The sequence below is a fragment of the Apodemus sylvaticus genome, chromosome 6, assembly GCF_947179515.1.
Source record: "Apodemus sylvaticus chromosome 6, mApoSyl1.1, whole genome shotgun sequence".
In the NCBI taxonomy this organism is placed as follows: domain Eukaryota; kingdom Metazoa; phylum Chordata; class Mammalia; order Rodentia; family Muridae; genus Apodemus; species Apodemus sylvaticus.
In genome coordinates, this window is record NC_067477.1 from 93,820,956 (window position 1) to 93,951,587 (window position 130,632).

Below are 130,632 nucleotides of genomic sequence, written 5' to 3' on the forward strand. Positions count from 1 at the left end.
GCCCAGATTTCTGAGGAACCGCCAGACTGATTTCCAAAGTGGTTGTACCATCTTGCAATCCCACCAGCAGTGGAGGACTGTTCTTCTTTCTCCACATCCTTGCCAACACCAGCTGTCTCCTGAGTTTTTAACCTTAGCCATTCTGACTGGTGTAAGGTGAAATCTCGGGTTGTTTTGATTTGCATTTCCCTCATGACTAATGATGTTGAACATTTCTTAAGGTGCTTCTCAGCTATCTGAAGTTCTTCATGTGAAAATTCTTTGTTTAGCTCTGTACTCCACGTTTTAGTAGGGTTATTTGGTTCTCTGGGGTCTACCTTCTTGAGTTCTTTGTATATACTAGATATTAGCCCTCTGTTGAATTTAAGGTTGGTGAAGATCCTTTCCCAATCTGTTGGCTGACATTTTGTCCTTTTGACAGTTTCCTTTGCCTTACAGAAACTTTGCAATTTTACGAGGTCCCATTTGTCAATTCATTGAAAGGAGGAAGTTAAATTATCACTATTTGCAGATGATATGATAGTATACTTAAGTGACCCAAAAAACTCTACCAGAGAACTCCTACAACTGATAAACAACTTCAGCAAAGTGGCTGGTTACAAAATCAACTCAAGCAAATCAGTAGCCTTTCTATACTCAAAGGATAAGCAGACTGAGAAAGAAATTAGAGAAATGACACCCTTCACAATAGCCATAAACAGCACAAAGTATCTTGGAGTGACTCTAGCCAAACAAGTGAAAGACAAAAACTTCAGCCTGGCTGGCAGGTGGTGACCAGTGGTAGCGGGCGCAGGACCTGCCTGGTCCCTGTCACCTCAGTTCTGCTGGCGGCGGCCCTCTATGCTGGACGTGGATGCACTGGTGCCTCCCCTGCCTCTTACTGCCTCCGAATCCTGAATTGAATATTCTTACACTGCCTAAAACTTCACACTTGTTCAATATATGTTCTTATAGAAGGTATTTTTCAAATAAGATTTAATCTGTTCCAGATTCAAATCTGATCATTATTCATCTGTTCTCTCATCTTAAAAAGAGAGAGAGAGAGAAATAATGGTAGATGTGATTAGGACTCAACCCGTATGCAGTTTGATGTATCTCTACTCTCTTTTGAGAAGTTCAGTTACCAGCATGTGGTTGGTGTTACAGTTTTTGTCTGTAAACTGTCTGCATTTTGGAAAACATTCTTCCCAAATCCAGGTACCCTTATATACTTCAGGTAAACATGAGAAAACAGAAACATGATGTGCAGTCCATGTCATGGGGCTGTTTGAGGGCCAGGATGGGTGCAAATGCTCTGCTCAGGCAGTCACTGATGAAAACATGAATCACAATCCTATGTCCTTCTCAAAGGGAGGATAGCTAGCAAGTCTCTTCCCCAGACACCCTCAAGCCCTCCAAAAGAGCACTGGCACAGCCTTGGCTAAATTCCAACAGCTTCCCTAGTGACTTCCAGGCTCTCCAGGGGATTGTGATTCAGATTAGCATCAAAGCCCATTCTGCACTCTAGCTAAAAGCACAGGGATCTCTCCAAGTCTTTGCAGAAGGCTGAGTTGTATTGTGGACTCTTCTCCAGAAGATACTCACTGCCTTCTAGTCTCATCTGGTCATAATTCCCTGTCTCTCCAGAAACTCATTTTCTAACTCCCGCTGGGCCTGTCTATAGGAATCCAAATATGCAAACATGCAAACCAAAATCCCATTCTACAAAGGACAGAAGAAAATATTGTTCGGGTATTTTTAGGTATAGAACTTTATCGATATACTAGATTCTCATTGAGTGCAGTGAGAAAAAATAAACCCAGTCTCTGAAAAACCAACCAACCAAACAAACAAACAAGCAAACAAAAACAGAAAACCTGGCATCCCGCGAGAAAACATCTCTCAGTGGTGACCACAATACTCGGAAAAACTATTAGAAAGAGAAGGTTCTGCCCACCCCTTACTCTCTGCTGGTAGGTATCAGGCCCAAGCAGAACATTTGTGGCCCCATGTCCTATCAGCTCAAGTCAACGTACCTTGACTTCCCTCTTTCCTTTTCAGGTCATTTTCAAGCTGGGCTCTAGATCTACTAGAAACTTAGCTCAGACCTTCTCCCTGGAATTCCCTAAGCCAAATTACAAGGAATGCACACTACAGAGCTATAAAACTCTCATTCAAATGGCTTCACCAAGCTTCTCTGAAGCTATGGCTACCCATGTGTTCCAATTCCAGCCATATCAGGTCCTGGCATGCACTACAACTTATTTGCCCTTAGAGACACACACAGTGAGCCATTTAAACACAAAGAATTTCCTGATGCTAAGATGGACTTTAAACAAGGCTTAATATCTGCCTAGATCCCAGAGAGGGTTGGGTCCTTTCATCTCCCTTGCCAAGGTTCCCTCAAGGATATTTTCCAGGTCTTCTTTCAAGATGTATTTGCAAGATGCAGGTGACCATACCCTTTGTCTGTCAATCTCTCATCCCACAAGTCTATAAAATGTTTGTTATATTCATTAGAGACCCTCCATAGGTCACCTGTTCTCCCCAAGTACTTGTGCATATTATCATCAGATTACACTGTTTGCATATGTAAAATTTTCCCAAGATCCTTTCCGACTTTGGCCAATCCCCATGTGACAGTAACCCTTCTGTTCTAACATCCTATAGAAGTTCCTCATCCCACCACATAGTGGTCTGTCTAATTTTCACTGCTGATTTCATTTCCACACCACCATGTCAGTCATCTACATGGCCTGGGGGATGCCATGTTCACAAACACAGCCATAAAACACTGCAAAGCCCACCTGTCAACTAACTGACAGTGGTCAAGGTAGACCTAATGTTTTTATACACTGTGTAAGGTTATTCTTGTGTTGTTCAAATGCTGATTTCTCCACCCTCATATCTGGTTTCAATCCAGATATGGCATTGTAATGCTAAGATAAAGAATCTCCTTGGCCTGGTCAATAAATGCTGATTACACAATGGGCAGGCAGTAAAGAGAGTAGGGCAGGACTTCTACCAGCCAGAGGGGAGAAAAGAGGAGAAGAAGAAGAGGAGGAGGAGGAGTTGGAATTGGAGCCATGAAGAGAGGGCCTGAGAAGACACTATGGTACAAAACATCTGAAACAGAGAGAGCTAGAGTGATATTAAACTGCTAGGAGGTAGCCAGATTGCCACAGAGAGTTAAGGTAGATCATGTAACTACCTCGGTACTGAATGATTGCAATGCATTTTAGATTCTGTGTAGTTATTGGGGACTCACAAAGGTAAAGAAATACAGCTGTTGGATTAATTTACTGATTACATCTATATTAAAACAATTCATTTTACAGGTCACAGCTATGTGCACTCCGCTGTAAGCAAGCTTCCTGCAGTCGTGGTGGCCTTGTGTGCCGGGGAGTCCCAGGAAGCTTTCAGCATTTCTCAGCCTGGAGTTCACGCCTTTTCCTCTTTGGACACTTCCAGCCTTCATCTGCATTCTTCTCATGACATTGTAGTGAACTCACTGTAACAAACACATGGATACATAAGTGTCTGTTTTTCCATAATGTAACCATTTATGTAATAACAATAGATTCATGTCAGTCTTACAGAGTAGTCCTGGAGTCCTGTTAGCAAATACAGATTCCCCCCTCTAATTATGATTATATTAAGTTTCAAATCACATACATCCCAACACATAATAATAATGACAATAATACTTCTGTGTGTGTGTGTGTGTGTGTGAGAGAGAGAGAGAGAGAGAGAGAGAGAGAGAGAGAGACAGAGACAGAGACAGAGACAGAGACAGAGACAGAGGGGGGAGGGAGGGAGAGAATATGGCTGAAATGGGGTTAAAGAAGCTCCAGTAGGGTTAAAAGAGTCCTATTGGATCTTACTAGAGAGCCACAGGGGTTAAAGAGCTAAATTGTAAGACTAACTAGTCTCAGAGTTAAGGAGATTTATAGCTAGGTCAAGCTATGAAAGTGAGGTGTGGGATGGTGGAGGCCATAGAGGCAGACATAGTACTATCTGCCAGTTGGTTCCTTGAAAGACACACATTGACAGTTCTGTGGGTGGCAGCCCCAAACCAATGTCCCTTTTTATTTTTATTAGGCATATTCTTTATTTACATTTCAAATGTTGTCCCCTTTCCTGGTTCCCCTCTCCCCCGAAATTCCCACAAGCCATCTCCCCTTCCCCAATCAACCAACCCCAACTTCCCTGTCCTGGTATGCCTCTACACTATGGCATCAAGTCTTTCCAGGACCAAGAACCTCTCCTCCCTCTGATGTCCAACAAGGCCATCCTCTGCTGCTGATGTGTCTGAAGCCATGGGTAACTCCATGTGTACTCTTTGGTTGGTGGTTTTGTCCCTGGGAGCTCTGGGAGTACTAGGTGACTCATTGTTGTTTCTCCTATGGTGCTGCAAACCCCTTCAGCTCCTCGGGTCCTTTCTCTAGCTCCCCCATTGGGGACCCTATGCTCACTTTAATGGCTGGCTAAGAGTGTCTCCCTCTGTATTTGTCATGCACTAGGAGAGCCTCCCAGGTGATAGCTATATCCTGCCCAGTCAGCCAGCACTTGTGGGCATCCACAATAGTGTCTGAAGTTTGTACCTGTATATAGGTTAGATCCCTGGGTGGGATAGTCTCTGGATGGTCTTTCCCTCAGACTCTGCTCAACCTTTTGTCTTTGTGTCTCCTTCTGTGGGTATCTTTTTTTCCCCTTTCTACAAGGAACCCAAGGATCCATACTTTGTTCTTCCTCCTTCTTAGGCATCATTTGATATGTGAAATGTGTCTTGGGTAATCCAAGTTTCTAGGCTAATATCCACTTATCAGTGAGTGTATGCCATGATTGTTCTTTTGGGATTGCAACCCAATGTTCTAATAACTATGTTCTCTTCCATATAAGGCACAGATGATTTTGTACCCTTCCTCAGTCTGGTGTGTTTGATAAGTTTTCCAGTCTTGTTTCTGATGGGGTTTTAATATATCCATGGGCCCGTGTCACACCAGTTGATTCTGGTAAATTTAAAAGTGGTAGTTTTTATTATTAGGAGTGAGTTATTTACCAGTAAATGTCTAGTGAGGGATAGTGGACCAGAGTCGTGCTGATGTGAACAACCAGAAGCAGAACCATTCTGCTTTTACATTTGCTCTCAAAATTAAGCCAATGCTGAAGGCAAAATCTCCCAGGGCAACACACAGCCTGAAAGCCACTGTTTCACACAATGAGAACCACTTAGAGCAGGGTACAGCCTGCTGGAGGCAGGCACTTTCCTCCTTTTTCTTCTGTAGTGCCTTCTTACCTTTAGAAAACTTGTTTTCAATATGCTGTTAAGGAAGAATCATGGGAGTTACAGAAAATACAGGAAATCGCAAACAACCATTACTTTAAAAACAAAATATTTGTACCTGGCCCCACATTTATCTGAGAATAAAGTCGTTGCAATAAAATCCTTGCTGCCATGATGGGTCCAGGCAGGGAAGGTATGTGTGTGTGAGTTTCCTCTGTTTTCATGCAAGCAGTGACTGCTTTTAGAGTAGAAGTGAGTTAATGGAGGAGAGACCACTGACTTCACCCCCAGGCCTCCTTCTGTCCTAGCAAGTCAGTCACTGATCTGTAAGTCTAAAGAATGTCTTCTTTAAGATTCCTTTTATCCTTTATAAAAACAGAGAGAGAGGAGAGGAGTAGAGAGAGGAGGGGAAGAGAGAGAGAGAGAGAGAGAGAGAGAGAGAGAGAGAGAGAGAGAGGTTGAGAAATTGCTTTTGCAATCATGTGTCCTTTGTACAAAAAGTCAAGCAATCTAAATAAAAAGAAAATCCTTTCTAAAAGGTCATCTTCCTACCCCTTTATAAATTTATCATAAAAAGTAATTTCTTTTTAGCTTAAAAGAGTAATCTTATAGCTCATTTACTATAATATACCCTTATAATGACCCAGACACTTCCTAAAGTGTGTCTGTCACTCATTCATTCATTCACTTATTTTAGCCACCTTATATCCACCAATCTGCCTGCATCTTTCACATTCTTATCTATACATTGATATGTCAATCCCTCTATCCATTCATCTATCAATCCATGTAACTTCCTATCCATCCATCATCTATTCACATGTTTATCTATCCACTCATCCACCCATGAATTTTGTCTATCCCTTATACACGTCAATCCATCCATTCATCCATTACCATTTTCATTCTTTCACCCACCCAACTATTAGGTATCCATCAGTCCAACTGTTTAATCCATCCACTCACATACCCATCCATTGGTCCATTGCCAGAGTTATTCTTCTTCCTTGCTGTTATCTCTCAATACGTCAATCAGATAACCCCTCTCTGCTCCCACAGGTTTACCTCCCATCACGCCAAGTGGAGTACACCACACCCACAAAAATTACTTGCTTATTTGTCATCCTGATTGAAATATAACTTCTACAAAAATGTAAGCATACCCTATACACTTCCCAAACAAAAACCTTAGACCTAAAGTGGTGTGTTGTAATTTATTTGGTTATATCCAAAAAGAAATGCATATCATTTATTCTGATGAGTCAACATAAGAAAGTTCAACTGAGTTATAAAGCAGGGTTTACTTACATACTTTTGTGTTCTTTTTTTCCTTTTGCAATCACAATAGTGTATCCAGGTCTCCTTAGAAAGAGATTACATATCCTTTCAAACTGTAATTTTATCTACATAACATGGACTGTGCTTTCTTCACATTCCTGAACTAATCAACTTGATGATTTAACTTTCCTGCAAATTATTCTTCTAACTAAACAGAAACAAATACCTCCTTGCTTTCCTCAGAAAAAGGGTATGCTTATAAGTCATGGGATGTTTAGTCACAGTCAGTTTTTGTCTTGGGATTTCCTTGCTGTGAAGAGACACCATGACCCCACAGCTCTTATAAAGGAAAACATTTAATTGGAGCTTACTTACAGTTTCAGGGGTCTAGCCCATTTTTGTCATGGTGGTACGCATGGAGGTATGAATAGTGGTATGCAAGCAGACATGGTACTAGAAAAGGAGCTGAGAATTCTACATCTGGATTGGTAAGCAACAGAAGGAGACAATGAGCCACTAAGACTGGCTTGAGCTTCTGAGACTTCAAGCCTACCCCCCAGCGACACACTTCTACCACCAAAGCTACACCTGTTACAAGGCCACACCTCCAATTAGTGCCACTCCCTGTGGGCCTATGGGAGTAGTTATTATTCAGAGCACCACAGCCTGACTCTCAAGTTCACTTAGTGGCCTTCCTTGTTCACATTACAAAGGGTTCTTGATGAGAAGCTCTGTGTTCTGGTGTGTGGTTCCAGAACTATATCTAGCAACTAACTATTCTGCGTCTGGCAGAAGTGAGGCATGTGGGGATGCAGCCTATCTTTCAAAACCCCAAAATGTTTCTATTTTTCTCTTAGACCAACTGTACTGTGGTTTCCTTTCCATGTAAAGCATGTGAAGAATCTAGCTGAGCATTATCACACCCACTGATGTGTATTGGTCACAGCTTTCTCAGCCTGTGGGAATTTGGGCTAAAATCACCATTCCTGGCTTATAGCCTCCAGAAACATGGAAGAACAGCAAATTGAACTTCTGCCCATCTGTCCATCATAGTCCTGCCTGCATATTCTAGAGCTGAAGGGTCTGGGACTAGCTCATGTCCTGGTGTTTCACACTAAGGGATCAGCTTCCCACAATGTTGAGAGGTGAGGATAGATTAACCTTAATGCTTAGTTGCCCATAGCAACCTCATGTAGCACAAGAGTCATTGACCTTCCAGAAGTAAAAGCTTGAGCTTCTTCTCTCGTAAAGGAGGTGGGGTGGTCAGGAAAAGAGGAAGCTGTCAGGACCTCTTCAAAGAAAGCAGACCATTTCGAGCAAGTCTGTCATTTGGAAGACTGCAGACCTGGAAGGAACATGAGTGACTTTGTCATCATGTCATTCAATAAGCACATTGGGACAGCAGCAAATTCACTTTCCTACCTATGAGCACTGGAAGTCAAAGGCTGATGCAGAGGGAGACATGGATAGGAATGAGAGAGGAGAGCAGTGTGAGGGTTTGTAGGGTGAAGGCTGAACCTCACAGGCAGCCTTCAGGCACATCAGGATTAGTGGTCCCCTCTGCACATCCTCTGGGGGTGTGGCAGAGCAGGCTCTAATTCATTCTATGCTAACACTGATAAGTCATATGGGCACCGTGCATTCACCATGCCCTTAGAAAGGCTGTAGTGGCAGCAAAGCACCTTGCCATCCATGGGGTCCTCACCTGAAGCTCAAGGCAGCTGAGGGGTAGATCTGGGACACTAGTAGTGATTTTATCCAGGCATCAAGACAAAGTGCTAGTCTAGGGCTCTCAGACACAAGAAAATTAATTGAGTGGTGTGTGAAAATGCAGCCCCATTAGTTTTTACAACCAAGTGAGCAGGTCCTTGACATTATTTGTCACCGCAAGAAAAGCCTCTGTCTTATTTTCTTTCTTTTTAAAATTGGCACATTTATTTTTTATAAGTCTCCCAAAGCACTCTAATTCCCAGGTTGTCTTGAAACCTATAAATGAATTCTACATTCTAGAACAACTCTGCAGTTGTTTTTCTTTACGTCATCCAGTATCAGTATCTTAATGCCCACTATAAAGTTGAGCTTAAAGCAGTCCAAGAGAGGTGGTACAATGCCTGTAATCCCCAAACTCAAGAGGTGCTCAGAACACGAGGATTGCCAGTTCAAGACCAGTCTGGATACATAATGAAACTGTGTCTTTAAAAACTGGACTGAGTAAGGAGCTGAAGGGGTGGGGTTTGCAACCCCATAGGAGGAACAACAATATGAACCACCCAGAACCCCTGAGCTCCCAGGGACTAAACTACCAACCAAAGAGTATACATGGAGGGACCCATGGCTCCAGCTGCTTATGTAGCAGAGGATGGCATTGTTGGACATTAAGGGAAGCAGAGGCCCTTTGTCCTGAGAAGTCGCTATGCCCCAGTATAGGGGAATGCCAAGACAGGAAAGCAGGTGTGGGTGGATTAGTGAGGGGGGATGGGTAAGGAGGTTATGGGGGTGGGTGAGTGGGACCAGGAAAGGAGACAACACTTGAAATATAAATAAAGAATATATCTAATTAAAAAACTGGGCTGAGTTTATCAGAAGCATTAGCAAACCATATGACTACATACCATCTTAAGTTGATTGACATGTCAGTCTTCCCTCATATCAGTCAACAACCTCAGCTCACCAAAGTATAAACAATTATGCCATCTTTTCTGTCCCTTAGGTCAAGTATACAATGATCACGTTTGGAAACTCTTCTTGAGGATAGCCGGTAAGAGTGAGCTGAACTAGAACTTCAAGTAATAGGTGCAAAGAATTCAGACTACAGTTCATTTATCCTAATGGATGCTGGGCCCAAGGACAGAACTCTGGATCCATCTATGGGAGTATGATATGTTGTGACATTTGATTTAGAACTCCATGAAAACTCCTGAGAGAGACAAAGGGCCCTTCAACATTCCCACTCCACAGAGCAACTGTCGAAGACACGCACGGTACTTGAGCATTTGACGTCAAACCAAAGTAGTCAGATAAGGACTGTAATTTCTTCTCCAGAAACAGGAATTTACTGGTTGTTCTTAGTTGGGCAGTGTCACCTGGCTTCCTGTGTTTCAGCTGGGGAGGGAATGCTTACCCTGCCCAGGAAGGGGTATCTCCAGACTGATTGTAGAAGAATTACACATAGGCACTACCAAGAGATTATCTGGTCTCCTGGTTTAGCAGTTGGTGTATCCAGGTAGATGTGGGAGCATTCTGGGTATCTCATAAAGAAACAAAAACTCACACTACAGTGTAGTTGAAGCTACATGTTCCTAGAAACTGGAATTGGGAAGCTTCCTACCCCTCACTCTGGAAGGCTTGCTGTGCCTTCCAGAGTGCCCGATAAGGAGCACAGAAAACAATCCCTTCTCAGTCCTAGTACTCAGGGTTAGTGCTTGCTGTCGGTGCATTCAGTTTCTCAGAGGCATGGTGGGTCCAAAGCAGGACATGATTCTAATAGTATAAGGATTCATATTCCAAAATATCCATTTGATCTCTGTAGTTATAGGCGAGACCCACGAAAATGGAAAGCTACCAAATGAACTCTTTGCTGACATGTGCACTGGACATTAAGTTCCTTCTTTTGTCCACTTAGTCTCTGTGAAGACTGTCTATCCTCAAAAGCAACATAGCCAGGATGTCTAAACATCAGCAGAACCTGATGCCATGCTGAGAAGATGACTCTGCGTGGGTATGGGTTATTCTGAATTCCCAGAGGAGGGCCACTGTATGACTTTAGCTCACAAAAAGGTATTTGCCACAGTGCACACCGTTAGATATTAGGAGAGATATGCAGCCATATTGCAGATGCTGTGAAAACAGGTGTGTAAATGGCCATGGGCCTAACACAGCATCCAGCTATGGCTAGGTCTCTTTAACTGAATTGAGCTGACTGTAGTTAGTGGCCACATACACAAAACATCCATAAGCATGGACTCTTCCCTAGACATAACATGGCGTTCACTGGCTGAGATAAATAAGTCAGTACAGACTGAGGCTCCACAGACTGAGGCTCCACAGCCTGAGGCTCCCACAGACTGAGGCTCCCTCTTCATATCTGGACTATGGAAACTGTCATCAGTAGATGTGGAGATTTTAAGTGTGTGGGAGAGCCATTGTCTATTTATCCCATTTCTGTCAACTGGTGTCTCTTCTGTACATATGTCTTTGATTTATTCTGACTTATGTAAATTAGCAAATTGCATGCTGACCTAGGTTTAAGTTTAAACAAAACCAAATGATTTTTTTGAATTCTACCAGATAAGTTAATTAATTTTGAATGCAATAAATTATTCATTTTTAAATCCTAGGAAACTTTAAGATGGTTTTTCAAATGAGCTAGAAGACTGGAGCTACCTTTACCACCACCCCTCCCACACACACAGGAACATTGTAACTACAGTACATTCTTTAACCAGGGATGAAACCCCAAAATCATCCTTCACAAAAGCTGTTCTGGTTTTCCTAGTTCTCCAGTCTGTCTGTTTTTTTATCCAGAGATGCAATGCAGGTGCTGTGTTGTGGTGTTAGCCTCACAGACCCCTTAGTTTCCAAGACTTAAAGATATTCTTCTCTTAAAACAATCATAATCAAATTTATAAATGAAAACACACACACACACACACACAGAGAGAGAGAGAGAGAGAGAGAGAGAGAGAGAGAGAGAGAGAGAGAGAGAGAGAGCCAGGCATGGAAGTCAAATACTGCAACATCTTTTTTATACGTAGAACCTAAAAATGTCAAAATTATGGAAGAAAGGAGTAGAAACTGGTGTCAAGGCAGGAATATGAACCAAGGAGATTATAGTCAAAGGTTCATGTTTATGACAAGAAAGTTCTGAATCCCTAAGTAACAGCACAGTGACCACAGAACTAGAACTTTAAGTAACAGGTACAAAGAATTCAGGCTACAGCTTATGTATCCTAATGGCTTTTGGTCCTGATGATATCTATGGGAGTATGATATCATGTGATATATGATTTAGAACTTCTGGAAAATGCCTGTGAGGGACAGTGCTCCTGGCAGTTGGTTAAAGATTTAGGAGATCTCATCACAAAACCCCAGAATTTGTGTAGAGTTTCGTAGAACAGAATTATGAGGAGACAATGTGTCCTGGACAGTTTTTGCATCAACTTGACACTCAATAAAGTAATCTGAGAAGAGGAAACCTCAACTACGAAAATGCTTCTGTAAGATCCAGCTGTATGCAAGCCCGCAGCAGCAACCTCTTTCTTCATGGCCTCTGCATCAGTTCCTGCCTCCAGGTTTCAGCCCTGCTTGAATTCCTGTCCTGACTTCCTTCAGTGATGAACAATTACTTTCAAGTGTAAGCTAAATAACCCCTTTCTTCCCCAAGTTGCTTTTGGTCATGGTATGTCATCACAGCAGTTCCAACCTTAACTAGTACAGAAGTAGGTACCAGGATAATGAGGATAATAGACCTGAACATGGTTTGAGGAAGACTGGGGAAGGACTTTGGTAATTTGGGCTAGAAGAGCCATTGACTGTTGAGAGCTCAGTGAACTGTTTTGTTGGAGCTTTGAGGATAAGAATGTTGAGAGCAGTACAGAAGATGGAGGCCTGGCTTGTGATATTTCAGAGGGAAGTCAGGGTATACTGAGCCATTTTGTGGGAAGAATCTATGGTTTCTGATCAACTGGAGCTGAAATCAGCTGAGATTAGCAAGAGACCAGAACCACTAAAGTAAAACCTTTGATTTACTGAGATAATTGATGCTGGTCAGTTGGAGCTTAGAAACTAGTGGTGATTGGGACCAGCATCATTGAGGTAAAGTATGGACAGTATTTCCTGAGAATCAGCAGAGAAGCTTCATTCCAGAGACAGCCAAGGTTGTAGCTCGAGCTGACAGCTGATCTTGGTAGTGGAAGAGTCACCAGGCGGTACTCGTTTTGGTCTTGAAAGCATGAAGTAGTCATGGAGAAAAGCTGAGACTTTGTGCTGTATAGGACAGAAGAGGCCTTTGGTAAATGGTTAAAGATGCAGCCTTAGTAGCAGTCGAAGGCTCAGAGTTGAAAGAATCACGCAGAAAAACTGAATCAGCACCTTGGAGTAGCGAGGATAGGCTATTGGTGAAAGTGCAGTTTGGTGTTTTGGAGATGCCAGCATCATGGGACAGCCACTAAGAGCAGCAACAACTGCGGAGTGGAGTCTGCCTTAGGATAGAAGACAAGCTATGTGTGTCCCACAGAGGATGAAGCTGAGAGGTGACCAAAACCCTTTGGAAGAGTCCAGGAAATTGTAAGTCAACTGCAGATATTGGATATTTTGTTATTTACATCACTGAGCTTTGGTTTTGCTTTGATCTGATTATGAATGTGCCCTGGTTTTTCATTCTTGAAGAAAGAAAGTACTTAATATTGATTTTTATAGGATCCCACAGTTGAAAGATTTTGGACTTTTCAAAGAAAATTTGGATTTCTACAGAGACTGGATGTTTTAAAGGAACTGAATTTTTTTTTTTTTTTTGTCTTTTTTTTATTTGATATAATTTATTTACATTTCAAATGATTTCCCCTTTTCTAGCCCCCCCCCCACTCCCCGAAAGTCCCGTAAGCCCCCTTCTCTTCCCCTGTCCTCCCTCCCACCCCTTCCCAGTTCCCCGTTCTGGTTTTGCCAAATACTGTTTCACTGAGTCTTTCCAGAACCAGGGACCACTCCTGCTTTCTTCTTGTATCTCATTTGATGTGTGGATTATGTTTTGGGTATTCCAGTTTTCTAGGTTAATAACCACTTATTAGTGAGTGCATACCATGATTCACCTTTTGAGTCTGGGTTACCTCACTTAGTATGATGTTCTCTAGCTCCATCCATTTGCCTAAGAATTTCATGAATTCATTGTTTCTAATGGCTGAATAGTACTCCATTGTGTAGATATACCACATTTTTTGTATCCACTCTTCTGTTGAGGGATACCTGGGTTCTTTCCAGCATCTGGCAATTATAAATAGGGCTGCTATGAACATAGTAGAGCATGTATCCTTATTACATGGTGGGGAATCCTCTGGGTATATGCCCAAGGAACTGAATTTTTAATACTTGAATTTGTAAACATTATGGGACTTTTAAAGCTATTTGTGTTTATAATATGAGATCTTGGGATGAATGAGAAAGGAAAGTTTTCAGCTTAGTGGTAATAAGTTTGTATGTCAAGTTGACAAGGGGTCAGTTGTCCTGGATATTTTTATGCCAACTGACACAAACTACAGTCATCTGAAAGGGGGAGAATCTCAATTAAGAAAATGCTTCTAATGGCTGGATCTTTCTCAGAAGGGGAAATAAAATAGGTATCAGAAGCGGATGGAGGGAAGGAACTAGGTAGGAGAGGGGAGGGGAGGGGAATGGGGCAGAGGTGGGTGAGATCAGGTGTAGGAAGTGTAGGGGAGAGAGAAGGAAAATCAGCAGTCGGCGGGGGTGGGGGGGGTAATATCTAAGATGTGATATAAGAGACCTGGGATGGGGGAGGCCCCAGGGGTCTGTGGGGGCTGAGACTCCTAACAGTGGAGGATATGGATCCTGAAGTGGCCACTTCTGTAGCAAGGGACTCCCAGGGGGAGGGTTAAGGACAGCAACCCATCCACAAAACCCTTAACCCAAAACATGTGCTGCCTACAAGATGTGCAGGAACAAAGATAAGCTGAGAGGGAGTGGCCAACCAGTAACTGCCTCAAATTGAGACTTATCCTATGGGCAAGAACCAATCCCTGACACTATTAATGATACTCTGGACCCTTGCAGACATGAACCTAGCATAACTGTCCTCTGAGAAGCTCCACCCAACAGCTAATGGAAAGAGATGCAGAGACCTACAGCCAAATATTAGATGCCTCTCAGGGAATCTTGTGGAAGAGTTGGGAATAGAATTGAGGGATCTAAAAGAGGACAGGGAGATCAACAGGCCAACTAACCTGAACCCTTGGGGCTCCCACAGACTGAACCACCAACCAAAGAGCATACAAGGGCTGGATCTAGGCTCCCTGTACATATGTAGCAGATAAACACCTTGGTCATCATGTGGGTCCCCCAGTAGCAGGCAGGGGCCATTCCTGAATCTGTTGCCAGCCTGCCTGTAGATCCCATTTTCCTAAATGGGCAGCCTTGTCTGGCCTCAGTGGGAGAGGATGGGACTAGTCCAGCAGCAACTTGATGTGCAATAGGAGGAGGCTTCCCCCTCTCAAAGGAGATGGGAAGGGAGGAATGGGAGGAGGATTTGCATGAGGGGGGTACTTGGAGAAAGAGGGATGATATTGGGATATAAAGTGAATAAAAAATAAATAAATAAATAAATAAATAAATAAATAAATAAATTCAATAAAAAGAAAAAAAAAGTGCCTCCTTAAGACTGGGTGGTAGATACTTGTGTAGGGCATTTCTTAATTAGTGATTGATTGATTGATTGATTGATTGATGAAACCCCAGCCCATTGTGAGTGATGCCTTCCTTAGGCTAATGGTCCTGGGTTCTATAAGAAAGTAGGAAGAGCAAAGCATAAGGAACAAGCCAGTAAGCAGCACTCCTCCATGACCTCTGCAACAGCTCTAACAGCTAGGTTCCCACCATATTTGAATTCCTTCCCTGGCTTCTTCATTGATGGGCTGTAATGTGAAAAAGTAAGTCTCTCCAACTTGCTTTTGGTCATGGTGTTTCATCACAGCAGCAGTGACCTTAAGGAAGACACAATGTGATGGGGGAACTAGGAAAAGATACAGGGAGAAGATGAGAGAGAGGTAAGGCCAAGAAGAGATAATGAGAAAGGGGTGTGAGAAGTGGCTAAGAGGTGAGAAGGCAGCCTGTGAGGAGAGGCTGCATGGAAAGAAGGTGAGGGAAGAAGAGAAAACGTGCAGAGATAATGTGAGGAGGGAACATGAGGAGCTATGAAGAGATGTGAGGAGAGGCTATGGAGGACATGAGATGAAGGATGTTTTAAATAGATCCAGCCAGTCCTTGCTTTAGTACACTAAAGTGCTATCCACACATGGATATAATTTTTACTCATCACTGTAGTTTGAAAAGATGAAAAGGAAACAAAAAATTGCAGCCTGTAGTTCAGAGGGAAAGTCGTAGTTTTTAACATTTATTCTGCTCCCTTCATAGGAGTAATTTTTTTTTCCTAAGAAGAATTTTAAAGTTCTTTAGGCACTCTGATTTGGCATCCAGATACCATTGAAATGTGTTTACAGATGTGTGATAAGACTTCTGGGGAGACACAACACACATGTCTACTCACCGAGAGAGGGAATGGATGACAGCCCAATGTAGGGATACCACCAAAACCCAACTTGGATTCTTGGGGTTACTTGTAGAATTATGGGTGAGGAGTCATTTGCAAAAGCAGAAATGTCTCAAAGATAGTTGCATCCCCAACCTCAGTCCAGCATGGCTGACAGCTCATGATCTGGGCCCTGGAGCACACTACACAGCCTGCAGGCAGTTCAGCTTCTTGCTGCCTCAGCCTCAGAGATCTCTTTGCACATTGGCTTTGACCATTTACTCCAGCAGGCAGGAGCTTGATGAATCTGTTCAGTTTCAGGGATTGCGGGCTTGGGGATGTTTTATATCTTGAATGGTACTCTTTATTTGCCCTTTTAAAGGTAGATGTATTTTGGTCGCTTTTCAAGAACTCTTGTACCTCAGGGATATACAAAAGATTCCAGGTTGCTGTTGCCACTGGGGACCAGAAGGAGATACAATCTAGCTGATGTCAGGTGATTCATATCTTCTCTTTCATGTGGCACTTTTACTTATTCTATTTATTCTCCTTCAATTTCTCCTAAGTATTTCATGTATGTGTGTGTGTGTGGGGGGGGGGTAGGTTTTTAATCAAAGTACCCTATTATCTTCTCATTCCCTTACCCAGGTCCCACCAAATTTCTTCTTCCTGAGAGACTGCTTTCTACTTTATTGGTTTACTGGTGTGTGTGTGTGTGTGTGTGTGTGTGTGTGTGTGTGTGTGTGTGTGTGTGTGTGTGTATGTCCTTGTCCAGTTGGTTTCATCATCTCAGGAAAGTGAACGTGTTAAAGGGGTTGGTTTTAATAAGATTTTTTCTTTCTCTGAATATCACACTTCTGTTTTTTTTTTAAAAATGTATTTATTTTCTTTACATCTGGATTGAAGTTTTGCTGCCCTCCTCTCTTCCAGTTCCCCCTCTCATCTCACCTTCCTTCATCCCCCTCCCTTTCTCTTCAGAGAAAGGAAGGACTCCCGTGGAGATCCATCTGCCTTGGCATACGAATTTGCAGTAGGACTAAACGAATCTTCTCCTAGTGAGGCTAGACAAAGCAGCCCAGTTAGTCAAAAGGAAGCCAAAGGCAGTCAGCGGAGTAAGAGAGAGCCCCAGCTTCTGCTCTTGGGGATCCCACATGAAGACCAAGTTGGACATCTGTTCCAGATGTGTAGAAGGGCTTAGTCCGTGCCATGAATGCTCTCTGGTTTGTAGCTGAGTCTCTGTGAGCCCTTGTGGGCCCTGGTTAGTTTCTATAGGTTTTCTTGTGATATCTTGACCTCTCTGGCTCCTTCAATTCTTCCCCCTCCTCCTCTACAACATTCCCCAATCTCCATCTAATGTTTGGCTGTGGGTCTCTGCATCTGTTTCCATCAGCTGCTGGGTACAGCCTCTCTAATGACAGTTATGCTAGGCTCCTGTCTGCAAGTATAAGAGAATAACATTAGCAGTGCCAGGGGTTGGCTCTTTCTCATGGCAGGGGTCTCAAATGTTTCTAGTCATTAGTTGACCATTTCCTAAATTTCTGCTCCTTCTTTATCCTGCATATCTTGTAAGCAGGACAAATTATGGGTCAAAGGTTTTGCGTAGGGGTTGGTGTTCCCATCCCTCCATTGAAGGTCTTGCCTGTTTACAGGAGGCATCTGGACTAGATGGGGGGAGGAACCTGGATTGGGAGAAGTGGCTAGGAAGGGAACATGGATCAAGTGTGGGGAGGTCAGAGGGAGAGAGAACTGGTGGAGGGGAGGCATTTCTGGGATGAACTAGAAACGTAGGACAAGAGAAACTCGCAGAAACCTATGCAGGTGACCCTAGCTAAAACTCCTGGAAATAAGGGATATGGAGCATTTTTGTCTTTCTAGTTCAGGTGGACAGAATGTCCTCTTTGAATGGCACTTTTTTTCTGGCCACAGGACACACAAGCACTTGGCAGAAACACAATACTAAACAAACATAGAATAGAGCCACTCCCATTAGAAGCTTTAGTGGGCATCAGAGCACAGAGTTCATTTATATGGTGGGTGATCAAGCCCCCAGAAAGTCGTCAAGATTCACATTTCAGGAGTTCAGGCCACAGAGAGCACGCACAGCTGTGCACACCCTGCTTCTTCAGCTGAGAAAAGGAAAATGTTCAGGTTGTAAAACTTTTTATTTTCCCATTTTCTAAGAGAAATCTATCATGAAACGTGTAAAATTGTCTATGGGAGGCCATTATTGGACAGTGTGGCAAATAGATGCTTTTGCTGTCAAAGCCTGGTGGTACCCCATTCCCATTACTTCAGTTCAGGTGTGCTAGGGCACCTATAGATCCATATTTACTATGATGTGTTCACCTCAGGATGTTCTTACAAAGTCAAGGATCCAAGAATATCAATGTCCAAGACTAAGAACACCAAAACTTAGAAAGTGGATGTGATCGATTTTTGATCTTGTTTCATCTGAAATCATTTCATTAGAATCCCCATTGCCATAAAAGAGGCAGCTGCTGCCAGGGACTTATTTATTTCTACAAGTGCTAAATTCTTAATGTTAGCTATTCACTTCACATAGTTGTGTTTGAAGACTTGACATTTCCCATTCTCTAGCCACACCTTTCTGATGAATTGGAGAACGGGTCTCAGCAGCCCTCCATGCTGTGTGTCTTCCTGGGTCTGAAGATGGTTCAATGTCCTAAAGGTCCTTGGACTTGGGAGGACCCATCTGAGGAGAGGCCTGGGTGTTTATGGCACACCCCAAATTATTCTGCTGACTATCTGATTATCTCTTCCTCACTTCAACTCCAGAATGGGAAAACTTGGAGCTATGACAATAATGCTGGTGGTAATGGGAACTGGAATTTTCCTCCCTTTTGTCCTGAGAAGCAAAGACACCTTATGGAGTAAGTAAGAAATAATGTGTGATCTTTTAGTCTTGTAAAGTTGTTTTTCACACTCAACAAACCGAACATGTCAAGGCAGTTGTTGAGGATCAGTTAAGATCATTTGGTGCTTGTCAAAAAGAATAATATAATTCTTTAGTTTAGAAAGATTAAATTATAATTCCTTCTTTAAAAGAATTGTTTTCCCCCTGACTATAGAATTGATCATTTCCATATTATCTGTACTTTTTAAAAAGTTTTGAGAATTTTTGCTTCTTTGTTATAAAATCACCTTAAACTAAATATCTCTGGTATAGTTTTGGTTTAGTTTATGGGAAGTTATAGTAAGAAAGTTACTGAGATGTCTGGGTTAACAATTATTCTTTGCTATAAAGAAGAAAAAGAAAGGAAAGAAGAAAAGAAGGAAGGGAAAGATAGAGGGAAGGGAAGGAGAGGAAAGGGAAAGGAAGGGACCTGGGGGGAAAAGGGAAGAAAGAACAAGTGGTCATCCGGAAGCAAGTTTCCTGGTGCCAGGATGCTGGGGAAGGGACACTTGCTGCCCCCCCCCCCAGTCTCTCAGATACAGCCCAGCCATTGGGCCTTAACATCTTAGTCTATACTCAAACCTGCTTCCTGCTAAGAGCTACATTCTGCCAAATTTTTTTCTGCCTGAACATCATGACTGCACTCAAGTCACCCTGCTGCCTTCCCAGGCTCAGGAGCTCCTAAAGAAAGGATCCTTCCACCTTTCCTTCTGGGTATCCCCAGTGGCTACTCTGGTGTCTGTAAAGCACCCTTTCTAATGGGCATGCCACTCCCCTTTCAAGTCTGTGTCTTCAATTGGCCACCACTACATGTATTCCTGGTGAGCATTAATAACTTGGGAATTGTGTTTCCATGACAACTATGGAAAACAAAACGGGTGCTCATTTTAAATCTTCAAGAAAACCTCAGTATACCCCTTCATACCAATTCTTCTAACACCTGGAGCATGACAGGTGTTCAGCACACAGAAGGAAGTAAACTACTTTATCCTTTTCTTCAATAGCTATCAAGACCCTAGAGGAATAAAGAAAGACTATCAAGAGTCTAGTCAAGAACTTGATATTGCACCTGTGAGCTGTTCATAAAAACATCTGCACAGTATGGCCTTAAAGTTTTGAAATGATATTATTTTCAAAAAAAATGAGGCTATGGGACATCTGTAACCTTGCCCACAGAGTGTTTGTTTTGTTTCTTGAAACAGGGTTTCAGTATGGTAGTCCGTATCAGGCTAGAAGCCACCACATAGAACATACAGACCTTTGTGTCTCTACCTCTGCCTCCAGAGAGTTGGGATGAAATCAAATGATGTACAAGAAGAACCGAGGAGTGGCCTGGTTCTGGAAAGACTCAGTGTAGCAGTATAGGGCAAAACCAGAACAGGAAAGTTGGAAGGGGTAGATGGGATAACAGGGGGAAGGAAGAGGGCTTATGGGACTTTCAGGGAGTGGGAGACCAGAAAAAGGGAAATCATTTGAAATGTAAATTAAAAATATATTGAATTAAAAAAATATTTAAAAAAAGAAAAAATAAATCTGCAATAGAATCAACTCTTTTGCTTACAATTTAACAGTATATGATAATATGCAACCTGACATCTATAATTGATATTGCACTTTGGAGTGTATTTTACTATTCATTAGGATTTTAAAGCTGGCTTCTTATCCATCTACTCTATACATTTTGTAGGTAGAAAATCTGCTGGCAGTGGTGCCACACATTGGTTGACAAACACTGGAGAGGAGGAAATGGGAGACTCACAAGGCCAAGGTCAGCTTTGGCTGTATCTTTAGTCTGGTGTAGGTCAGTAGGGGAGGAATTGCCGGGTATGTGTGAGGACCTAGATTTGATAAAAATTTGTTTTTAAATCCTCAAAATCACTGCTAGTGCCCTTCATGTTCTGCTTGGTGTGGTAGCACCCCTGTAATCCCACCTAAGGCAGGAGGATTATGAGTTCAAGTCTAGCATCAGATATATAGCAAATTTGAGTAAACTCAGCCTGGGCTTTGTAAGACCCTGAAATAGAAAAGCAAAAGCAAGCAGAAAGTATTTTGCTTCAGAATGGTTCAAATTTATGTTCTTTAATATAAGAACATTTATCAGTTGAAAACTAAACAACAGTGCCTTTGAAATAATAAATATTCACCGGTAAAATGTATTTGAAATGCAGTTTTCATATGATCTATTTCACTACAGCCAAAATTAAATGTATTTGAAAAATGACAATGCAGGGGACATCAATGACACTTTGAGAAGCAAAGCTATAGGGGGCAGCACACACACACACACACACACAATTACTATGCAAAGCCAGATGCCTCAAAGCACAGAGGAAAAGAAACCTCGGCACCTGGAAATTTGGTAATAAAGCACTGAAAATGAAAAAAGGTTTCATTTTCTCCTAAAGTATACCCACGACCATTATAAATCTAGGAAAACTTTGCTCATAGCCTCTCTTGACAACCCTCAGTAGCACATGCTCCGTGAAGTACTGCTTATTCCTCTCAACAGACTGAGATGGGCTTCCAGTGTTTGTGCAAAATTAAGATCCATGTGAAATTATCTTTATGGCGAACTCAGCAGCTCGTTGTAGCTGTGAAAAGAAAATAGAATGCAAATGAACAGCTCGAGCAGGAAAGCTGCCTGCAAATCCTGAGATTGGGAAGCCAGCCTAGTGGGGGAGTTTGTTTAAAAGGAAAGCTGGCCAGCTCTGTTCCAGTTCACCAGATTTCTGAAAACAGATCGTCAAAACAGGATCCACGCATGGCTCTGAGTGAATCCCACGTGATCAGAGTCAGCCAAGGGCAGCACGTGGGAGCCTGGGGCCTCTGTGGCTTTGGGGAGGAAGACATTGGCTTTCTTTCACTTCTTTTACTTTGTATTTGTGAACATGTTCAGAACTACATAGCCTGTTTCTTTGTCCTAACATATAGTATCTTCTTGCATAATGACTTCTTGCATTCTAGTTATGAATATGAAAGATTTGGGATTCTTGAGGCCAGTGTGCCTCCCAGAGCAGATGGCACTTTGAGGACATACACGTGGACATCCTGGATGACAGATGATATCTCCAGGACAGGGAATAAGTCAAGTTACCCTCTAGAATTTGGATTTCTGTTCTAGATAAACAAAAGAGAGCAAGTTGAAATCCTTAGGACCATTGGCCCTAGCCTCAACCACAAGTCAGGGGTAGCTTGTGCACCTACCTGCTAGGTGGATCTTGAGATGCAAAAGAATGACAACAGGTCTTAGAGAAGCACTCTGTTTCCAGCTTCTGGCCAGAAAATCTATTTGCATATCTCACCAGGAAGAATGAAAGGAAACTCCAGGTCTCTAGGCAGCCACAGACATCCAGGAACCCACATTAGAAACACAGCTGCCAGCTGCCAGCTGCCTGGGGGCATTCCCCATTTATCTGCCTATTTGCAGCTTGTTCCCTAGTAAGTAACAACCTGTTTCCTCCCCCTAGTTCCCTTCTTCCCTTTCCTCCTTTTCTTTCAAGCCAAGTGTCTGCTCCAGCAGCTCCCATGGGGTGCCAGACCACAGACCAAGGTCTGCTGGCTGCCAGTTTCTCTCTTGTTTATCCTTCCTTTGTCAGTCTAATTCAGTAGACCCCAGAAAGTTCAGCGAAGATGGGCAGAAGAGAAGATTCTCTCCTCTGATGCAGATAAATGAGACACCTCTGTTCATCCCAAACATAATTAATTTAAAATCTATCCAGTTCCACAGAGAGTTTGGAAGATCATAGAGGAGAAGTGTTTCTGTGGGAGTTTTCAACAGAAAACTCTCTGGTTCAAAGACAAAATTTGAAATAATCAACCGTTCTTTAAAATTCGGTAAAATGGAAGCATAAGCAATACATGATCGTGACAATTTAAGTATCAACTTAATATTGGTGATAACAATTCTTAATAACAGGAAATTAGTTTACTAGCAGCTACTATTCCCCAGAAATGCACAAGGCACTCACATACAAACACGTGCACATACACACACACACACACACACACACACACACACACATACACACACACACACATACTCATAAGTTTTTTCCCATAGTTAATTGTTCTCCACAAGCATTTAGCTCTCACATAATGACAAGTTTCTACTAAGTCCAACTTCCACCTGGGTACCAAAGAGGTAAAAAGTATGTGGTCCAGCACCCTAAGACTCATAGTGCACAGGGCACACAGTGAAGAACTGACCTTTTTTTTGTTCTGCTGTTTCCCAGAGAGTATTTATTCTGCTAAGGAAGAGAGAATGAGTTGGATAATTTAAGTAGATACTTGGAGGGATGGAGGGAGCACACACAGGTATATAGGGTGTTTTTGCCCATGTGCATGAGTGTAAAAGCCAGAAGAGGGCATCAAGGTTACTATTCTATAACTCTCCACATTATTACTCTAAGACAGGTTCTATTACTGAACCTGAAGCCAGATTTGCAGTCAATAAGCCTCAGTGATCTTTCCATCCCTGCTCTGTGCAGCATTGCAGTAAAAGGTGCAAGTAGCCGTTTCAAACTCTTTTCCTGAATACTGGGATCTGAGCTGAGGTTTTAATGTTTATGCTGCAAATGTTCCTATATACACCAATCCATTTCTTTAGTGTCAGATGTTGATACATCTTAAAGTAAGGGGGAATCAAGCTATCATACCTAGAGCTTTGAAAATTGAACCTTGTTCTTACAGATTGTGAGGGTCTTATAGTCCATGGAAAGGAGTGTGGATGTCACTCTGTGGGTATCAGGGTCTTTGTGCTGTAAGGAGAGCCACAACCCAGCAGGTCTGTATTTAGAAAGCCACCTGACCTACAGCAAGAACAAAAGAGAAGTGAGTTGTCTCAGCCATAACTTTTCCTACTCAGTGAGGGGGGTGTACAGAACTTCCCAAAAGGCATTAAGGAAGGGAGAGGGAAAGACACACATTTTCAAGGGTCCCCAACTCCACTTGACTCCAGACAAGCTGCCAAAGGTTCTCTTAGTCATTGTACTATTGCTGCAAAGAAAGTCTGTGACGAAGGCAACACCTATAAAAAGAAACATTTAACTGGGGACAGTTTTAGAGAATTAGTCTAAGGTCATCATGATGGGCAGACAGGCATGGCATTGAACCAGCAGCTGAGAGGTTTACATCCTGAACCACAGGCAGCAGGCAGAGAAACAGACATCCACAGATGAGAGAGAGAGAGAGAGAGAGAGAGAGAGAGAGAGAGAGAGAGAGAGAGAGAGAGAGAGAGAGAGAGAGAAAGAAGGCAGCAGGCTGAGCCCATTGTGGGCTTTTGATACTTTCACACCTATCCCCAGAAACACATCTCTTCCAACAAGGCCACACCTATTCCAACATGGACATATTTCCTAATCCTTCCCAAATAGTTCCACTAATTGAGCCAAGCATTCAAACAGATGAGCCTATAGGTATCATTCTTATTGAAACCATGACAGTAGCCATGAACACTTCCAGGGACAGAAGAAGTTCAAGTTGAAGATGAATATTTGGAGGAGGATAAGAGAGAAATAAAAACCAAAACAGGCAAAGATGTGATAGAGGAGGAAGGGACGAGAACTCAGGAACCAAGGCCGGGACAGATAGGGCCATAGACAAGAGATCCAGCATTCTGTGGGCCCTCTGAATCCAACAGGCCTGCCACAGAGAGCCCTACAATTTGTTTATAAGCAAAGCCAAGAATTCACCATGCTCACAGTAAGAGCACTGAGCAGAATGTAGCATTCCAGCTGTGGGGAAACTGCTCATTAAGGTCAAAGTCCATCCTGACCAATTAGTCTCTGAGCTTGGCACATTATGAGAGACACCCTTCATTAGTGGGTTTTCACCTTCTCAGGACTTGTTCAAAGAATTCTAAGCCTCCATGCCCACCTCTACCTGAGGAATGTCACATAGCTTCAATTAGTTCATAAGACCAATTTTATTTCTTCTGACAAAAACCTTTCAGCCAGCACCTGAGATTCCTGAAATGCTTCCCCATACTAACGAGGCATTTTAGGTGACCTAAGCCCTCAGCCAATGACATTTGCCTGTCCTAGATGTCTATACCTTCAGTCCCTCAAAACTTTGTAAACTTTCAATCACCCTGAGTAAAGTTGATCTGCTGGTCCCAGTGTGGTCAGTTACTATACATACTCACAGGGCTTCTGAACCCCCTCACTTCCACCTGACCTGGGCTTGGTGTCTGTTCCCACTGCCCTTGTGGACCAAATCAGCCAATAATCCATTAGGGCAGGGAGATCCACACCAACATCAGTAATGGAACAGTATCCTGACTCTAGCGCCCACACATACAGCCTCCCTGCTAGAAGACCAGACATGCCCACCCAGTCTAGAGAATGAGTATTTTTTCCTAGCTGGCAAATCCAGGGTCACAGCTGACTTCAGGAATGGAAATTAGAATTAGATATAGCAGGATAGATTCAGAAGGAAACTGAGTAGACATTACTGTCCCTCATATAGGAGAGTGGTGTGATCTTGGTAACTTGTGATCTTAACTGCCTCAGACTCTCTAACACCTTCCTATCATATTGTTTCTTCTTGCATCAAATATCAAAGGCAGATGCTGTCAGGGGCTAAAATGTTACAAAGCTCTCTCACTAATACAGTTTCTGAAATATGCATTTATTTAGTTTACCTTTACCTGATTTGTTTCAGTCTTACATAGATGTTAATGCTCAAGAGAGTTCCAAGAGACACATGACTGTCACTGCACCCACCTGCACTTGAGGAAGTAAGCTAAAGCTGGCAGAGTTGCTGCACTGGAGGTCTGTTTTAACAGTGCTGTGTTTTCTATCCTAGGAAAGACTATGAAGTCACGTGTTATCAGTGTTGTAGAAACGAGCCAGCTCATGGTGGACAATGCAGTCTACAACACCATGAAAAGGTGAGAGACAGTGAGTGGTGGTGTTGACTATGATGTCCTTTTGCAAATGAGGAATTGGAGCTCATGTGAGATGATTCATGGTTCCAGTGTGATTGGCCACAATGGAAAAACAATGTTTACTTTCATAACTCTGCTCAGAAAAAGGAAAATCAAAAGCCAAAGATCTAATCATAGTTCACGGTGCCATGATGACAGAGTCTGAAGCTTGGACAGGAATAACATTAGGACACTTTACAGAGAAAGGGGTCCTGTGCACTCAGGTTTGGTGACTACCCACTGTAATGTCACCACAACACTACCTTAAGCCTAGAGCTTAGAACCAGAGCCTAAACCTGTTCATCATTGTTTCCCAAAATAATTGACTTTATAAACTAATTTTTAATTAAAATTTTTTATAATCTTATTATATGTGTGTACATGTGTTGCTCACATGCATGTGTACCCATCATGTACATGCCTTGTGCCTTCAGGGGGCATAAGAGGGCATCAGATCCCCTAAAACTAGATTTATAGACAGTTATAAACCACTGAGTAGGTGCTGGTAATCTAATCTGGGTTCTCCAAAAAAGAAGTCAGTGCCCTTAACTCTGAGCCATGTCTCTAGTTTTTCACATCACACTTTTAAATATACAACAGACACCATAGTTAATGACATCATGATGTCTTATTAGATGTTCAGGAAACATCAGAAACATACTAGGTTTATGTCTTCACAAACATAATTTTATTGAAAGTTGGTGATAAGTTACAACATCTCTCAAGGTACAAATTATCACCTGACATCTTCTGATTTACTTCAAATTCCTTTTATTCCAAGTAGAAAATTGTTTTATTATTCCACATTGGTTAGAGACAAATTGTTATCTGACTGTTAAAAAAAAAATGAAGGTAAAAAAGGAAACAATACTCTGAGCAGATGAACTGATGGGAATCATCAGAGAAGAAAGAGAGTTTTCAGCAGTGTAGAATGCTCCTGGAGTCTTACAGCTGGAGGAGTTGCCCACTGGAGCTGGGAGAGGTAGCAGAAAAATTCATAAACCTAAGAGTTTCATGATGTCAACCTCAGTACAAGGCCGACAGCTGATGACATAGGGCTCCATGACTGCTCCATTGGAGGAGGAAGAGCATGAGGCTGTACCAAAAACACGGCAGCTTCACCTGTGATCAGCAGCCTGTGCTTCTGCAGCAGGAAGCAGAGCCAGGTCTAAAAGCTGGCAAGTGTGGATAAGACCTGCTATCAGTCATAGCTGGGCCACCCAGGAAGTAGCTCCTACCAGCACATCTTAAAGACCAGTTACACTCAGTAGCCCTTTCTGGACCAGTAGGAGTGAAACCACCAACTCCTTTGCTCTTTCAAACCAAGAATCCTCAGCAGACCAAGGAGATGAGATTTCCCGGCTCAAACTTTCTTTCACTTGTGCACTTTCAGAACAAAACCTCTACCTGTATATTCATTAGGTAGTTCTATCTATCTATCTATCTATCTATCTATCTATCTATCTATCATCTATCTTCTATCTATCTCCCATTCTCCTGGCTGCTCCTCATCGCCTTCTCTCCCCCTCTCCTCTCCTCTTTCCCTCCTTCCCTCTCTGTTCTTTCCATGTTCAGCACTGCAGTGTGGTTGTGGGACACACTGCTTGGTCAGGCAAAGCATGGGGAATATTTTGACTGCATCTCCCCATACCCCTGCTGCTGTCAGGTGCTGGGCTTTAGGGGAGCTCTGAGACCCCACTTAGGGAGTGAAAGAACACAGTCTAAGATGTGGGAAGCCAAAATTGGGGTTCCCTGACTCTCAGGCACCCAGTTGCCATTGGGGTGTCACACAGAAGAGTCAGGAACAAAGGATCTGGTGACCATGTGTCTGCGATGAGGCTGGGACCATTGGGGTCCCTTGGGCTGAGGACAATGACAAACCTGGGGCTGGGGTAATGGAGAACTCTGGTTGAGCTCATCAAGAAAGGTATCTGTCTATCTATCTATCTATCTATCTATCTATCTATCTATCTATCTATCTATGCCACACCTATCTATCTATACTGTGGTGGTCTGAAAACACAGAGAGGCCTTCTTTGGGAGACTTAGGCTGCGGCTCAGTCAGTAGGCAAAGGCCTTCTCCATGCTTTCCATGGCAATTTCAATGAAAGAGACAATCCATGTTTATCCATAGCATTTATTGAATATTCAATGTGGAAAATAGATGTGCACCAACCAACTTCTCAGGGTGGACCAGAGAGTAAATATCTTTTGCAAGGAGGAATGTCCAGGAAGGGAAGTTTATTGGCTAAACCCTCTGGGGCTCTAGGTACCGCAGTAACATGGAGAACTCTTTTCTGGGCTATGTGACTGACATGGGGAGTGTGGACATGTGTTCTAGGCCAGGAATCTAGCAGGGAGCAGGGAGGCACCTACTGTCTCAGGTGGGTACCAAGTGCTGGACTCTCAGAGCCACTCTATCTTATCAAGTTTCCTGGCATACTCCATTGTCCCACACCCCTCCTTCCCTCCTTTCCAGAATATAGATAGATTACTTTTCTATCTTTTTCTCTGCTGAGACACAGTGGACCCGGAGAACAGGAAGCTCTAGACAGCACAAAGAACCAGGATCACATCTTTACCACTTCCTGGAGTGACAAATCTGTTCTCTTCCAGCATTCTAAGTTAGTTTCTGGTTGCCCATGGGCTCTAGGATTGATTCCCCTGGATTATCTGTGCTCAGATCTGTGACATCATCTCAGTGTGCTGACACTGAGATATTCTAGGTTCTACCTGGCAGCAGACTGAGAAGCAAAGGGCATAGAATGACTTATTGAGAACGACATTGTTGCTCTGCATTCTCCACTCCTCAAACACCCGGGGACTAAAGAGAACATAAATCTGACACGTGGCACTCCTCCTTGTCTTTTCACATGAAGAATGCTGAGCCAGCTAAACACAAAGTTCCCGAAATATGAGAATATAATCAATAGCATTCTGCAAATAGAAGGGCACACACCTCTCATGTAACACCCTCCCACTCCCTGCAGCTGGAGCGTAAATGAGCCCTACAACAGGGCTGTAGACCTTCACTGTGATTGGAGGGTTCACACATGGAACAGTCTGTTCTGTACTGTGATTGGAGGGTTAGCAGATGAAGCTGTCTCTTCTGCACCTCCCCTGGGAGAGCAACCGATGGACAGCTGGTAGGGCAATTGATAAACGCCTCACCAAGCCCCTAAGATCAGAGCATAGGGTATGAAGAGGGGTAAGCAGCAGGGAGGGCCGGTCCACTTGAAGGGCTGTGTGATAGCTAAGGGGACAAACCAGGGGAAGATATGGGCACTGATGCATGGTAATGGCCACTATCATCAGCAAGCTATGAAGACTAGAATGTTCAGTCTAGGGTTCTAGGCACCAGGACAGCCAGTCTCCTGCGACTGTCCACCTCAGACAGGACAGGATACTGGCATCATTGATAAGTCAGCCATCTTTTGCTCTATCCAGATAGTGCTCCTAAATATCCAAGAAGCTCTTCAAAAGATGATCTCCAGTGGCTTTCATTTCCCTGTTTGGCAGCAACAGTTGTAGGCTTGTAGACGCAACAGTGTCACCCTTTAGTGTCAGAGTCCCTGTGAGTCTCAGGTATGGGGACCCTATGCCCTACAAATGTCTCTACAGTTTTAGACATTTAGCCTTTGGCAGGGACTAGTATTACAGCTCTCAGCCTAGAGTTTGAGACCCTTGACTCTAAGGAGTTGAAAGCTCTATGAGAATATTCCAGCAACCAGGGCCTACAGATTCTCTTCTCTGACATCTTACAGTCTGTCCTTCCGTTGTCTCGGCTCTTTGCTAGGTCATCACCTTTTCATCGTTCCTTCTGATTTCTTCTTCCCGCTGAGCTACTCTCAAGCTGTTCAGCTGCTTCCTTGGCAGTCAGACTCCTGGCTACTCAACCTCTCCTCCATACCAGCACCCATCACAGCCATCAAGCCTTGTGGTTTGGACCCATTGTGGCCTTGCTCCAGTGCCAGTCTGATGAAATAGAAGATGTGCCCCTCTAATGAGACAGAAAATGAGCAAGGCTCATGGTAGCAAATAGCCTGGAATGGACCACTGTGAGGAGCTGGGGTGATTAGCAAAGCCGTAGACTTGGGTGTATTCAGGCTGTTAAACTGACAGTCTTTCCCCTCAAGGCAGCTATAGCAGCGATGCAGAGTTCATCAACCACTAAGTAGGATGACAAGTCACCCTGCATCCAAAAATTTGCCTGTTTACAAAGGGGAACATCAGAAGGAGTGCTCACAATACAAGCATTAAAACATCACATTTTTCCCTCTTAGCAACATCCTCTGCCCAAATATCCTTTAGAGGAATATATCTTTAGGGGCCATGCTTCTATCTACCATTGGCACTTCAGGAAGATATAGCCCTGCTAGTGGTGAGGGACAATAACCTCTACCCCTGAACTGGAGTTTCCTGCCCTCTGCCAGTTCCCATGAATCAGCTCATGTTGTAGTTCATAACTGGAATAACCTGTCTCCTCAAGGCTCAGGATGTCATTAGATCTTTTACTGATAGGTGGGCATATAAAGAATATAAATATTTAATATGTCACATTTTCTATCATGGGCATTGGTGAACTGCGACACTCATTTCCAATCTATGTGAGTTAGGTGTGTTTGCATCTCAACCTTGTTGCTGTCACTTATGCCTACCTTGAAAAAGCTATGCAACTTACTTGAGCTAAGTGGTAACTTCCTCATCTATGTAATTACAGTATTTATATCTTGAGGTTATTAAGTTTCCTTTGTATTACATATCTTGGGGTATGCAGCATGATGTTTGGATACACACAGAGATATAGAAAGGATTACAACAGACACTGTCCATTACCTGAAGTAACTGGCTTTGTTCTGTGGTAAGAGCAGGTAGGATTTTATCACATTTTCAGGCTACAGTTTAAAGTAACTGCAGTGAAGCCCCTGAGACATGACATGCTCAGAGAGCAGCATGTATTTTAGACTGTTACCAAGACATGGAAAATATAACATTCCATTTATTCACAGTATGATAAAACTGAAAAGAGGACTGCTTTCCCCAAAGCCATGGTGACATAAACTGGGTCCTTCTGGGAGAGTTGATTACAGGACAGGGACATTTATGACAGCTTCAGGTCTCTGCCTTTCCTCAGATCTTCAGAGGTCAGAATCTAGAGGGTGTTGTGATCCTCCCTACTCTAGCTGAGACTCTGCCCTGCAGTGACTACCTGGCCCAGGTTATGGTGAGAACCAAAAAACTGTTAAAGAGAATAAAGATAAGTGAGATATGGATATTTTTAAGAGGAAATATTGGCCATATTCTTCTGCACACAATATTGCTACTCCCTGTTGTGACCTATCCCTTTTTACTGACCCCAGTACTTCTGTGACTCAGAACTATCTAGGATTTTCTTTGTGTTGCCCACAGTTAATTGTCTGGTATGTGCAGTCACTTAATAAATGTTCTGTTGATTTAGTTGTTGTTGTTGTTGTTGTTGTTGTTGTTGTATGTGGTATATGTGTTAGTGATAGGGAGAGGCTGGATGGGAGAAATGTGTGTTTGCAGATTCATATGTGCATGCATGAAGAGGCCAGAAGTCAACCTCAAGAGCCATACATACATCTTCTATTTTGAGACTTGATCTCTCATTGGCACCTGGGGCTCACCAGTAAGGATATGCTGGAGGGAACCCAAGAAATCTGCCTGTTTCTATCTCCACAGCACTGGGCTTATGGGAAATTATCACTATGCCCAGATTTTTCTGGAGATCAAATATAAGTACTCACATGCTTGTTCATCGAGTGCATTTGCAAACTGAGCTGCCTCTCCATCTCGATTTAACTAATGACTCCTTATGCTCTAGAAACCTCAAGAAAAGGGAAGTCCTTTCCCCAGCCCAGATTCTCTCTTTCTCTAAGCTGCCAGAGTCCACCAGTGGGGCTATTTCCCGAGCAGCAGAGATCATGGAAGCATCAATACAAGTCATGAAACGTCAACAATCACAGTTCTCCACGGGTAAGCAGCTGCCTGCCTCTGCCCCTGCTTAAATCCATTCATAGTTTCTTATTTTTGTTATTCTGGGTAATACAGTTTCTCTCCTATTCAAATCCTGTTTGGAGAAACAGCTAAACATGCTCTGATTTATGTTCTAAAATACATTCCTATAGCCTTCCCACCCAGTGAAACACAGGGAACACAGGGTACACATTCACTCATAAGGGCTTTCTGGGGAGACATTCATTCAGGTTGTGTCTTGTCACAGCCAGCAGAGGACTGGACATGAGCCTCAACTTCCCAGTTTATAGCCAGGACCTTCTGACTTATAGTATGTTACCCAAGGAATGTAACAATCCATGGGCTTTTCAAAAAAAATGAGACCAATCTGCAGTCTTTGGTAGCTCACATGGTAGCCATGGTAGAGTACATTTGAAGAAAGCAGAAGCCAGATTAAAGCCTCAGAAGACTATGATGCCACACTCAAAGATATGCTTTCTTTTTAACAACCTCAGTGAGATTTCTTTTCAGTGCAATGTTGTGAGCTATTTGATCTCTTAAATTAATCTGGTGTTGCTTTGCCTGATGAGATGAACTCGTTTTAAACCAGTATTAATCACAATTCTCAGATCCTACACTGAATAGTTAAGTTTGACTTGTACAGCAACCATAACATCACTCTGAAAAAGGTTTCCTTTCAGATCACATAGTTGCAAGACCTTTCTAAGTACATTGGTCCCTATCCAGTAGTGACATCAACTCAGACCATGGTAGAAGTAATGGTAGGGTGACCTGTCCTGAGGATGGGAGTCTACTGGCTCCTGCTTTCATGTCATAGGACTCTCAGTCCAGGGAGAACACATTGCAAAGATGAGCCATAATGTGAAATTGATAATGTAAAATACCCTAAAGGATATGTTAGAGTTATTTACATAATTTACATATAGACTTAGCCACTCTGGAGCATTTAAGATATAAGGAAGGTAGGCCAGTTCAAATAGACTTCCAGCCACACCTGCATAAACAGCCAATCCAAATGACTTCCTGCCGTGCCTGCATAAACAAACAGTAAATGCACTGGGTAGAGGCACCAAGTTGTTCTTGAACATTGACGTGTTGACCAGTAAAAGGTCAGTCACATGAGTCTCTTTACAGGATTTGATTTGCTGTGCTCTAGCCAATAAGGAGCACACGGCCTTCATGCAGCTGAACCATTGTCAGGTTGCTCAGTAAGAATAGGTGTGGAGAACTCACTGTGGAGATGCCTGCTCCATTCTCTTCTCTTTGAAAATAAATAAGATGCATTCCTCTTGGTTGTGTTCTCTAGGAAGAATCTCAATTTCATTAGAATACATTCATCACACAATTTTATAGGGTCATCTTTGAGTTTCCTTAACCTTGATTTGTTGAATAGCATAAACAGTGAAAGAACTGGGAAGAAAAACAGTAAATATAAACAAAAGAGACTTCATTCAGGGGTGCTAACCTAGAGAAATCAATAGGAGAAAAAAAATAAAGGCTTTTTTATAGCAGAAGAAATGAATGCTATTAGCAAGCTGATCAAGGTGGGTTTCTATGGGAGGATACACATCCTGTCTTAGTGCTCTCCTGGGTAATTGTGAAATCAGAATGTTTTGTTATACAGCTATAACAGGTTGGTCCTGGTGATCTGTCCTGTGAGATGAGGAATAACTCTGAGAAGTGGCCTGCTAGCTTGTCTTCCTAGAGTCAAGTGGCTGTTAGGTTACTTTTCAGAATCATCATGAAGCAAAAAAGTAAACAACCCCCCCCACCACACACACACACCTAGCAATGAAGCCGGTTAACAGGACTGAATGAAGAAGCATATGACTGAGGGGAAGATGGTAGGTTTTCTCAGAGCAGTGACTGAGGCTGCACAGGAAGCCCTGACTTAGATGTTGAGGCTATAGCTGATATAATTGTTGGAAAAATACTTTATGTTGCACAGATGTCACACAAAGTGTGGTCTGTAGAGAGAATATCTTGTGTATTGTATGGATGTATCACCTGTCAATTAAAACGTCTATGGCCTATGGCATAGGCAGGAAATGGGAAGTGGGACATCCAGGAGGGGAAGATTCCAGGATAGAGCTAAGCACAGAAAGATCAGCCCAGGGACATATGAGGAGATGGACACATGGTACCTGAGCATAGATAGCCAGCCACGTGGCAGAATGTAGGTTAAAATAAACGAGATATTTTAAATTCATTCTAGTCAGAGAAGAGCCTAGCTATTTGGCCAAGGTATTTGTAAATATATTTTGAGTCTGAGTCTTATTTCTGGGAGCTTGGGGCTGGGAGGAAGACCCAAGTGGATCTGACTTCAGTACTGGTCTGTCTTGTTGTGCAGATGCCTTATCAGCAGACATCCTGAGCACAATCGCCAACCTATCAGGATGCTTGCCTTTCATGCTGCCACCAAGATGTCCTGACACCTGCCTGGCAAATAAGTACCGGCCCATCACAGGGGCGTGCAACAACAGGTACTGTGTGAAGACCCTCTATTCATCATGAGCCTCTCTTTATCATGACCACCAGCCATTCTGAAGTAGGCTCTAGATCCATGAACTGATGAACTGTGGCCGTCCACCCCTCTGTGTGTCCCATTATCTCACACTCCAGCTATCTGCCATTGCTACCCTCATGCTGTGCTACACTCCAAGACAAAGGTGACAGAGGAGAGCTGTTTTGCTCTGTCTCACCCTTATTTATTAACCTAAAATCACAGAATGGATTACCCTTGCCTAATATCCCAAGCCAGATACTTAGAATCTTTGATTTCTCCAAATCACCTACCTGTCTCTAGTATGTTACCAGGACTGTCTGCTTCCTCCTACCAACCTGACTGAAGGAAGAATTTGACCATTTGCCACAAAGCATCAGCCCTTGTTGCCTGTAGCTCTTGTTTCTCTTAGACACAACCCATCACAATGCTCCTCTGTACCCAAAGATCTGGTTGCCCCAAGATGGAGTAATTTCCCATATACATAAGCCTTTGGGCAAACCTTGCTCCCCAATTTAAAACTATTGGTTAAACAAGAACCAGCAGCAGCCAGTTACGGCTGGGAATTAAAGGAGGTAGAGTTTGAGTCACTGGGCTAGGGGTTGTGCCTAGGGATGACTAGGAGAAGGAGAAAGGAGAAAGGAAAGAGAGGAGTACAGAAGGGGGAAGACTGGGAAACTGGAGGTCTCCATTAGCCATGATGGACCAGCAGCAACTGCCCAAGTGAAATGCCTCCCCACGAGACACCAGGTTGCTGGAACAGAAATAACCCAGGAAGATGCAAACAGCAAGTATTTGGGGAGCATAGTTGGGAAAGGAGCCAGTGTAGTGTTAAGAGAATTAGACTGGGGTAATCCCCAAGTAATTACGCAGGGCCTAATAAATAAATCATAGGTTGGGTCGCATTCATTTGAAGCCAAATGAGGATAAGCTTAATTCTTCTTAATTTACACCTCTTGCCCTCACTTAGCTTCAGAGTAAGATCCTAGCTCAGTCTATTCTTGGGGGGGGGGGGGGCATCCCACCTAGTACAGCCAGACATGTCTATCAATGCTCTGACTATTTCATGTTTCTTCATTTCAACCCTTCCCTTTACCCTCTCCCCATCTTGTACCCATATACTGAGGGATTCATAAACCTGCCTTGGTTCTACACAAGTATTAGATATCAAGGCTGGGTAGAGTTAAATGAGCATCCAAGAAGTGTGTGGAGTGACTGTGGGTAAGGGACACTATCTGTGGGAAGCAAGCCCCTTCGGGGAGACACTGCATACACTCTGACAAATCTCCTTTTGGGTTCTTTCTGTTCAGCTTCCAGAAGATTCCAGCTCTTTCTTGGGATCTTCCAACCATCCAAATGGACTGGTGTTAGGTAGTTTCCAAATGAACTAGGTAGTCTTGCTTCCCTAGCTTAATTTTCTGTGTCCAAGGTATAATGTGAATGTGACCACATTTCACACTACTTCTTATCTTTTCAGCAGGGCAGGTTCTTCTTACCAGGACTCTAGCTACCTCTATCAGAATCTGCTTCTGCAATCAGCATGTAGTTTCAGGTCAAGCTGCTTCTTTTGTCTTGATTTTGGCATATCTACCAGTTCAGCAGTGTACCTCTCAGCTCCCAGGTCAGCACTTACCCAGGCAATAGCAGGATGCTGCCTTCCGGAGTCATTCCTTCCAGGTTCCCAGTAAGCCTTGGCTTCAGACACACTTCAGCCTCTGTCTCCAGAGCTGGTCTGTGTCTCTCTGCTGTATATCCAACCCTGGTCACTGTTCTACAGCCTTATCTCTCTTTCTCTAGCCCAGAATTCCCACTGTGTAGATATGAAGAATCTCTCTGGAATTCCCACTAGCCTTAGCAAGAACGTCATGGTGTTGCCCCTGGAGACTTCCCCTGGTATATCCCCTCATTTTTCAGCTTTTGTTAGAATAGTGACTACTGCTTATTATCCTGTCTATTTTCTTTCTGTGGGTCACACTGAGGTTGTCTTAGTTTCTTTTCCTGCTGCAATGATAAAATACCCTGCTAAAAACTGAAGGGAAAGAGTTTATTCTGATGTACGAATCTGGGCTATATCATTGTGAAGAAGTCAGTGGGACAGGATCACAAAGCAGCTGTTCATGTTGTACCTGTGGTTATGAAAGGAAACACTGGGCAGTAGTTGCTGCTTATCTGGCTTTCTCCATTTTATATAGTCCAGGATTCCCTACCAACAGGATAGTCTCATACACAATTAAGACAGGTCTTCCTATATCAATATAGTCCTCCACAGGCATGCACAGAATTCTACCAGATGATGCTAAATTCTATCAGGTTGATGATCAACACTAACCATCAGAATGGGCTTCTAACCCATCATCTTACCTCTAGGTTCCTCATTTGGTAATTTCTGTGACATTTGTAGTGGGCACTAAGGAGAGCCTTGTGTGTGTGTGTGTGTGTGTACATAAATGATGTTCAGTGTATTTTTTCTCTTTTTTCCTACATTCTTTCTTTATATTCCAAATGATTTCCCCTTTCCCATTTCCCCCCTCCCCATAAGTCCCATAAGCCCTCTTCCCTCTGCCCATTCCCCAATCAGCCCCTCCCACTTCCCTGTCCTGGTAAACCCCTACATTGCTGCATCAAGCCTTTCCAGGACCAGGGCCCTCCCCTTCCTTCTTCTTGGCAATGTTTTGATATGTGAATTGTGTCTTGGGTATTCAGAGTTCTGAGCTAATATCTACTTACCAGTGACTGCATTCCATGTGTGTTCTTTTGTGAATGGGTTACCTCATTTAGGATGATATTTTTGAGTTCCACCCATTTGCCTAAGAATTTCATGAATTTGTTGTTTTTAACTGGTGAGTAGTATTCCATTGTTTAAATAAACCACATTTTCTGTATCCATTCTTCCATTGAGGGACATCTGGGTTCTTTCCAGCTTCTGGCTATTATAAATAGGGCTGCTATGAACATAGTGGAGCATGTATCCTTATTACATGCTGGGGAATCCCCTGGGTATATGCCCAGGAGTGGTATAGCAGAGTTCTCCGGAAGTGTCATGCCCAGTTTTCTGAGATTCCGCCAGACTGGTTTCCAGAGTGGTTGTACCAGCTTGCAATCCCACCAGCAGTGGAGGAGTTTTACTCTTTCTTCACATCCTCACCAACACCTGCTGTCTCCTGAGTTCTTTATCTTAGCCATTCTGACTGGTATGAGGTGAAATCTCAGGGTTGTTTTGATCTGCATTTCCCTGATGACTAAAGATGTTGAACATTTCTTTAGGTGCTTCTCAGCCATTCAAAATCCTCAGGTGAAAATTCTTTGTTTAGCTCTGTACCCCCATTTTTAATGGGGTTAATTGGTTCTCTGGAGTCTAACTTTCTGAGTTCTTTGTATATATTAGATATTAACCCTCTGTCAGATGTAGGGTTCGTGAAGATCTTTTCCCAATTTGTTGGTTGCCATTTTGCTCTTTTTGACAGTGTCCTTTGACTTACAGAAACTTTGTAATTTTATGAGGTCCCATTTGTCGATTCTTGATCTTAGAGCATAAGCTATTGATGTTCTGTTCAGTAAAATTTCCCCTGTGCCCATCTGCTCAATGCTTTTCCCCAGTTTCTTTTCTATTAGTTTCAGTGTGTCTGGTTTTATATGGAGGTCCTTGATCCATTTGGAGTTGAACTTAATACAAGGAGATAAGAATGGATGATTGGCATTCTTCTGCATGCTGGCCTCCAGTTGAACCAGCACCATTTGTTGAAAAGGCTCTTTTTTCCAATGGATGGTTTTAGCTCCTTTGTGGAAGATCAAGTGACCATAGGTATGTGGGTTCATTTCTGGGTCTTCAATTCTATTCCATTGATCTGCCTGCCTATCACTGTACCAATACCATGCAGATTTTAACACTATTGCTCTGTAGTACTGCTTGAGGTCTGGGATACCGATTCCCCCAGAAGTTTGTTTACTGTTAAAAATAGTTTTAGCTATCCTGGTTTTTTTTGGTATTCCAGATGAATTTGAGAATTGCTCTTTCTAATTCTATGAAGAACTGAGTTGGGATTTTGATGAGGATTGCATTGAATTTGTATATTGCTTTTGACAAGATGGCCATTTTTACTATATTAATCCTCCCAATCCATGAGCATTGAAGATTTTTCCATTTTCTGAGGTCTTCTTCAATTTCTTCTTCATCAGAGACCTGAAGTTCTTGTCATACAGATCTATCACTTGTTTGGTTAGAGTCACCCCAAGATACTTTATATTGTTTGTGGCTATTGTGAAGGGTGTCATTTCCCTAATTTCTTTCTCAGCCTGCTTATCCTTTGAGTATAGGAAGGCTAAGGATTTGCTTGAGTTGATTTTATAACCAGCCAATTTGCTGAAGTTGTTTATCAGCTGTAGGAGTTCTCTGGTGGAGTTTTTTGGGTCACTTGAATATACTATCATATCATCTGCAAATAGTGATAGTTTGACTTCTTCCTTTCCAATTTGTATCCCTTTGACCTCTTTATGTTGTCGAATTGCTCTAGCTAGAACTTCAAGTACTGTATTGAAAAGATATGGAGAGAGGGGGTAGCCTTGCCTAGTCCCTGATTTTAGTGGTATTGCTTTAAGTTTCTCTCCATTAAGTTTGATGTTGGCTACCAGTTTGCTGTATATCTTTTACTATGTTTAGGTATGGGCCTTGAATTCCTGATCTTTCCAAGACTTTTAGTGTGAAAGAATGCTGAATTTTGTCAAATGCTTTTTCAGTATCTAATGAAATGTTCATGTGGTTTTTTTCTTTGAGTTTGTTTATATAGTGGATTGCATTGATAGATTTCCATATATTGAACCATCCCCGCATCCCTGGGATAAAGCCTACTTGATCATGGTGAATGATCATTTTGAGGTGTTCTTGGATTTGGTTGGCAAAAATTTTATTGATTATTTTTGCATCAATATTCATAAAGGAAATTGGTCTGAACTTTTCTTTCTTTGTTGGATCTTTGTGTGGTTTTGGTATCAGCATAATTGTGGCTTCATAGAATGAGTTGGATAGTGTTCCTTCTGTTTCTATTTTGTGGAATAGTTTGAAGAATATTGGTGTTAGGTCTTCTTTGAAGGTCTGACAGAATTCTGCACTAAAACCATCTGGTCCTGTGCTTTTTTTGTTGTTGTTGTTTGGAAGACTTTCAATGACCACTTCTATTTCTTTAGGGGTTATGGGACTGTTTAGATGATCTATTTGATCCTGATTTAATTTTGTTATTTGGTATCTGTCAAGGAAATTGTCCATTTCCTCCAGATTCTCCAGTTGTGTTGATTATAGGCTTTCAGGTGTGTCATTAAGCTGCTAGTGTATGCTCTCTCCAGTTTCTTTTTGGAGGCACTCAGGGCTATGAGTTTTCCTTTTAGCACTGCTTTCATTTTGTCCTGTAAATTTGGGTATGTTGTGCCTTCATTTTCATTAAATTCTAAAAAGTTTTTGATTTCTTTCTTTATTTCTTCCTTGACCAAGGTATCATTGAATAGAGCATTATTCAGCTTCCCATGTATATGTGGGCTTTCTGTTGTTTTTGTTGCTGTTGAAGAGCATTCTTACTCCATAGTGATCTGATAGGAGGCATGGGATTAGTTCGATCTTCTTATCTGTTGAGGTCTATCTTGTGACCAATTATATGTTTGATTTTGGAGAAGGTACCATGAAGTGCTGAGAAAAAAGGTATATTCTTTTGCTTTAGAATGAAATGTTACACACACACACACACACACACACACACACACACACACACACACACACACATATATATATATATATATATATATATATATATATATATATATATATATATATATGTTAAATCCAATAGGTCCAAAGCTTCAATTAGTTTCACTGTATCCCTGTAGAGTTTCTCTTTTCCTGATCAGTCCATTGAGGACAGTGGAGTGTTGAAGTCACCCACAATTATTGTGTTAGGTGCAATATGTGCTTTGAGCTTTAGCAAAGTTTCTTTTATGAATGAGGGTGCCCTTGCATTCGGAACATAGATATTCAGAATTGAGAGTTCTTCTTGGTGGATTTTTCCTTTGACCAGTAAGAAGTGTCCTTCTGTGTCCCTTTTGATGACTTAAAAAATAGACTTTTCAACAAATGGTGTGGTTCAATTGGAGGTCAGCATGCAGAAGAATGCAAATTGATCCATTCTTATTCTCCTTGTACTAAGCTCAAATCCAAGTGGATCAAGGACCTCCACATAAAGCCAGACACACTGAAACTAATGGAAAAGAAACTGGGGAAGACTCTTGAGGACATGGGCACAGGGAGAAAGTTCCTGAACAGAACACCAATAGCTTTTGCTCTAAGATCAAGAATTGACAAATGGGACCTCATAAAATTACAAAGTTTCTGTAAGGCAAAGGTCACCATTAAAAGGACAAATCGGCGACCAACAAATTGGGAAAAGATCTTCACCAACCCTACATCTGATAGAGGGCTAATATCCAATATATACAAAGAACTCAAGAAGTTAGACCCCAGAAAAACAAATAACCCTATCAAAAAATAGGCTACAGAGCTAAACAAAGAATTTTTACATGAAGAACTTCAGATGGCTGAAGAAGCACCTTAAGAAATGTTCAATATCATTAGTCATTAGGGAAATGCAAATCAAAACAACCCTGAGATTTTACCTCACACCAGTCAGAATGGCTAAGATTAATAACTCAAGAGACAGCAGGTGTTGGCAATGATGTGAGGAAAGAGGAACATTCCTCCACTGCTGATGGGATTGCAATCTGGTACAACCACTCTGGAAATCAGTCTGGCGGAATCTCAGAAAACTGGGCATGACACTTCCGGAGAACTCTGCTATACCACTCCTGGGCATATACCCAGGGGATTCCCCAGCATGTAATAAGGATACATGCTCCACTATGTTCATAGCAGCCCTATATATGATAGCCAGAAGCTGGAAATAACCCGAATGTCCCTCTACAAAGGAATAGAAACAAAAAAATGTGGTATATATACACAATGGAGTACTATTCAGCCATTAAAAACAATGAATTCATGAAATTCTTAGACAAATGGATGGAGCTGGAGAACATCATCCTATGTGAGGTAACTCAGTCTCAAACTCATGGTATGCACTCAATGATAAGCAGATATTAGCCTAGAAGCTTGGCATACCCAAAACACAATCCACATATCAAATGATGTCCAAGAAGAAGGAAGGAGTGGCCCCTGGTTCTAGAAAGGCTCAGTGCAGCAGTGTAGGGGAATACCAGAACAGGGAAGTGGGAAGGGTGGATGGGGGAACAGGGGGAAGGAAGAGGCCTTATGGGACTTGCAGGGAAGGGGGATCAAGGAAAGGGGAAATCATTTGAAATGTAAATAAAGAATATATCAAATTTTAAAAAAGAAAGTCAATTTTATCTGATATTAGAATGGCTACTCTGGCTTGTTTCCTGTGACGATTTGATTGTACAATTTTTTTCCAGCCTTTTATTCTGAGGTAGTGTTTCCTGTATGCAGCAAAATGTAGGGTCCTGTTTACATATCCAGTCTGTTAATCTATGTCTTTTTATTGGGGAATTGAGTCCATTGATGTTAAGAGATATTAAGGAATAGTGATTGTTACTTCCTGTTATTTTTGATGTTATTTTTATGTTTGAGTGGTTATCTTCTTTTGGGTTTAATGAAAGAAGGGTACTATCTTGCTTTTTCCGGGGTGTAGTTTCCCTCCTTGTATTGGCATTTTCAACTTATGATCCTTTGTAGGGCTGGGTTTGTGGAAAGATATTGTGTAATTTGGTTTTATCATGGAATATCTTGATTTCTCCATCTATAGTGATTGAGAGTTTTGCTGGGTATAGTAGTCTTGACTGTCATTTGTGTTCTCTTAGAGTTCACATGAGATCTGCCCAGGATCTTCTAACTTTCATGGTCTCTGGTGAGAAGTCTGGTGTAATACTGATAGGTCTTCCTTTATATGTTACTTGGCCTTTTTCTCTTACTGCTTTTAATATTCTTTCTTTGTTTATTACATTTGGGATTTTGATTATTATGTGACAGGAGGTATTTCTGTTCTGGTCCAGTCTGTTTGGAGTTCTGTCAGCTTCTTGTATATTCTTTCTTTAGGTTGCATCTCTTTCTTTAGGTTAGGGAAGTTTTCTTCTATAATTTTTTGAAGATATTTGCTAGCCCTTTAAGTTGTAAATCTTCACTCTCATCTATGCCTATAATCCTTAGGTTTGGTCTTCTCATTGTGTCCTGGATTTCCTGGATGTTTTAGGTTATAAGTTTTTTGCATTTTGCATTTTCTTTGACTGTTGAGTCAATGCTTTCTATGGTATCTTTGGCATCTGAGAGTCTTTCTTCTATCTCTTGTGTTCTGTTGTTGATATTTGCATCTCTGTCCCCTGATTTCTTCTCAAGGTTTTCTATCTCCAAAGTTGTCTCCCTTTGTGATTTCTTAGTTGTTTCTACTTCTGTTTTTAGATTCTGGATGGTTTTGCTCAGTTCCTTCACTTGTTCATGTTTTCCTGTAATTCTTTAAGAGATTTTTGTTTTTCCTCTTTCATGACTTCTGCCTGTTGACCCAAGTTCTCCTGCATTTCTTTAGGTGATTTTTGCATTTCCTCTTTATTGGCTTCTATCTGTTGACCCATATTCTCCTTAATTTCTTTAAGTGATTTTTGTGTTTCCTTTGTAAGGGTTTCTACCTTATTCATATTCTCCTATATTTCTTTAAGAGATTTATTTATGTCCTTCTTGTAATCCTCTAATAGCATTATGAGATGTGATTTTAAATCCAAGTCTTGTTTTTCTGGTGTGTTGGCATATCCAGGACTTGCTGTTGTTGGAGAATTGGGCTCAGATGCTGCCATATTGCCTTGATTTCTATTAGTAACATTCCTACATTTGCCTTTTGTCATCTGGTTATCTCTGTTGGTAGTTGGTCCTGTTGTCACTGACTGGTGCTTGAAGCTCCTGTGAGCCTATAAGGACTATTTCCACACCATTGGATGATTGAGTTTCCTCTGGCACAGATCGCTGATGGGTTGCCCTATTCTTGGGTGCCATTGGAGCCCTGGTGTGCCTTGCCTCAAACAATGTTATACTCTGTTGTCTCTGTGTACCTGGTGCTACCCGCCTGGTCCATCCAGGAGAAAAATGGCAGAGGCTGTGGGGACTCCCTCCAAGTGCCGATCTGCAGGGGCTTGGGCAAACGCCCCAGGACAGGGCTGGCACACAGACGACCTACAGAGATGCCCAGGCTCTGGGTGCAGGCAGAAGTAATGTTCAATGTATTTAAAACATTGTTGCTTACATGCTGAATCATATTAGTACCTTATCCTGAACCAAGGAGCCTCACATATGTGAGAATTTATTGCTGAACTCTGATAAGTATGAGAAGAGGGGTATACAACTGATCCCAGAGATCATAACCCTACTAGAAAAACGGCTAAAACACAACAGAAACAAAGACCTCAGTCATGTGCTATGGTATAAGCCAGTGTGGATCTTACTAGCAAAGAATACTCCACCTGGACATTGGCTTTTTTCTACTCAAGAAGTTAAGGTCTGGTGACTGTGAGGAATGGGACAAAGCAGGGCTCTTTCCCCAGTCACCATCACCTGTAAACACAATTTGGTTGGGATTCTAAGTTTGATTGTCAATAGGTTCTTGCTGCTCTGATTTTTTTTAAAGATTTGTTTATGATTATTATTATTATTATTATTATTATTGTTATATGTAATTACCATAGCTTTCTTCAGACACACCAGAAGAGGGTGTCAGATCTCGTTACAGACGGTTGTGAGACACCATGTGGTTGCTGGGATTTGAACTCAGGATCTTCGGAAGAGCAGTTGGTGCTCTTACCCTCTGAGCAGTCTCTCTAGCCCCTTGATAATCTGATTGCTGTTGGCCCCTAGAAAACACCAGGTGACTGCCCTACTGCCATTGGTCGCTCCTCCTCCCAGCTGAAGCTCCACTGAGCATCAAGCATTCCCTTGGCAGAGCTGCTTTGGTAGTCACAACTTGGCTGCAGGAGCAATTTCTGTCCCTGGCCACTGTTTCCTTCCCTTAAAATTCAGCCCTCAAGCACTACTTACCGAGGAGCTTATTCCACAGACCTGTATCCTAGGGAAATGAAAACTGTACCAAGTACAGGAATTCAAAGGCAAAAAGGCTGGGCCCACCCTCAAGCAACTTCCTGTGAGTAGATGTAAGAGACTTAGAACTGCCTCCTTAGAGTCATCCTGAGACTAAGAAGATGGATAAATTCTCCACACTTTGATCCAACAGTTGCCTCTCCCAACTGTTTCTCAGACCTGGGTGTGTTCTATCTCCTCATGTAGGCTTTTGCTCTCACTCTTGCTGTCATCTGATTATTTAGCCTTTCCCCGTAGGACAGTTTATTAGCAGGAGCCTTCGGCTTCATTCATGAAGCTCTAACAAAGTGGTAGCTGTTTATGACACTCAGGATTTATAGAACCGTTTCTGCTTCCTATACCCAACCCCATGTCAGTTGGGTTTAGGAACCCACCAGTGGAAAGCATGGATGTTCTTTCATGTTTTTAAAACAGTATCCAGGAAAGATAGGATAAGGAAAGCAAGCTACCTAAGATTCAACTGAATACTGAAGCCTTTGAAGCACTTCAATGAGCAGGGGGCTCACACTGAAGGGTAGAGGAAAGACCACAGAAGAGCAGGTAAAGGTGGAGAGCAGGATGTGTGAACATCCTGCTCATACATGCTTGGCACTGTGGAGGGATCCCAAAGATGAGATGGTTGAGAGCCATGTCTCTGTCCTCAAGACTTAAACATATTGTCTGGTTGAAACAGGTAAATCATGTTACAAATACTGTGTTAAAAGAGTGGCTCCCAGAACACAGAAGAGGCATAAGAGACCCTAAATAGGTCAAGTGAGGCCAGCCCTTCTAATAGAAATAGATTAAACAACAACCCATATCCTGAGAACTTGCTGCTGTTTGGCTTTCTCTGCTTTATATAGTCCATGACACCCTATGAGGGGAGATGTCCACCTACCTCCACAGGCAGTCTTCTACTTAAGGAACTAAATGGAAAAGGGACATATGAAGCTCTACAAGAAGTAAAGGAACACCAACAGTGGAACCAAGAGCCCTCTCCTGCAGGTGGATGCAAATATGTATAGTTCTTCTTTGAGAATAGCCTGGGCTCTAAAGCTTGGCCCTTGAGGAGCAAGTATGACCCTTCCAATAAGCATGGTAACAGACGAGGACAAGGTAGGACAGAGCATATGTCCCAACCCTGTAAGATCATGCCCAAGGCCTCTGGGAAAGAACGCAGATGAGAATGTGGCTTGCCCTACCAATCATATATGTCTTCTGGAGCTTAGTGTTAATTATTAAGACTGCCACCATTAAGTGACCCTTCGGCATCTAATGTCTTTGTTCTTTGCCCCAGATTAGAGCCTTAAAATATCCCATTGTAACTTACCATGCTTTTCCAAGGAGAGCAATTCTGGAAGGTTCCCACAGTAAGCAGGTGACATGACTGTTCTCGGGGTATTCCTGCATCTCAGAATTAAAGCAGGCTTTTCAGCCTGTGGGAAGTCCATGATGACCCCTGATGACCTAGGGGAGATGTCCACCTACCTCCAAAGGCAGTCTTCTACTTAAGGAACTAAATGGAAAAGGGACATATGAAGCTCTACAAGAAGTAAAGGAACACCAACAGTGGAACCAAGAGCCCTCTCCTGCAGGTGGATGCAGATATGTATAGTTCTTCTTTGAGAATAGCCTGGGCTCTAAAGCTTGGCCCTTGAGGAGCAAGTATGACCCTTCCAATAAGCATGGTAACAGACGAGGACAAGGTAGGGCAGAGCATATGTCCCAACCCTGTAAGATCATGCCCAAGGCCTCTGGGAAAGAACGCAGATGAGAATGTGGCTTGCCCTACCAATCATATATGTCTTCTGGAGCTTAGTGTTAATTATTAAGACTGCCACCATTAAGTGACCCTTCGGCATCTAATGTCTTTGTTCTTTGCCCCAGATTAGAGCCTTAAAATACCCCATTGTAACTTACCATGCTTTTCCAAGGAGAGCAATTCTGGAAGGTTCCCACAGTAAGCAGGTGACATGACTGTTCTCGGGGTATTCCTGCATCTCAGAATTAAAGCCCCCTGTGGTCTTATTACTACTCCCTCACCAGAGTTGACTCAGAGGAATCTAACCTTTGCCCAAACAAATGTGGCTCCCACTCAAAGACAGACATGTGCTATGGTCTGCAGAGGACGAACCCTACTAAGGACCAGCATGCCAGCTTCCCTCAGGCTAATTTGTACTCACTCCTCTTCCTGAGGGACATTTCTGTTTAATTGGGTCTAAATACATAGAAATAATTCCTAGGGGAAATGAAATACTCTGAAACAAAAATTTAATTGTTATGTTTTTGCTTCCAGAAGAACTCCCAACTCCATCTGCACATAGAATGTAATTTGTTACAGAAACATCTATAGTCATTCCCTGATAGTTAAATGAAACTTTGCGTTTGGTTTCCAAACACATTGTGAAATAATATAAGTCCTGATAACTAACAGTTTCAATTAAGAGCATTCCAGAAGGACTAGCTAGCAACAGGTCTGATGCTCTGGGGAGGTCTGATGATTTCCGGGAATCTCCATGCACAGTAAGTCCTTTCCCTAGATGCACGTCTGCTGGGCACATATTCACAGGCACCTTTAATCCCTACTTTTTTATCATTTGGTTTTTAACATAATTCATGAAATTGTGATACTTTCTGAAGCTTTCCTGGGAGAAATTAATGCACTCATCTCCCTTGGAGGAAGTCTATGCATTCATAGTTTAACTGTTTCAAACAATAGGTGTTACAAACATGAGCCCATGCAGAGTCTAAATCATACTTCAAAATTCAAAATGGAAGATATCACTTAACAAGGTGGAAACTAGATATTAGAAATCAAAACAAATCCTCTGGATTATGGGGGAGACCAATGTACCCCAAACAAAAACATCAACCTTAAAGGAAAAGGAGAAGTTGTTGCTGGTGTCCTGTAGAACTCTCAGACATGGGTACCAGTGGCTCCAGAAGAGAAATATATTTAAAACTCTTGAAGAAGGTCACATTTGTAGTAGATATGGAAAAGCACATTCCCATCTGAGAGATCCCAACGTTCTTCGCTGCCCACAGCAATGACAAACCCACCTCTAGAATGGGTTAACTATCTCCAGTGAAGCAGCTCTTGTAAAAGTTCCCCCCAAATCAAGAATCAAGCTTCCAGGCCAGCTTTTGGAAGTGTAGTGAACTCCTTGAATCACTCTGGGACTACATGACTACTGAGGTGTACTGAGCTATTCTATGTGTGCCTGCCTTACCCAAAGCAGCCACTTTCCTCATTCCATGGAATTTTGCCTTACTGCTGAGAAAGCAGCTTGTCTATAGAAGTGAGAAAAAAAAAAAAGCTAATCTTATATATGACCCAGGGCTATTGTGTTGCTTTCTCCTATGTGTTGTGGCTAGGTAAATGACCAGAAAAACAACCAATGGTGTGCCCCAGCACAGCAGCTTCCCTGTTGAGCTGGAGATAGAAGAGCATCTTCCTTGTTAGAATGTGGAACACTGAGGTGACTACAATACCTGGTGCCTGTGCCTAAGTCCAGGTCATTGGAGCTCTGATGGAAGAACAGGCACCACTCCCCAGAAAAGCACTTTTTGAACTGTTTCTGTTCACACTGCCGCCAGCATGTTCGAATGGCCGCCATTAATCCGAGCCTAATAAAGAAAGAGCTAAAGACAAATGCAGTGTGATAGAACAGTTCCACTAAGGATGAAGGCTCTTTCAGCACATGCTCATGGGCATTCAATATGGTCCAGAGTCAACGAGAGACATTCAATAATGTCTATCTGGGGTCTTGTTAAGCAGCCGACCCTAACTGTACAGGTTCAGCGATACACTGTGTATTCACAGCGATGTTCTTCAGCACCTAAGACCTAGTTCATTTTTTGAAATATAAAACCCAACAGGTAAGAAAAGAAAGAACTCAAGGCAAGGTTGGGTAAACATATTAGCTTGCCTGGGTGAAATAAGGCCTCTGTGAGAGCTGTACTTTATGGAGCTGCAGCAAGGAACAGCTGACTGTAACAAATCTGTGCAAAAGGCTGGCTGCCTTCCTGTTGCTAATTAAAAGCACTACTCCAAATTAAGCCAACTGGTGGGCTAGATGTCAACGAAGAATATTAATAGTGGAATTGTTTTCCACTTACTGTCTCTCCAGACATACAAAAGTCATCGAGCCTCCTTGGAGCATTGGCGTGTTACTAAGTAGTCCTTCTGGAATGTTCCCAGGTGGAGCAGCAGGCATGTAAACAATGAAACCTTTCCCCTCCAGGGTCATTTCAAGCAGTTCTGTGTAGTGCATAACTGTTCCCCCTTTCATCTACAGAGCCTCTCAGACAGTGTTACAAAGTCTATCCGAAAGAGTGAGGACAAGGAAAAAACAATATTGAAATACTCCAAAAGATCTTAAAAATCTTAAAAATCACTAATCTGAGCTAGGGAGATGGCTCAGCTGGTAAACTGCTTGCCACAAAAGTTATCAACTGGATCCCCAGAATCCATGTAGATGTCAGGTGAATGCGGGAGCCCATCTATAACCCCAAAGCTCAGAGTGTGGAGACAGGGATTTCTGGAGCAAAATGCCAAATTGGTAGCTTGCCAGACTGCCCAAAATAGTGGACTCTGGTTCATTAAGTCATAAGTAACCTTTCTATGTGGGAGTTTTCAAAACTCCTGGCACAATGTGTAAGGGCTGGATTTATAGATAAATCCTGCTTAAATTTGGTTTTAACATGAAATGCTTTATTTTTTCCACCTCTGGTAATTGAAAGTTTTGTTAAGTACATTAGTCTGGGCTGGCATGTGTGGTCTTTTAGAATCGATAGCATATCTCTCCAGGCCCTTCTGGCTTTTAGAGCCTCCATTGAGAAGACAGAATGAATCTGCAGTCAGCCTACCTGTTTTCCTGGCAGGAGTGATCTGTGGTTTAGCAGGGAGAGCCTGCTGGAGTTGGGGATTGAGATAAAGCAATGGGTGGTGAGAGTGAGACTGACAAGGAAAGTTCTGTGGGGTCCACAGGGGATGTGAGCAGGGGCAGGGAAGGCTGCAGCAGGTGTTCTGTTTCAGAGTTCTGAGATGGGGGCTTGAGTTTCAAGGGAAGGAGAGGGTGGAGAATGTCTTCAGTTGCCTTACCTGTTTCCCTCTCCTGCTCAGATGCTGTCATTAGAGGGCTGGAGGCTGGGATGAGTTGGGGAAAGGGAGGTTGGAGGAGAAGATGGTCCTGATCTGTTGAGGTTGAGGTCAGAGAGGAAAGGGAGACTGCAGCAGGCCTTCAGTTCCGCTATAAGTTGGAGATGAGAGACCTGGGCATTGGCTCTGGAAGAGCAAAAGAAGAGGTAAAGCTCTGGAGTCAGCCTACCGACTTCCCTGGAAGGAATGCAGATAACAATTTTCAAAGTCAACATCTCAGGCATTTCTATGCCAAATTTCTCTCTTTGTGACCTCTCAAGCCAAGAACAGCAGTCACTCATCCACCTTTAACTCTTAAACTCTGCTCTGTCCTTCTGCACCTTTCTGATCTGTCCCTCCAACTTCCAGGTTTAAGTCACTGAGCACAGTTCCCTGTTAGGGGAAAGAGGTGGACAGGCAGTGGCCACCTTCCCACTCTAAAGTAAAGGGATCTGGAGACCCTTGTAAAGGTGAACTTTTAGTCACCAACAGAAGTTTATTACAAAAATTGAATCTGGGTTTCAAAATTCTTTCTAAGATATACCAGAAAATGAACACAGAAACGGGATTTCATTAAAATTACTAGCTGGGGCCAAGGAAGCAGCTTGATTTGTAGAGTCCTTGCCTAGCATGCGCAAAGCCCTAGCTTCAAGTGTCAGTGCCACATATATTGTACATGGACATGGTTAAGACATTCTTGTAATCCTACTGCTGGAGAGGTAGAGGCAGGAGGATGAGAAATTCAAGGTCTCCCATAGTCAATTCAAAGCCAGTCTGGGCTACATAAGACCATTTCAAAACACACACTAGTCTATCATCAAACAACACAATCCAGGTGGTTGTTCTACTTAAACAAGACTTGGAATGCATCTGCTTTTCATTGGGGTTAGTTGCCAATCATTAATATTTCAATTTCTCAGCTTCTAGAGAAAAGATGTCAAATCGTATTTAGTTATACCCTTTTCCCCATTTGGCTTAGATGCACTGTGTCTGACATACTCAGAAGCAGCTTGGGAAATTAGTAAAGACTGAACAACTCATTTTTACCTTAACATGGACCTTAAATATATTTTTGCCTAGTTATACTTTGACCAAAGAATAAAATCACAGATCAGTTTGAGTGTAGAAAACATTCCCCTTTTGTCTTGGTGAAAGTGTTCATTCTTAATTCAAAGCAATTAACTCAGAAAAAGGTCTAATTTTATTTTTAATTCAAATGCACATATTAATATGTATCCCCTCCATAGTCCTTTCACTTCTGATATTTTCCTAGGCAGCTCATTTCTAGTAGAAATATTGTCATTGCGATGAGCACAAGGGACCTGGATGTGTCTTGATTAAAGGTGTTTAAATATTGCAGTATTTCAAATAGTCCCTTCGAATGCCCCAAATATCTGTCCTCTGACTAGGACCCCCATAGTATATATTCTAGAAGGAGGAGTGCCCTCCTTTGGAGAGAAGGCTTGGGGAGTCTCCTGAACAGAGCAAAGTGAGGCAGTTATCAGCAGGCAGAGCTCCTGGAGGTGAGATTCGCCCCCAGGAAGATTACAGACTAAGGGCCTAGAAGTCAGTTCCCTCCACATACCCCAGAGAAATCTAGCAGGAAGACAACCAGCTGCTATGGCCTACCTAGAGACTTAGAGATGCCACCAGAGTGGATCATCTAGAATGAGTTATACTGTATTGAGGCCTCAACATTTATTTATTCTCTTCCATCTCAAAACACATCCCTTCATTTGTTTCCACAGAGATCACCCCAGATGGGGAGCCTCCAACACAGCTCTAGCAAGATGGCTGCCTCCTGTCTATGAAGATGGCTTCAGTCAGCCCAGAGGCTGGAACCCTAATTTCTTATACCACGGCTTCCCGCTGCCCCCGGTTGGTACTCATTTAGAACCTACTTCAACGGGACAAGAACAGGTTTCCCATAATGCTAACATACTCCCCATAGCCTTGGGTGGGTAATGGGTGACTTGGAATTATGCAAACATCCCCTTGTTTCCCAAACTCCCTAAAGATTTGGAGTCCTGAGATGTAACACCTATGGATGAGGTTCTGATGGTTAGCCGCACTCAGCCGGTGAGGAGAACAACTGAGATTTAAAGTCACTCTCATCTAATTTTACACCTCGCCTCTTTCTAAGCACTTTAATATTCTTAAATAAATTCTTCTATTCATCAGGTGGAAGACAAGGTTCAGCAATGGCATGTATTCATTAATGAACTCACTCATGTGCAGTAGCACTCATGTGCTACTGTTTCTCTATCAGAGGCAGATGGGGGTGCATTCATTCTCTTCTTGTCCTTTGGTCCAACATTTGCCATTGGGTTCATTGATCATCAAAATATGATCCATTTTGGCCCCAGTTTGACTCTTCACAATCAGTGGATAACTCAACTTTTGTTTCTATGCCACATCCCACAACAGAATTTTCAAAAGGTATGATAGATAGCAGGTACTCAGCTCAGAATAGCAGGTACTTAAAGCCAGTACCCGAAGTGAGGAGCTGACACCTTTGCCATCATAAAGCTCTCCAACAGAGAGTCACCCCTGTACATAGGCAGTGTTTCAGGCATCTTTTTAGTGAGAGAACCAAGTGTTTCTGGTAGTTGGTAAAGACCAGCAGGTGGAGCTGGATACCAAGGAACACTGAGGAAGCATAGCACTCATGTCTACCCTTAACTTCCCACCAGATGTTCCTCTTCCTAGTGTATGTTTAACACTGGACCAGTTCAAATCCTCAGTCCTTCTGAGCTCCATACTGATACTGAGATTGTACAAATTTGTATTTGTTTATATATTATCATTTACAAGAATCAGCACTTAAGTATGTTTACATGTAGCCTTTTCTTTATTGTTTTGTTTTGTTTTGCTTTGTTTTATTTTGTTTTGTTTTTTGAGACAGGGTTTCTCTGTGTAGTTCTGGCTGTCCTGGAACTCACTCTGTAGACCAGGCTGTCCTGGAACTCAGAAATCTGCCTGCCTCTGCCTCCCATACATGTAGCCTTTTCAATTCTTAATTTTATTTTTTTTCATTTCTTGATTTTATTCTTTTTTTCATTTCTTGATTTTATTCTCGTTTTTTCCTTTCTTGACTTTATTCTAACATTAATACAATTTTAGTGGGTATACTAATACAGATTTTAAATCTTCAGTTCTGTAGGCCAAAAGTCTAAAGTGTCTAAAGTCAAGGTATTGCAGGACTGTGTCCTTTTGGGGGTTCTTGGGGGGGATCCCACTCCTTGACTTTCCCACATTTGTTTGTGGTTGGGGTGCTGAGCTTCAAGCCCAATGTTTTACACATGCAACACACGACAGATACTTTTACTACCGAATATCTCTTTTTTTGGGGGGGGGGGGTGGATTTGGTTTTTTCGAGACAGGGTTTCTCTGTGTAGCCCCGGCTGTTCTGGAACTCACTCTGTAGACCAGGCTGGCCTCGAACTCAGAAATCCGCCTGTCTCTGCCTCCCAAGTGATGGGATTACAGGCGTGCGCCACCACCACCCCACTACCGACTATCTCTTAAGCCTTGTCTTTCCTAACTTCTAAAGGCTACTCATGGCCTACTCTGTGGCTCCTCCAACAAAATCTACAAGGTAGAGTCTATCCATGTCTTCCACCCCAAGTCACAACTCTCTAACAACGGTCAAGAAGGCTCTCGAAAATTAAAGACCCATGTGTCCAGACTGAATATACTTGGAAACCGAGAATAATCTTTGTGTCCAAGCCCAAATGGGTCTGTCTTCCAGTTCAGCTCTTCCAATTATAGCCACAGCAACAGGTCTTTCCAGGGCTCTCCAGAGCTGTGAACAAGAGCCTCACCATGAATTTAAGACCCCAAGGTCTCCATTATTGGCCACGGTGCAGTCTAACTTCACCACTGCAAGCTAGTCTCTTTACCCAGGTGCGGGAGGTGACAAGACACGTCATTCAAGTTTCAAATGAGGCTGTAACTGAAGATGACCAGTACTCTGATTTTCTGCCAGTGTGGGGACAGTACATCGATCATGATATTGCTCTCACACCACAGAGCACCAGCACGGCAGCCTTCTGGGGAGGTGTCGATTGCCAAATGACTTGTGAGAACCAAAATCCCTGCTTCCCCATACAGGTAAGGGCCCTCAACACTTCATTGATTATGAAATGGCATATGACTTTTAAAACATTAAACAGAAAAGCTTGAAATAAAATGCGAAGTCTCCTTCCCATGCCCTGTCCCCAAGAGCTTCGTATATATACTCCTTGGACATTGAATGGACTCCTGTTTACAATACCATTTTATGTGTGGGACTTATCCCATAACTCCCAGACCATGCTGTGTACATGCTCTGAACCAGGGATTGTCATTCAGCAATAAGTATTACCCCTTGCCCATCACCTAATCGAACACAAATTTATTTTACGATTTAAGATTCTAAAAGGACCCAAGAGCTGGAAGTAACATCTAGTCTCCCCTTTGCCACAGCTTCCCTCAAACTCCTCAGGGACCACTGCATGTCTACCTTTCTACCGCTCCTCAGCCGCCTGTGGCACTGGGGACCACAGAGCGCCCTTTGGCAACCTGTCTGCAGCCAATCCGAGGCAGCAGATGAATGGTTTGACCTCCTTCCTTGATGCTTCCACTGTGTATGGAAGCTCCCCTGGCGTTGAGAAGCAGCTGCGCAACTGGAGCAGCTCTGAAGGGCTGCTGCGTGTCAACACTCTCCACCTAGACAAAGGGCGTGCCTATCTGCCCTTTACATCAGCATCAGCCGCCTGCGCTCCCGAGCCTGGTGCCCCACGCGCCAACCGCACGCCCTGCTTCCTGGCTGGCGATGGTCGCGCCAGCGAGGTCCCTGCCCTGGCAGCCGTGCACACTTTGTGGCTCCGCGAGCACAACCGCCTGGCTGCGACCTTCAAGGCCATCAACACGCACTGGAGCGCCAACACTGCCTACCAGGAGGCACGCAAGGTGGTTGGGGCACTGCACCAGGTATGTGCCTCTGTGCATGGGCAGTATAGACAGGAAAAAGTAGATGCTCCTAAGATGTGTCCGAAAGGCCAATGTGAGCACACCCCAGGGATGTGTTAGATAGGGTCACCACAGGCTCACCAGTAGCTTCCATTAGGAGCAACATGGGCTTTTTTTAGTTTCTGGCAGGATCACCTTGGGATATTCAAGTGGGTACTTCCAAAGCACAAGTTTATGTGAGCAAACCATTCTTACTAGTAGGAGACTTCTTGTGGCTTTGTTATCCAAGCACTGGGTCATCTATAGTGATCATAAGACACAGACCTCTTGCACTCACAACCATACCCTGCTGTAGCAGTCCCGTCAGTGGGTGCCGCCTGGTACTTGGAACTCACAGAGTCAAATAGATTATAGCTCCACTGCTCTTAGTAGCAGCCCTGTGAGGTAGGTATGTAGCTGGATTCTGCCTTATTTGTGGTTTTGGTAATAATGAAGTTCCTAATCATTCTGTCACGTTAAACAAAAGTTAGTTTTCAGATCTTTGCATTTTAATTCTTTTTAAAAATCAAAGGATCTAAATGGAGATTCCTATTGGTTTTTGATCCATTGTGCAAGAGAAAAATCATACTAAAAATCAAGGCAGTACTGACTTCACAGTCTCCCTGGGTTGTGACGGAGGATTGATTCACTTTATACTAACCTTCTTCCCACATCAGGTTAGAACAGGCTCTGTGCTGGGGCACTTGGCATCATGCCTGTGTCCTCACAGAAGACCCGGTGGATCTTGCCTAGCAAAATAAGAAGTGAGCCAGGTCCTCCTGTTACATTGTTGCAGGGGGCATCCTGGAGTCACTGACCTACTGTGGGCTCGGGCACCTGAGGACCAGGCATTAGTCTTTGTGTTGCTGGGAGTGAGGAGAATAAGAAGACAGAGGACACGAAGACAGGCAGCACTCAGGGTTGGACCGTCTTCACCAACCACACAGGAGTCAAACACTACAGGGCCCCATACGGTGCACACTGGGTGTCTGTCAGCTCTGGTTAAGGGGTCCTATGCACGGTATATACTGTATATGAGCTCAGTACTTGTGTGCTTCATGGGTCTGCTTCCATTTGTCAAGTGTGTTTAAATGGCTCTGTGTGTCTGTCCTATGTGTATGTTTCCGTAGTGATTGTATGTGTGTGCACCCATTTATATTCCTATGACTGTGTGTGCCTATTCTGTGCTGGGTTAGATAAGAAGGTAGAAATGAGGCATATGAAACTTCGAAACTGAGGCTCATCATAAACTCTGAGTGCAAAGTGCTTCACTGAGCAGCTCTAATTTTGATTGGCAGGCATATACAGACAGATACTTTTTGTTCTTTTAATCACCTTGGGTACCCTTAGCAGAACCTCATATTGGTATCTACGAGGAGGGCAAAACCAAAACAGTTTTGCATGGTAGCTTTCTAACATGATCAGAGCCTCGAAGCCCTGCCATTTTCAGAGATCTGGTCAGACATTGACTTCTTTGTGCAGAGTGGGGTGTCAGTCCCTGGAAACCGGAGCCCCCATCCCCAAAGCTGGCTATCTTCCCCTTGTCTTGTGAGATGAATCTGGGGTGAGTCTCTCCCTGGTCATGACTTCCAGACCTGGCCAATGGTGAGTTTAAGTTTGTTTGGTGTTTCCCCTGCTCTGATCATAAGCCATGGGGACAGGGATCCAGGAAGGCTGCTCCGTTCTTCTTTCCTGGCAGCTGGAATGTGCTGGCAAGGGTAGGTGCCTCGTGAACATGCACTGAGTTCCTCCAGAGGTGTGAGTCTCAGGGATCATCCCAGAAGTATCTGTCCCCGCTGCCTCCTTTAGGGATCATATTGTCTAAGTGAGGGTTGGCACATCATCCAAAGAAGGCCCAAGGGGCTGCTGCACACAGACCCACCACTGGCCGTTCACATGTACAAAAATGCTGTGCTGGATGAGGGCCCTCGTTCCATGTTTCTCCTTAGTAAAGTTCTACAGTATTTGATGTGACAGTCACTGGGTATGTCCTTCCATGAGCTCAGTAGTTGTAGATAGAGGGTTTAATTCTGCATATTGAAGAACTTAGCCAGCCTGAACATTAATCATCGAGTGGCCTATTCTCAATAGGAAAGTGCTAATAACCTCAATGAACAGGAAAGATGCTCTCTAGATTTATGCATCCTCCTCCTCTTCCTCCTCTTCCTCCTCTTCCTCCTCCTCTTCCCCCTTTTCCTCCTCTTGTCTCCCCCACCTTTCTCTCTCTCTCTCTCTCTCTCTCTCTCTCTCTCTCTCTCTCTCTCTCTCTCTCTCTCTCACACACACACACACACACCTTCCTGTGGGTTGTACTCTTTCTTCATGGGCTGTGAGCTATGTTCTTTTTGGGGAGCCTCATGAATCCTATGATGCTCTATCCTAAGGATGCCCAGGCAGAATTCCTCCTCCCTATTGCTTAATCTTTAACCTTCGGTTGACCTACAGGTATCCCTGGGCTGTGTTGAACACTGTCCCTGCTCAGAGAACATCTCTCTCTCCCTCTCTATAGATCATCACCATGAGGGATTATATCCCCAAGATCCTGGGTCCCGATGCCTTCAGGCAATATGTGGGACCCTATGAAGGCTACAATCCCACCGTGAACCCTACCGTGTCCAACATCTTCTCCACTGCTGCCTTCCGCTTTGGCCACGCCACAGTCCATCCACTGGTGAGACGACTAAACACTGACTTCCAGGAGCACACAGATCTCCCCAGCTTGCAGCTGCACGACGTCTTCTTCAGACCATGGAGGCTTATCCAGGAAGGTATGCCCGTCCTCCTGACTTAATCCTACAGCTAAGCACAAGCCAGGGGAACCCACAGGAGCCTTCACCTTCCAAGCTAATGCTATCTAATTTATCAGTATTTAGAGGGAATAAGTGTATTCAAGGCCTCTTGCCCATACAGGTGTGTGTGTGTGTGTGTGTGTGTGTGTGTGTGTGTGTGTGTTTAGGTACATGTGTATACAACTAGAGGCTGAAATCTCAGATGTCATCCTTAGGAAAGCAGTTCACTTCCTTTGAGAAAGGGTCTTGAATTGACCTGAAGTCCACCAATGGCCAGCTAACTGGCCAAACGACAAGCCACAGGAATCCCTGTCTTTGCCGCCCCAATGCCAGAATTACAACCGCACAACCATCACACCCTACAATTATTCTCCTGCGTTCTAAGGAACAAATTTGGGTTCTTGTGCTTGTGGTGCATCATATCACACTTTACTGAGCCATATGCCCACCCCGCCCCCCCACTCCCAGTCCAGTGTTCAAAGCATTTTTTAAAGGGTGACATGTTTGTGAGAAATGCCTCGATGCACATCTGGAGCTCTTCAGAGCTCAGGATAGATTATCCAGGTAGAGAACACTCCTTGTGTTTGTAGACAGAGAAGTAAAAGGGTCCTGGAGGCCGTGCCTCATAGACAGAGCTGTCATTCCTTAATCATTAAGCACTATGCCTGTTCTCTGGTGAGACCAGCACTGTGAGCTGTGGGGTGCTGGAATTTGAAAATAAAAACAAAACAAAACAAAAACAAAACAAAAAAACAGGCAAACAACAATAACGACAACAAAACCCCGCTACTCTCTGGTTCTGCTCTGGAGGACAGTTTGCAGGCTTCCCCACAGTTTTCGAATTCCTCATCCTCCCACACCCTCCATGTTCTTCCTGTCCCTCTGATGATTTCTAACCTGTCTCAAAAGTAGAGGCAGGGGCAGGTTGGAGGGAAGAGATGGCAGCAGCTGACATTGTTTCCCCTACCACTGGTGATCACACTGCTTTCATGCAGAGCATGAGGAGAGAGGTTTGGGGTCATCCCAAGTCACGCTACCCAGTTCAAAATGTATCATACATTTGCCATTGTGTGAGATGGGGCGGGGAGGGGGAGGCAACCCAAGGCCTCTCAGTAGATGCTATTGCACGTAATTGTGGATTCATGCAGCTAAGAAGGACAAGACCTGAGAAATGATACTGCTTTGCTTTCTTTGAGGCCTTCTGTGAGGATGGCCCAGAATTCAGTGGGTTATGGAGCAAGGTTCTTGAGAAACTGAGATTTTACCAGACCAGGCCACATCTTACTGCTCCAGGCAGTGGAGGCCAGTGCATATTTCCTTTGGCTCTAAACATTCTGCTGCTGGGAAATAGATAATGATAAATCTGGGTGATGTGACCCTGCTTATATCTAGTCTCTGAGGTGCTAAACCATCCTTGGCCCATGGTTGCTATTAAAGGCAGTGTCCTAAGGAACCTGGAAATCTTGGGATTGTGTAAGGTAATTTGTTAATGGTTTATCCTGTGTCTCCAGACCTCAGCAGGGACCTAGGGACCTCTCTGACTTGAGCGTGATGTCTTTCAGGTGGTTTGGATCCAATAGTGAGAGGCCTCCTGGCAAGACCAGCCAAACTGCAAGTACAGGAACAGCTGATGAATGAGGAGCTGACTGAGAAGCTCTTTGTGTTGTCTAACGTGGGCACCTTGGATCTGGCATCATTAAACTTGCAGAGGGGCCGGGACCATGGCTTACCAGGTTTGTCAGGCCTTTAGATGGTGGATCTCAGTGTGTGCTGAAGGAAGGATGATCTGGGTCAGTGAGATGTCTCGTGCGCTGTCAGCTTCAAAGGAATAGATTTGTAGATTTTGTTTGTTGATTGTTTGGTTAGTGTTTGTACTTTTAGACAAGGTTTTGCTATATAGCTCAGAGTAGCTTCAAACTCATGATCCTTCTACTCCAGCCTCCCAAGTAACTGGAATTATAGGTATGTACCTACCAAGCCTGTAACTAACTACATAGTTATGTGTAAACTGACTACCCTCAAACTCCACATAAGGGTTTGTGTCTCTATCTGTGATATGTGTTTGAGATGTCTTTTCTAATGTGTCTCCTTGTATTCTCTGGGGACAAGTCTACAAAGGACATCTAACTACAGAACCACAGAGTCTATCCCAGGACCCTGATGGAGTCAGCTCCAGAGAAGTCTGTGGAGCACCAGGGTTCTCCAAGAACTACCACATTGATGCCAGGCCTAACCCAGAGGCCCACTCACAGGGCCAGTGGCCAATGTCCTCTGACCTATGGATGTGCATGAGAAAAGGCCCTACTTACAGGTGCTCTGACCTAGGCTGCCATTCAGAAGCTCTGACTGCACAGTGCAATGCAGTTGGTAGCATCCTTCTGAGTCACTTTTCCCTCACTGCAGCCTTCAAAGGGACTGTAGCAACTGGGGTCTGGAAGACATGTATACACTGGGAGGTTATTGAAAGGGTCCCTTCTGCCCGTGTTGGCAGGCCACATTCCTTATGTGTTTCGCCCTGAGCTCCAGGTGCATTGGTTTCTCCTAACTGTTGAAGCATACATATTTCTGCTGCTTACAGCCCCTGAGAAATCTCTCTCCCAATATTCAAGTGTAATTCATCTACTCGTTGAGTTTCAATTATCCTGAAAGTAAATGATGCTTCAAGTGGATATTTAATGAAGTAACTCCTATATTTCCCCAACCTCTGCAGTAAGCAGTGGGAATATATGTTTTCATATAAATCAAATTCACTGATTTTATTTTGCTTGCCATGAGATTACAGGATCTGTGAGGGTCTGGCCTAAAGCAGTCTGTAATGGAGTCAAAATGCTATGGGAATTGTCAGGACTCGGGAGACAGGAAAAGAGAAAGCTGTCATCTTGTTTGATGACTCCTGAGAGGCATGATTGAGGTGACCCAACTGGAATTAGAGATCAAAGAGAGGACTTCCCAATGTGCTACCACTTACCAGGTCCAGCTTTGTACAGCAGACACTGAATGGAGACAGAGCAGTCTTGTTGACAAGGAGACTCCAGAGCCATTACTCTAAAAAGGTGATATGATGTTTGGCTGTGTCAAATATCAATGCAGACACACACACAGAGGCACACACTCATACACACACACACACAGAGGCACATACTCATGCACACACAGGTGTGCACTCACACACACAAGCACACAGTCATACACACACACAGGCACACATTCATGCACACACACACACACAGGCACACAAACACACACATCAAACACACAGCTTCATTAAACAGACCTCAACTTCTCCTGGATCAGAATAGAGGGAACTGCCATCCTCGAGCTCCCCACCAATACCATCAGATGGCAGCGCTCACAAACCACAGATTTTAAATCTCACTGGTGATTCTTCCTCACTTTGGCTTTTGCTTGCTGTAACCTGTTACCTCTGTGTATTTCCCTGCAGTTAGATGCCCCCACACCCCACCCAATGTCTCAGCAAGGCTCTTGTTACTCCAGCATCCCTTCTCAGACTATCCAGAGATGCATGATCATTTCATACCTTATTCACACATGGGGTTCACCATGAGTCCCCAAAGTTTTCATCCCATTAATACCTCGTCAGCCCTGTGAAGAGCTGGCCTGGTCCTCAATACATTTCTCTATGTGTGTTTATACAATGTGTGCTGAGGGTCTAGGTGCAGAAGGCAGTGGAAATAACACAAGGCAGACTCTGACAGATGGAATGCTATTGGCAGGACGGACAGGCAAAGAGAATGACAAGGAACTGTGCTGCCCACTGAGTGCCTCAGGGCAGAGTCCCAAGGCAGACTGTGGCTGGCATTTCCCATCACTCTCAGGAGGAAGAGAGACTTCTAGAAGTCCTGATGAGGAGGATGAGGCCAGAGGCAGCCTGTAAGGAGGGTGCTGTAAGATCATGCCATGTAGCCAGTGAAGAGAGCAGCCCAGCAAAGTCAGAGCACTACATGGAGAGTCAATGAGGACTGAGAGATGCTGGGACCATGAGGTCAGGGATGGGCTTTTCCAGCAATGATGAAATCATCCTCAAACGGGTAGAGACTCTGCAGTATTAGAGACAGTCACACAAGGAAAGATAGGCACGTACGTATGTGTATCCTGTGTGTGTGTGTGTGTGTGTGTGTGTGTGTGTGTAAGAGTGTGTCTGTGAGTGTATATAAGTGTATCTGTGTAAGAGAATGTGAGTTTGTGAGTGTATAAGATAGCGAATATGTGTATGTACAATAGAGTATGTGTATGTGTGTGTGAGTGAGGGTATGAGATAGTGTGTGTCTTATGTAAGTGTGTGTAAGAGAGTGTGTGTCTATCTGCCTGTGTAAGAGAAAGGGTGTGTCTGTGAGTGGATCTGGGTAAAAGAGTATGTTTTTATGAATATGTATGTGTATGAAAGTGTCTTGGGTGAATGTGTATGTGAGAGTCTGTGTGTGTGTGTGTATAAAAATGTCTGTAAGTTTGTCTACGAGAGTGTGACTATGTTTATGAATGTATGTGTAGAAATGTCTGTGTGTGTGTGTGTGTGAGAGAGAGAGAGAGAGAGAGAGAGAGAGAGAGAGAGAGAGAGAGAGAGAATCCTATTGTGCTCTTGTTCTCCATGAGCTCCCAGGGTCCTTCTTTAGCATCCACAGCTCTGGAAACAGTGTGACCTGCCACCAGAGTTCTGTAGGGTAAGACTGCTCAGTCAGTACAAGCCCACTGAAGTGTTTTGACTTGGCACCATTTCTAATTCCAATTCACCCCAAAACACACTCTTTATAAGAGCTTCAAGTCTACATGGTCTCCATACATTGAACTCCATAGTGCTGAATGTCATGCCAAAATAGCAGGGTCGTTCTGCAGCAGGGACAGCAGACTGGGCTGTGTCTCTGTAACCCTGACTTCCAGGGGTCAGCAGAACCTATGAGTAGACTGGGTGAAGCTTAAGTCCCTGTAAAGTCAGACCCATGCTCTTTCTTGTTCAGGCTACAATGAATGGAGAGAGTTCTGTGGCTTGTCACGCCTGGAGACACCAGCTGAGCTGAACAAGGCCATTACCAACAGAACCATGGTCAACAAGATAATGGACTTATACAAGCACGCCGACAACATTGATGTCTGGTTGGGAGGCCTGGCTGAAACGTTCTTGCCGGGGGCCCGCACTGGTCCTCTGTTTGCATGTATCATTGGGAAGCAGATGAAGGCTCTGAGGGATGGGGACAGGTCAGTACATGTGGCAAAGTATATGTGGTATGCACTCTGGTGATCTTGGACAGGTTTTCCTTCAAATGTATCATCTTTGACGATAAAATGATGTTAGCACCGCACAAAAGGACCACAAGACATATAGAATATTTTATTCACTTAAAAACATGACTATTGTTTTGCTATATTTCTAGTCATGTGGATGAAAAGGAATGTAAACGAAACCCAAATTGTGACAATCGGCATCTTCCACTTTGGCCACTCACTGACACGTGGGCACTAAATTGATGGACTTGCCTTGATGCAGATGCTAGTGCCCAGGAGCAGTCTCCAGCCGAACAGACTCAGCCCCACCTCCTCACCATGCCTCCACCTCCAGCCCCTCTGTTGCCTGCCCTTGCACTTCCTTGTTCCTCCCTCCTCCTTCTTCCCTCCTCCTTCCTCCCTCCTCCCTCCTTCCTCCATTTCAGCCTAAAATTTTGAACTTCATGCACCCAGAGGTTAGGGAAGCAGAGTCATCTTTGCACCTCTTCATATGATGCCAGATAGTGATCAGCAGAATATAAACCATGAATCAGTACAATTATGGAACCATACACTAAAAGACAAGGAAGCATTTCTTTCTGGTATTTTTTAAGTAAGCAATTGTTTTGTTTGTTTGTTTATTTATTTATTTATTTATTTATTTATTGTATATGAGGACGCCACAGCTGTCTTTAGACACACCAGAAGAAGGCATCGGATCCCATTACAGATGATGGTTGTGAGCCAACCATGTGGTTGCTGGGAACTGAACTCAAAACCTCTAGAAGAGCCATCTCTCTAATCCTCTTTATGGTATTTCTAACAGTTCCCACTTACTGGATTCTCTGTCTGCCTGCCTGCCTCCATCCATCCCTCTCTCCCCATCAGAGTGCTTTTCAGGCATAGCTCAGATTTTAGCCACCCTTTGTACTATTTTCTTTCCTTTGCTAGAAATGTTGCCATTAATTTCTGGGATACAGTATTTCTCATACCTGAGGCACGTGGAAGAAAACCTGGAAGTTTTTTCTTCCTTGAAACTGTGTCTCTAGAAAAATGATGCAGCTTGACATAATTAGGACACAAGGAGACACAAACTTGGGAGGCAGCTCATTTCCTAAGCTCCCTTGAGTATGACATGGCTTTTAGGTCATATTCAATGGCAAAGTCCAAGAGCTTCTGGCAGATGTTGGAGTGATGCTGAGACTTTTCACCCTAGTGCTTATGACTGGAGGTCTCCTAAAGGCAAAACTCCAGTCAACCAACTGATATAAAGGAGACTCCTTCTCATGCTGTCAATTACAACTGGGGTCCTTTTGCAGGTTTCAGCTCCTTCTCCCATCCTAATGGAATGTGTTTCCAAGTAGGAATGAACACACTGTTTATATGGTAAAGGGCTGTGGAAAATGGGAGCTTTGTCCATAGTGATAGTCTGAGAACTAACATTATTTTCTTTCTCTTTGATGTCCCTGGCCTGGAGGTAGGGATAAGAACAAGACCTTGGTCTTCCAGTGGCTGACTCTGCTGTTGCTATACTTGTTTCTGAGGCAGGAATATACTCATACAGACCCAGGATAGCCCTTCCACTACAAGTTGATCAACTTGTGGTCCATCCCACAGACAGGCTCACACCCTGCTTTTCTCCTCCATGTCTATGATGCCTGATTCTCATAGGCCCTGTGTGCTGTGGCTACCCTATGACAGGATTCTCCATGGGGGTATTGAGTGCATGAGGAAACAGAAATAGCAGAACATGCCACCCCACTCACATGCCCTCTCCTGTGTAGGTTTTGGTGGGAGAACAGCCATGTCTTCACAGATGCTCAGAGGCAGGAACTAGAAAAGCATTCACTACCTCGGGTCATCTGTGACAACACTGGCCTCACCAGAGTACCTGTGGATGCCTTCCATATTGGAAAGTTCCCCCAAGACTTTGAGTCCTGTGAGGACATCCCTAGCATGGACCTCGAACTGTGGAGGGAGACCTTGCCACAAGGTAACTCCGAGCCTCTTGTTATTTTATTATAACATTAAAGTCAGTTTAGCCTCTCAAAGAGGCTGATTGTAAACCTGTCCTGCTGAGAAAGCACTGGCGAGACTGAGCCTTGTCTTCTCCTGTAGAATGGTAGCACCCCAGCAAGACCAAAGAATCGGAGCAGAGGTCTGCTACAGTTGGCAGGCATATGTTCCATCTAGGTTTATACACTGTGCTTGGGAACTGCTGGGAACTGGCAACCCCCAGATTCTCCTCCTGTCATGGGCTCTATGCCCATGAGATCTGAGCATTGCTCTAGAGTCTTGGCACCATGGATGAGTACAGAGCCTCCTGGAATCCTGCTGGCTCAGTCTTCCTGGCTAAGCCGCAGCAGATGAGCTTTCATTTAAGAGCAAGTAGTGACGGTCATTTGACAATATAGAAAAGAACCTGGAAAGAACCCAGGTATCCCTCAACGGAAGAATGGCTGCAAAAACTGTGGTATATCTACACAATGGAGTACTTACTATTCAGCCATTAGAAACAATGAATTCATGAAATTCTTAGACAAATGGATGGAGCTGGAGAACATCATACTAAGTGAGGTAACCCAGTCTCAAAAGATCAATCATGGTATGCAATCACTAATAAGTGGATATTAGCCTAGAAAATTGGAATACCCAAAACATAATCCACACATCAAATGAGGTACAAGAAGAATGGAGGAGTGGCCCCTGGTTCTGGAAAGACTCAGTGTAGCAGTATAGGGCAAAACCAGAACAGGGAAGTGGGAAGGGGTGGGTGGGAGAACAGGGGAAGGGAAGGGGGCTTATGTGACTTTTGGGGAGTGGGGGTCCAGAAAAGGGGAAATCATTTGAAATGTAAATAAAAAATATATCGAATAAAAAAATAATTAAAAAAAAGATGTAAAACCAAGCAGGGACCAACAGATTCCTGATGCTTAATTAGCAAAGTAAAGGTTCTCACCCTGGTTTTAGTTCTATACATGCTTACGACAGACTAAATTATATCTCATAAACTGCCACTGACTCAAAATATATATTATTTTTTGCATGTATACATGTGTGTGTGTGTAGTGTATAGATATTGTGTGGATCTTGCATATGTTTGGATGCACATTTTGTGCACACGTACATCTGAAGACCTGAGGCTGACATTGAGTTTTCTCAATCTATATTCACCTTACTTTATTGAGGCAGGATCTCACTGATTCTAGTGACTCCCTGATCTGGCTAGCCAGGTTGTTCTGAGAATTCCTTGTCTTTGCCTCTTGTGGGTTGTGGCCAGATTACTATTTTATGTTGTCTCTGGGTATCCAAATTCTGATCCTCACACTTGCATGACAAGCACTTCACACTGAGGAATTTTCTCAACCATGCAAAGTGTTTTCTCTTTCACTAACTATGACATCAGATTTGTGCCATATAAGACTTGGCTCCAAGTGGGAGCAGAAGAATTAGCTACATAGCAGGCATTTCTTCAAGGCCTAGAACCTGTTTGCAGAAAGAAACACAGGGATGCATGTTGTTCATGCCAATTGAGAGAGACACATAGACAAACTTATTAACCGCTTCCATCCCAGGCCAAGAAATGATCAAGGAAACCTCTCTGCAGCCTCCATCTCCAAATGTTGTGCTGCGCGGATACAGAGTATTGGGGTGTAAAGTTTTAATGAAGAGGTACAGCTCTGTCCATAGTGGGGCTGGTGATCTAGAGTCTTTTTTCCTGGTGGCTTCACTGCATTTTGACCTTCAACATTCCACAGATGACAAATGTGTCTTCCCAGAGAAGGTGGACAATGGAAACTTTGTGCACTGTGAAGAATCTGGGAAGCTGGTGCTGGTATATTCCTGTCTCCATGGATACAAGCTGCAAGGCCAGGAGCAGGTCACATGTACCCAGAATGGATGGGACTCAGAGACTCCTGTCTGTAAAGGTCAGTGGTGCCATGTGGTGTGGTTAACAGTAATTACAAAACAATCTGCTTCCCTGTGAAAAAATATCAGATTCTTTACCAAAACATTCTTCTGAGCACAGGTATCCCTAGAGCTGGTCTGGCACTAAGGAGAAAGACTATCTCTCTGTTGCCCGCATTTCATTGCTTTCTCCAGATGGCAAAACCATGGAGACAGTCACATCAAATCTGGACTCATGGTGATTTAGGCAAGGAGGAAGAAAAGGAGCTAATAAGTTCTAGATAAGGTTATGGACAGAATTTATAGCCCCTTTTCCCCCAAATGAAATAGCAGAGAAGATTCTCACTTCTGGTACCCATAGAAAGACCCAGAACTATCACACCCTTGAACACCACCTTCCCAGCTGTGTTCTCGGCCTCCTCAGGCTCAGGAAATCAATTTCCTGAGAGCAGAAGGAAGCGGGAAATCTCAGGTCCTGCCGTAAGAACTCCCCTAACTTCCTCTACCCAGTTCTCTCTTATGACTCTGCAGAGTAGGAATCACCTCCAAGATGGTTGGGAAGTTGACAAGAGTGTTAGCCTCTTGTGGAAAAGTCTGAGTCCTGGGTTTTATCTGCAGAGAGACAAGTCTGTGAGAAAGGATACATCCAGGCTCTAGTTCTCTGCTAATGAGACTTATTGGTACAGTAGGTAGCATCTTCTGTTTTACTTAAAATCTGCCTCCTATAAGTAGTACTTCTGCCAGGGGTATGGAGCAGTGAAAGAGGTCACAGTGGCCCTGCTTTTAGAGAGGATATATTGTCTCAGTGTCTGTTAGTCACATCAGTGATAGACTCCTGAATAGAAGACAGACCCTGCATACCAAGTGGTCCCATAGAAGGAGTGGATACCAGAGCCAGCCTTCCATGGCCTGCTTACTATGGGAGACATTTAGCAAAGTCTCCTAATACAAAGGTGATTTCATGAAAGAACTTGGCTGGTTTGCAAACAGAGATAGAATCCAAAGTTTTGTTTTCTTTGTAAGACCTATGGAAAGCTGGTATGACTGTGAACATGCCAGATACCTCTGAGCTCCCACATTCAGTGTCTGAGGGTGAGCTTTAGTTTACATCTCCTTTGCCACAAGGATGAACATTTTATTTTAACTTTGAAACCCAGGGTGTTTTGTTCTTGAAAGGTTATGATGCTAATTACTTGTAAACTCAGAATGGTAAAGAGGCAGAGGGTCAAGTCTCAGCCTTGGCCATGATTGACTCCTGTGTTCTATACACCCTGGCAGACAGTCTGGTTGGGTTCTCCCAGTGCATAACTGTAGTCTAAGAGCAGGACAAGGAAGAGAGGAAGCAGAGATAGAAAAATGGCTGGCAGCATGGTGAGCCCAGGAAACAATGGGTCTGAAACCTACCAGGTAAGAGATGAAAGCAGCTGAGAGAATACATCCATCTGACCTGGATCCTGGGATATAAACCAACAATTCCATTCTCCCAGGCTTGTGCCAGTAGAAAGTGGGCTGTGAAGGCCCAGAGCTGACAGACTCCCAGCTCGGTTTTGGATCAGATCTTGTTCAACAGTGGGCCAGGGAACAAGACCAAGGACTTTATCACTCAGAACTCAGAGATTCTCTCCCAGAAGACAGAATGCCCATGGAAAGAGTGACAGACGCCCAGATGTTCTATGAAGTGGCAACATCTGTGTGCAGGTGTTGTTTCTGACAGCTGCTACTTTGATCACTCTGAATTATCACATTTTGTAGTTAATCTTCATTAACATTATGACAAACCTCAAAGCTTTCATGCTGGTTTGGCTTAGCAATTAAACAAGAAATGCTCACTTGACTAGGAAAGCTGTTTCTCCCCACTGGTGGTATCTCTCTAGGGTGTGACCCTCAGGGTTTGGCATAGTGATGTTCTATGGCTGACCAGCCTAGGCATAGTGATCTCTTAATTTGTATACCTTACTTCATTTTGTTTAAAAAACCTGAACTTCTATGTCCTCAATCAGGCTGTTTGCTTTAGGTTTTATGATTGCAAGGAAAAGCTTAGCTAAGAAAAACTCTACATGTGCTCATTCTTCTTGGGTGAACCATGCTGAATATAAACAGACATAACAGTTCTCAGGGCTCCTCTCTGATGAAGTTTAAAAGTAGAATCCTGCTTTCTCTAGATTGTTTTATGTCATAGAAATAATTGTTTTTTTTTTGTCTCCAGCCAACATCTTTCAGCTGTTTTTATCCTAACTTTTTATTTCAAGAGTCTCTAGCTCTCTAAAGTTAAAGAAGTTGTGTGGTACAATGGTCAGTAGGGACTAATGACTTAGTGACCATTGGCTTAATTTCTAAGCTTCCCAGGTTCTTTGAATTAAAGGGGCTTCAGGTGACATGGCCTCAAATGCAACAAGTGAGCTCATAGTGTAGACTCTGTGAGCAACATCCAACATCCTCTTTTCAGACCAGCACCCTTATAGGGCCAACAATTCTGAGATTAAATTGGCATTGTCTCTGAGACACTACAAAGCCAAGTGTGAGGAGTGAGGCACCCATTGAGCAGTACTGACCGCCACCTCTTTGCCCGTGCAGTAACTCAGCAGCTTCATACCAGATTGGCTCTTCCAGAAGCTAATTACTCTGCCCCTTGAGGTCGGCTTCCTCCTGCCTCCAGCTCTTCATGTACAGTGAGAATGGTCATGGAATCCAGCTCATTGGTTGTCTGTTTAAACTGATTGATAAGTGCACAACACCAAGAATGAGGCCTCGTGCCCTTTAAGCACATCATGAAATACCATGCTGAATACATTAAGGAGGATCTGCTAGTACTTTAGAACCAAGTTTACCCAAGATACACCACTGAACACAAAAGCAGAAGTGGCAAAGAGGTATGTCTAAATGAGAATCCATTCTGATTTGTTTGGAAGAAATGGTACCCATTTATATGGGCTGGACACATAAAGGTCTTCATGAGCTTACAAAGAGCATGGCAGAACTGAGACTTTATAACTTTAAGTGTTTCTACACAACAACATGGGAAGAGATAATGAAGAGAGATTGCTAGTTTTATGAACACAAATCCATGTTTTCTGCCATTTTGTTTTCATAATATTTTTTACACAAATCATGGAGGTACATTGAGGAAACCTTCTAGGTACAGATATGCTTACATCTTCAGATGTCTTTACTAAATCTTTCCTCTACCTATATCTAAAGAAGTAATTTCAAGGAAAAACCCAAGCCTTTAAAGAATGATAGAGACTAAGTATTTTTGTAGTGACCTGGCATGAATATGTGCCAAACCAATCTTCAACCAGTTGCAATCAACATGACTGGCTACAGAAGGGAGAACTACAAGATTAAGCATTTGATATTTAAAATCCAATGAGATTATTTTTATCTTCTTTGTTCAAATGCCATTTAGCCACTGAAATCCATCTATGATGGTTTAAATGAGTTGAAACCTATACTTTCAGGCATTTGAAAGTACTACTCAGGGATGCTGAGGAGATGTGGTTTTGGTGGAGAAAGCATGTCATCAGGGATAGGCTTTGAGAGTTCAAAATCTTGTGCCATTCCAATTTTGCTCTCTGGTTCAAGGGGTGAGATCTCAGCCACCATGCCTGCCTGCTGCCATGCCATGATGGACTATTATCTGGAATCGTCAGGACAAATAAACCTTTCCTTCAACAAATTGCCTTGATTATGGTATTTTATCACAGTAATACAAAAGTAATGAACACAGATGTTTTAGTACTAGAAATGAGCTATTACTATGCCAGACCTGAGCATATTCGGTTTTGGAGGAATGTCGAAGACCTTGGAACTTAGGACTAGAAAAGTGGTTGAATCTTGCAGTGTGACTTAATGACCTTCCTACTATGATCTTAGAGGATAGTCATCCTGAGAGCTCTGTGGAGTGTGGAGGCCCATGTCAAAAGATTGTAGAGGAGAAAAGCATTGGTAACTGGGCTAGAGACTATTATTGTGAGATTTTGGTAAAATTGTAGCCACTTTCTGCCCTTGTCCTAAGAACTTGCCTGGGAATAAATTTAAAAGTAGTGGTTTAATTTATTTGTTGAAGAAGATTTTAAGATACCCTAATATTGATTCTAGCAAATGATTATTGGTAATCACTCTTATGCATGTCTGTAATGAAAATGAGCAAGAACAAAAAGAAACTTCATATGTGACTTGGGGCTCTAGAGTCCATCGCAGGCTGGTAGGAAACTTTCCAGTGTTATCCACATGGTTCTAGATTGAGAATCATGAAAGATGTGAGAGTAAAGAGGTCATGGAATCTTCCCCTACAGTCTCAGAGAGTCACTGAGGTCAGACAGTGTGGCAGGGGAGTCCCTACATGAAGGTCTTTAAGAGAGCAAGAGGTCCTAAGAGGCCATTGCATGAAGCTGTGAAATGAAGCCTGTCTGTTGGTCTGTCTCTTGCTACCTCTGTCTTTGTCTCTCTCTCTGTCTATCTCCCTCTGCCACATGTGTTCAACTCTCCTTGGCAGATGCTCCATTGCTGTAATGTATGAAACATCTTGTTATCTCTACTACAACACAGGCTTCATTTCACAGCTTTGATATGTTACCTTAGCAACTTGCCCTGGGGTTGAAACTTGACATACACATGATGATCCTCCACAAACAGTGAATTCAACTGTGACCAAGTACTCAAATGCCCAAGACTATGGGAGATATCTCATCTAAAATACCACATTCCACTCTTGCTACCCTGTAGGCTGATAGCCATATCATAATTCAGAATGCAAAGTAGATCTGGCCTCCAGCTTCTCCCAGCATCCCTCAGTCCCTACCTATTACAGAACTTGCCAGCCGGGGACTAGACTGCCCTTTCCCCCAGAGACCCTTCCCTATATAATTCAAACATTTTAGTTACCTACTCTCTCTGCCTCTTCTTTTGGCATCCTGGGTGCTGTCCTTGGCTTCCCTGTCTCCCTCCTAAGAGATAAGCACATCTATTTCTATGTCTGCTTTCAGGAATAAACAGATCTGTGAAGATATGTTCATGGTGACCTGAGACTCTACTGCTTTTGAATAAAAACAAAATCTTATCAGACACATAACACTTTGATCTTCCATTCTGGCTGCACTAGAGTTCTACTAAGGTAGCTAGCCTCAACATGTTTTCTTTTTCCTTCCTAGGAAGCACAAATCTCTACTCAGGGTAGACTTGCTGCACACACCTCAGGGTTTATAATCTGCAAGAAAGCCCAGATTGTGTATGATCTCACATTCGCTAGCTCCTAGATTGACTTCAGTTTAGAATAAACAGGAATTGTTGTGTCTGAGATTTACTGTTGTCTACAAGAAAGTCCAAGTCCTAAGCATCAGAATCTCAGGATGTAGCCCTGTTTGCAAATAGAATCTTTTCAGAAGCTTCCAGGTGGCCCTCAGCCAGGGTCCAGGGTCCTTACAAGAAAAGAGACAAGGACAGCTAGAGAGAACTGGGGAACATGACAATAAGTCTACAGGATGTGACACATTCAGAGTTGTTCTGGGAGAAGAAAACGAAGAACCTCTGGGGAGACACTGTGCTCTGACACCTTCATTAAGCTTCTGGCCTCCAGAACCGAAAGGGGACCGGTTCTAAGGCTCTCTGTTTGTGGTGACTCCTTGAGGCAGCCACAAAAACAAAAACAAAAACAAAAAAAAAAAAAAAAAAAAGCATACAGGAAAGGTAATTATAAGATTCCCTGGGATGCATTGAGAAGGAGAGAAGGGCATAGTATCTATCTGTCATCCATTACCTCCCTCAAGTACAATGTGCCTCACGCTGAGGCAGAGCTAAGTCTACAGTAACCGTCCGAGTCTTCATACAGTGAGGCAGAGATGGCACGTCTGGCCCTTATGCTCAGTGACTCATGCTCATAAGAAAATGGCAGTAGAGGCTAAGCAGAAGCCTGAGCATCAGCGGAAGCAGGGACAAGTTAGAGCATGAACCACAGGAGTGGCTGAGATAGGCCTGACCACAGAACCAGGACTAAGGCACTCCACGGGTGCTTTGTGTTAAGTACCATGAATACGAGGTAGCCAAACAACATGGAAAGTGACAAGGCTGTGACACTGGTGTCCTTGGGACCAACCATGGCCCTTGGTGGCCTGGAAAAGGAGAATCTGGTACGTGGAGCTGAGGACACGACACGGGCTCCTTCTTCCCTGCTACTGATTGTGCATTGTTCCTGCAGATGTTAATGAGTGTGCAGATCTGACACACCCACCTTGCCACCCCTCTGCAAAGTGCAAGAACACCAAGGGAGGCTTCCAGTGTGTGTGCACAGACCCCTATGTGCTAGGTGAGGATGAGAAGACCTGCGTAGGTGAGTGGCTCCCTTGCAGTGCCGGTTGGCCAGTTTCTTTGAAATAAGAAAAATACCATGTTTAAGGTTCTGAGACGCTAGCTATGTTTCTAGAGAGTGACCCCAAACTTTCGCAAGTGCTAAACTGAGGCTCACCCTGCACAAATAGCAAATAGACAATGAGATCTGGAGAAATTCAGGCACTGACACTGTGACAGCTTTCAATAGCATGCCCGAAACACCTTTTGATGCAAATCCTGCCACAGAGTGTGTAGAACAGAATCTGAGGCCACTTCTGTCTGCATTTACCATTGTAAATTCAAGAAAGCTAATTCAGAAAGAAACCTGCCAAAGCGAGCTGTGAAGCGCTGGAGTCAGCATCCTGATTCCCTACAGGCCCAGGAACATTGCTAACCTCACTTCATCCCATGAGAGCGCTTCAAGGGCCAAGAAGAAAACTCCCGATGCTGTCAGTCAGCTAAAGGGCACCTGTCTGCAATTCTAATGCTTAGCCCTGGGGTGTCTTCAGAATTCCTTTCTGAATGATTAGCCTTAAAGCCAGAAAAGTGTTGAGAACAGGGTTTCTTCATTTGATGTGTTATCACCAAAGAGCACACGTTCCAGAAACACAAGAGATGGACAATGGCCCTTGTAAGTGTGGGACTGAAGGTCTTAACCAGGCTGAAATTGATCAAGTCATCCCAGAGTGACAAAATATAGAGGTTTCACCTGTACAAAGGACTCATAGAGCTGAACACAGGGCACAGGCCGAGTCCTGAGACTCTACAGTCATGCACAGGACAAGGGACAGTAGGTGGCCTAATGCACTGCCAAGTCCACACTAGGGAAGGATAGAGAGATCTTGGTCAGGCAGTGTCCAGGAAAGAAGCCAGGTAGAGAATGAAAGTGGTCTAAATAGTTTTTAATAGAAATGCTGCCAAATTTAAACCCCAAGGGGCAACTTTAAGAAACACCGGTGTCCCCAGCTTCCAAGAGATTTTCAGATTCTAGAGAGACAGAGAACAGCTGGGGTGCAGGTGCCAGCTGGAAAGCCAGTCTAAGCTACCAGGCCTCAACTGCCTCCTCTCTCACACACACTCAGAATCATCCCTAGCCTGCACTGACCCAGCCCCTGCAGCCTACTGCTGGAACTAGTCCTCATAGCTTTAAGGGTGTGGCACCTTTTACAGTGATGGACTCAGTACATGACAGTGAAAATCCAGTTCTCTGCTGGGTGATTTCTAACAATTCCAAAGAGCCAGTGATGAACAGCTGACAAGAGTTCATAGCAAGGCTGTGAGAGCAGAGATTTTGAAGCAAGGGCTACTGGCTCCAGACAGACAGTTCCTCGCAGGAAGTCACTGGGTTAGGAACTTGGCAGCAGCACAGGAGGCGTGAGAGCAACACCTGCTCAGACTCCAGGATCTGATGTTACAGGTCCCTGGCTAGGCTGGTTCCAGGGCTCTGCCCTGTGCTAACTCCCAGTGAGTAATTCAATTTATGTGGGAAATTCGCTGTCTATCCCTAGATTCCCTAAAAGTTCTAAGTGCACAGGGCTCCATTCTGCCTTCCTGGACCCTAGCTGAATCCCACAGTCTTTGCAAATGCATATGAAGACAGTCTGAGTATTGTGCTGTGTTCTTCAGCTACAGCTGCTGTGTCCCCTCTGTCATGCCCCATCTGAGTCCTTTAGGAGCCGTAAGAAACTCAGGAAGCTCACTGCCCTAGTAACTGGCCTTCACTGTGGGTACTGTGACCATCACTAGACCTGAACCTCTCTCCCAGATAAGAGCCAGTCCCTGCCAGCTCTCCCTGCCTTCAATTCACTCAGGGAAGGACATATTATCTAAACAGCTTTTCCACCATGAGTTGTGGTAGGGGTCAGTCAGGTGAGGATCTGTGGTCTTGCTGGCCAGATCTGCTGACCTGTGTCCTCCTATACAGATTCTGGCAGGCTCCCTCGGGCAGCCTGGGTCTCCATTGCACTGGGTGCGCTTCTCATTGGTGGTTTGGCCAGTCTCACCTGGACTGTAATTTGCAGGTGGTAAGTTCCTCCTTTCGCCTAGTTCCTACATGGGATGTTTCCTCTCATCTGGGTGTGGCTCTTCTCAAAGCTCCCCTAATATGAGGGAAGTTGAAAGACCAATCGTACTTATCACAGGCACCATACAGCAGGCTAGACTATCAGGTGTGGTTTAGGTAATCAAGGTGAAGTAGGCAATGTCGGGACAGAGAAGAGCTGGACTTATTCAATGAGAAGAACCCAGGTCATGCATGTAACTGCTGTATGACCAAAGTGGTGGCAAGCTGAGGCAGTTACTACCCATCAACCACTGTGGCGGGGCCCAAGAACTGTTGTGGGAACCAGTCAGGATGCAGCTGTGCCGTCTGAGTGGGCAAGGCTAGCCTCTGAAATAACAGAACAGGGTGGAGGATGGGCACACATCCACAGTGTGTAGAGCATGGCATAGGTGTTCCCAGGAAACTGTGGCATTGTGAGTGGTTCTTCCACTAAGCGGCTCACACATATCCCAGGTCTCTGGCCATGGTGAGTCTGTGTCAGGTTTTCTCTTCCCCTTCCCTCTCCCCATCCTCCTCCTCTCCTGCTCTCCCTCTCCCACATTCATCTTTCACCTCTCCCTTCTTCCCCTTTCTCTCCCCCATCCTGTCTCTGAAAGAAAGACTTCCCTTTAGAAGCTCATGGCATGCTTTCCCAAGCACACAGTTACCCACAGCTTGTACATCTTGTATCCCCCAGGCAAAGATATTTCTACCCTAAGTGAGGCCTGGCAGCCTGTTTTAGGGTTCCAGAATCCAGGACCTGGTCCTACTTTCTTTTCTTGGAAAGGCATTTCTTTAAACCGTCATCACCGACTTTACAGAAAACTGTCATTTTGTTGCAAGAGGGCTAGGATTGTGCACATGACAAAATTCCTACTGAAGAGGAAATGTACAGCCAGAGATGGAAGAAAGCATGACTCTTCTTCAAGTATCTCATAACCACTTACATTCGCATGGGAGTGGAGAGTCATCAGGTAGATAGGCTCTGTGAAGTGACAGTGACGTGGCCTTTCATGTCTACAGGGCAGCTTATAAACCTACAGCTGCGGCAAATGTGACAGGCCATTAACAAGAATGGAAGCAAGGAGTAGCAAACCTCTGCTTTACAAATTGGTTTCTCCTTGCAGGCACTGCAATTTGATGAACACATTTCTTGAATAATTAAAAGCATGATAAATTAAATGAGGCAGGGTCAAGCACAGATGCAGCTTTCACAAGCTACAGTGAGTGGTTTCGCTAACTACTGTGCCTGGAACTCCTCTTACACTGCCCAAAACCTACTCTCCACTGGCTTCCCTAGAGTCAGGTTACCATTTAACAACCTGCACGAGGCCACAGAGAAGGCCTTTCTCTGTGGTCCACTGAGTGACTTCCTTGACTCTGAATCCAGAGAGATGGCTACTGTTTCTATGTCTGTGTCTAGCTCCTGTGGAGTAGGATGGTCTCAGGACCTGGAGTGGTCTTCTAAGTTTTGAGGACAATGACTACATGTATGTTTATTCACAGGACACATGCTGCTAAGAAATCCACATTGCCGATCACAGAGAGAGATTCGCAAATGACCACCCAGTCAGGATTCAGAAAGAGTCAGGAGAGGGGGATTTCACCACACAAGGCCACAGCTCAAGACACTGGACAGGTGGGTACACACTGGCGTATGTCTGTCTTCCCAATCCCAGGGATATCACTAAGAGTATTAGCTGGTTTTGCACCTGTACACAGGTGCCCTCCATACAGCCGGTTAATACAGAGCCCTGTTCTATTCTATACCCCCTGCCTTCTGAATTTCTTTCTCACACTAATTATATTTATAAAAAACTGATAATTTGTCTGAAGTTTGAACTTACTATTTAAGAAGTTCCGATGAATTAGAATTCTGTAACTGTCAGGTTCAAAAGAAACTTGGGACAGATGGCTAATTGTGGTGCTTATCAGCATATCAAAGCACAAGCTGGCCTCAGGTCCTCTCAATACAGCAAGTACCTGTTCCAGAGTCCAAGCTGGGTTCCCAGCTCTTCTCCCCCCACACCCACACCCACCCCCACACCCACCCCCCACTTCTCCAGCTCATGGGTCTCCTTCCCCCAGCTTCTCAGTTCCTATATAATTCTAGCCATATGCTCTGTTCCCCCCCCTCTTGAATTTCTTGCCCCCCACCTCTTCCCCCCCTCTCAGTGTGTGTGTGTGTGTGTGTGTGTGTGTGTGTGTGTGTCCCTTTCTCCTTAATGGCCTGGTTCAGTCTACTGGCCATGTTTAGTCTACGACTGATTTTCATTCCTTGCTCTAGACTCTTCCAGATGCTTCTAGCTGTGCTCTCCCTCATATCTATGACAAAAACCTTCCTTCAACCATACCTTGGAACAGTCATATCCTTACTTTATATACCTGGTGCTAAAACCCAGATGAGGCATATATGAACACCCTAACCAGCTCAGCCACTCCTAACCACACCAATCTACTGATCTGAGTCTCCTAAGGCATGTTTTAATCATTTAATCTCCTAAAGCATGTTTTAATCATTTGTTTCTGCTGGCTTCTACCACCCATCATATTTGTTTCCAAACTCTAGGGTCTGGCTCTCCAGCTGTTTCTTCCCTATAAAATAAATTATTATAATATAAGTGTAAGTGAATTAATCCAGCAGCTGTATATCTTTATCCTAGCTATATAATATAGTGACACAGAAAAGCTAGGATTTATTTTAATACCTCACCTCAATATCTGGGCAGTCAAATGATTACCCTCTAAACTAATCTGGCTACCTCCCAGCCATGATCACAATATACTAGCTTCTTATTATTGGTCTAGCTCTTTGGGTTTCAGGTATGTTTCTATGAGATCTCTCTCTCTCCCCCTCTCTCTCTCTCTCTCTCTCTCTCTCCTTTTCCTCATTGCTTCAATTCCAACTCCTCTTCCCCTTACTCCTTTCCTTGACTGGTGGTCGTTCCTTCCCCCCTATTCTGTCTTCTACCCAGCCACTGGGTGAGCAGCATTTATTGACAAGGCAGAGAATAAATGGTTAAAAAAAAAAAAAAAAAAAGTTTATGCAAACTCACAAGACAGGACATTCTTGACATAAGAATTACAATGCCATGTGTCCAGATTGAAATGAGAAATAAGGACAGATATATCAACATTTGAACAACACAAGGATAATCTTACACAGTGCACAAAAAACATGCCTACACTTCCCTCTACCTGCCCTAACCATTCATCTTTCCAAATTCTTTCACAAGGTAACAACTTCTGCCACTGCGCAAATGATCCCCAAATCTCTTCTATATAAACTTCCTCTGTTCTGCAGTCTCAAAAGCCTCTTATCCCTAAGCTTTTTCTACTTTCCACTCTTAAAAATCTTTTATCTCTACAAATTCTTTGCTCTACTTTCAAACAAAATCTCTTAACAACTATTGGGTAGACTCTTTAACTCGGGTTTGTAAGTTTATTGGGTATTATTTTTAAGAAATATCTGTAAAACCTGTGACAAAAGGCTTAAAACTTGTAATAAATGGCTGATAATTGTTAAAAACCTATACACAAGTAATCTTAATCTACTATAGCAGCCTATATTTGGGATTCAACAAATATAGGCTTCTATATTTGTTTAAACAAATAGACCTATGACAGCATGCTGCCTGTGTAACTTGAATTCAACTCTTGTTTAGGAAAATAGATGTTTTCTTCTATTAGATATTTTCTTTATTTACATTTCAAATGTTATCCCCTCTCCTTGTTTCCCCTCTGAAAACCCCCATCCCATTCCCCCTTCCCCTGTTCACCAACCCACCCACTTCCACTTCCCTGTCCTGGCATTCCCCTACACTGAGGCATTAAGCCTTCACAGGACTTAGGACCTCTCCTCTCATTGATGTCCAACAAGGCCATCCTCTGCTACATATGTGACTGGAGCCATGGGTCCCTCCATGTGTACTCTTTGGTTGGTGGTTTAGTCCCTGGGAGCTCTGGAGGCACTGCTTGGTTGATATTGTTGTTCCTCCTATGGGGCTGTAAACCCCTTCAGTTCCTTCAGTCATTTCTCTAGCTCCTCCATTGGGAACCCTGTGCTAAGTCCATTGGCTATGAGCATCCACTTCTGTATTTGTCAGGTACTGGTAAAGTCTCTCAGGAGACAGCTATATCAGGATCCTGTCAGTAAGCATTTGTTTGGCATCCACAATAGTGTCTGGGTTTGGTAACTGTATATGGGATGGATCCCCTAGTGGGACAGTCCCTGGATGGCCTTTCCTTCAGTCTCTGCTCCACACTTTGTCTCTGTATCTCCTCTCATGGGTATTTTGATCCCCCGTCTAAAAAAGACTGAAGTATCCACACTTTGGTCTTCCTTCTTCTTGAGGTTCATGTGCTCAGAATACCCAAGATTAATAGATGTTTTCAGATAGCAACCATGCTGCTCACCTCCATCTTGGTTGATGGCCTCATCAGGATGGAAGCAACCATCTGGCTGGCAGCCATCTTTACTACGGTTATAAAGGGTACATGTAGCTTCACCACCATCTTAGTTAAGATGACTCTATGATATAAACAAGCCAAGGCAGCAATCACAAAACTTCTTAATGCTGCTGAGCCCTCTGCTTATCATTGTACCTCCTCTCTAGACTACAGAGGAAACAGCAGGTCTCCAAAATATTGTGGATTAGGATAGATTTTTGTATGATGATAAATTCCTAAGGTCATAAAGGTTATGCTTAGGTTAACAGAACTTTAGAGATGTATGTCTCACCTCTTATATCTTTGCTAACTGTTCAACACCAAACTTCTAGAAAATTTTAGACAGGAAACATCACATGTTTGATGAATAAGGAATATTTAATAAATAAGGCTTATAAATTCTAAAGTTATAAAGGTCTACTCGGGTAAACAAAAGCTGACTTAGAGATTGATGACTAATTACTTATATCCTTATTGTTTCCAAGTCAGGCTTCTAGAAAAAAATTAGAAGGAGCAACGTCTTGATAAGTTATTTCTCTGTGGGTGAAATGGGCCAATTCAAACCAGAATAAAATATATATAAACACAGGTTTATTGGGAGGGTGCTCTCAGGCAGGCCAATTAACTGGCCCTGAAAGAGCCTAGTGAGGTCGAAATGTAAAAAGAGACAGAGGGAAAGGGGGGAGAGAAAGAAATAAAGAAAGAAAGAAAGAAAGAAAGAAAGAAAGAAAGAAAGAAAGAAAGAAGGGAGGGAGGGAGGGAGGGAGGGAGGGAGGGAGGGAGGGAGGGAGGGAGGGAGGAAGGAAGGAAAGAAAGAAAGAAAGAAAGAAAGAAAGAAAGAAAGAAAGAAAGAAAGAAAGAAAGAAAGAAAGAAAGAAAGAAAGAAAGAAAGAAAGAAAGAAAGCGTACATGCAGAGAGAAGGAAGAGTGGGGAGAGACCAAACTGTCTGTTCTATGGGAAGAGGCTCTGAAGAAAAGGCAGCAGGGACTAGAAAGTTCTCAGTAGAGGTCCTGTAGGCCTGAGGGATGCTGGGAGAACATGGAGGTCAGGTCTACTTTGGCATGTAAAATATAAACCTCAGCCCCTTGTCCCAGGTCTGAAACCCAACACATATGTTTGATAAATAAGATATGTTTGCTAAGTAAGGTGTTTGAATTCCTAAGGTCTATTCAGCCTGACAGAAACTGACCTGAAGATATATGTCTAGCTCCTTTGTCTTTGCCACTGTATTTATGGTTCAAAGCTTTATTTTGATGCTAAAGGAACTTTAATTAAGTCTTCAATTCAAATCTTTAAGTAAGATAAAATTGTAAAATCCCAATCTTATTATATAAGTTATTAATTTGTTGTTACCTGTAAAGATAATTAAGACGTGCAAGTTAATGGTCAGTTACCTTATAAATGATCAAATTTTTTTAATGTGTTCAGAACTATGCTCATAGTGATGCTAAGTACAAATGTTATTCGCTTGCAAGGACAAGCTTTAGTTAGCTTCCTGTATATGGTTTCAAGTTAAGCCTAAACCAAGTAACTAAAAATAAGTAAAGTTTGTTTAAACAGGGACACTACATAGATGGTCCTCAAACTCCTCAGAGAGCTGCTGAATAATGCACGAAAAGTGTTTAATGAAACCGCTTCCCATGATAGACAGAAATGCCAGCTCTCTAAAGAAGACAATGGGGCACAGAAGGCTCCACCTGGATTGTGACTAGCCCCTGGGAAATGAACTGCGCCCAGCCTCTCCCTCTTCCATGGCTCTGCTCCCTGAACTGTAGACACTGAACTGTAGGGTTAATCGCTCTACTCTGCCTCCCCAAGATATGTCAGTTTTCCCAAGTTCCTCTTCCACAGGGGAAAAAAAAATCTCTGAGACTTAATACTGTCCTGGGTGATAGCCAGAAGACTGATAAACTCTGCCCCCCATGAAACCCTGGAGATTATCATGGGCAGCTTAGGGTAACTGTCTAGATAGTGAGTAAATCTCTTGTCATTTTAATTGATGCAAAGGCCATTTGAGCTAGACTCCTCGTGCTAATTTATCCTTTTCAGATCTCTGATTATGTTAGTGGCTTTATCAGTTTAATAGCAGCAAGCAAACCAGCTCCATCGGCAAGGCAGCAGCTACAAGGTCAATCCATTTCCTATGTAAAAATCACACAGACAGTTTACTGTGCTGGCAGACTTCACATTGAAAGAGATGAACTCCCAAAACAGGCTTCAACATAAAATTTTACTATTCCTTTATTTAAAGGAACTCAGGTTGCAATGACTGCTCTGAATAAATGGAGGAAAGGGTTTGGAGTTTATGTAAGTTTTGGGGGGTCTAAGTAATTACAATATGTAGATGCAAGCTGTGAGTGTCTATAAAAGTGATTTAAGATATGTAAATACAAAGCATAAAGGTCTAAGAAAATGATTTAAGATATGTGAAAATGAAAAATGTTTCAGATTTCTTTTATTCTGAGTATGCTATTGTTATTATATTAACACTTCAAAAGTTCATAGTTTTAACATTAATCAATGGAGTTCTGGTAAGGTACTATTCTAACGCTGGTAAAATACTGACTACTATTATCATAGTCACTGGCTTAAATGTTTAAATTTCCTTTGGTTGAATAGACTGCAAAGTACTTCTCATCATGCTGAAAACATCGCTGTCCAATCTACATGTCCAGCCCTTTAGACAGAAAAGTGTTCATGATTTAAACCCCCAAACCATAGCTTTTTCTATGACTCAACAGCTTGAGTCTACCCCAGCTGTTTACAGACACACACAATGAGTGTTTCGGTGCAGATTACAAACAATGGATATGCTAATTTATCTAAAACTTTAAATTCTGGTAAGCTTCAGGGAGTTGAGACTTGGATCCACAGACTGCTCAAACAGACTCCAGGTAAGTATGTTAATCGACAGGCTAAGCTCACCACTTACTGCCTATTCATGAAGATGGGGTCTATCTCCCCTCTCCCTCCCCCTCTCTTTTTTCTTTTATTGGATATTTTTTTTATTTACATTTCAAATGTTATCCCCCTTTCCAGGTCTCCCCTCTGGAAACCTGCTATCCCTTCCCCCCCCCTACTGTGCGCTCTCTCTCTCTCTCTCTCTCTCTCTCTCTCTCTCTCTCAGAACTACTTCCTTACTATGAGGAGTGTAGTGAAGAGTTTATTCCTACTGTCTCTCAGGAAAGTAGTAAGAAGCAGTGGGAGGATGGGGGGAACGCGCGCTCTCTCTCTCTCTCAGAACTACTTCCTGACTATGAGGAGTGTAGTGAAGAGTTTATTCCTACTGTCTCTCAGGAAAGTAGTAAGAAGCAGTGGGAGGATGGGGGGAACGCATTCTTCAGGGAATATGTACCTGGGAGACAGGGTTTGGTGGGCTTGAACTGTATAACAAGTCCTTAAGAGTAGGAATTGAGGTAACCTGGAGGCTAGGCATGGATTTTGATGCACTTATAGGCACCACAGTTGTATGTTAATGGAAGGGCCATGTGTCCCTTTTACCAGAGATGAGGACTATAACTCCTTCTAGCAAGTGGGCACTACCTTCTCAAGTCCCAAAAGGAGCATCAACTTCTGTCTAACTGGCAGACCTTGGAAGTTCGTGGGACCTGACATTACAGCCTTTTGGTTGTTGATACAAGGTGACTAAAGATATAATCTCTCCTCTAACTACTTCTCAGATGATATTAGAACTTCATTTGTTAGGAACCAGAAAGCCTGGAATGCCAGTCACAAGGCTAGGAAGAGAGGGAGTCACGCAATGGCCAGAAATATATGTTTTCTTCACTCACTGCCCAAGATCTGCAGGACTATCTGGGGTTAATGAACTACAGGCCACTTTGGAGCCTTTAGGGGCTCAGGCTGATAGCTGATGGTAGGTGGCCAGGAGAAAATTCCATACAAAGTATCTAGTTTACCAAACATCAGGTAATTTTGCTAATTCTTTTCTGAAAGAACTGAAGAAACAAAGAACGATCATTATTACGAGGAGAATAGAAATCAGTGGGCCAAGGAGAGTTAAGAACTAGGGGCCCAAGAGAGTCAAAACTGAGAGTTCTACAAGAGAGTTAGCCTCTGGACGCCAAAGAGATTTTTCTAGCTCATGTAAGTCTTACTCTTTTCTTCTACCTCGCCAGGCTGGTTTTTAACATAAAACAGCCTTCTTCATTGAGGAAGAAGCAGGTACCTCCCTTTCAGCTGCTAGTAAGTGGAGGGAGGGCCTTTCCACTTTTTGGGACCACCAAGATTAGGAAATTGAGCTGGTTTTGGAGTAATTGCAGAGCAGAGGATGATTCCTGGGTGGTGTCTCCTAGCTGGGTAGATAGCTGCTGTGATAGATACAGACTATAACCCCAGTTGCCTGTAGCCAAACCCATAGCAGCCACTGAGACTGCCAGACTAATTCCAATCCCAATTGGAAGGGTTACAGCCCATCAGACCCTGTGTGAGACTTGGGGAAAGTAGAGAACTCTCCTCCTGTGTATAGGATTAGTTGGGGGAAGTAACCCAGTTGGGAAATAGGGACCATGCATGAATTGGTAAAGCTGTGAAGACTGGTAAAATTAGTACAGCTTGAATTGGTACCAGAAGAAGGTTCTTGAAATTGATATGTTAATGTGTGAGGACAAAGAGAACGACCTGTGGTTATTGAACAGGCAGTCACCTGGTATTGCCAGAGAGTAAAGAGGCTCCAGAGGTACTTTGAGGGGAGGGGGTGCAGAGGGGAGGGCAGAAGGGAGGACCTGGGCAGGCCCATGCATTCCCTCTGAGAAATCAGCCTAACGAAGGGCTTAGTATAAAAGACTTTATTTGGGACCTGGAGGAAGGGGTAGAGGCAGAGAAGAGAGGGAGACAGAAAAGGGCAGAAAGAGGGGGAAAGCTGGTCAGGAACATAGGAGGGAGGGAGAGAGGGAGGGAGGGAGAGGGAGGGAGAGAGAGAGAGAGAGAGAGAGAGAACTAATGATTCTTTTGGTACCTGGTTGTTGCTAGGAAACTGTTGGGCAGAGCCTAGAGGAAATGCTAACAAGAGGTAATGGAGGGGCATATTCTAAGGTTACAGAATGTAGAGTTAAGTGGATAAGAGGCATAGCTGCCTCTAGGGATTGTTGCAAAGGAACATAGAGAAAGAATGAAGTTACATTACTACCACCCACTGTTACTGCTGTAAATGTGGAGGAGACTCAGAGGCTCTTTACAATAGTCTTCCAAAGGGCTGAGTAAGTCTCCTGCAACTCGGACTTGTAGGGTGATCTCAGACTGTTGAATAAACATCCCCTGAATAACCTAAATGGATGGTGGATGTTTCCTCAAGGGATATAAAAAAAATTACCACTCACCTTTTGTCCGATGGGCTAGCCCCGGACATATAGGTTTAGATCTACCCCACAACTCCTTGGACTTACTCTCTAGCCCAAGGGCCATGATGGTGACCATACTTGGCATGGTCCACAACACAGTTGTTGAGGCTGTGTGTCCCATCCTGGTTAGAGTGATGGTACTTACAACTTCAATGTGGGTACCTATCCCAGGAGGGATAATCAGTACAGGCCAGGCTTGGTATTGGAGAAGGCAAAGTTACCTGGGATTGTCATATAAATTGAAGGTGGGTTGTTCCTTGCTGCAGTTGTGGAAACAAGCTACTTGGGTATGGAAAGTTAGTGTCTTAGTTAGGGTTTCACTGCTGTGAACAGACACCATGACCAAGGCAACTCTTATAAGGACAACATTTAATTGGGGCTGGCTTACAGGTTCAGAGGTTCAGTCCATTATCATCAAGGTGGGAGTATGGCAGCATCCAGGCAGGCATGGTGCAGGAGGAGCTAAGAGTTCTATATCTTGGTCTAAAGGCAAACAGGAGAAGACTGACTTCCAGGCATCTAGGATGAGGGTCTTAAGCCCATGCCTACAATGGCACTATTTGGAGGTGTGTCCAAATAGTGCCACTCCCTGGGCCAAGCATGTTAAAACAGTTAAATCTCTGAGTGGCAGCCAAAGACCAGACAGAAGGCAGAAATAAGGAGTCTTTTACTCTGAATGGCATATATCTGGAACTTCAAGGATTGTCATGGTTCTGCTGTCTGGGAGGTTGGGAATATGTATATGTATACATATACAAGAAGACCCCAAAATTGGTATGGTTTCAAAGAAGAAAAGGATCGAAAATCCTGATGGGAGATTTGAATTCAGCTAGAGCACGCCTGAATGGTAGCCTTCAGGAGGGTAAAAAGGCTGGTGAAGTAAGAGTTGAAGGAATCAGTAGAGAGATTGAGCCCCAATGTGAAAAGATGTATAAATAGGACTTTGTTTGAAGGTAAGGAAGATAGTATCTATACTGTAGGAGCCAACCCTGAAAACTCATGGCCCTTCCCATAACATGGAGGGCCTGTCACTGGGACTCAGAGTACATAGGGAATAAGCTTGGAGGAATCAAGAGGAGAATAGAGGAAGGATGGTAGGAACGCTGCCTGGCCTCTTTAGCAGTGCTGCTAGCAAAAGCGTTTCCCAATGTTATATCATTAGTAGGTGTCTGGTGCCCCCAATGATGATTAACTGCTGCCTGATTGGGAAGGAAAGAGGCTTCTAGCAGCTTTAGAATTAGCAGTCTCTTGGTAACAGATGTCCCTCTGGTAGTGAGAAAACCTCTCTCCTGACAAATAGAAGCATGTTACTGTAGACTATGGAAAGCATACTTAGAATATGTGTATATGTTAGCTGGTTTTGTCTAGTGCTAAGGTGAGGCTAGTGGGGGCCATGATCTCTGCCTTCTAAGAGGCAGTGCTTGGGGGTAAAGGGAAAAGTTCTACAACCAGGCCAGAGGAGACTATGGAATCTCTGGCTTGGCAGGAGCCCGTGGAACGAGAGATGAGCATGTATCTATAAACCAAGTATAGTCATGATATCACAGAGGGGAAATAGGAAGTTGTGGCTTTGTATAGTAAGAGTTTCAAGTGACTCTGGGCAGGAATGGTAAGGACAGTGGATTTGGGAAGGAGAGTGAATAGCAGGGTTAGATAAATCAGGGGCCAAATGATATATCAGGTTTTCTCCAGGATGATGATGTGAAACAGCCAACGCTTAGAAGGGACCAGAGGGAGAGACTCTTGTGTGAGAGGAGATCCTTGAGTTGGTATGGTGAGACGGCAGAGACAGGGTCAGCCAAAAGTGAGCTTAAAAGCTTCCCAGGCCAGTAGGAAGTCTGTCGCTGGTGCTCAAAAGTAAGCTCTCCATCCTCTAACTGCGTCTAGTTGTTTACAAAGGTGGGTAACAGGAGCAAATGTGTGTCCTCTCATTTATCCCCAAACCCTTACTGCCATTTACCAGTTTTCAGTAGTAAAAGGTTGGTCAAGGTCTGGGAAAGCCAGAGCAGGGGCTGTGGGACTGCATCTCAGAGGCAAGGAAAGGCAGGCATGACAGGATTAGTAGGATTTAAAGGCTCAGTCATGGAACCCCTAGATGCTTCTTAGAGGGGCTGGGCCAGAAGAGCAATATTAGAAATCTAGTTTCTAAGGTACCTTATGAGGTAAGGAAAGGAGAGAATGTTTTCCTTGATGGTTGGAGGCATGAGGGTCCACAGATATTATCTGTGATCAAGACTGAGTTTACAACTATTCACAGATAGCAAAAAGTCTGTATTCTTGATCTAAGAATACAAAGTTAAGCTTTAGACTCCGTATCCTTTGTTTCCTAGATAGTAAGAAGCTAAGAAGTCTGTGGTTGTGATAGTAAGAGTGAGAGATTACATAGTAAAAGGTTGTCTACATATTTGATTAAGTGGCTGTGGGCAGATCTAGGGACAGGAGGTCAGTGGTCAGAGCCTGGTTGAAAAAAAAAATATGAGCTTTGTTGGAAGCTCTGGAGGAAGACTATCACAGTAAGCTGGGATGCTGCACCGGTGTAAGGATCTGCCCAGGTAAGAGCAAAAAGATCATGTGTAAAGAAATAGTGGCAAAAGTGTTCATAAGATCTAGGACAGTAAAGTAAGAGGTAGAGGAGGGAATCTGTGAGGATAGAATATAGTGTTAGGGACTCCTGGGTATATTGGAATGGCACCTGTATTAATAATTCTGAGGTCTGGAACTAGTCAGTAGGACCCATCAGGTTTTAGTACAGTCAAGGTAGAAATGTTGTGGGGTAAGTGAGTGCATGTGAGACTACCTTTATCAAGAAAGTGCTATGCGCTAGGTCTTAGACAAATATGGTATTGAGAGTGACTGGTGTAAGAGATAGGGTCCCAGAGTAGGATCTTAATAGGGAGATGATGTGAGGCCACTTTGTAAGAGGAAGCAGCCCATAGGAGTGGGTCAATCAGGAAGACTTAACCATGGCATCTCTGTTCAATAATGAGGAAGGAGTGAGCTGTCAGGTGACCCCAGAGGGAACAGAGGAGAGGACCTGTATAGACGGGGCTGGTGGGCTGACCATCACCACCCACACCCTCCACAGAGATCTGAGAAGGATAACTTTCATCAGAGTGAGTGGGAAGTAAAGGCCAAATAGCTCCTAAATCTATTAGAAATGGCAGAGGCTTACCCACTACCTGGACAATTATCCTAGATTCCTCTGTGATAATCTTGATAGTTTTGTTAGAGGTGGAAGACCCAGGGCAAGGCCCAGAAGATCCAAGAGTCTTTCCTGTGTAGGAGGAACTTAGGACACTGACTTACCTTAGAGAGGCAAAGAGGCGCAGTCAGCTCTCCAGTATCCTGCTTTCCCATAGTTCGGGCAGGGTCCCGGAGGTAGGCAACGTGAAGGGCGTCTTTTCACCCAGTGGCCATCTTTGCCACGTTAAAGCAAGCCCCAAGTGGGGTTTGTTCGTGTCCCCCTTCTTCATCTTCCGAGGACCCCATAGGGCTGCAGCCAGGAGCTGGTACTTCTGTCTCTCTCGGGAAGTCCTTTGCGTCTCTCCCTGCTTCTCTCTTCCAGTAAACACCGTAGACGCCACAGCCAGCCAGTCTCTCTGGGGAGTTTGAGGACTGTCATGCAGCCTTTTAAGATTTTCTTTTCTTTCTAATATCGGAGCTAAGTGGAACAGGCTGTGAGAGGACAAGCACGCCCTCCTGAGAACTAAGATCTAGCTTTTGTACCAAAGGGGGGCTCGGTAGGGTACCGACCTTGGCAGGATTTTCGGCCTCTGAGTAGTAGTTCACTCTACTGCCCATGTCTAGTCTACTACTTTCTCTCTCTGCTGTGGACTCTTACAGAACTCTCCCTCAGACTTACAATAAAAACCTTCCTTTTAAGCATGCCTTGTAATCCTACCTTGCCTTTATACATCTGGTGCTGAAACCCCCCGCTTTGTACGGTGTAAAAGATACATGCAGAAAGGTCTTAAAACTACATGCACATATTTCAGCATTTGTTTCAGCACTATCTGAGTTATTACTTGGAGGAAGTAAAAAAGAAAAAAGGTTTTTAAGTTTAATTTTAAAAATAAAATGGCTAAAAGGGGCTGGAGAGATAGCTTAGCAGTTAGGAGTGCTGGCTGCGCTTCTAGAGTAGCCTGGTTCACAGTATAAACCCAAGGCTGCTCACAGATGCCTGTAACTTCAGCTCCAGAAGATCTGAGGCTTCTATACCGCCTCTGCAGCCATATGCACATACCCACAGAGACATACATGCATACACAGGAGCAAAAATAAAAACAAACAAAAATAAGGTTATAACCAGCATGAGAAAATCAGTACAATTTTTTTCCTCTTACCCCACGCATACCCCCAGATGGTATATTTACAGGTCATGTATGACATAGGTTAGATTTGAGTTTCTAGACACAGAGAGCAAGTGGCACTACCCAGCATATGACCTGGGTGAATCAGGAGACGCAGGATAGAAAATGAAGTTTCAGTCAGACAGAAAGGACTGCTCCCCAGAATGTGACCACAGCACTGTGTTTTTATGTCTCGGAGTTGTTGAAAGACCCGTGGGCAAAATGTTCTCCCTACAAGAACACTAAGTGCATCAGGTGCTAAGTTGGTTAATGATTATGCTTTTTCCACAATTCCAGCACATATCAAAATATAAGGTCTTATAACACAAATATATTGATTATCCTCTAAAAACTAAATTTCGGGGCTCAACAGGTAAGGAGGGTACTTACTGTCATCCTTGAGGACGCAGATTTGACACCCCCACTCCCACCTAGGACCCACATGGGAGAGGGAGAGAGAGAATCAACTCCCACAGGTTTTCTTCCTCTGACCTCCCCATGTATGCTTTGGAGTGTTCATGCCTATAAAATAAATGGACTAATTTCTTTTAACAAAAATTAATTCAGAGTCATGTATCACATGAGAGACCTGTCTGAAATGACCTTTTTTTTTTTACCCTGATATTTACTGCTGGGTGGGGTCCTACCACTCCATCCCTTAAGATAGGTTGAGGTCCTGGGCTCAATGCCAAGACGAAGAAGGCAGAGCCTGCCTCCTGGGGCTCATCCTGACAGAAGGGAAGGCTCTGCTCAGCTAAATGCAAATGGTTGAATTTACATTCACACCTCAGTGACTTGAGTGGCACCTGAAATGTCAGGGGTGTTAGTACTGGGGACAATGCTCATCCTGCCCTCTCTCCTGCAGAAACCTGCTTATGGATCCAGGGTCCCCCTGTGTGAATAGAGGTCCTCACTGCTTTGGAGACAGGCATTGGGAAATCAAGTCTCACGCTGCCTGGGCAAAGATATGACACACGTTGGAGTCAGAGGCTTGAGGAAACCAGATGGCTAACCTTATCATCGGCCGAGGCTGCAATAGCTTCCATCTCATGTTTTTCCACAGGAGCAGCCCCGGACAGACCGTGCTAATGCCTCTCCTACACATCAAGGCTAATGGATGAGTGGGAGGCAGGCTAAGAGAATCACATACGCCTGAAAGGCTTGAGAGAAAGAGGCTGGCGTAGACTCCAGATCCTTCCAGACAGTTCCATGTTCATTCAGAATCAGCAAGACTCTCTTCCAAATACATGCAGTTCTCGCATTAGTCACCACAAAGCACAGATGAATAAATGCCACAGCCTTTTTCTGGTCTGGCTCAGATCTCCTCCTCCTCTAGCCTTGCATTAAAAACACATTTACATAGTATATATCTTTATAAGCTGCAGAAACGTTATTTCACTGTAACTATCTTAGATTGTTCATTAACACTCATTCTCCATCTTTAGTCCTTCCTTGTCTTCCCACTCTGGGTTAGTCAGCTTTGTATTGTGATAACTGACACTTGGCATGATAAGTTATAGGGAGAAGGTTTTTTTGGTTGCTCATGGTTCTGGGGTTTTGGTCCATGACAGATAGGCCACATTGCTTTAGGCCTCTAGGAAGACAGAACGCTGTGGTGGGGTCACAACGTGCAGCAAAGCTGCTCCACTCGTGTCTGAAACACAGAAACTTCGGGCAAGAGTTCTACCATCCACGGTAAGGGTCTGCCCCACTGATCTTCCCATTAGGGCTAGCTCTTGGGGGCCCTGTCACCTAATTGTAAAGTGGGTGCAGCTGCTATTGATATCACAGAACTAAAACTAAAGTTATCATTGGATCTGGCCACACCACTCCTGAGCATGTCCCTGAAGGCTCTAATCCAGCACACCTAAGAGTTACCTGCACAGGAGCTCAGAAATAGACCCAGCCTGGGTATCCATTAGTAGATGACTAGAAAAAAGAAAATGTGGTACGTAAACTCAATAAAACCTTATCCAGCCTTAAAGAATGCAGAAATCCTGACATTTATATGAAAATGGATAGTTAGAGATTATTACATTAACCAAAACAAGATTCTGAGAGACAGATAGCATGTTTTCTCACATAGGAAGATGGTAGGTTTAATTTTTACAACTGTAAGAAAGCAGGGAGGGTGTAGTTACTAAAACTAGAAAGGGAACCATGAGAGGGGGAAAAAGATCTCTGGAGAAAGGGGATAATCAAAAAGGCAGGAGGGTACAGGAAAGGACGGTGTGAGGGAGAGGACAGGAGGGGAGGACGGGACCAGCAGGAGGACTAGATGGTACAGGAGTGGGCTGTATAAGGACCAGCAGGAGGATGGGAGGGCATGGGAGAGGGGAGGATGGGGATCAGTAGGAGGATGGGAGAGGGGAGGATGGGGATCAGTAGGAGGATGGGAGAGGGGAGGATGGGGATCAGTAGAAGGATGAGAGAGTGTGGGGGAAGGGAGCATGGAGAGAGAATAACAAAAATCAAAGAATAATTAACAAACCTAAGAAGCAAGTTGATGGAGCCATTTTAATATCTAACAAAAAAGACTTGAAACCAAACTAGTTAGAAGAAAGAGGGACAGACTCCACATACTCAGAGGAAAAATTCACCAAAAATGACATTTCAATTTTAAGCATCTATGAACCAAGCACAAGGGCAACAAAGTTTGTAAAAGAAACGCTGCTGCAGCTTAAATCACATATTGAACCTCACACACTGATAATAGGAGGCTTAAATACCCCACTCTCATCAATAGTCAGATCATGCAGAGAAAAACTAAACAGAGAAATGCTGGAGCTAATTGGTGTTCTAAACCGAATGAATCTAACAGATATTTACAAATCATTTCACCCAAGCTCAAAAGAATATATCTTTTTCTCTGCACATTATGAACCTTTCTCAAAAATGGACTACATATTCAGCCACAAGGCAAGTTTCAACATACACAAGAAAAATAGAAATAACTCCCTGTATCTTATCAGACCACTACATACTAAAAGCTGGGTATCAACAACAGAATCTTTACAAACTTATGGAAACTAAGCAATTCTCCATTGAATGAAAAATAGATCAGGTCATAAAGACTTTCTTGAGTTAAATGAAAATGAGTACACAGTATATGAGTCACACTGAAGGTGGCTCCAAGAGACAAGTTCATAGCATTAAATGTCTACATTAAAAAAAAAAAACAAAAAAACAAAAAAAACAAAAACAAAAAACAAAAAACAAAAACAAAAACTGGAGAGATCTCAGACTAGCAACCTAACAGCATACCTAAAAGCTCTAGAATAAAATGAAGTAATTGTACCCAAAGGGACTAGACAGCAGGAAATATTCTAACTTGGGACTGAAATAAAATGAAAATAAAGAGAACTCAGTCAATGAAACGGAGAGCTGGTTCTTTGAGAAAAATCAAAGAAATCAACAAACTCTCAACCAAATTAACAAAATCAAAAATCGGTAGGGGGACATAACAGCATCAAGGAAGTCCAGAGACTCATAAGGGCATGCTTTAAAAACAGCTACTCTAGCAAATAGGAAATAAAAATAAATAAATAATTTTATAGATACATCCTACTTGCCAAAGTTAAATCAATATCAGATAAGCAACTTAAACAGATGCATAACCCCTAGTAAAATAAAAGCAGTCATTAAATATATCCCAACCAACCAAACCAAACCAAACCAAAAACACAAAATGAAACAAAACAAAAAACCCAGGGTCAGATGGTTTTAGAACTGAATTCTGCCAGATATTCAAAGAAGAATTAATACCAATACTCCTCAAATTATCACACCAACTAGAAACAGAAGGAACATTGCCAAATTCACTTTATGAGATCACAGTTGCATTGATACTTAAACCATATAAAGAGCCAGTAAAAAAATACATATGGATTTCCCTTAACATAAATTCAAAAATACTCAATAAAATACATGTAAACTGAATTCAAGAATACCTCAAAGTTTATCCACCATGATCAAGTCAGCTTCATCCTAGAGATGCAGAGATGGTTCAATACGAAAATCAGTAAGTGAAATCCACTATATAAACAAACTGAAAGAAAACCCCACATGATCACCTCATTAGATGAAAAGAAAAAAAAAGGCCTTTGACAAAATCCAACAACTATTCATGACAAAAGTCCTGGAGAGATTAGGGACCTAAGGCTATAACGAAGGCAGTTTACACAAGTCCATGGCCAGTATCAACTTAAATGGGGAGAAACTCAAAATACATTCCAAATTCCACTAAAATCAAGAATAAGCCAAGGCTTCCCACACGCTATATGCTTATTTAGAACAGTGCTTGAAGCTTTAGTTAGAGCACTAACACAACTGAAGGAGATCAAGGGGAAATAAATTGGAAAGAAGTCAAAGTATTGTTATTTTCAAATGATTTGATATACATAAGTGACACTAAAAATTCTACTGGAGAACTTCTACAGCTAATAAACACATTTGGCAAAATATCTGGATACAAGATTAATGCACAAAAATCACTAGCCCTCCTATATACAAAAGGCAAATGCTCTGAGAAAGAAACCAGGCAAACAACACCTATCACAACAGTGCACAGATAATACAAATTCACAAATAATACAAAATACTTGGGGTAACTCTAACCAAGCAAGTGAGAGGCTTTTATGATAAAAACTTCAAGGCTTTGAAGAAAGAAATTGAAGGAGATATCTAAAGATGGAAAGATCTCCCGTGTTCACAGATCCTTAGGATTAGCATAGTGAAAATGGCCATGTTACCAAAAGCAATCAACAGATTCAACGCAATCCCAATCAGAATTTCAACACACTTCTTCAAAGATTTGAAAGGACAATTTTCAACTTCATATGGAAAATAAAAACAAAATAAAAAACAAAGCAAAACAAACAAATAAACAAAACAAGGACAGCTAAAAACAATCCTGAATAAAAAGATTCCCAGAGGTTATCACCATCCCTGATTTCAAGCTAATATTTTTTCACATATTTTTATAGGACTCTGTGTGTGTGTATGTGTGTGTGTGTGTGTATGTGTGTATGTGTATGTATGTATGTGTTTGTGTGTTTGTGTGTGTACGTGTGTGTATGTGTTTGTGTGTGTGTATGTGTGTGTATTTGTGTGTATGTGTGTGTTTGTGTGTGTGTATGTGTGTGTGTTTGTGTATTTGTGTGTGTATGTATGTATGTGTGTTTGTGTGTGTATTTGTGTGTATGTGTGTGTTTGTGTGTGTATGTTTGTATGTGTGTATGTGTGTGTGTTTGTGCATGTATTTGTGTGTGTGTATGTGTATGTGTGTTTATGTGTGTGTATGTTTGTGTGTGTATGTGTGTATGTATGTTTGTGCATGTATTTGTGTATGTGTGTGTGTTTGTGTGTATGTGTGTGTTTGTGTGTGTGTATGTGTGTGTGTTTGTGTATTTGTGTGTGTATGTATGTATGTGTGTTTGTGTGTGTATTTGTGTGTATGTGTGTGTTTGTGTGTGTATGTTTGTATGTGTGTATGTGTATGTGTTTGTGCATGTATTTGTGTGTGTGTATGTGTATGTGTGTTTATGTGTGTGTATGTTTGTGTGTGTATGTGTGTATGTATGTTTGTGCATGTATTTGTGTATGTGTGTTTGTGTGTGTTTGTGTGTGTATGTGTGTATGTGTGTGTATGTGTGTATGTGTGTGTATGTGTGTGTATATGTGTGTGTATGTATGTGTGTGTATTTGTGTGTGTATTTGTGTGTGTATATGTGTGTGTGTGTGTGTGTGTGTATGTGTAAATGACCAGCCTCTGACTTCTGTGCTTGCTCCTGGCTCTTTCTTTTCCTTCTGTCCCTTTGCCTTGTCTGACTTCATCATGGTGGTTTTTCTTATTTCATTTTATGTTGTTGTGTTTTCTTATTATCTCTTAGAAGCCTGTTCTTTTCCAATGAGAGACAGAAAGAAAGTGGATCTGAATGGAAGAGGAGATGGGGAGGAACTGGAAGGAGAAAAGAGATGGGAAACTATAATCCAGATATAGTGTCTGAGAAAAATAATCTATTTTAAAATAAGAAGGAAAAAGTAATTAGAAAACTACTTAATTTACAAGCTAAATTTAAAAAACTAAGATGAAAGTTCCCAGCATCCCCAAGGCCGCCTCCCGGGCACAAGCCTTTAGCCTGGCCCTTGAGGACACCTGCGTTTCAAACTATGATGCTTTCCTCACCCTCTGAGATTATCCGGGTGTCTTCCCTCTGGCAGACGGCTTTTAATCCCATCACTTACTACCGATGACACCTTGGTACCTTCTTGGCTGCTCCTATCCCCTGACATTTGGATAGACCTCCTAGAGCCTCCCAGAGCCAAAGGGTGAAGAAGGGCTGTGAATCTAGAGGAAAGGAGCAAAGGGCAAATCTGTAGACCATCACCCAGGATTTCTGCGAGGCAGGCAGCTTTTGCTCTGTCCATTGTCCCACAGCGCCACCTGCTGACAGATATAGGGGACTCTCACAATTGCTGAAATTTTTTTGCCATTATATTGGCTCTGCCGGGAAAATTTACTTTCTTAAATACCAGTGTGTTGTTTTGAGACTTACATACAGAAGCCTTTTCATTTCATTCATTTTGGTTCATTTTTTGTGTTCTGAGAGTTATACAAACAAGGTTAGTTTCTTAGTCGGCTGTGAAACTGAAGACCATGGTTTACAGCCGTCTCTTAGGTGTGGTATGAACTGAGGGCTGTTGGTGCATCCTCTCAGCTGTACTGATGGCTTCCCCAGAGTCACATAGCAACACGCCGGGAGTACACACCTGTTCACTCCTTCCTATTACGTCACCTGCCGTGCACCTGCAGGGGCAGACGGGCTGAGGAATGGCAGAGATGCCCAGTCTCTGCCTCACGCTAGCCTCCAAGCCCCCAAAACATCCTAAAGTGTTTCAAACAGGAAGCTAGAAGCTCCGAGCTCCCTTTCCTTGACTCCAGCACAGTTTCATAGTATTTATCCAGCCCTTTGTCCAAATCACAGAATGTGCTCTTCTGCTGCCCCTTCAGCAAGTCTTGTGGTTCCAGGAAGGCCTGGTACCCTAAAATAGGAAAAGCCCTAAATAAATGCATGACCCTCCTGCTTATTATAGAGGCTCGGGAACACTGGATGTGTTTCTCCTGTCCAATAAGATAGAAATAAACTATCAAGAACTACAGGAAGAAAACCCAGCACGGAGTCAGGCAGTGGTGGACTCTTAAAAGACTGTTAGGCCTGGGCAGCGTGTGGGGCTTTGTTCGTGAAAATGCAAGGGAGTTGAGTGGTAGCACCTTCTCCCAGGGTCAGTCATAGAAACCCGAATCCTCAGCCCTGCCAGCCTTCCATCCCAGGACAGTTGCCCCTAACCTCCTCCTCCCTCCAGACGGCCCTGTGACAACTTTGTCTTCCCCGTGTCCTTCTCATCAGCCTGGCCCACGCAGGGGCAGCAGCAGCAGTGTTCCCCAGGCCTTCCGTTCTGCTTCTTCATAATTCAGTTTCCCCTCAGACCCAGCACAAAGCACAGTGCTCCCGAGTCTCCTGTGCTCCCTTCTAATGGCCTCGGCGCTCCTGCCCCACTGGGTCGGTGATCGTGCTGTGCTTTTCTTTTACTAAAATGTCTCTGAGTCTAAAAGTGGCAGCCACAAGCCTAGTGCCAAGGGGGTAACGGGAAGAAGCAGTCCCCTACTCCCGAATGCCCAAACCTGATGTCATGGAGGGTTCTTCTCCCCAAGTGGGAATCCCTTACCCCTTTGTCCTTATCCTTCGTCCCCCACAGAAGCAGCACGGGACTCAAACGGGTCGAACTGGAGATGACCCCACTCACCCAATACCAACACCAACAACCAGCCCACCTTTGCTCTAGAACTAGAGCCCAGAATGCCAATAGACCTAGCAGTTATGCCAGCTGGTGTAAGTCTTCCCTCGGGCGCTAGAGGGCGACCTGTGCTGGAGCGCAAAAGAGCGTCTAGTTTGCAAGGCGTAAACTGTCCTTCCTGGAAAACACTAGCCACAGAGCCTTGGGCAGGCGAGGAACTGGGTCAGCAAACCTGTGCAGAGTGAGATCCCCTAAGAAGGTCGGGGGTGTCTTAGTCTCAGAGTACCCTGTTTTCCTAAGCAGCGATTCCAGGCAGCGAATGACTGGCCCATTAATCTTGGGGTACATGGGTGACGGGGGTTAAGGAGGTGAGCACCTTCCCACTGATGATCCCACAGAGTAGGACACATCCTTCTCAGCCCTTCAGAAGCCCTTAGAGATCTGATTTCTGTAAGCTCATATCAGCAGCATCAAAGGAGAACCGTAGACTTACAGGGTAGACAGGAAGCTCGGCTCCCAGGTTGGTGGGACAGCTTAGGAGCCCACAGCAGCAATGGTCTCAAGATACTGCAGAAGGCTCGTCCTGTGACATGTGATGACTACCCTTTCCTGGATGGAAAACTGAGGTCAAGAGCCAGCAGCCTTTCCACCAGGCAAGCTCAGAGCAGCCTCAAAATAGGCAATCCCTCACAAAAAAAAAAAAAAAAAAAAAAAAAAAACCTGGCACGTTGTTGAGCTGGTTAGGACAAGGCAGCCATCCATCCATGAGGGAGAAGCATCCTGCCCGCACAGGCAGCTCCAGCCAGCAAAACATTTTAGACCCTGGAAAACAGTGACTGCTGTGCCTCAGCTTTGGGAAATTATTCCTCCATCTAGCTTGTTCTATCATTGTCTGAGATGCCACTTAGAACCTGAACGTTAGATGTCACTGCGAGACAGTATCCTTTAAATATTTTGGGGGTTTAATTTAGAGAAAGAACATTCTGTAACTGTCCTTTTGGTGATGAAAATGTCAAAAATAAAGGCTCTATTAAAATAATTGTAGAATTTAATTCATCAGAACTGAATATATCGGATCATGTTTATGTAAAGCTTTTCTTTGTGAAGGTTTCTAGAAGGAGAGAAGCCACACTTTCTTCTGGGATAACAAGGAGATTCTTTGTGCATTCTGCGTCTCTAGAGGTAACTGCTTCAACTGGCAGTGTTGCCGTTCATGATGAGAATGTCGAGGGAAACAATTTAGGTGGTCCCTGTTTTAGGAGCCACCTGAGCAGATAGCATGTGTGAAAACAGGTTACATCACCTCTCCTCTGACTCAGTTTACTGCAAACCACAAGTGCTGTCCCTTTAGCCCATAAGCACACCAAAAGATGCCTGTGTGACTTTAACAAACCGGACAAGAAATCAGGTGTAAGGAAGGGTCCCTTATGGGGATAACCATAAAGCTCAACCCCCAGCCAGCTTCAAAAAGAATCTGCTTTGTGGAGGAATCATGTGGTCATCTTAGTTCAAAGGTAGCTCTAAAGTGACAGGGAAAGCCAACCAAAACCAGTGGTCACAAGGCAAGACAAGAATATGCTAGTTTGATTATTTTTTCTTTAAAGGAGAGTCCCCTTAAAACTGGCTGTGGAAGCCAGTTCGATTTGTTCCTCAAGGTCACTGAAAACAATGAAGATGCTTTGGGTTTTATATCCCCCCCACCATCAATCACGGCTTCCTCCGGTCACCGAAGAGCCCCGGGCGTCTGCAGGTATCTTTTGTAAAGCTTCTCACCTCTACACATACACGGAGTTTAGTAAAGTGGGCTGCACTTCAAAGATTCACAACGCGGTAGGGAGGGAAGGATGTGGCTTCCAAACTATTTTCTGGAAGGAACGTCTATGAACATTCTACTAAGAACAGATCTCAGGGTGCATCTATTCTTTGTCTGACACAGGGATAAGGAGGCCTAAGGTCAGGAAGAGCCAGATGGGGCCAGGGGGCATATGACCGTCAAAACACCAGAAGCTTGCACAGCAGGAAGCAGTGACAATCAGAATTTAGTTCTCACCTGTATGGTTGATGCCAGTGAAAGAAAGTAAACGCTGGGGCTGACGGGAAGGTATTTAGCTAGGAAACGTGTATGTCCTTGCAAACAGTGATTGTGTGCAAGCTTGTCTAATTATTGGTTTTATATACATTTTATTTGTATAATTTATACACAGTTTTATTTATTTAAACTAAAAGTTTCCAAAAGCAGAAGACATGCCAAAATATTGCAGATCTGTTTCTAAAATTTATGCAAAATTGGTATTTACTGGGCAATGATGGCTGGGGACACCTGTCATTTTGATGCATGGGGAAAGGAATTAAACTCTTGCCACAGTCATTCAAGTCTTCAAAGCTGAGAGGCCACACATACCAAATATGATCGTGCTCTATGTCTAAAGGATCTAAAGCCATGGCACCTTCTTATCATAAATGACTTCCCTCACAGAGCCAGCCACCATGGCCCCATCTCTACACTGAGATCCCCTAGAATTAGCTGGTGAGAACTTCAACAGAGACTTGCTCTCTTGGTCCTTACAGATTCATCTTCTGCTGAGGAAGCAAAGCCCTAGGGGACATTTCAGAACTCTGTGGTTCTATAGCAAGCCCAGGGGTGTTAAACGCTTTGACATCTTCATTCTTACAAACTGTTCCTCACCTAGGAGCACCTCAAATGTTAACAACACTGAAAATAGTTGGAGAGGACTGTTCCCTGTCACCTCATCCATCTGCTCCCCTGGGTCTCTTGGGACCAGTAGAGACATCTGTTAAAGACACTAGCATGAGCACACGCATGCAGGGATGAGCACACATGCAGGGTAGAGCACACATGCAGGATAGAGCACATGCAGGGATGAGCACACATGCAGGGATGAGCACACACATGCAGGGATGAGCACGCATGCAGGGATGAGCACGCATGCAGGGATGAGCACGCATGCAGGGATGAGCACACATGCAGGGATGAACACGCATGCAGGGATGAGCACATGCAGGGATGAGCATGCATGCAGGGATGAGCAGATGCAGCGATGAGCACATGCAGGGATGAGCACACATGCAGGGATGAGCACACATGCAGGGATGAGCACACATGCGGGGATGAGCACATGCAGGGATGAGCATGCATGCAGGGATGAGCAGATGCAGCGATGAGCACATGCAGGGATGAGCACATGCAGGGATGAGCACATGCAGGGATGAGCACACATGCAGGGATGAGCACATGCAGGGATGAGCACATGCAGGGATGAGCACATGCAGGGATGAGCACACATGCAGGGATGAGCACATGCAGGGATGAGCACACATGCAGGGATGAGCACACATGTAGGGATGAGCACACATGCGGGGATGAGCACATGCAGGGATGAGCATGCATGCAGGGATGAGCAGATGCAGCGATGAGCACATGCAGGGATGAGCAGATGCAGGGATGAGCACACATGCAGGGATGAGCACATGCAGGGATGAGCACACATGTAGGGATGAGCAGATGCAGGGATGAGCAGATGCAGGGATGAGCATGCATGCAGGGATGAGCACATGCAGTGATGAGCACATGCAGGGATGAGCACACATGCAGGGATGAGCACATGCAGGGATGAGCAGGCATGCAGGGATGAGCACACATGCAGGGATGAGCACACATGTAGGGATGAGCACACATGCAGGGATGAGCACATGCAGGGATGAGCACACATGCAGGGATGAGCACATGCAGGGATGAGCACATGCAGGGATGAGCACATGCAGGGATGAGCACATGCAGGGATGAGCACATGCAGGGATGAGCATGCATGCAGGGATGAGCACATGCAGGGATGAGCACACATGCAGGGATGAGCAGATGCAGGGATGAGCACACATGCAGGGATGAGCACACATGCAGGGATGAGCACACATGCAGGGATGAGCACATATGCAGGGATGAGCACATATGCAGGGATGAGTACTTCTATGAATTTCTGAGACATAAACTTGTTAAAAGAGAGAGTCTGGAAGTCATCACTATAAAAGAGACACACGCAGGGCAGTGGTGGCGCACGCCTTTAATCTCAGCACTTGGGAGGCAGAGGCAGGTGGATTCCTGAGTTCAAGGCCAGCCTGGTCTACAGAGTGAGTTCCAGGACAGCCAGGGCTATACAGAGAAACCCTGTCTCAAAAACAAACAAACAAACAAACAAACAAATAAATAAATAAATAAACAATAAAAACAAAAGATACAGACTTTGGATGTGATCATAGTCTGAATGGACATCTCAAGATAAACAAAATTTGTACTTATGAATTGGGCTTTTTCTAAACCTTCAGTATTAGCCATGACTCAAAATTTTTTAGTGCCACTATGGAAATATTCCTTGCCTGAAATCCTCTGCCTGACCCCACTTAGCCTTTCTTCTCTGTCCTAAATCACTTTCCTCTCCTCCCTGTCACACAGGTTTCTTTTATTACTGTCACCTACCAGCTGTGAGGGGCCTAGCACAGGCCCTCTGATCATGTACTGTGGTGAGCTGAGAACACAGAATTTGCTTAAAGCCACCCAGTCTTGTGCTAAGTGAGGCCTAACTGTCTAGGCCGTGGTGAGTCAGCCTGCATCTGCTCCCTAGAACAGGGCCCTGGGCGTGAGGCACAGGCAGGAGGAGGAAGCAAGGGGCTGCCTGTAGCATTGACTGCTCTGGAAGCGGAACATCCTTCAGGTATGGAAAAAGAAGTGAGGTTTTCTGGAAGTGATGGTGATTGATCAGTGCCTTGGTCTGACCTGCTCTCCCTCTCCAAGAGACTCCTTCCCAGCTTAGAAAGTCAGCTTTTTCCCAACCAGCAGGAAAAGGTGATCTGTTGAGAAACCATCACATGTAACAAATTCCCCTGCATGAGACACCTTACTGACATCTTCCCTTATCTGCGACAGTCAAGAAACACCTTGAGCTGTAGCCATTGTGCTGAATCTTCAGGAGGACATGGACACACACATACACATGTATTTATACCAAGCTTGTATCACAATGAGTCAGTAAGTCATGGAGAGGCTATATGAACAAGAAGGATGACCCTGAGCCCATGAAGAGAGAAGCAAAAGATGCAAAAAAAAAAAAAAAAAAAAAAAAAAAAGGAGAGAGAAAGGGGGAGGGAGAAGGGAAGAGGAAGGGAGGAGGAGGGAGGAGGGCTGATGGGTCAGGGGCGATCCCCAAGACAAGACATCGAAGTCTGGCTGGTTTGCGTTTCAGTGACTTACTGCCTCTCCCTTCTCCCTGAACCCAAATCTCCCTTGAAAATGGCAATTGTGAGTCTCTAGTCCATGTATGAGTCTTTGTTTCTTACAAATATAATGAGAACCTTCTAGTTTCTCATTTTTGTATGAGCAGTTATTTCTCCTGCGATTTAGTTTGAATTTTAAAGGAGGCACATGGTCTCCGTTCTTCAGATGACCCTCTTTCAATGGCTGATGGAATCAGGTCCTCTGTTCTCAGAGTCTGAGATCCAGGATTCTGAGATTTGTTCAGCCAGGGTTGCTAAACACCACTGTACGGGGCCACCTATTGCTACGTTCCCCCCCCACCCCCCTTCTTAGAGAATCTTCAGTCTATAACTACATCCTACACCACATGAGCTATGGTCAGCTTGGAGCAAGACATGGCTTCCATGACAGTGATGGGGAAGGAGCCCAGGGCAGCCACAGAAAATGCTGCTGAGAATTCAAAAGAAAAACAAACAAACAAATATGCACAGGCAAGTCTCATGGGACAAAAGAGTATTTATGGAAAGATCCTGTCTCCTGTGGATGCTCCATCTGTTCACTGGCATGAGTATTTCCTGGAATCTCCAGGGCCAGGGGGAAAGATGGGGCAGCACCCTGAATATAGACTGCTGGATTCCTGACTACACTATAGACCTTCTTGGTTGGCCTCCTTTAGGGCTTACAGACCCTGTTTTCTATAAGTCCATTTCAGCCCCTTCCTCTGTATGAGAGTCCCAACCTTCCACTGTGACCTTCTGCTTCTGCAGATGTGGGCAGGGGTGAGGTCACAGACGAACATTAGATCAGTGTCCGGGTATTCATTAAACCAGCCTCAGCAGATGAGTGACCCAACCCAACCATTTCTTGGGTCCATTTCTTGACAGGTGGTCCCAACCTTAATACCTTCATCTCATCCTCCAAATTAACTCTGTATGGTTGGAGGGGGGCATGGGCATCTTAGGCAAAGCCTCTGGAGGCAGATTGAGACTGAGACACAATCACCTATGTCTTAGCCTCCTAAAAACATCATAGGACTGGCCCAGTAACCAGCAAGTATCTGCTTTGTTACGTGGAGACTCCACTGGGATATCAGTGGAGGGGGAAGAAGAGCATTGGAAACTCTAAGACTTCCTCAGGGACCCCAGCTGCTCCCTTCTAAATGTGCAACTCCATCCTTAAGTTGGCTGGGCTTTTCTAGTAAAAATAGCTTGCACAGGCCAGGCAGAAACTACCCCGTCCACACAACTTGATTTAAAAGTCTGGTCAGTGAATCTCTGAGACCCTGGAGTTCCTTAGAGATGTCTTGTCCCCTTGCGTCTCAGTATTAGGAAAGCTGTTTGGTGCAGGAGAAGAATCAACCAGACCCTCTTTGTCTGGATTAGGAGACAACACACAGAGGTGGCTCAAACCAGTTTTCCCAGCATGAGATCCAGAAAGCATATAACACTTCTTGCAGAATGTAGCTTAGCCCAACAGGTGTATTCTCATGTGAGCTGCAGCTGACACAGCCATCATTGCTATGGAAGCACCACAGAGTAGGCTAGTAGATGATAAGAGATCTTTCTAGAAAGTTAGCCATGGCTATCACACAGAAACATATGCTAGGGTGGCAGAGAAATATGCCACAAGATTTTCCAGTAAACCTAAGGAAATCCATCCATTTCCATTTCTGCAGGTCATTTCAGGGCATGCCAGAAAGACGTGTGCTTTGCTGTGCAGCAGTTGAGCATTCTCTAGGGATGCTCAACCTGGACCAGCTTAGCCAGCTCAGGATGTAGTTGTGGGTAGCTGTCACTCTAGAGACAAAGGTTGGCTGTCCCATGCAGGCTGGATAGCAGGGGAGGGCCGCCTCATAGAAGGAGAAGGGGAATCAGAGTCAGTGGGCTACTCAACTTTGAATCCAGTTGTGTCTCAGAGAAGTGAGGGACTCTCTTAGAACTGGGAGCAAGAGTCACTCAGATTCCACCCAGGCAGCCAAGGAGCTGTAATGAATAAGTGCCTTTGGAAATCACTGTTTCCGCCTGTGAACTCATCTGAGCATGTTGTTTTCAGACACCACAGGGAGCCATCTCTGCTAGCACAAGCCAGGAGCTCACAGGGGAACCTTATCAGAAACCTACCTCCAGTTAGGCCTTGTCTAGCCTTAGTAGGAAAAGATGAGCTTATTCCTACTACAGTGTGATATGCTGAAGTGGATTGATATCCATGGGAGGTCTCTCCTTCTCTGAGGAGAAAGGGAGGGGGAGCATGGGGAGAGGGGAGGGGAGAGGAAGGGAGGGAGGAAAGAAGGGAGGGGAAGCTCTGATCATGGATGTAGGGTAAATAAATAAATACATAAATAATACAATATATTCAATACAATAAAGAAAATACAATATATAAAAATAATAAATATTTAAAACCTTTTTGGGTTTAATAATAAAAATGTACCTCACATCAGTCCTCAGTGCCTTCAGACAAACGTTCAGCCATTGTCTCTCACAGCAGCCTCTCCCTTCACCCGTTAGCCAGTCTTAGACACGGGGAAATACCTCCCTCCCACAGTAGTCTTGCCTAGACACGACATGCTCACCTCAGTGAGCATATGGGTAGCTACTCACCACAGAAATGATTGTGAAGGGGGAAAAAATGTTCCTTAAAGCCATTTTCTAGTGCCGACCTTTGAAATCAGGAGACAGCGCATGGCTAAGTGGACATGGGTGGTTCACACTGGGAGACGACCAGGTTAGTGACAGTTTACCACTGTGACAGAAATGAGAAAAGCGAGTGATAAAAAGGTTTTGCCGTACGCTCCAGTCAGAATTCATTTGAATAACTTTCTAAATCACCTTAGTCTTGTTTTACAGAATCATGAAACAGTGTGTGGGCCAGTTAAAATTTTTCAGATTTGTTCCTGAATTCTAGGAGGAAAACTCTAGACAGTGGAGTTCTAGAATACTTCCCCTGACACCAATAATCAATGGATACTCCTTAAATTAGCTGGGGCCCTGTGCTGTCCCATAGACAGACACTTGGTTATCTGGGAACGTCATAGGAAAGACTGGGCTGCGTTGCTCTAAACCTTCCCTGGGGGGTCTTATGGGGAATGATGCCAAAGGGAGGGACTCAGAAACTCTAAGACACTCAGGGTTGCAGGTGACTCTGAGCTCCAAGAGTGTGCTCCAAACCCAAGGTATGTCAGGAGAGCACCGGAGGTCCTGTTGTCTAAACTACCTGAGTCTGTTTCCTGACACCTTGCTCCTACTGTTCTAGAGTCCATGGATACTATAAGAGGTTCCCCTCTGACCTACTGCTGGCCCTGTTGAGTCTTCCTTAAGATCTCCCGCTAGCTCTATTCCCCCCATACCCCAGATGCCACACCAAAGAATGTATGGTGGTAAAAAATAATCCTGTTTACAAATATACAAAACAAAAACAAAACTTAAAAAAAGAAAAAAAATCAAAAGAAACCTTCCCTAATCTTCCACCACCACCACCTCACAACCACCCCACCCACACCCCACCACCACCCCACCACCACCCCACCACTACCCCACCACCACCCTACCTCCCTGTCCAGATCCAAGCATCCTTCTGCTCAGAGTGCAAGCAGAAAAGGTGAGAGCAGGGAGAGGGAGGAGGAGGAGGAGGAGGAGGCAGCTAGAGGAGTCCTCTGAGAGGCAGCACCTCCTGTGCCCATGTGGTTCTGTAGCTACCTTCAGAGATCATTAGGACAGTCCTCAGACAGCAGCGGTAGGCCATGTTTTCCTTCTGGAGTTCCTCAAGGTTCTTCTGTAGTTACTTCATCCAACAAACAATAACACTTTTATTGGAAAAAAAGAAAAAGAAAAGAACGGAATAAAACCTAAAATTAAAACCTGCTCCTGTGTCCTCAGAAAAACCAGCTTTGGCCCGGAGCGTGGCCAGCTGTCCACAGGGTCTGTGGTGACGCTGTCTTCCCTTCTGCTCCTGCTTGTCTGTGGAAATTGGGGACTGCAGATGGAAGTAAAGAGTGTGTCTCCATGGGAGAGCCAAACTTCAGCAAGTCAAGGGCGTGGCCCTGAGAACAGCCTTCCTGCCTCTGGTTCTCCTCACAAGGGATGGAGGCTTTAGAAACACTTGGGAGCTGTTCCTCCCGACCCCTCGAGACACCATCCGCAAGTTGCCACCATGCTGAGGTCCTTCCCCACCTCAGGTCCAACACCTTTGGACCCCCAAAGGGAAATGTGAATATCTCAGCTTGTGTGTCAACTTGAAGTAAGCATGTTAGAGCGTTCTCAACATAAATACTCCTTCATCCTGACCTCCTCTGGGCCTTAGTATAAAGGAGCAAATCCCAGCACAGTGTTGGTGGTCCCTTATAAGGGCTGCCACGTGTGGCTGGACAGAAAGCCTGGTGTTGTAGTATCAGGTCCCTCAGTACAGAAGAGTCTCTGCCCTATAGGGACAGTCAGGGGTCTTCCTCAGTCCCTTATGGTACAGCATCAGATACTCTGCTTGCAAAGTGACCCTTGTTTCAGCTCGCCACCTGCTCTATGCCTGAATATCTGGCAGACAGCAGACTTCTATGTAGGGTTTATGAACAACAACCCAGGTCCTCTTTGCAGAGTTTATCAGCTCAGGACTGAGACCAATATTGGCCAACTAGAGAGAAAGGGCGCCCCTGGTGTCTAAAATGGAAACTACATACTTCCAGTACTCAGCAGAGCACTGACCTGAGTCATGAGCAAAGGCAGACAGGAAGACCCTCCCAAAATACTCTTCTTAAATGTTTCCTCTATTTTTATATTTTTCTCTTGTACGGATGTTTTGCCTGCACGTATGTCTGTGCACCGTGTGCATGTCTGGTCAGAAGAGGACTGGGGTGACCCGTGGTTGTGCATCCTCATGTAGGTGCCGAGAATAGAACCTGGGTCCTATGAAACAGTAGCCAGGACTCTTAACCACTGAGCCGTTGCTCTAGCTCCCCAAATGGATGCAACCAGAAATAATTGTACTAAGCCAACTAAGTCCATCTCAAACAGACGAATAGTGCATGTTTTCTTTCAGTTGTGTGTTTTAGGCTTTATGAGTTCATAAAATCACATATGCATAGGTTATATGAAAATAGAAGAAAACAGTATAGGGGATCAGAGAGAGTTAATGGAGGAGGCTGAGAAAGAGGGCATAGGAGGCTATGGGGGCATAGGCTCAATTACAAAATTGTGTGAAGATAGCCCTGGGTAACTCAGTATAGTGCAAATTAAAGGAACTGCTAGCAACTAGGCAGGGTGTATTCAACATTCAGGAACTGCTAGCAACTAGGCAGGGTGTGTTCACTATTGCAAGGCCCTCCCACAAAGCTGAGCGCTCAGAGTCCTCACAGGCTGGCTTCACATGGAGTCAGTCAGCCTCTAACACACTGACTTGTCAAAGGCCAGCTCCACTCTTAGGGCCACACATGGGTTCCTGGGCCTTTATGCTGGGTTGAATGGAAGTTGTATGAATCGGATTTGTCATGAAAAAGATTCCTCTGACATGCGGGAAGGGCAGTCCCCACCCTCTGCTTTGCAGTAAGTGATCTGGAGCAGCTATGCCCTTCAAGGGCCCTGCCTGACAATATCAAACAAGCCTGAGATACTGCAGAAGCCTCAAGTACGGATGAGAGGCAAGTTGTAGCGCAGACCATATATATCTAAGAGACTCGTTTTCTTTCATGTGCAACCTCTGGAGAGGGCTAGAATTCTCTGCTAAAATTCTGACAGGCAGCTTCGCCTCAATGCTGTGGCTGACCGCTGGCTTGCTTGTTTCTTGTTTACCTGCAAAGGGGGAAGATAAATTGTCTGGGTCCTTGTAGCACACTGCCAACTCCAAACTCTGACCACAGCCACCTCCTACTGTGTGCTGAGCATTGTCTTTGTGTGAAGTCTTCTGGTATTTCTTCGAAGACCCAGTATGATTCCTTAGAGGGATTCTGAGCCAGCTGTGGGGTTAGGAATTTCAGGCACAGAGCAGACGAAGACATAGCTGTGTTTAACCTGGCCCCTCCAGATGCCAAAGTTTTATGCTTAGCTGCTTCTCAAACTCCATTTCCTTCCCTTTGTCCCCTCCACTTCCTCCACACACACCCTTAAATGATTTATTTACTGTTTGTATATGAGTGTTCTATCTGCATGTATACCTGCATGCCAGAAGAGGGCAGCAGATCCCATTATAGATGGTCATGAGCCACCATGTGGTTGCTGGGAATTGAATTCTGGAAGAGCAGCCAGTGCTCCAGTCAGATCTCTAACCTCTCCTATCTCTTTCTCAAACAAGTTCTCCCAAGTTCCTCTGAATGAGTTCTACTTAGTGGGTAGTATAGCCCTCACTACTTCACAAGGAAGAACTCTTCAACTTAGCTTCATCCAAATCCTATAAATCAAGAGGTTGTTTCCTTAAACAAAATGTCTTCTAGCTAATTGGGACATACTGAGAGACCAGGAACCCAACGAACCCGGCTCTTCTGTTAAATGGGACCTGGCCTGCTGCTACAGTTTGGTGGGCTCAGGTTTTTCTAAATAGTCATGTACTCTTTATCTCCTGTTTACAGGGCTAGGCAGACCAGGATGCCTTCCGTCACGATGCACTTAGTTCTGATGGACTTTTGTCTCACTTTTAAGAGAACATCGGCCTGCACATCAAAAAAAAAAAAAAAAAAAAAAACATGCAGAGGAGAGCTGTGATGATTCCTCAGCGCTCCAGACACAGGAAGCACTGCATTACATCATAGTTTTCCTTCCCAGGCCTTAAACACAGCTGTTAAAGACTCGGGTTACCTCCAGGATCCTCCTCCTCAGTGGCCAGCTCCCCAGTCCCTCCTGCCTTAGCAGAGCCTGCCTTTACAATGCAAGAGTGCCACCCTCTTACCAGGTAGGACGCCTGGCATATGCTGCCACCTGGTGGAAGACCAAAGGCAGAGCAGGCTCCGCTTTCCTTCAGAGAAGCAGGGCTACCTACCCTGCAAGCTGTGTCCCTTGCTGTATGGGATGAAAAAAATTGAATGTGTCAGCTCCCTCACACACACACACCCGCCCCCAAATACAGCCAAAGTTCTGTCCAGCTGGGAGTCGGCCTGTTGTTGGATCCCCTTAGCCTGCATCCTGTCCTACTCTATCCTGATAGAGAGGATGCAGCTGAGGTGCTTGCCTCCTGCCAAGGGCTTTCTCACTGTTGGAGCAGCAGGGGCTGAGATCAGAGGAAAGGTCAGTATTTCTATGCATCCTGTTCCCATGGCGGAAACATCCCCCAGGATGATCCCAGATGCCCTACCTCCCACTGACATCCATCTTAGAACATCTGCAAGTTCTTTAGCTTTACCTTCACTACTTCTTTCAGAGCCCAGGCTAGCACACAGGCAATCCTGAGCAAGGCAGACTTGGCCCACCTGTGCCTCTGGCTCTGCTCCGCTTCCCTCCACCCCTGTGCCTGTGCAGAACACATACACACAGACACACACACACACACACACACACACACACCAAACACCAATAAACCAATAGCATCTGTCTGTCTCTTTTGAAATGCCTCTTTTCCTATGCTACCTGCCTCCCTCTCCCCAGGTGTCTGCAGCTGTAACATCTGGTACAGGTAATGGAAAGCTGATGGATACTCGGAGAGTACTCCAGCATGTTTCCAGCTCTCATCCCAGAGAGAGCTTTTCTTAGGCCTATTTCACACCCAGTAAGGAATACTTCAATATCCGCTTGGGGAAGTCTACTACCTTCTTTGCATTTCTGTCCCAGCTCTGTCCTTTCCTTGACAACCTCCTCCAAAGATATACACCCTGGATGCCGCATCCTGGGGACTGACCATCCTAGCACCTGGGAGAGACCCAGGAAACTGAGGGCCAGGGTGTTTGCTTCTACAAACTGCAGCCCAGGCTGAAGAATCATTCTACAGAGAGAATTCCATGTTAGCCAGCCTCTATCTTAGCCTTAGATACTATCATTGTGATGAGACACCATGACCAAGGTAACGTGGGGAGGAAAGGGTTTACTCAGCTTGTATGTCCCCAGCACAGTTTATCATCAAAGGACATCAGAACAGGAAGCCAGTCAGGGCAGGAATCTGGAGCCTGGAGTGACGCAGAGGCCATGAAGGAGTGAACACTGCTTACTCACTGGCTGGCTCCTTTTGGCTTTTTCCAGACTGATTTCGTACAGAACCCAGGACCACCAGTTCAGGGATGGCACCACCTCCAACAGACTGTGCCCTCCCCAGCCATCACTAATTAAGAAAATGCCCTAACAGGCTTGCCTGCACCTGATCTTATGGAGTCATTTGAGAAGGTTCTCCCCCTCTCAAATGACTTTTAGCTTGTGTCAAGTAGACTTAAAACTATCCTTCACAGACTTTTGATCTATAAAGTCCCTCTCTGGCCCTGAGCTGGGGCTTGGACCCTCCCCTATGGATGTGCTAGTCCCACAGTCCTTGTAATCTTGGGGATTTGGGTAAACAATGGAAAGGTGGTTCTATTCTGGAACTCTAGCCCTTGCTTTGCAGAGTTCCCAGCAGCCCTTGACTTCAGCAAGTGTCTGGCCATGACCACTCCCACTAGGAGGAGCCTGAATGTCAGCAGAAAGGGTGCCAGGCTGGTTCAGCTGTGCAATAACAGCAAGTCTGGTGGAGATAACCATGAGACTGCCAGCCTGAGAGTTTCCGTCCTTGGCGGGGAAGCTCCACACAGCCCAGAGCTGAGTCTGAGAAGCTATTTAGCATTCATTTATGGCCCTGGGAGCTTTCCTCATGAATCTAGGCTCACCAAAACACCACTGGGAACCACATTCCAAATCTTCAAGCAAACAGCACACCTCAAACCTCACATTTGAGTCAATATGAAAATGGCTTTTCGAGTTTCTACTGCTAACCACAGAAACAGATTAGCACACACCTCCCAGGACCGAGCTTTCCACTGAGGTGTTTGTGGAGAGGCCAAGTAGCTAAGTAGCTACCAGGAGGGTGGAACATCTGAAGAGTAGCAGAACAGACAGCTTGGGCTGGCATTTCTCCTCCCCATCTCCCAGGATCTCCACCATGCCATGCTCCACAGGAAAGTTATGCTTTAGGGACAGGCAGAGGGTCCCCTGGACATCAAAACATGTAGGTAATGACCATATGGAAATTCACATGGTGAGAAACACTCCCTTCTAGGCAAATCATTACACTCTTCAAGGCTTGATGCAGAACACAGCCCAGGGCTGTTCAATTCAGTTGAACCTAAACTTTGGAGTGTCTCTTTTGACATTTCCTGTAGAAACATGGAACAAGGCCAACCCTCCCTGGCCCCAGACCCTGCTTTCAGGACAAATAAAGTTCCAGGTTACCACAGGAAGCCACGAACACAGACTCCCCTGGAAAGAGAAGGCAGGCCACTGGCATGTGAGAGGGGCTGTTTCTGCCTCCCTGCCTTGAGTTGGGGCAGGCATTCCACTAAGCGCCTCACTTAACTCCACCAGGATATTCTGAAAAGACGCTCGAGGTTCTCCCAATTTAGCTGGGAGTCTCATAAATGCCCAGCCCCCATGCTTACCACCCCATTGCTCAGGGGCACCCACTTCATCTGTGGGACAGCTGTGACCACAGTGTCTCATCCTTCTTTGGCACCCCTCCCTGGAAAGTATCACAGCAGAGACTTCGGCCCTCTGGTCCCACATGGCTCACAGGCAGGGTCTTGGAGAGAAAAACAAAAGCCTTTTGTTGGAAAGAGGCTTTGGGAGAGCCGGGCCTTCCTGGCTCTGTGCTCTGGCTGCCCTGCCAGGCAACCCTAAGCTGCCCAGCCACACATTTCCCACGCTTCATGGCCTTCGTGGACACTGGGCCGAGAAGGAGGGTGTTGGGGTTATCCCAAATCACTGAGTCATTCTCTAAAGATGCATTTTCTGTCCAAAGAGGACTCCCCATCCCCCCCCCACACACACACTGTATACAAGCAGAGAGAGACATACTCATGTGTATGCATGTTCACATGCACACATACACACACACACACACACACACACACACACAACTAATAAAGACTGCATTTCTCTGCCCTCAGGTCATCAAGGCTAGGTCACTGAGCACAGGGAGTTTCTCACAGGATTGTCTGTTTTCACACAGCAGGAGGATCAAGTCTAACTCTGGGTACAAGCAAGATCTCATCTCCCAAGAGACAATCTGGTTTTTCCCAAGCCACAGAGGCTCCAGCTGGTGCTAGGATGAATCAGGGGGCCATGTTCTTCCTGGTATCCATGAGTCCCTGGGATATGCATTCTGTCACCGACCTGGCTGATAGTCGCTGAAGTCCCTGCACTGTGTCTTTTGTGGCCAGAGTTACTTGGGCATACCCACATGAAAATCTAGACCACCTTGTTCATACTCAAAGATACAGGTGGGGAAACTGAGGAAAGCAAAGTCTACCATCCTTGTCTAATACTTTCCGTGAGCAGCAGAGGAAGACTGCAGACCCCACCTGGAGCTGGGTGTCAGCATGTGAGGCCAGCTGGGTACAAACGATGCTAAGCCAGGGAGACAATAGGCCAGCCGGGAGGCTGCGTCAGGGAAGCATGCCTGAGCCATGGTGGGTAGCTGGTGTGAAGAGAGAGGGATGCTGGGACTGGAGGGATGCTGAGCTGGTGAGCAGCTGTGCTAAGAGGTAGGTGGGCAAAGTTGCCTGAGCTCTGCTCTAGGTAAAGCACTCTTCTCTTGTTCCAGGTGCAGACATGCAAACTCAGTCTGTGGCTGGCATCCTCTGCCCCAGCCTTGTCTATCTGTGAGGTCTGTACTGTGCCCTAAATGCTTTACTTGGGATCTCAGACTTAGCATCCAAGAGTGTAACTGCCCCCGGAGTAGGAGTTTACAGAGGTGGTTATGTTGGCATCCAGGCAACTGGGATCCTGACTGAGAGGTCAGGACACACACACACACACACACACACACACACACACACACAAAGGGACAATCATGTGAGAACATTGGAAAAAAAATGCCCTGCACGGGCCAGTGAGGGAGCCTAAGGAGACAGGAAGCTGCCAGCATCTTCGGCTCTAACTTTGGCCTTTGATGGTGAGAAAACATCTGTGTTGTTTGAGCTGCCTGTCTGTGTTGCTTGGTTATGACAGCTTGCTTCGAGTTGGATGGAGTTTGTGTGGCTCGCTCAAGTCTTCCTGTGTTGAAATTAATCCCTCTGTGAGATGTGAAGAGAAAAAAAAAAAAAAAGAACCTAACTATGGGATTTAATAATCGGGCCTGTGGGAAGTGTTTGTGGTTTGATAAGGTCACTAGGATGGAGCTGTGATTGAATCATGATGGCTTCCTAGGAAGAGGGCAGGAGTCCAGGGGACACACACACACAGTGCACTGTCTCCAGAACATGACGCACTATGGCTTCTCATAACAGCCTGTAAGATATCACCAGATGCATCCCCTCATTTTTGAGCTTCCAGTACCATGGGGCAAAATAAAGGTTTTATTTTTTCTTTATAACTCACCCATCTGTGGTATTGTGTGGTCAGAAATGGAAATCGGACTACTACTCAGCCTATGTTTATGTGTTTTAAAATACTAATATGCTGGGAGGCCTGGGCAGCACCATACTTCGGTGAGAGGTCTGCACTACGAAACTGACCCCTCAAGAACCCTCAGCAGGTGGCTGATCATCACTTAGGTTGGAGGAAACTGCTTTCCACAAATTTTCTGCACCGATACCTAGTCAGTCTCCAGCATTCATAGAACAAAGGAGCCATTGAAGTGTCTCCATCTGGTGCTGCAGTATGAATAACTGGAACCCAGTGCCCCTTGTCTGCCCTGTCAGAAGGCGTTGAGGCCATATCTAGATCTTAAGTGAGTAAAAGCAAAAAGGGGAACCAGAAATGAGGCCCTAAGAGAGGTTTACTGATGCTCTCCACTGTGGAAACACGGCTCAGGGCCACAGGTTTAGAACAGAACTTACTCAGGCTTCCTTCTTAAAGCATCCATTCTGACAGAAGTCCAGACAGATCTGTGGCAGCTCCTCCTCTCAGCACAAACTTAATTTTCAGTCTCATGTGCAGCATCTACAAACTTATCTTCTGAGACATTTTGATTACATACAGAGTAGATCAGTGCCTCAGATGTGGACAGAGGTGAGAAATTAGAAGTAGGCTTTTGTACGGAGACATGTCCACTGGGGGAAAAATCATCTTGTAACAAGCCACTATTTAACTATTCAAGATTTCAAACTACAGAAAAACACACTGTTCTGTGATAGCTAATCTCGTCAACTTTATACCTGGAATCATCTAAAACTCAAGTAGCTGTACATACCTGTGAGGTGTTTTTCTTGATTGAATCATTTGAGGTATGAAGATTCACCCTCAATATGGGTGACATGTTCTGCTGGCAGTCTACATAAAAGAAGGGAGCTTTTGCTTTTTGACTGCTTGCCTTCACTCTTGCTGGCAAGTTCACCTACACGGATGCCAAAGCATTCTTTTGATGGTTTTAGGCTTTAGAGCCTACTTCTTTGGGATTCCAATATATAGTGAAGATCAGCTGAGACATCCAGCCTATGGACTGAATAATATTGGATTCTTGAACAGGAGACAGCCAATGTTGGACTACTCATACTACAGCCTATAAGACACTCTAATAAGTTCTCATTTCAGATAGATAGATAGATAGATAGATAGATAGATAGATAGATAGATAGATAGATAGATAGATAGATAGGGAAGGAGGGAGGGAAAAAGAGAGGGAGAGGGCAGGAAAGAGAGAGAGAGAGAGATTAATCCTATCAGTTCTGTTCTTCTAGAGACTAATATTGACTAATACACCTTACCAGGGCCAAACAATATTTGCCAAGACAGCAGAATCCCAGAGAAGAACAAGGAGTCTGATTTTGTGTGTGCCTGGCTATCTGAGATTACATCTCTCTTAATTCTAGATGTCTGTAAGGCTGGGTTTGGATCAGTTATGCTATTACTGGGAACCATAATCGTGGGCCATCCTAAGTACAGTAGTGGCCCTTTGCCTTAGATCCTCACAGAGGTGAAATGGGAGATAGAGAGGTGTGCTGAAGCCACGTGGCATGGACGTAGTCATCCATAGTTGTCCACCACTTGTAAGTGGTAGACTTACCTAATAGACTGCTTTTATGACAAGCTGGATGAGTTTGAGTTGTTTTTATACAGTATCTCACCACTTCAGAAGCAGATAGTTCACTCTTGAGTCCCTAAAATAATTACCCAATAGATTTCTACAGATCTCCTAAATAGACAACAAATCTAATAATCTCTTGAATGTATTTGACCTCTGTCTCTCCTTGCTGTTTGAAACAAATAACAATGGCAGGAGCCTCAGTAGCCACCATGAGAACACGAGCAATGGCTTGCCATTATGGGGGTAGATCAGCTGCCATCCTACTACCAAAGCCTTGTGACACATGTCCGGATTTTTGAGAGAAAAAGTCTGTTGCTGTCTTAATACTCAACTGAAAGCAAGCCAGCCATATGTGGGAATCTGGCAACTGAATGAAGGAAACAAATCAATCAAAGGTAAAGGGTTTCAGCACAAGGCAGTGTTGTAAACTATTGAGATCAGGCTAGAAGGAGGGAGCTCTTCATGTGAACTATGAGTGTTTGAAGGAAATGAAGGCATGATACTGTAGTCATGGATGGGATATGTATACTTCAGTATTTGATATAAGAAAATGAACAGCCTACTCACAGCTCCTTCCAGGAAGAACAGCAAACCCAAAGTTGTGTATCTATATTCAGAGATCGAGCCTCCCTTCCAGGAGACAGGATTGTGAACAAGGTTTTGAACAGAAGAACCACACGACATAGAGACTATGCAAAATAACTTATATTGTCCTTTGAGCAAAGTTGTACAAAAGGGCTCGAAGGGATTCAGCCCATCTGGTTTTTGGTTCTCTGCACCAACACTCCTGACGTGCTGTGTGATAGGGTGCATAGCTGCATCTCTGGTGCCCACCCTTCTCCCTGATGGTACCAACCACTAAAGTTGTTCCCAGGCATTTTCAGGATTCCTTGGTGGGCAAGTTCAGCTCTGGGTGACAAATATTGTTGTGACCATTATTAAGGAAGAGACGGTGAGTACCCCGGCCACTGAGCAGCACGGTGATGACCCAGTGAGGGGTGGGGCCAGCTACATGGAAGCAGAAAATAACATAAGTGGATCCCTGTGATATATTCTGAACAACCTTCCAGAACTGAGTGGCCTGGAAACCAGGGAGGACGGAGAAGAACAAGGAAACAGGAGCTGGGGTACCAGTTGCCAGAGTCCACATTCCCTGCATCTGTAGACCACATCTGTGAGGGGTATTCCTGGGCATGAAGAAATATAAAAATGATACCATGGAGGGAACCCAGGCCTCTCAACACAGTGTAGAGGGCCATTTCCACTAGAGCTTTCAGAGTGACCCAGAGGAGAGCAGAGTAACGACCATGGGAGCTGCAAAGCTGATGATGGTAGCCAGCAAGGACTTACTGGAGCAATAGGAGGCATAGCTCACTCTCCTGCCTAAGGTCTGACGATTGAAGGACCAACAGAAGACTGAGATGGGACAGGTGGTAGGGACAATGTGAGGAGAATCCAGGTATCTGTCCTGCATGTGGTGAGCCTTCCAGGAGTTCCAGATGCTCACGTGGAAGTAGCAGCTGGGCCACAGTGGACGGGAAGCTCACAGGACGCTAAGTCTAGACTGGGAAACACTTCAGAATCTCTGCTGCTACCAGGCATAGTGAAACATACTTTATCTGCCTCCAGCAATACAAATGAGTCAACAGCATAAGGGCCAGAGCTCTCATTACGTGAGTCCATGTTTCTCATGCTGCTAGTATGACTGATTGATGGGACCACAGGATGGGCAGAAGTTAGTTGTACTGATGCATGCAATGTGAACATGTTGTTCAAAGGTAGGTGGATCTTAGTTCTTCTGAAGTAGAAGTACCTAGTGCCTTGTGGAAAAGCCAGATCAACCACAAATTTAGAGGGGAGGGGAAATCCCTCCTAGTAAGAAGCAGAGACATTTGGGGGAAGTGGGCCTAGGCAACGTGTCTGGTGGGTGACTCAGTTCCTGTTCATGCTAAGAACTCAGGCTCTGGGGCTTAAAGAGAGAATCAAGGGGGTATCCATAGCTCCATTTTTTTCCTCCTGTGTGAATTTTACTCTTGATTGAACCCATGCTAGGCAAGAACACTACCACTGTGCTATGTTTCCTTCCACCCCTTTTCTGACTTGATGTTTTGATACAAAGCCTTCCTAAGTTGCTCAAAATGACTTAAACTTGTGACCATCTGCCACACCCTGATTTAATAGCTGAGATGACAAGTGAAAAGCACCAGACCTAGCTTTTATTCTTATTTAAAGGGAATAATCACCAGCTAGTGATGTGTTCACTGGCCCTCAAGTCTCACTGGGCATCTGGGTCATACCTGTTATACACACATCCAAGGCACCATGCCCAGAGTCTCTGTCTGTAGGTCAAAGTGACCTGGACCCCACATCTCAGCAGGTGTTTGGTAACTCCTGCTAGCCTGGGAACCAGCCCTGAGAAGCCCTAGCCTAAACAGAGGCCTGTCTCCGTTACTAATAAACATTTCTGTTGGGGACAATTTGCAACATTTGTTGGTCAAACAACTAGAGGGAAAAAGTCCTTCTGAGCAGATTGGATTCTCCCCAGATCACCCCAGGGTGACATCAGAGCATTCATGATCCAGAACCAGGAACATTAGTCACACCAAGCCTCAAACTGTAGCTGATTCAATATTCTGCTTCTTTGCCATTCTTGGGGAGGCAAATGTGACCCAATACAAGAGCCGGTGCTGCAAGAGACAGGCTCAGACATTTGTTTACCAGGATCTAAACACAGCACTGGGGAGACCAGTCAGGAATACAAGCACACCGACCTCCCACCCACCACCCTTCCTTCCTGTCCAACTATGCATTCAAATGTTCCCCAAGAATCCTGGGATACTGCACACAGCACAGCCTCCCTCAGGAACCTTAAATACCTGTGCTGTATGCCCACCCACCTCTTTACTGGCTTCTGCCTTGCTGCAGTTATGTCAGAGACATCAATAAAAAGCCCACAAGCCCAGAGGTGGCCATGGCACATGGACAAGCACCATAAATACACACTACACACTCCTGGGATATACTGAGTACTGACAGTTCTTGTGTCAGAACCTCAGTCTCCGTGGCAATGGTGTTGAGAGGAGGGGGTCTTTAAGAGGATCTGTCTTCACTGATGAACAATAGCTGAACAGGTCTGCTGTTTTTCAGATCAGGGCAGAGGACTTGCTCTGGTTTTCGTACCCTCTTTCTTTTCTACCCTCTGCTGAAGAAGGCCCTTCCCAGCTGAAGCTTTGTGCTTCTCAGGCTCCAGAACTATTAGAAACAAATCTCTATGAAAAAAAAAACTTTGTAAATATAACCACTCTCAGCCCCTCTGTTGTAGCGGCACTAAACAAAGCAAGATGTTATATAAACATATGTATAAAATAATTACCTATGAGGGTGTTTATATATCTAGGCAAAGTTTTACAAATGAACAGCACCTATGGTGCATAAACACACCTTTCCCCCCTGTGAGGTCTGTGTTTACTTCACAGACGATGTCCTTACAGGACTTGGGATCTAGGAGCCCCCTGACGTACTTGACCAAGGTTTTACTACGTCTTTGTGATAATCATCCCTCTTTATTTTTCCTCTTATATGACAGAGCAGTTTGTCTACTTGATTAGCAGCTGTCAGACCCCCTGTGCACCACTTCCCCCATGACTGCTCCCAGGGAGTGAAACTCAACAGTGACCTGTGATGTGAACTCTGGGCAGGAGCAATTGCTGTACTTCCAAAATCCTCAAGTCTGTGGCTGTGAAGGAAATTTCAGGGTTGGAGGTAGCAAAAGCAGCTTCAGCCCCATCATTTCTAGAGTCCTGGGGAGCTGTCAGTCACATAACCACTGCTTTAGTAGTTGAGGCAGACGATGAGGCATCATCCCTAGCAGAAGGGATGTGCTAGGGAGAGATGGACAAGTGGATCGGGGTCTGGAGATACCCCACCAGGAGAAGGTTCCTGTTTATGTTACCACTACAACCCACTCTGATTATAATGAAAGACCACAGGCAGGCAATATAACCACTCTTTAGAACCTAGGCAGTGCAAGGGAGGGAGGTCTCCAACTGCTGCCCAGAGACTGGGAGGAGCAGTTTCCACAGTTTGTAATGTATACACACTGTCATCATGGAAGGAAGGGCATCTCCCAAATCAGACTGAAGAATTCTATGATGAAACCCATAGCAGCTGTGCATGGAGTTTTGTGGAGTGACTGCAAGTGGGGTCATCTAAGGGTCTTTGATCTTTCACAGCGAGAACGAAACTTCTCAAGACAAAACCATGCTGCTACAGTGGCCACAGCAGCTTCATTCCTTCTCCTAACTTCAGTGACATTTCTTGGAGGTGTCTGTCGCTGGCCTGAAGTCTCCTCCAGGTGGAGATGTCTGGATCAAATTCTCCTCTAGATGCAAGAATGCTGAAAGCAGCCAACTGACAGTTTGAAGAACTACCAAGAAGAGACTGTCTGGCTGATTGTTCTCTGGGCACCTGGAAATGGTGGGGCTGAAGCTGCGTTTGCTTCCTCCATTGGAATGGAGGAGTGTCATTTCCTTCTAAGCCTCAGACCTGAAAACTTTGGAAAGACAGCAAGTTTTCCTGACCAGCCTTCACATCTGAGGTCACTGCTGAGTGTCACCCCTGGGGAGCAGCCATGGGAGAAGGGGTGCACAGGGAGTCTGATGGCTGCCAAGCAAGTAGTCAAAGTGCTCCGTCATATACAAAGAAAAACACTGAGGGATGATTATCAGGACTTCCGTCCCCAGTAAACAATTGTTCTCAGTGATCTGTAATTATGCCTGACCTCTAGTCAGGTGTATGGGGAAGGCCAGGTACTCCTGATCCTGGCTGAGAGTCTTGAGGTGAAAGGTGTGTGTGTGTGTGTGTGTGTGTGTGTGTGTGTGCATTTAAGCACACGGTAAAATATCAGTGGTGAAACAATGATTCACAGGCTTTGTGCCAAATGTCTATTCATTAAATCCTGAGACTGACCCTTGGCCTACAGCTGATTTTCATTATTTTACAGATACACCAAGGCTCAAAGATGCTGAGCCACACACAAGTGTCACAGGACAGCTAAGATGAAAGTGTGGCATCCACAACATGGCTCTCCTGCCACTGGAAGCCACGTGGCTGTGGCTGTGCAGCCTCAAGTGCCCTTCTCTCCTTGCCAGCCCCAGAGGCTCTGGTGGGGTTGTCTTTCCAAGTTTCCTCACAATGAGCTCACTTCCATGCTGAGGTTCTTCCTCAGGGCAACTCTGTTGGTGATACAAAAAATGTAAACAAAGATTGCTTTCAAAATTAGAACCAGATCTTAAGGAAGAGAGTGAGCCTCTCACAGCAAACTCCAGTCGAGTCTGCCCACATTTTAGTGTAGCTGTTCCCTCTGGCTGCTGTGTTGGAGGCACCAGGGTTCTCTGCAGAGGTCATGACCTGGGCTGTGGTCCAGGCTGCAGAGAAGCCAGGTGGCCTAGATTTGGTGCAAAGACTTTCTACACCTGGTATTCATATGCCTGTGGTCTACTAAATAAAAGTCACCCAAACCTAACATGTAGACTTTGGCCAAAGATGGCCTTGTGCCAGCCTCTGTGGCTACTATACCTGCTGGCACTGCACTGAATATGCTCCCATTCATTCATTCATTCATCCATTCATTCACTCTTCAGAAGGAATCTTAGCCCAAGTGAGCAAGTTCAAAGCCAACCTGGGCTACACAATAGTTCCAAGCTACCCTAGACCTCAAGAGTGAAACACGATCTCAACAAACAAACCATAAAAATTACAAGTCCATTAATGAAGATTCACTTTTCACATGGACCCTCTCAAAGGTCCTACTACCTCTGTATGTGTGTGTATAACTAAACTACCAGAACATGAACATTCAAGGAACAAACCATATATTATTTATCTACCCGTGGACTTTGAATAAAATTGGAATGAGGGCCATTTGGACAACTCAAAGTCCCCCAGTTAGAAAGGAGCTGCACATAGTGAGATGACCTTCATAACTGTTCAACAAACCAGCTCTTTTTGGAAAGCTTTCGGTTTACCATGTACCAGTATCAAGTTCAAGTGTTCCTACCACAAGAAATCTGTGCTACCCTGATGTTCCAAGTCAGAGTCGTAGACATGCACAGGGGACCCTCTTGAACAGGTCCATTCAAAGCCATTAGCAGTAAGATATGGGCTGGAATCCAGCCAGCCTGGTAGACAAGAAATAAGGGGTCCCAGGAAAGTGTTAGTGGAGACTGTAACTCAAAAGTCTCCTCCATACCTAACATGGAAGTTGAGTGGAGTGTTTGTGTCCTCACCATGCCCAGGGGACCTGGGCACGGGCTCTAAGATCTCCAAGGCCAGATTCCTTCCTGAGAAGCTGCTCTAGTTGCAGATAAATGTCGAGACAATAAATATGAAGCACTAAGCAAGTTTTCTAGGAGGTATTGGAGCTCAGTGAATACTAACTCTAACCATTCATTCACCTATCCCCCCTCTTCTTGGTGTACAGAAAACCAGGTACTTGGATAAAGTCCACCTTCTTAAGATCTACAGATGACTTTTAAGCACAATAAGTTTTGAGAAGCTCTGATTTCAAATGCCAGCCTGAGTCTGTCAGACAGTCGGGGGCCGATTTGAAGTCATCTCTAGGAGTAATAGTCAAAAATACAGATTAATTCCTTCTCAACACAAGAGAGCTTTCATGCCAAGGATATCTCATAACCCTGGAAGGCAACCCTCAGGAATCTGCGCACTTACACATCTTCCTAGAGAGTGGGAAAAGCAGCAGTCTTCCTTACCTGACTCTGCTCTTGGAGATATTTGATATCATGGTACTCTTCATCTGTGGGATACAGGGTCAGAGCTTTACATCCTTAACAAAGAGAGAAAACAGCAGGCACAAACGCAATGGCCGATCTGACCATGCTCAGAGAAGGGCAAAGCAATTCTCTGCTTATTGACCCGGCTCAAGCTCAGCTGAATCCCTTTCAGGAGAAGAGAGCTCATCACATTCTCCTCCAGCCCTCAGGAGGAATTGCAAACACACCTGCTTCACTCTCATCCTCACACTGTTTCCTCTTCCTCCTCTTCTTCCTCCTCCTCTTCCTCCTTCTCTTCCTCCTCCTCCTCCTCCTGCACTGTATGACATACCAACCCTTGCCAAATGTCAGTGTGCCCTTGAAGGCAATGCACTATGAATAAGTATTGGGTGCAGAGCTCTAAACTCTATAATCAATAATCATGGAAATTGCTAGTGTTTGGTGGTGTCTATTTTTTCCTTCCTTCTTTCTTTTCTTCTCTCTCTTTTTAAAATATTCTATTAATGATGTCAGGTGGGGAATGTTAAAATCCCCTGCTTTGTGAAAAAGTCTACTTTTATATTCACCTTTGTCCATTTCTATACTACTTAGTGGTGATTGTACACTGTTAACTACGATGACTTCCTGACAACCTTGCTGTCGTTATGAAATGTCTCTTTTTGTCCCTGGCCATATTATTGCTCTAAAATCTATTTTATCTGGCACTAAAACGGGCACTCCAGTTGTCTACCCTCAGTGTTCACCACGCATCATTGCTTATCCTCTCACATTCTACCCCAGAGGACCTGTAAGGTATGGCTCTGTGGAATGGCACACAGTTGAAGACTCTTCCTTTTCCACTCACTAATTTACTAGTGAGTAGATTAGTAGTAAATCTATTAGTCACTTCTTTTAATTGGTGAATCTATGTCATTAATATAATAATACCATCACTAACTTAGCTGGATTTAAAAAAAATCATTTTATTAATTTCTTGGTTTCTCTTCCCCCCATGTCTCTTGTGACCTAAGGTGACCAAAAGCACTTCCTGTGACTGTGCATACTGCTCCTTCCTAGCTCAGAAAGACTGAAGTTGAGGCTGAGACCCTCACACCCAGGCAGGTCAAACACTCACCATCTAACAGCGCATTATTTAGCTACTAGTAGTATTTCATTACATGACATGTGTTAACATTTTCTATTATCTGGGGAAAGTTACTTTTCAGCAGCTACTCTAGTGCTTACTATAGACTAGGCAACCTTTCTGGGTCTGCTTTGAACCAATAGGGTTCTATTCTGGATTCACAAAGAAGCCTTGCCCCTGGACACTGTGGGGACGGATGTACTTTTCACAGTTTCATATTCAACACAAATACAGGTCCCTGGGAGGAGAAAAGCAGCGTTTGCTACTTGCCCAAGTACTTATCAATTCTACTTTGCTTTTCTACAACCGGAGTCTTCACCAGCAGTCTCTCCCTGCCTTCAGAACTACCACCCACACTGTGGTTGTGCCCACTCTGCTAATGACCAAGTCAGTATACTTTCCTCTTGCCTTACCATCAGCCCTGGTGGATCTTTCTGCCGAGTGAAGAATTCTTGTGTTCATTTGTCTTACCACTTCAAAATGTGTTGTTCTCTGGAGGAGTTCTAGGGAACTAACTATCTCATCATTTGAATATTTAATGTTTTCCTCCAGCTTGTTTTCAGAACTACAGTCTAAAGGATGGCCTAAGGGCACAGGGTATTTTGATTATCACAGGGCTTTCATATTTCATATTTTTCAATCTAGTCCTCCCTATCCTGTGAGAAGCAAGGGCTTCCAGCTTCCACGGACTCACCACCTCACAGCTGAGGACAACGAAACCCAAGGAGACTGGGACTGTTTTGAGCTCTGGCTTAAAAACTGTCTAGAGGAAATAGAAATCACATGTTATGTTATGAGAAAGGAGAGTGATGAGGAGCAACAGTGACTCACCCCAATAGCTGCATTGGTTGAACAAGACCTACACAAGGGACCAGACGGTGAACCCCAAGAGTTCCCTGGACATGCCAAAGTGAAGAATTAAGGAGGCTGTGTCTAAAAAGCAGTTGTGGCTGGAACATCTCAACCAAGCTGGCCCACAGACAGCAGCCTAGGCTCTGTGACTGAGGTAACCTTCTGCAAATACAGACCATTCCTTTCTAGCTCACGAAGACTGGACTTGAGACTGAGACCCTCACACCCAGAGAGAGTGACTATTCGTCACCCAGTAGCTCCTTTCAAATGCAATTTGCCCAAAGAAATTTTGGCTCTGTGTCTAAAATGATTGTTAAAAAATCTTTTGCCTTCAAGTATTTTTTTCTTTGATTTTTTTGAGATTATAATTACATATTTTCTCCCTTCTTTTTCCTCCCTCCAAACCCTCTTGTATACCTCTTCTTACTGTGCTCTTTCAAATTAATGGCCTCTTTTATCATCAATTGTTGTTATATGCATATATGACTATATAGAATACATAGGCATTCCAAATTACAACCTGTCAGTATGTATAATGCCATTTTCATGTATACTTTTGAAGGCTGACCGTTCTGTATTGAATAACCAATTAGTATGTTCTTCCCTGGGGAAGACTATTTTCCAACTCTACACATTCCTTAGTTGCTTGTAGTTTTTTGTTGTTGTTGTAGTTGTTGTTTAAGGTTGATGTCTCATGTTTTTTTTCCATTCTGTACACTTTTAAAAATCAATTTTTTATGCCCATCTTATAGCAAAAGTCATAGATCTTTGATAATAAGATTATTGACCTCAGACAATGTTAATAAGAGAAAACATTTTCTGAAACATATGAAGTATAAAAATATATTTTAATTACACTTAAGGGAATTGTAAACAAAATGAAGCAAAACCCTTGTATGCCCCAATTACAGGTGACATTGGTGGAATGGAATTTGAACTTTGACATAATGTGCCAAGGATTTCAGCCAAGGATTTTACCATGCCTTTCAACTGCAATTAGTGTTGCCTTGCTGCAGACTAAGAAAAAGAAACAAGGAGGGAAGGAGAGAAGGAAGGAAGGAAAAAGGAAGTGGGAGAAAAACAAATCGATTTTAGGGATTAACTCAACATGGAAAAATCCTACTATAAACTCTCCCTGTTCTCCTGAGATCAGGGCTATGGGTCCTTTGAAAAGTACACATTTAACTTCCCAAAAAGCTACACTGTGTTTCCTCAAGCTCTGCATTCACATCAGCATGAAGTTCACCTTCCTCTTTGGCATCCATGGTATTGATAACTTTCCTTCTGGCCATCAATTCAATTTCCCTCCCTGCTACCTAGCAGAGCCAATCATCTGTTGATACGATTATTGCTTTCCTTCCTATAATCCCCCAAATGGGCTAGAGATCTGAGGAGAGAATTCTCAGAAGATGGTTAATAAACACTTTGAAGTGTGAATAAATACCTTGAGAGTCCCTTAAACAGGGGGAGGGAAGGGGACTGATGGGACTTTCGGGGAGTGGGGGTCCAGAAAAGGGGAAATCATTTGAAATGTAAATAAATATATCAATAAATTAAAAAAAAGAAAAAAAAGATAGCTGTTGTCAAGAAATCAAATGACATCAAATGCTGGCAAGGATGTGTGTAAGGAATATTTACTGATGATGATGGGAGCGTGAGCAGATGCAGCAGCTATGGGATTCAATGTGGAGACGAAAGGAAAAACCAAAGTCCACCTCCAAACTAGAAGTGGCACTACATATGACCTAGCTTTCTTAAATCCTCTTTGATTAAGCCTCTGTTAAAATACATTGTCTTCTTTAAGGCTGGGTTGTTTGTTTCCTACCGTTTAGTTTTAAGAGTTTTGTTCTTGTTGAAGTCTCCCATTGAATGTGATTTATAAACATTTTTTAATCCATTCGGTAGTGTGTCCTTTTTGTTTTCTTATGTGCTTTCAAAAGCAATTTTACTTTTTTTTATTTGAGACAGAGTTTCTCTATATAGCCTTGGATGTCCTGGATCTTACTATGTAGACCAGTAACATCTCTTGAACTCACAGAGATCCTATTTTTTCTTCTATCCCAGTACTGGGATTAAAGATATGCACTACCACACCTCACCCAGAAATTTTTGTTAAGCCATATTTTTATTCTAAAATGTTAGTCATGTATACTACACAGAGATCTGTAGTGAGGAGATACATCTGTGAATCCCACTGATGTGCCCCAGAATCCAGCGATACCACCCCACACCACTCTCCCAAGACCGTCTGAGAAGCCTGTGGGTATGACTCTTCCTATGTTGGTCCAGAAGCACCACCTCTACCCTTTCTGTGTTTTCTTGTTCCTGTCAAAAGGACGGGAAGGGTGTTGTCTCAGTGTAATGATCTATTCACTTCCAGGAGGCTGGACTTCCATTGCGTAGACCCCAACTTGGTTTCCAAGTCTTCCACTCACTACGACAGCATCCCACACCTCTGCTCCTCAACTCAGAAACAAAGACATTCCATGCCACAAGAGAAGGGCAAGTCTCTGGATGATGACTTCAAAGGCCCCAGTGTTGTTCCTGGGTCCTGTGAGTACTTTGCATGGGATGCTCTAGGTCACAGCCAAGGTCTCCTGCTTCAGAGGTAAAAGCCATGGCCAGCTGGTTGTTTCTCCTTTCCCATTTTCTGAGGACAGAGCCTGTAGGATTGACCACTCCAGAGTTACAGCTTGCACAGGACCAGAAGTGAATCTGTAAGTCGATGTAAGTCAGGAAGCATCTCAGTCATGGGTGGGGGAGGTGTGGAAGACAGCTCTGAAGACGGTATTAGTCATACTCCAAACATCCCTCCTCTCACCTGGCTAGGGCATCTTGATTTCCCACCTGCTCTTGATGTCGCCTCAGGATTTCTTGATGATCTGGGCTCCCTCTGAACACAGACACCTGTAGCTGCTGAGGCATTCGCAGCTCCCTATGCCAGAGAACACTGCTGACAACTCTGTCCCTTGTCTCAATGGTTTAGAATGGTAGGCACCAAACATTCTGTGTATGTGCACCTTTGCTCCTGACATCCGTGTAGCTGATGACTGATGACACGTTAGCATCAATATGGCCGTAACAACCCTAAACTGAACTCTGTACAAATAAAAAGCAAAAGGGTGACAGATGGACGTTATCTGCAGACCTTTATGAGGCAGTGTACCCCAAAAGGAACCCCACGCAGACTTGTGCACTGTATAGCAATAATGGAAAGTCATGTTCTTGAAGTTGTCAGATAATTAACAGGAAGAGTGTATGGGCAACACAGGAAGGAGTTTCTAAGGTATGATTCTACTCTGGCATTGAGAGAAAGCAGGAAGAGCTACAGGAGCAACACCCAGCTTCCAAGCACAGTTGCAGCCTGAAGGCTGCATGTCTGAAGTGTGCATGCACCTGCCAGGTACCGTGTATCATAGTGGTGCAATTTCCCAGCAGATAAACCTGGGGCATTTGGAGGACTTGCAATGACTGGCTTATTACAGGGTCTTTACAGCATCGGGAAGGGGCTGCTTACCTATCCCAGTGGCTTAGCTGTCCAACTCCTTCGTGTGTCCACTCCCACTCCCGCTCCTTAGTGAGACACATAGTTCTTCTCTCCATCCTTCTCCTGGGTTTCCCCAGACACTGCTATGTTATTCTAACTGCTCTTCTGATTCATCCCCATCCGTGAAAGGAGGCCTGTTGACTGTTGACAGAAGAGGAGCTGGCTCTTACTTTGACATGAGGCTGCCACCGTGGGCAGCATCATATTTCTTCCCTGCTGCCAGCCTTCTGAGGTGTCCACCAGGGACCCAGACCAGTCAACTCTTACTTTAGGGAAACCTTACCCTGCCAACCTGCTGCCTCCTCCCCTGAGGCCTTGGTGCTCCTGCCCCTCTCCTGGGATGGAGCAATCACCCAATCACCAGCTCACCCAATCACTCCTATGGCTACTACAGCCTTTCCTGTTGCTTTTCACTAGTGCGAAGTTCTCCAACTCCCAAGGTAAACTCCTGGGAGGTCCTGCCCCTTGCCTTACAGTTTGTTTCCACAGCTGGCCTTTCTCCATCTTCAGTCCATGGTGTTGAGGGGGTAAACTAGTCAGGTCTGCATCTAGCCCACTTTCAGCATTTTCTCTATCATATATCTAGTCTATACTCTGTCTGCACCTAGGCTGGCTAGCCTATATTTAACCCAGACTGGTAATCTGTCTAGCTCACACATAGGCTATATCCAGTCTGTGTATAGCCTTTATCTAAAGGGCTAGATTTCCAATGGATATTACAGAGAGCGCCATTTGACCCTCAGAATCCCAAAGAGCACACAGGCCAAGTTCTATCCCTGTTGGCAGGCCCGGTCGTACTCAGCATACAGAACCCTGTAAGGCTGTTCAAGAAGCCGTCCCTGGCCTTAAACATATCCATGCTTCTTTCTTTCTCACTGGCTTTATCTTAAAAAGTTAGATAATTTATCTTACAAGTTAGATCATTATAGATGAAGAAATTGAAACTCTGATGGATTTTACAGTCTGAGCTCCAAGGGCAATTAACAGAGAATGGAACTTATCCGAACCTCAAGTCTTTAGACATGTTGTTTGGAAGAGAGGAGGATTAAAAAGAAAAGGAAAAGAAACCTAGTCTCTGCTAAGATCAGGCTACAAGCGAAGGTGCTGAGCTTTGAAATAACAGCTACTGCAGTCAGCAGAGAGTCTTAAACTAAGAATGAAGGGACAAGATAGACCATGCATGCTTGTCTTTAAGAAGTCTGTGGTTCATCTGCACCAAGAGCTGTGTGGGGAAGGTAAGCCGTGACTCATGGTGAGTAAGGAGGCAAGCCAACGGATGAGTTCCCAGAGAAGTCACCATGGACTCAGATGTGAGATGCAGGAGTCCTTCAAATGACCAAAAAGACAGATTTATCATGGGCACCAAAGTAGGGTAGGTTTGTTTGGGGGGGCAGGGCTTTGGGAAGTATCACACAAGGGGGACAGCGGTTACTGGAAAAGGAGGCCTGAGCAAATCAAAATGGCCTGGATTCCTGTGTAGCCTTTTAGGAACAATGCTGGCTTCTGTGGGACTTGGGCTATCAGCCACTGTTCTGGGTGAGACAGTTTTTCATGTCTGTTTTCATCACCTTTGAGCCCTTGAAGGAAACAGGAAGCATCAACATTTCTCAAGATCATAGATTTACCCTTTTACACCTACAGGGGCCCCAGCAAGCTCTGCAAATCAATCCAGATTCGCAGTCTGAATAGGGCACACAAAGAGCCAGTCTTCCTGAAATAGGAAAGTGCTGTTTCTTTAAATCTGGTGGAACAGAGGATTGGTTTCAGGACCAAGTAAGGCAGGCTTGAGTCTCAGGTCTGCCATTCCTCACTTATAGGAGAGCTCAGCCCCCAAGGCAGAGGGGAGAAGGCACAGCCCTTTGACAGCAGCACTGGGGCCAGGACTCTTGTGGAAACCTAGCGACCAGACTGCACAGTACCCTTGGAGACCACAGGCACGACATCCTGCCCCCTCCTCCCCTGGTAGGTCTGAGTCATAGTTGCGAGGAATGATGACCAACAGCCTCATCTGCGATGATTCCTGATGTGGTCATTTTTGAGAAACACAAACATGTTTTCCAGAGGTCTCCTCTGAAGCAGCTGCAAGCCCTTCCAGTTCAATGTGTGTGTACTGCCTGGTTTGTTTAGCAAGGACAAAACAATAAAACAGCAGCATGCTTTACAAGACATGAACAATGATGCCAGAGAGGTGCTTTTGTTGTTGCTTGGTTGTTGTTATTTTTTGGTTTTGTTTATTTTGTTGGTTTTTTTTTTTTTTAGCTTTTTGTTTGTCTGTTTGTTGGCTTTTAACAGTGGGTTATAAGAGTAAAGAGATTTGGCTTTAGGTTAAAGCACACTGAAAAATAAAATTTCCCATAGTACTTATGGTCAACACAAGAAAGAGTAAGAAAATACGAAAATGGTAAAATTTCTTACCCTCTTTTGACCTCTACAAAAGAAGCCACATCAATTTATAGCTCGTGTTTAAACAGTCACTACATGGGATGAAGATGCTTGAAATCGACATTTCTCCTCAGCAGCACAGCTGCCTGCACCTGCCGTGTGGTTCAGCTGTCCTAGCAGGTCACAGGATGCATTCAGAACAAAGGGGAAATGTAGCTTCAAGGTCTTTATCAACCCAGAAAGACTTACAGGACACAATGTGGAAGACAGCAGGGGAGGCTATGGGGTTTCCAGCCTCAGCTTCCTTATTCTAAAGTCCCACTTGTCTGAGTAAAAAAGGCAGACATTTCAGAAAGAGATATAGACAGAGTTGTTTTTATAATAAATTCCCCAAATATAAAACCAGCCATGACAGGGCTTCTGCAAACTCTTGAATTCACTCCTGCTGCCTACTATTGAAGCCTCTGATCTGTTTAGGGAGTTAAAAATTTACATTAAATATAAATATAAATATGCACGTGCATGTGTGTATGTGAGTGTATGCATTTGTGATATAGGTCAGAGGACAACTGTGGGCTCAGCTCTCTCCTTCCACCATGCAGTTCTCAAGGATCAGTGATTAAAGCTCAGGTTGTCAGCCTCAGAGGCAGGCACCGTTACCCTGGATCGTCTCACTAACCCTCGAAGAATCTTTATCATGTGGATTTAGATGTTGGGATGGTTTTTAGTCAAAAGGCAAAAACACTCCACATCTGAAGTAAAAGTGCAATGATTGTTCAGGGTCCGTGTCAGTCACCAGAACGTCAAAGGACAAACCAGGGAATGGCTGGCCAGGCAGCACATGAGACCCAGTGTTACTCTGCTCACCGACTCTGCTGACACTGGGCCAAGCTGCCTTTCTGCGCTCCATTTTCCTCATTTGCAGTTCATT

General features: G+C 44.1%; 1 protein-coding gene across 1 annotated transcript; it reads left to right on the top strand.

Annotated features, from left to right (window-relative positions):
• Window positions 1-18,594: 18,594 nt before the first annotated feature.
• Window positions 18,595-79,329, top strand: Tpo (thyroid peroxidase). The gene is made up of 16 exons (XM_052186738.1): window positions 18,595-18,688; window positions 25,516-25,600; window positions 31,482-31,633; window positions 33,984-34,116; window positions 51,148-51,277; window positions 53,306-53,512; window positions 53,867-54,373; window positions 56,901-57,159; window positions 58,743-58,913; window positions 62,154-62,391; window positions 64,182-64,390; window positions 66,156-66,326; window positions 72,500-72,631; window positions 74,555-74,654; window positions 76,178-76,310; window positions 79,288-79,329. The coding sequence occupies exons 1-16, from the start codon at window positions 18,595-18,597 to the stop codon at window positions 79,327-79,329; spliced, it is 2,763 nt and encodes a 920-aa protein (XP_052042698.1).
• The last annotated feature ends 51,303 nt before the right edge of the window (window positions 79,330-130,632 follow it).

Coding starts and splice junctions, on each gene's coding strand:
- Tpo (XM_052186738.1), top strand. CDS start 18,595: ATGGGAAAACTTGGAGCTATGACAATAATGCTGGTGGTAATGGGAACT. Junction 31,634..33,983: donor ACAATCACAGTTCTCCACGG/GTAAGCAGCTGC, acceptor CTTGTTGTGCAG/ATGCCTTATCAGCAGACATC. Junction 62,392..64,181: donor GCTCTGAGGGATGGGGACAG/GTCAGTACATGT, acceptor TCTCCTGTGTAG/GTTTTGGTGGGAGAACAGCC.